Below are 144,179 nucleotides of genomic sequence, written 5' to 3'. Positions count from 1 at the left end.
CATGTTCATGCATGTCGAGTTTGATGATGACGGTGGTAGGATTTCACCCAAAAACAACATGCATGTTGTTAGAAGGTGAAATCCAATGACCAAAACCTAAATCAAATCCATCAACTTTAGTTTTTACAAGTTTTAAAGATCCAAAACCACATGCATTCAAGTTTTTCATTTAGAAAAATCATTTTGAAGAAAACAAGTTCATTCATGGTCTTTAAATCATAATGCATGTGATGAACATCAAGCTTAAAGGCTCGATGATCATAATACATTGTTAAGAATGCTTATAAAAGATTTATTCGCAAACAAATATCTAAAACTCCTTTTCTGCTCAAATCTGATTTGTCCCAGAATTCTGAGAACATTTTGTGATGACCCATACACTGATTAAAGACATTTTGTAAAGTTGCATGCAACTCTATGACTGTTTTCTGTTTATTTCGATTTTATTTTTTTGAAGAGAAATAATTTGTAAAACATAGTTATGAATGTAAAAAACCATATTTGATAACTTTCACACCTTCTATAAATCATAAACACTTCATGAAAAAATTTACATATTTTCCATGAACATTTCTATTTTTCCATATTTAATGAAGGTTCAAGGTGGTAAATTGATAATAAATAGCTAAACTTGTCCAAAATTTATAAAACTTTATCAGAAAATCATATAATACATATTAATAATAAATAAAAAGTTTATTGAATTTTGCTAATTGTTTAGTAATTTTTCATGAATTAATGCTTATTTATGAAAATAAATCAAGGAAAATTACTAAACAATTACCATAACATCGGGTATTACACTGTAACCACAAACAAAAAATGTAAAATCCTGTTTCGGATTGTCCGTGATTTAGGGTCCGTAGGCTGCAACCCGGGCATGAGGAAGCCTTGGGGCTGCAACGAGTTGCTAGAAGCGTAGGGCTTCTCGTCACCTTTCCGTGGATATGAGGTTCATTGGAAACGGACTTATAATGAAGAAGCTATGATATTTTGAAGTTTTGGCAAGCTTAGTCGCTTATTCGAGAAAGGTGGCCGCTGAGTACGCGGGGCGTACGTGTGTGTACGCTTAGCATACTCATATCCGTGAATTTCAAGCGGAGCCACCTAGTACGATGGGCATACTAGAGGGTATGCTAGGCGTACTAGGCACACGGTGAAAACCCTAAATGAGGGGTATGCCCTATTTAAAGAACATGATGGCCTCATTTCTGGCCACCATTTCCAGCCTTCAACCCTCTCAAAACCCTAATATCTATTTCTCTAGCTTGAGTGTCCATTTGTGAGCTTCTAAGTGTTCTTGTGGTATCCTTGAAGTGAAGAAGGAGCATTGAGGAGGATGGGGTTGGAGACCAGACCTTGGATCTGAGCTTTTCTATGGTTGGAGCATCATTTGAAGGTATAAAGCTCAAAGCTATCTCATCCTCTTTGATTTGAGCATATTATGGTCCATTTTAGGGTTTTTGGTCACAAAGCTTGAAGCTTTATGAGTTGTTGAACTCCATAGCCTAATATATGTCCCTTTGAGTGTTATTAACGGAGTAGATTCATAAAAATGAGGTCTTGAATGTTAAACCACCCCATCCATGATATATGAGCATTTTTTGGAGTAAAGAGTGAGTGTATTTGGGTTTGGGGCTTTATCAGCCATGCAAAGGCTTAAAGTCACGAACTTTATGGAGTATGAGCCTTTATGGAGTCCAGATCTGAGGGTATAGCTATGGTCTTAACGAGTTAAGACCAAGAGAGTGGAAAAAGGAAGTCTGAACGTACGCCGAGCGTAAATCCAGTACGCCCCGCGTACTGATCAAGTGTCCCCGATGGCCCGATCTGGATTCGTGTGTACGCTGAGCATACCAAGGGAGGTATGCCCCGCGTAACCTTGATGTGGGATTTTTGGGCTAAAACCCACATTGGGCTTTAAGTGTTGGGCTTGGATTTTTGGGCCTATTGTGCTGGAGATTTTGATCAGAGGAATATTATGTATGTCTTGGGCCTTTGTGTTGGACTTGCCATTTGGACTTAAGTTTAAGAGTTGGGCCTTGGGATAGCCCATTTAGTGTTGGGCCTTGGTGGGCCCAATGAGCTTGAGTTAAGTGTGGGCTGGGTAGTGAGCTATCTTTAGACCTAATGAGTGAGGTTTGGTCTAAGATCCTAATTGGGTAATTGGGGGTTTTGGTTCAGTGGTAGAGGTTGGTGTGCAGCAGCAACATCTATAGGAGCTGTTCATCATCCGAGATCAGTCTTCTCACTATACTTACCTAGAGTGGTAAGCTTTGTGTGACTGGAGGGTCTTATGTGCTTATATTGAGTGTTGTGATATCCTGCATTATGTCTTTGTCATTTATGTTATGTATTATTCTGAGCTTACTGAGTTAGGATCGGAGGGTCCATCCGGGTTGTGGGACCGGAGGGTTCCACTGAGACACATTGACCGGAGGGTCTTATCTGATTATAGCCATGAGAGGCTAATGAGATATGTGTGGTATTTTGGGGAACTCATTAAGCTTTGTGCTTACCGTGTTATGTAATATGTGTTTCAGGTACTTCTCAGGATCGCGGGAAGGCGCCGGCTTGATTGTACACACGAGATGGAGTTATATTTGAGGATCCTAAATTTTTATAATGGATATGTGTCTTTAATAATTTGATACTTTAGGATTTTTATGAAATGTGTTAATGAGAATTATGTGATTTTAAAATAAAAATTTTGTTTGAAAATTTACGGTGTTACAAGTTGGTATCAAAGCCTTGGTTTGAGGGATTGGGATGTACCTTCGAGTGTGTCTGGACTCAAACTGAAGATTTGAAAAAAAAAATTCAAAATAAATGATTTTTTTCAAAATGAGAAAGAGTTTTAAGAGAAAAACGAGTTGGAGTAGTGTGTACAATCAACTAGAGCCCGAACGGTGATTTCCCAAAATACCCTTACTTATTTTTGTTATGAGATATTCATGAGATATTAGGAATGCATGCTAGAAGATAGGCTAGGTATTTCATATCTTAGGGCTAGAGTTACCTGATTTGTGATGCCTTAGCCTAGGAAATGCTATTGATTGCTATTATTGTTGGATTTTGTGTCTAAGCCCATAATTATAACTGGTATGTACTTGACCCGATAGTAGCATGGTCCTTTTGGGTTGCCTTCACCAGTGCAATTTGATAGGATGGTTTTATGAGAATAAGGTTATTTACGATTTATTAATATATTATAAGTATAATATATTAATATGGTTATTTAATTAGTATTGTCCAAGAATTAATTTTGAATTAATTTTGTGGTCGAAAGAGACTAATTAAATATGGAGGGATTGATTATGTAAATCAATGATATTTATAGTATGGGCTAATAGATCAATGATTATGTAAGTGGGCTAAACCAATAATATAACCCATGGATAGTCCATGGAGGTTAAACCCATGGATCATAGGAATATGGAAAGTCGTGGATCACTAGGGTTTGCAAAGTGTAACCCTAGCACTTGCCACAACTATAAATAGCCCCCTCCATGTACCAAGATCGGTTGCACCAACCACAGAGACAAATAACTTATTCTCTTAGAACCTCCTCTTGCATATTGGTGTTTGTGAACCATTAGAGGCATCACACTTGAGGTGCTCAAGTTTCCAAATGTCAAGAACTCTACCCTACTCAAGAGGTAAGCATCCTAACTATGTTTTGATTATATATAGCTTCAATTGTATGCTAGCTAGGGTGAATGCTTTGGAAAAAGAAAATACATGTATAATTAGAGAAAACATAGATCCAGAGCATTTAGGGTTGCATGTGCAATTAGGAAGTGTTATAGTGCTCAAAACCCAACAGTGGTATCAGAGCATAGGGTTGTTTTCAATTATACTTGATGCTACTTGTTGTTTATGCTTTAAAAATCGATTTTTTGGCTGTCTGGACAGTGGACTCGCCGAGTCCAAGCACAAATGCAACCAAATCGCCGAGTTTGTTCTTGCACTCGATGAGTTAGTGCTCCAGAGTACAGTTTTTCGACTTTTAAGGCTGGAAATGGACTATGATCATTACCCTAAACTTTTTTTGAACTTATAAACCTGTTTTTGATGTGGTAATGATCATGCTTGTCCAATTTAGAAGATAATTGTCAAAGTTTCATGTTTTGTATTTGTTTATATGATTATGCTAATTACATGAAATTTGTTTGATATGAATTATCTTGTTCATATGAGTTTAATCTAGATCATGGACATTATTTGACATGTTTGTTAGTTTATTTGATGATCTTTATGGCCTTTAATGTACTCCATAACTTGTCTTCAAGTTATGGAAAATGAAAAGTTCTTTTTAAAAAGATCATTAAAGTCATAGGTTATGTATTTGAAGAGTTTTTTTCCCATAAAGAGTTTTATGAACTCCATAACTTGTCCTCAAGTTATGGATTTTCAAGAGTCTTTTCATTAAAACCTATATTAAACTCATATGTTATGGATTCCAAAAGTTTTTTGAATAGTTCAAAACTTGCCCTCAAGTTTTGGAATTTGTAAAGTCTCACCTTTGAATACTTTAATTCCAAATAAAACCCTAGAGTTTTAAAAGTTAAAATTCTACCCTTATACTATTATAATATTAAAGTTTAATACTTATATATATATATATATATATATATATATATATATATATATATATATATATATATATATATAAGACAAGTCAGTCTTACCGTTAGTAGGCCTCATTCACGAAACCGGTCTATAAGGGGGTATAAGGTTACTGCCTATAAAATGGCAGTTTAATGGGTTTCCACTCTCACCCACCGCTTCCTTGACTGGTGGAGGGTCGTTAGCCGAACGGGTAAGATAAGACATTAATTTTCCCTCATTAAAAGTATAATGATAAAAATATAAAGTAACTAAACTTTTATTAAATTCCCAATCTTAGTTACTTTAGGAAAATGTGAAAATGGTGCTAATCCATGAACTTGCACTTTGCACCCTGTTAAGTCATTAGTGGAGCGTGTGTGGTTAACCGGCACACTAATATGGGACTGACAGTGCGTGGAAAAGGGTAGCTTGATGTTAATCATAGATCAATGGAGCGGGTGATTGATTAGGTGATTTGTAGCATTGGGTGTACCAAGCTAATTTGCATGGTTATTCACTCCTTGTTTGTGATCCTCGGCATCCCAGTCACAAACTTGAAGGGCACACTCGAGATTTAAACATGCCATTGAAAAGTTCAATTAATCTCAAAGATCTAGGAGTTTCAAACCAATTAAAACATAATAATTCATTTCGTTTTTCATGGTGGAAATTGGTAAATTATCATTTACCTACCTTCAAATATTTTACAATTGGATTACAGCATCCCTCTTCGCAATTGTAAAATATTGTGTTGGGTCCTAGCCTTAATATTTCATTTTTGGTGTTATATTAAGGACTTAAATCAACTAACTTGAATTTCTCCCTTGTAGATGTCTAGTTCAGACAACTATGGTCTTCCCAAATCTGTTGGAAAAAGCTTTCCACATGAAGATGATATTCCACAATATCATGCTTCACTTCCTCCACCTCCTCCAATTATTCTCCCTAACCCACAAGTTCAAAGACTTGAAAATTTCAAGGTCACTCAAGCCCTACTTGCAATGAAACATCAAGATGGAAGGTCTGTGTGTACTCACGTCTTGGAGATGAAGTCACACATTGACAGGATGAGAGTATTGGGTGTCGTTGTCTCGAGGAAGTTGGTTGTTGACTGGGTTCTTCAATCACTTCCTGAGTCATATAGTGAGTTCATTAAAGATTACTATATGATAGATCGCGGCATGACCGTTATCGATCTTACCTATTTGCTAATTGCGGCTGAATCAGCAATGATTTGGCGCAATGGTAAAGCAAACTTGAATGGAAGATCTACTCTCCAAACTTCCATTGACATTGACAATGGAAACATTGGAAGTCCAGAAAAGTCTTCTCTTCCCAATGGAAAGGGATCGGCCATTGTCAACCCGGTTGACCAAATGGTAAAGAGAAAGGCTAAGTCTGAGATTGTTCCGTGTACCATTCCAAAAGAATTTGTTTGCTTTTATTGCCAAGAGAAGGGACATTGGTTGCGAAGCTGACATATCTACTTGAAGGACCATAAGGATGGTAAAGTCAAAAAGGTTTGACCCTGCTTCAGGTAAGTCTACTTTCTAACTCTATTAAGTTCCTATTTGGAGATTCTTAATACATGATGTGACAAGGTCGCATTTTGATGTTTTGTAGGATCGAAGAAAAGAAAGGGAGCTTGAAAGAAGAGTATGTTGAATCTGATCGCGAGGATGGATTTTAATCGCATGGTTCTATGATCGGATTTTTGAGCTGCTGCTTAGGAGTTATTATAGATTGCTTAGAAATTTGTAATAGCATAGTTTTCATTTGTAATTGCATTGTATGGAAAAGTTTTCCGCATTTTATAAATAAATAAAATTTTGTTTTTTTATCTTATTCTATATCTCCTTGCAATGCCATTTATGAAAATTGATGTTTGTATATTTCTATCGTTAGCAATATGGATTTGATTCTTTCGTTTGTGGTAGTGTCAAAATTTACCAAATAAGGAAAGATTCTCATCGCCAAGATTTCAATTGAACAGAAACTTGGAATCATGCAACTGGTATTGCATGATGAATGAGAACTTTCATCTTTGGTAAATTAAGACTAATTCCTTGTTCACATGTATATGAGAGTCAAGAGAAGGACTAGAGGATCAGGATCACTTGGTTGTGCATTGGCCCAGGTCCACCACAAAGAACGATAAGACTATTCGTCATGATTTACTAAAGCTTCGTAAATATGGTTATGCTTACAAGATTAAGTATAATTCTGAATCATTGGAAAAGTTTCAATGTATAGCATGACGAATAAGAAGAATCAAATTAGGCAGAAAGATAAAAGTTTCTCCAATCTGAAAGGATGGGAGAGTACTTGAGTATCGTGTTTTGTGATCATCTTAATGAAAACCATATCACAATTGATCCTCTAAGGACATCTTAGTGCACTCGTATGACTAAGAAGAGGAATCGGAAAAATGTTGAAATGGTTAAATAAATTAAGGTGAATCATACTTCGTTCCAAAATCAAATCTTAGAGATTGTGACTTGAGTGACATATCTTAAGAAGGTTTATAACACTCATCAAATGTAGAGTAAATGTTTCTTACATTTGAAATTGGTAAGTTGTGATGTCTTGGTAAGGACAAAGATCAATTAAGACCAATTGTGTGAAGTGTTATTCTTGATAAGAAATCGCACTAACTCTTGAATATCTGTTTTTCAAGAATGTTTCGTGACAGAGAGGAACTTATATGTCAAGAGGTCAGTGGGAGTCTTAAAGATCTTGACAAGTTTCAAGAACTAATCAAGAATAAACCTATTGTTAATCACTACCATACGACTTGAGGTTTGTAACCTATCGTGTTGACATATTCTTGTTTCAGTGCCCATTCGAGTTGAAGTTGACTATGCATGTGAGTTCTATGAGTTCTCAATTGTTTGCATAGGGCAAAGCACCTTGGTCAGTGAAAGTTCATTAATCAGTAAGAGTGATCTGCTGAACAACTTGGAAGACATGGTAGGCCCTTGTGCTGCCAAGTAGCAAGAAATTAAGATTGAGTAAGTTCAGTCCATATGAGGTAGATTTTGTCACTAACCTTGTCTTGTGATTATGGTTATAACAAATTCATATGGATAGGAACACATACACCATAAAATCTAAGTGTCATAAGGTTTCTCTCTAACTCATGAAAATGATTGTGAGGAAATGCTTTCACTAAGTAGATTTTAAGAGTTAGCAATTGTGATATTTGCATTCTCAAATTCGTTTATGATTACGACATCCCTCTTCATAGTTCGAATTATGAGAAATAGCAAATAAAGTTTGGACATTCGGAACTTATTGTTGTAAGTTCTGAAATAGTTTAGACACACATATGAGCTTTCTAATAAAAGGTGTATGAGCTAAGATAAAGGTTTATCGAAGCATCTCATATCAAAAATCTAAACTTTGGTAAGAAAGTCAATAAGTATTGATTTCTAGAAGTCCAGCTGATTTTGGATACATGTCAAGGCTAGTGGGAGTATAAAAGTTATGCCAGTAACAAAAAATAATTGTTATGCTAGTGGGAGCATAATTAATTATGGTAAGTGTTGCAAGTTAGCAATGTTAATTATAGAAAACAAAGGTTTCAATTAGCAAAGTTGCAGGGTTTGAAAAGTTGTTTTGCTATAATTAAGGGAGAGGAACTTATACTTCATTTCAAATCTAAAAGCTTAGATTGTGAGATTTTAATCAAATTTAGTCAAAGACATATATGAATGTTATGTTGAAAAGATTTGACATTAGGAAATTCTATATATATGGAAATGTTAATTGTGTTCTCAAAATTCGATTATGATTACTGCATCCCTCTTCATAGTTCGAATTGTGAGAATATGGCAAATAGAAATATTATAGCAAAAGACTGGTCAAGTATCACGTCTTTATGTAAGACATTATGAATCGTGTCCCATATGCTTCGGATATAGGATCGATTGCATATGCTATAATATTCACGTTTTCTAATTTTCCAAATGCCTAGGGCATTAAAAGGGAAAAAGGACTAGAACCCGATATGACTAAAATTGTTAAACAACTGTCAAGGACAATATAAGGTTCGCTAAGGATTGGTTGCTTATGAATAGTTGGAAGTATAGTAATGAATGGACCATATTGATATAATTTTGAATAGATAGGATTCTATTAAGAATGGATAGTCATATGGTAGTTATGGAAAAGTTTCCATAATGGGAGTTGGCTATTGAGAAAGTTAGAAACTTTTATGCAAGAAGGATGTTCAAATGAATGTACTTTGAATTTGAGACTTCATCTCCATGGAATTGTCTTGTAACAATCTCCAAAGGATTATTTGCATAATAGTTGAGAACTAACACATTCTAATAGTGGCAAGAATTTGGTATTCTTACACTTAAAGATTTGGAATTGTGAAATGAGTTTATTTGGAAATCAAATTGATTTATTTCACAAAGTAAGGACCATAGGTAAACATAGTGTGCATGCTAGGAGCATGGGATAACTATTGTTTTAATTCAAGTATTAAGTTGATCATTTGAAACATTAAATAATGAATAATGAGTAATCAATATGGTGATTAAATAAAAGGTGTTTTATTTACGCCCACAAGTTTTGGGGCCATGTAGGATTAGTATTATTCTTCTGTTTCACTTTGCATGTTTTGACTTCCCAGATAATAAGATTATTCAAACTATCCACATTCGATCATACTTTGGAAGTAGGTATGAAAGAAGACTGTCATGAGTTGGCTTGTATGATTGTCTAAGGAGTTAGGCATAACAACAGGTTTGCTACACCATTCATGAGTACTTCTGAAATAAGATTTGAGTATTGGACTCAACCCGCGCTCACTTGAATCACTTCATGGAATTTATCACGAGTGATCGTGAGACGATAATATCATATAAATCTTCAAACCTAGATATATGAGTTGTTGACTATGAATTGGTTGTACATTGATAGTAGAAAACGCATCGGTAACTCGATGTTATAAAACGTGCTGTTGTGTATAATTCAATGAATAGTTAGTACAAGCATATGAGTAGAAGTTTATATGTTCCCCTTTATCCTAAGAGGATTAAAAGTGATATCTTGGGCCCCTCGTTGATTTTGTTTTGACTTATGTACCGAGCCCGGTCAGAACTAAATTGATGTGTTCAGTTGTGTTCTATGTCAGACAAATCAGAAATCGAGAAACAAACTGTTGGACAATAAGTATGACATTGTTCCATGTATTTGTCCAGCTGATATCTTGAGAACAGAGGAGTATATGATTCCTTATCTAAAGGATGAGTCACTGACTGGGTCAGAGTTGACAGCGGCTTTTGGAAGCTTACGATTTCTAAGTCGGATCCTGAAGTGCATAGGCAGCTATAGTTATTAGACTTATCCAAGTGGGAGACTGTTGGATTTTGTGTCTAAGTCTATAACTATAATTGGTATGTACTTGACTCGATAGTAGCATGGTCCTTTGGTCCTTTTGGGTTGCCTTCACCAATGCAATTTGATAGGATGGTTTTATGAGCATAAGGTTATTTACGATTTATTAATATATTATAAGTATAATATATTAATATGGTTATTTAATTAGTATTGTCCAAGAATTAATTTTGAATTAATTTTGTGGTCAAAAGAGACTAATTAAATATGGAGGGATTGATTATGTAAATCAACGATATTTATAGTATGGGCTAAGAGATCCAAGATTATGTAAGTGGGCTAAACCAATAATATAACCCATGGATAGTCCATGGAGGTTAAACCCATGGATCATAGGAATGTGGAAAGTCATGGATCACTAGGGTTTGCAAAGTGTAACCCTAGCACTTGCCACAACTATAAATAGCCCCCTCCATGTACCAAAATCAGTTGCACCAACCACAGAGACAAACAACCTATTCTCTTAGAACCTCCTCTTGTATATTGGTGTTTGTGAACCATTAGAGGCATCATACTTAAGGTGCTCAAGTTTCCAAAGGTCAAGAACTCTACCCTACTCAAGAGGTAAGCATCCTAACTATGTTTTGATGATATATAGCTTCAATTGTATGCTAGCTAGGGTGAATGCTTTGGAAAAAGAAAATGCATGTATAATTAGAGAAAACATAGATCCAAAGCATTTAGGGTTGCATGTGCACTTAGGAAGTGTTATAGTGCTCAAAACCCAACAATTATCTGCTAATTTCTATGTGTATGTGTTGAGTAAGAGTACCTAGGAAGAATCTTTTAGAGAGAGCTTTGAGTAGAGAAGTAATCTAGGATAGATACCTAGATGTGCATTTGATGAACCTACTGAGAGAGTAGTGAGATACCCACGAGAGGTAGGGTTGCCCGAGTTCGGTAATGCCTTTTAGAGTGCTGATAGAGCAAGTGGAGTTGTATGCTCGAGTGGCTTTACGTGTTGATGGAGGTTATATGATGCCCGAATGCTGCTTGCTTTGTGCTTTGTGGAACTCTTAATGATGGGAGACAGCTACTAATTGAATATGATGATATTCAGGAGGTAGATGGCTGGCATCATGATGAGTTCTTCAGTAGCTGATGTTAGAGAAGTGTGAGCACCTAGAAAGAGCCTAGGGAGTGATTTTAGTCAGATGAGTGCTCTGCTAGAGGAGAGTATTCGCTGTAGAGAGAACATGTGTATCGGGATTGGTGATCGAGAAGGTTAGGCAGCTACTTAGGAAATATGGGACGATACGTGTGGAAAGTATGGGTAGATGTGGCAGGTAGCATGGGCCCGTACAACTGAAAGTAGAGGACCCATACTCGAAACAGGGAGAATTCCAGATGTTCAAAATAGCTGGTTAAGGAGAGACAACATGGTTCGGGTACCATGATTTGTAGCAGAGTGTGTTTTCATCTTACAAGTTGTCCAGCAATGGGTATTCATTCATAGATTGGATGTGGTAATCTGTGGGGCCAGAGGGCCATGTCGGTTGAGCTTCGACAAATTGTACCTTGTGAGGAAAATTAAGTTTAGATCTTAATGAGGTTGACTGGTGAGCTGCCAGTTGGAGTCGCAGGACCTGAGGAAAAGTGGAGATGATACGCTGTAGAGGATTGCGGTCTGGGTGGAGTGATCGGCCGATGATTGAAATGTCATTTTCTGTGATGAGAATTTCACTAGTTCCACTTCTTGTGTGGAGTAAAAGAGATAACGAGCTTCCGGTTCCAGGGTTTGGAGATAACCCGAGGGGTAGCATATGATTGCGATATTTTCACCAGATTATATGTTGCTGCAAGGTATTTCTTATATCGTGATGGAGAGTCATCAGTGGGGATTGAGATGGATGAGGACAAGTAGATGCCTTAGTTGAGTAAGGCATACTTTTAGCAGCAGTTCCAGTGATCAAGAGGAGCATACCAGGGAGGTGGCCCTCGTTGCCTAGGTTGCGTATCGACTGTGAGAATGAGGTCTCTTGCTCCTATGATAATTTCCATAATGGAATATTGGTTGTGGAATCGGAGACGAAGTGCGTGATAGTGCATTATTTCCATATTGTGAGTCGTGAATAATTCGGGACAGTTGGGATATCCGACGGTGTGTCGGTATGGGATTTCGGGATGACTAGAGGCAGTCACATTGGGAGGATTCCGCGGTTTCATCTGAGATACGGGATACTTAGAGTTATGTGGTCACTATCTGGAAGATCATCGAGTGTTGCGTAGTACATTCCATGAGTCGGAAATGGTACATCTGGCGAGCCAGTCTGTAGTGTGGTACGTTTGGTACGTCAATGGACGATGGTTCGAACCCTAAGTGAGGGAGAATTGGGTGTTCTGTGAGGAATGATCCTCAATCTGATGTGGAACAGAACTCTTGGTTATGAGGATCTGCGGTATGAGTATATGAGACAGGAGTCATGTAGAAGTCGAGACAGTGTACAACGCGAGATGATGCATGTCGCATATTCTCAGGAGAAAACGAGTGACTTCACGGGAGGTGGCCGGTAGTCAGGAATCTGATTATGGTTTGTGTTTCTTCAGGTATTTCAATGTATGAGTTTCGAGATGGTTGGATTGCCGAGGTCAAGATTCGATTTCGGAAAGACAAATAGTTCGATGTATGGATGGTTATTTGTACTCCGGGAGGGGCAGCAGTTGATTTGACAATCAACTACAGGGTCGATATGAGTAGTTCACATGGGTTTGATCAGTAGCAGATGGGGCTTTGGATTGTTGTCAACGTGTTCCCAGTCATGACGATTCCTCCGTGCTTCCAATTGTGAGTTGGAATGCTTCAAGGTTTCGAGTTGTGTGAGTGGAAGAGCAGTGTCCGTGGCAAGACATTGTGAGTTTCCGTAAGGGTGTATCGAGGTATACGAGTCTGATGCCCTAGGTTGGTGGTTATTATGAGACGTGGGGGTGTTCGACGGCAGGTGGACCATCAAGCGACTATATTTTCAGATGTGAGATCATCAGCTAATAGTCGCCAGGCGGGAATTGTTCAAGAGTGTGATTGTACTAAGGGAAGTGCCCTGTCTACGAGAACTTAAGTCAAGAGTAGTGATGCATGATCTGGTTAGGTATGAGCACCTAACTGATGGGTTTTAACCATAAGAACAATCCTATGTGCTCATACAAACCCTAATGCTTGGATCTAGGTTTCTCTATTGAACATGCATTGAATCCAAGACTTGCAAACCCTAATCTAGCATACATAATATCAAAATAACAAATAACATCAGATCTAGATGTTTACCTCTTCAATAGTAGCTTGAATCTTCTTTTCTTGAGCTTAGAATCACAATTGTAATTCCTCTAATGGATCACAAACACCACACAAGCAAGAAGGCAATTATGAGAGAGGAGAGATGATGCTAAAATCGGCCCTAGGGTTTCTCTTGGAAGCAAGTGGCCGAAAATTGGAGCCTTGGGGTCTTATTTATAGTGCAGGCTGCTAGGGTTTCAGTCTAAACCCTAATGGATACCTTAGCCACCAAGTAGCCCAAGGAACCTTCTGGAATAAGGCCCTTGGACGAAAATATGATGATCCTTCATCATAATTTCGTTCCCCCTTAGTCCATTAGGTTTCCCAGCCCAAAACTCAACTATCACACGTTTGACAGTTTATGCCCCTTTATTTAATTAATCTCTTTTAGTCACCAAATTAATTCCTAATTAATTTATGACTAATACTAATTAAATAAATATGATTTCTCCTTTAATATATTATTCTTATAATATATTAATAAACCATAATATCCTCTCTCTCATATCAAATTACCTTGTCAAGTTGCTTTGGTGAAGGCAACCCAAAAGGACCATGCATAACCGGGTCAAGTACATACCAAATATAGTTACGGGCTTAGACACTAATCCAACAGTCTCCCACTTGGATAAGTCTAGTAACTATATCTCACATACGACTTCAGGATCTGGTTAGCAATCGTAGCTCTTATACGCTTCTGTTAACTCTGATCAAAATCCTGTCCTTCAGATAAGGGATCGTATAATCCTCTGTTCTAGATATCATGTTGTCAATACTTATTATCCAGCATTTTGTTTCTCGATCTCTGATTTATTCGACATAGAATTTAGTTGAACACATCAACTTCATTCTGACCGGGCCCAGCACATAAGTCAAACTAAATCATTGAGTGGCCAAGATATCGCTTTTATTCTCTTAGAATAAAAGGTACAGAAAAACTTCGACTTATATGCTTTTATCATTTACTAGCTAAGTCACACACAATAATGCGTTTTATAACATCAAGTTACTGATGCGGTTTCGTATTATCAATGCATAATCAACTAGCAAACAACAACCATATCTCTAGGTTTAAAGATTATATGATATTATCATCTTGCGATCACTTATGGTAACTTTCATGAGTGATACTAGCAAGTGCGGGTTTATTCCAATGCTCAAAACAAATTTCATAAGCACTCATAAACTTCGTAGCAAACCTTTGCTATGTCTAAAACCTTTCAGACAATCTACAAACAAATTTATGACAATCTTCTTTCATATCTACTTCCAACATATGAGCGATTGTAGACTGTTCGAACAATCTTATTATTCAGGAAGTCAAAACATGCAAAATTGGAAATAACAGATAAATAATCAACACAAGATAGTAACTTTCTTATAAATAACACACCTTTATTTAATCATCAAAATGTTGAATACAAAATTATCCATTACAAATTTCCTACCTATCTAATCTAAACTAATATCGTCCTTTAGTCCAACGCTCCTAGCGTGCTTCAAATGCTTAACCCTACTCAGTCCCTTCGTAAGGGGATCTGCTGGGTTATCTTCTGACGATACCCTCTTCACAACGAGGAGTCCCTCTTCTACCCGATGTCTAATAAAATGGTATTTCCTGTCGATATGTCGATATCTATCATGATCTCTTGGCTCCTTGGTCAAGGCAACCACTCCTTCATTATCACAGAAAATTTCCATGGGCTCCTTTATGGATGGCACAACTCCAAGGTCTCCAACGAAGTTCTTCAACCATATAGCCTCCTTTGACGCCTCGCTTGCCGCAATGTACTCTGATTCGCACGTTGAATCAGCCACGGTCTCTTGCTTGGAACTTTTCCAAGTCACTGCTCCTCCATTTAGGGTAAAGACCCAGCCTGACTGCGATCGGTAATTATCCCGATTCGTCTGAAAACTAGCGTCACTGTACCCTCGCACCCTTAAGTTATCACTCCCACCGAGGACTAGAAACCATTCCTTGGTCCTTCGTAGGTACTTAAGAATATTCTTGACAGCAATCCAATGCGCCCTACCAGGGTTCCCTTGATATCTGCTGACCATGCTCAAAGCGAAGGCCACATCAGGGCGAGTACAGGTCATAGCGTACATAATTGAGCCAACTGCGGAAGCGTAAGGTACTCGGCTCATATCAGCTATCTCTGCCTCTGTACTCGGGCTCTGAGTCTTACTCAGTTTGGTATTGCATTGAATTGGCAACTCCCCTTTCTTGGAATTTTCCATACTAAAACGTTTTAGTACCTTTTCCAAATATGTATCCTGACTGAGTCCTATCAGTCTCTTACTTCTGTCTCTCACTATCCTTATTCCCAGAATATACGAAGCCTCTCCGAGGTCCTTCATAGCGAAACACTTCCCAAGTCAGGACTTAACCTCCTGCAAGGTTGGAATGTCGTTTCCTATGAGCAGTATGTTATCGACATACAATACGAGGAAGCTCACTATACTCCCACTGGCCTTGACATACACACATGACTCATCTTCGCTTCGCAGAAATCCAAACTCTTTGACCTTCTCGTCAAAACAAAGATTCCATCTGCGAGATGCTTGCTTTAATCCATAAATGAACTTTTCAAGCTTGCACACCCTATTGGGATGCTTCGCATTGACAAAACCCTCTGGCTGATTCATGTAAACATCCTCAGCCAACTTCCCATTTAGGAAAGCGGTTTTTACGTCCATCTGCCAAATTTCATAATCATGAAACGCAGCTATTGCGAGCATTACCCTAATAGACTTTATTTTAGCAACTGGTGAGAAGGTCTCATCATAGTCAACTCCAGGAGTTTGAGTGAAGCCCTTCGCGACCAATCGCGCTTTATAAGTGTGCACTTTCCCATCCATGTCTGTCTTCTTCTTGAAGATCCACTTGCACCCGACTGTCTTACGACCTGGTACATTATCAACCAAATTCCAAACTTGGTTGTCATACATGGACTGAATCTCGCTGTCCATTGCCTCTTTCCATTTAGCAGACTCTGGGCCTGCCATGGCTTCCTTATAGCTATTAGGTTCGTCCAGATTCATTAGTGTACTATCACTAATAAACGTATCCCCGTCAGTAGTAATATGGAAACCATAAAACTGGGGTGGAACACTAACTCTATTCGAACGTCTAAGAGGTAAGGACTGGTCAACTGGTTCAACAGGAGTTTCCTCCTCAGGTTGCATGCCAGTGTCAGAGGTTCCTTCATCCCGTGACTCTTGAAGCTCTTCAAGGTCAATCTGACTCCCACTGTCTCCTTGACTTATGAGTTCTCTTTCTTTGAAAACCCCTCTCCTAGCAACAAAGACAACATTGTCACTTAGTCTATAGAAGAGATAGCCAAAAGACTTCTGTGGATAGCCGATGAAATAACACTTCTCACTACGAGGTTCTAGCTTTTCGTGAGTCTCTCGTCTTACGAAAGCTTCACAACCCCAAACCTTGATATGTGCTAACGAGGGAGCTTTCCATGTCCACATCTCGTGAGGTGTTTTGACAACCTTCTTGGTGGGAACTAAGTTAAGGATATGGGCGGCAGTCTCTAAGGCATACTCCCAGAATGAGATTGGTAACGAAGCACGACTCATCATAGAACGAACCATGTCCAACAAGGTTCGATTACGTCTCTCAGCCACACCATTCAGTTGTGGCGTTCTAGGAGGCGTCAATTGCGAAACTATTCTGCATTCTTTTAGATAGTCGTGAAACTCAATACTTAGGTACTCTCCTCCTCGATCAGATCGAAGCATCTTGATTTTCCTGCCCAACTGATTCTCCACTTCATTCTTGAACTCTTTGAACTTTTCAAAGGTTTCTGACTTCTGCTTGATTAAGTAGATATATCCATATCTGCTATAAGCATCTGTAAAAGTCACGTAGAAGCGACAAGCATCCCTTGTGGTGGATCTAAAGGGTCCACATACATCTGTATGTATGAGATCCAATACACCCTCACCCCTTTCACATGTACCAGTAAAGGGTGACTTGGTCATCTTCCCAAGTAAACAAGATTCACACACGTCATCGTCCCTAAGGTCGAATGACTCCAAGACTCCATCCTTTTGGAGTTGGGCTATTCGTTTCTTGTTAACATGGCCAAGGCGACAATGCCACAAGCATGCTTTGTCCAAACTTGTGGACGAATCAATATTCAAAACATCATTTCCTAAATTATCTATAACTAACACAGATTCATAAATCCCATTACAAGGTAATGCATTGAAATAAAAGACACCATTCAAATAATCATTAATAGAACCATTACTATTATCAAACGAATATCTGAAACCTTGTCTAAACAATCCATGAAAACGAAATGATGTTCCTTGCCATATCTGGCGAATAGCAACAATTATTTAAATCTAACCCTAATCCATTACTCAACACTAAGGAATAAACTCCGATCTTGGTTGCTGGTGAAGACTTCTTGTTTCCCATGATCAAGTTTATCCTTCCATGCTCCACTTCCCTACTTTTTCTTAGCCCTTGCAAATCAGAACAAATGTGGTAACCACATCCAGTATCAAGGACCCATGAAGTAGCAAGTGATGAGTTATTAGATTTAATTAAATACATACCTGCAAAGGTGGGCTTTATCTTCCCATCCTTAATATCCTGCAGATATTTAGGGCAGCTTCGTTTCCAGTGGCCCTTCTGGTGGCAATAGAAGCACTCTGCTTCCTTGGGTCAGAAGAGGGTTAACAGAACCTGCTTTGGTCCCACTAGAAGAGGAACCATCTTGGGTCTTACCCTTATGGTGGCTCTTAGAAGGAGCCTTCCTCTTCTTTCCCTTTCCTTGGCCAATTGCCAACACAGGAGCAGCTACAGTAGAGGATGATGCAATAGATTTGTCCTTGAGGTTGCTCTCAGCTGTCCTCAGGAGCCCTTGAAGTTTACTCAGGGTGACCTCTTCTTTGTTCATATGGTAGGTCATTCTGAGCTGGTTATAGCAGGAAGGCAAGGAGTGGAGGATGATGTCGATAGCCAAATCCTCATCAAACTTAACATTAAGTTTGAGAAGACGATCAACATACCTTTGCATTCTTTGCAAATGAGCAGTTAGGGATTCTCCACTCCCCATCCTAGCGGTGATCATGTTGGTGATGATCTCATAGCGCTCTTGCCTCGCGCTTTGGTGGTACCTGTCCAGCAAATCTTGGTGCATCTCATATGGATACATGTCCTCATAGGACTTTTGGAGTTCGAGGTTCATGGTGGCCAGCATGATGCAATGAACTTTCGTAGCATCACGCTCGTGGGCCTCAAAGGCGGCCATCTCTTCAGGAGTAGCTTCTTCTGGGTTGATCTTTTCTAGCTTCTCGTCGAGGACATATTCTTTGTCCTCGTAGCGAGTTATCATGCGAATGTGTCTCATCCACTCGTTGAAGTTTGAGCCATCAAATGTCACCTTTTGACATAGGTTCATCAACGAGAATGACCCAGAAGTGTTGTTGTTTGAGTTTGCGTTAGACATCTGAAATAGAAAGGAACAAAGTTTGATTAGAAATGAATCCCCAATTAAACACCCAAATGAGAAATTAGGGCTAGGATCCAACAACATTATTTACAACTTAGAAAAGGGATGCCGTAATCTAAAAGTAAATAATTTAAAGGTAAGTGAATGACGATTCACTAATTTTCACCATGAAAAACGAAAAGAGATTAAGTTTTAAATGTATTTGAAAATTCCTAGATTTCTTTTGAGATTCATTGAACATTTCAATGGCATGTTTAAATCTCGATATGCACTTCAGGTTTGTGAATAACCATGCGAATCAACATGGTGCACTCAATGTCTTCATCACCTAATCAATGTGCTGGTTAGCCACGCACGCTCCATTGATCCATGATAAAACATCGAGCCACCCTTCGTCACCAATGTCAATTCCAAATTCGTGTGTCGGTTAGCCACGCACGCTCCACTAACGTTTGACAGGGGTACAAAGTGTAATTCCATGGAATAGCATCATTTTCACATTTTACCCTAAAGTAACTAAGATTGGGAATTTATAAAACAATGTAGTTACTTTAATATTTCCATTATACTTATAATGAGGAATTAAGTGCCCTATCCTATCCGTTCGGCTAACGACCCTCCACCAGTCAAGCAAGCGGTAGGTGTGAGTGTACACCCATTAAGCGCCATTTTATAGGCAGCAACCTTATACCCACCTTATAGACTGGCTTCGTGAATGAGGCCTACTAGCGATAAGACTAGCTTATTCTTATACATGTATATTACTTAATCTTGTAATAATATAATAGTATAGGGTTGAATTTTAAACTTGTAAAATTCTAAGGGTTTGAAATTTAAATCATTCAAAATTAAACTTTTAATCACAAAATTTAAATTTCAAAACTTGAGGACAAGTTTTGAACTTTTCAAAACACAAGGGATCAAATAACAAATAATATAAATCAAACAATTAATTTAGTGATTATCTATATTTGACCTAATTCAATTTCTTGCAAGATAAGTTACCCAATTAATACAAATAATCAATTTTAATCAAATAAGGAATTTATTATCTAATCAATTGGTAAATATCTTTTGTTTTTAGCAAGGATAGTCTCACAAAATCATTAAAATTCGAATTTTATCAGTAAAAACAGATTAGGCAACTATTCCATAGCAAAAACAGCAAGAAATCCCGATATATCCTCTGTCAGATGATCCGACTCGCCGAGCCACTCATGGACTCGCCGAGTAGGGCCGACTCGCCGAGTGCATGAAGTGACTCGCCGAGTCCAATCGAACAGAAGCCAAAAAAACGATTTTCAGCATACAAACAGTTAAAGCTTCACATACAACAGAAACCAATCAAGGCTCTGATACCACTGATAGGTTTTAAGCATAAGAACAATCCTATGTGCTCATACAAACCCTAATGCTTGGATCTAGGTTTCTCTATTGAACATGCATTGAATCCAAGACTTGCAAACCCCAATCTAGCGTACATAATATCAAAATAACAAATAACATCAGATCTAGATGTTTACCTCTTCAATAGTAGCTTGAATCTTCTTTTCTTGAGCTTAGAATCACAATTGTAATTCCTCTAATGGATCACAAACACCACACAAGCAAGAAGGCAATTATGAGAGAGGAGAGATGATGATAAAATCGGCCCTAGAGTTTCTCTTGGAAGCAAGTGGCCGAAAATTGGAGCCTTGGGGTCTTATTTATAGTGCAGGCTGCTAGGGTTTCAGTCTAAACCCTAATGGATACCTTAGCCACCAAGTAGCCCAAGGAACCTTCTGGAATAACGCCCTTGGACGAAAATATGATGATCCTTCATCATAATTTCATTCCCCCTTAGTCCATTAGGTTTCCCACTCCAAAACTCAACTATCACACATTTGACAATTTATGCCCCTTTATTTAATTAATCTCTTTTAGTCACCAAATTAATTCCTAATTAATTTATGACTAATACTAATTAAATAAATACGATTTCTCCTTTAATATATTATTCTTATAATATATTAATAAACCATAATATCCTCTCTCTCATATCAAATTACCTTGTCAAGTTGCTTTGGTGAAGGCAACCCAAAAGGACCATGCATAACCGGTCCAAGTACATACCAAATATAGTTACGGGCTTAGACACTAATCTAACACTAACTATGTTGGACCGTGGAGTATTCGAAAGTGGACTCAGTGTGGTGACGACTTGAGGATGAGATTATGGGGTGATAGGAGAGTGAACAGATCCAAGTGGGAGTAATCACTTAGGAAAGTCAGGGGAGACCGTGGAGAGAGCCCATGGAGAGTAAGAGAGAGTATCGTGTGACTGCGGGGAGCCGTACCATATATGAGTCAGAGAGAGAGTATCGTGTGACTGCGGGAAGCCGTAGCATATGTAAGTCAGAGAGAGTATCGTGTGACTGCAGGGAGCCGTAGAATACATGAGTTAGAGAGAGAAAGAGAGAGAGAGAGAGAGAGAGAGAGAGAGAGAGAGAGAGAAAGAAAGAAAGAAAGAAAGAAAGAGAGAGAGAGAGAGAGAGAGAGAGAGAGAGAGAGAGTATCGTAGGACTTCGAGGAGCCGTAGCATTTGTTAGTCAGTGAGAGAGTGTTTTGTAACTGCGGAGAGTCGCAACCTTACTAGTCAGGGTGTGACGCGGACGACCTCTTAGGCCTAGGTAGCCTTGCCAAATGAGTCTGTGGGAACCTGGTGGCCGAACCCGGGGCGAGACTGGGGTCTCAGCAATGTTCAGAACTCGTTGTGTTTTGAGTTAGAGAGGGGTTGTCTCAAGTCGGAAGGATCTAGGCGTAATTCATGCGTATATGCGTGGAACATGGGTCGTGAGTTGAGTACTGGGTTGGAACGAGTGGTTCCAACTCTGTGTCGGACCAGACTCTGTTGGGTGAGTGTGGCTCTATCTGTGTGGAGAACGAGCAGGTGAGGATTTCGGGTGGATTACATTCTGAGAGGGATGTGTTTCTCATTTGATGTTTTAGACTTGGGTGAACCTGTTCATTGGTTTGGGAAGAACCACGACGCGCATGAGGTAACATCTGGTAAACGACCGAGGTCGTGTGTGAGGTGCGATTTCAAATCAGGTGTGGAAATCGCTTGGGGTAAAGCGAGCTTCGTATTTGTGGAGTTCAGTGTGATTGGATGAGTTAGCTCGTTTGAATAGGACTACTGTGAAGTCCTATTGCCGAATAGGCTAGGGTAGCCTCGGAGATTCAACTGCTGGGTCGGCAGTCCATCTCGTATTCAGATTTGGTGTCTAGCATTGAGAGGCAGTTGGAGTTATGTTTCCGGATATCAGTGGATAGTTCGGTCAGGCATGGACGTTGATTTTGGGTCCGGAGCTGAATTATCCTGGGGTCAGCAGTGAATTGTTTCTGTCTGACGGGGGGTCGGACCTAGAGTAGAGTTTCGATTCCCATGTGGGTTGGAAGGTCTTCATTTAGTGTTGAGGATCAGGTACTGAGGTTCACTCTTCAGATGGGTTTTGATAGCGTTATCGGAGGTTGGTCATTGGTGCGAGATGACCCCGTTTCTTTGGGTTTCGGTCGGAGTCGACTGGTGTGTCGGGCATAAATGTTCATCAGCTATTTCTGGCTAGCGCATGGGCGGTCAGTCGGGGAGACATACCTCTACAGATTCCAAGTGTTGGAGAGGCAGAGTGGGCTCTACAACAGTGAAGGGTGCGTTCTTCTTCGAGTTGGAGGGTTCGGTTGATTTCAGTTGTTTTGGGGAGATCGGTTATGTTCCGAATAATCGGTTGCGCTTCTCAGGCTAATTGATGGGATCTGAGTAATGATAAGGAGTGATTTTGAGGGCAAAATCTAATTCAAGTGGGGGAGAATTGTAACATCCTGTTTCGGATTGTTTGTGATTTAGGGTCCGTGGGCTGCAACCCGTGCATGAGGAAGCCTTGGGGCTACAACAAGTTGCTAGAAGCGTAGGGCTTCTCGTCACCTTTCCGTGGATATGAGGTTCATTGGAAATGGACTTATAACAAAGAAGCTATGATAGTTTGAAGTTTTGGCAAGCTTAGTCCCTTATTCGAGAAAGGTGGCAGCTGAGTAAGCGGGGTGTACGTGTGTGTACACTTAGCGTACTCATGTGCGTGAATTTGAAGCGGAGCCACCTAGTACGCTGGACGTACCAGAGGGTATGTTGGGCGTACTAGGCACAAGATGAAAACCCTAAATGAGGGGTGTGCCCTATTTAAAGAACATGATGGCCTCATTTCTGGCCACCATTTCCAGCCTTCAACCCTCTCAAAACCCTAATATCTGTTTCTCTAGCTTGAGTGGTCCATTTGGGAGCTTCTAAGTGTTCTTATGGTATCCTTGAAGTGAAGAAGGAGCATTGAGGAGGATGGGGTTGGAGACCAGGCCTTGGATCTGAGCTTTTCTATGGTTGGAGCATCATTTGAAGGTATAAATCTCAAAGCTTTCTCATACTCTTTGATTTGAGCATATTATGGTCTATTTTAGGGTTTTTGGTCCCAAAGCTTGAAGCTTTATGAGTTGTTGAACTCCAGAGCCTAATAAATGTCCCTTTGAGTGTTATTAATGGAGTAGATTCATAAAAATGAGGTCTTGAATGTTAAAACCACCCCATGCATGAGATATGAGCATTTTTGGGAGTAAAGAGTGAGTGTATTTGGGTTTGGGACTTTATCAACGACGCAAAGGCTTAAAGTCATGAACTTTGTGGAGTATGAGCCTTTAGGGAGTCTAGATCTAAGAGTATAGCTATGGTCTTAACGGGTTAAGACCAAGAGAGTCGAAAAAGGAAGTCCGGACGTGCGTCGAGCATAAATCCAGTACACCCCGCGTACTGATCAAGTGTCCCTGATGGCCCGATCTGGATTCGTGCGTACGCTGAGCGTACCAAGGGAGGTACGCCCCGCGTAACCTTGCTGTGGGTTTTTGGGCTAAAACCCACATTGGGTTTTAAGTGTTGGGCCTGGATTTTTGGGCCTATTGTGCTGGAGATTTTGATCAAAGTAATATTGTGTATGTCTTGGACGTTTTTGTTGGACTTTCCATTTGGACTTAAGCTTAAGAGTTGGGCCTTGGGAGAGCCCATTTAGTGTTGGGCCTTGGTGGGCCCAATGAGCTTGAGTTAAGTGTGGGTCGGGTAGTGAGCTATCTTTAGACCTAATGAGTGAGGTTTGGTCTTAGATCTTAATTGGGTAATTGTGGGTTTTGGTTCAGTGTTAGAGGCTGGTGTGCAGCAGCAGCATCTATAGGAGCTGTTCATCATCCGAGGTGAGTCTTCTCACTATACTTACCTAGAGTGGTAACATTTGTGTGACTGAAGGGTCTTATGTGCTTATATTGAGTATTGTGATATCCTGCATTATGTCTTTGTGATTTATGTTGTGTATTATTCTGAGCTTACTGAGTTAGGACCGGAGGGTCCATCCGGGTTGTGGGACCGGAGGGTTCCACTGAGACACATTGACCGGAGGGTCTTATCTGAGTATAGCCATGAGAGGCTAATGAGATATGTGTGGTATTTTGGGGAACTCATTAAGCTTTGTGCTTACCGTGTTATGTGATATGTGTTTTAGGTACTTCTTAGGATTGCGGGAAGGCGCCGGCTTGATTGTACACACGAGATGAAGTTATGTTTGAGGATCCTGGATTTTTATAATGGATATATGTTTTTAATAATTTGATACTTTGGGATTTTTGTGAAATGTGTTAATGTGAATTATGTGATTTTAAAATAAAATTTTCGTTTGAAAATTTACGGTGTTACAAAAAGTTTGGGTAGTTTTCTAAACTGTTTAGTATTTATTTTCATTTTTGCTATAATAAATACACAAAATCATTAAATCGGGTTAAACTATTTAAAAACCAACTTAGATATTTTTCTCAGTATGTATACATTAAATAACAAGTGTAAATTATTTTTGAAGAATTATCTAATCTATTTACTATTTATGCTATGTTTCTTATATTTAATACACATAAATCATAGAAACCGGACTATACTATATGAAAACTACTTTTGATATTTTTCTCAGATTAATTTATATCAGTGCTACAAAAAGTTTAAGGATTTACTAAAACAATTTGCTATTTATTTCCAATTTCCTAAGATTAAACATCCATAAATCCAAAAATCGGACTCCACTGTTTGAAAATCACTTTTGATATTTTTCCCAGTTTATATACATTTTATAACAGATGTATAAACAGATTGATAATTTTTCTTAACAATTTACTATTTTTCCATGAATTTAATTCAAGTGGTTAAATATGTTAAAAATAGCTATACAAATCTAAAATTCATTAAAACATTTTTTGGAAATCTTTGACTGCAATTGGAACACAAATAATTTTTTTTTGTAATTTTTAACTACTATTTGCTATTTAATTAGAATTTTTTGGTGTAAAACACAATTAAATTACAAAAACCATGTTTTATTTGATCAAAAGTAGCATTTAATCATTTTCCCAGTTTAGGGATACTGTGAAAAAGTTACACAAAAATTCGATGGATTTTTCATGATCATTTACTATTTTCCCATGATTTTTTTGATTATTCAAGGAATTAAAATGGTGAAAAATAGTTAGACAAATCAAAAATTCAAGAAAATAAGGTTTTTGACTTCAGTTAAAATCGAAATATAAAGTTTGAGAAATTTTATAACTGATTTGATTTACTTTTGAATGTTTAATCATTTGAAACACCTTCCAAAATGTTATAGTTACACTTCAATTGACATTGCCAAAAACGATATTTTTCTCTTGAATTTGTTATATTACAAATTGATTCATAGAAACCTAAATTTCACAAGAAAAATGTTTGTAACTTATCAATATCAATATTTTGACACAATATTGACATAATTCTATTGTAGTAGTAAGTATTATCGTTAGATTTTCGACTAGAGACTTACTAGTGTGTAACATTATCGTAGGGAATCGTTAGTAGGATGTGAGGGAAGTTAGCTCAAGGCATCAAAAATACCTTCACACATCATTGTGAGTATTTACACCTCCCCCTATTTTCGGTTTTTACGTTTTGGGGTGGAAAAAGATGTCCTAAATTATTTATGTTCGTTGTATTTAATTTGACTTGTATCAAACTTGGATGCTATATTTTGCATGTATGTGTATGTTACTTTAATTCATGAGGCCCGTATCACGGTTAAGTCCCTGGAATCATTTGACACAACTCATTAACTCTTTTGAGCCCATGGTCATTATGGATAGCGCTACTAGGAGGTAGACAACTCCTCACTCGCACTATTCACTGAGTGCATTTTACCATTTTATTCATTATCTTTGTGATAAACATAGTAATCAATAGGGCACGATTCGCTCATTAGGCTTGGGTTGTGAACTCATGGATGAAATCATTATGCACATACGAAACTTGTTTACTCGTTTTAGCAATGAACTTTATTTCCCATGAGAATATGAACTTTGCATCTTATTTTGCAACGTACTTTATTACTCATAATGACAACGAACTTTGGTTATGCAAACTTATTTACTCCTTTTAGCAATATACTTTTATTTATGGAAACTTCTATCAAAACTTTGATTATGATAATGAAACCAATATTTTTGTAAACCTGTGAACTCCCCAACTATTTTTATAGTTGACGCTCGTTTTACATTCTTTTTGAGGAATAATCTAGTAAGGCACCTAAAGACACATCACTTGTAGGAGCATTTGCAAGTGTTGTTTTTCAAATACATTGTAATTTCTTTTAAAAAGTTGTTCAAACTCATTGTAAATTGTAAAGCTTTTTAATACTATGGTTGGTGTTGTCTTTTAACTTTTGCTATGAGACCCTTTGTACTGTCACGTCATGTGTTTCCGCATTACCATGGTGTAACACTTTATCTTATACAATAGAATTATGCCAATAATGTGTCAAAATTTTGATATTGATAAGTTACAAACATTTATCTGTATAATTTAGGTTTCTATGAATCAATTTGTTATATAACAAATTCAAGTGGAAATTCCCATTATTGAAATGTTAAAATTTAACATTTTAGGTGTTCCAATGATTAAATTTTTAAAAACTAAATCAATTTAGTTCTAAAATTTTCCAAATGTTGTATTTCTGTTTTAACTGAAGTCAAAGATCTTAAGATAAATTTTCTTGAATTTTGATTTGTCTAACTAATTTTTATCTTTTTAATTCCTTGAATAATCACAAAATCATGGAAAAATAGTAAATTATCATGAAAAATTCTTAGAATTTTTGTGTAAATGTTTCACAATATCCCTAAACTAGGAAAAATATTAAATGCTACTTTTGATCAATAACATTTGGTTTTTGAAATTTAATTAGGTTTTAAACCAAGAAATTCTAATTAAATAGACAATATCAATTAAAAATCACAAAACTTTTTATTTGTGTTCCAATTGCAGTCAAAGACTTCCAGAAAATCTTTCATGAATTTTAGATACGTATAGTTATTTTTCCCATATTTGACCACTTGAATCTTCACAAATTCATGGAAAAGTAGTAAATAGTTAAGAAACATTATCAATATTTTTATACAACTGTTATACAATGTATATAAACTGGGAAAAATATCAAAAAGTGATTTCAAACAGTGTAGTCTGATTTTTGGATTTATGGATGCTTAATCATAGGAAATTGAAAATAAATAGCAAACAGTTGAAATAAATCCTCAAACTTTTTAGGTAATTTCTATATAGTATTTTGAAGCTAGGAAAATGATCAATGAACTTTGTTAGCTGTAAAACCCGTTTTTATGATTTTAGATGTGTTTAATGCCAAAAAATTTAAAATAAATAGTAAACAGAAAATAAAATTTGCTAAAAAATTTTATTTAAGATCCTACTGTAATAGAAGAGGTCTGGAAAATTTTTCATGAATTATAGATAATTGCAACAGTTTTTATCAATTTAACCCCTTAAACATTCATTAAATCCAGGAAAAATAAGAAATGGTCATGGAAAAATCAGTAAATTTTTGTATAGAGGTTTTATAATGTCCATAATGTGCAAAAATTATCAAAAATGGTTTTCAACATTCATAACTATATTCTACCATTTATTTGTTCTCAACAAACATACAATCGAAATTGTTAGAAAAATAAAGAATAGATCGATAGATTCTAAATTGGAATATGAATCAAAACAATAAAAGCAATGATCGAAGTTGTGCTGAATGATTAAAATCAGTGCCTTAGAAGAGCTCGATAAAGAACTTCTCTGTAAAGGCACGGTAGGGAATCACAAAACGATTAACCCTAATACAATACATACATGCAATATTTAAAGCCTAACCCTAGCATCATAAAGACGGATGGACAGGCCCAAACCGTAAAAAGGCTAACTACATACATAATAAATTTGACACAGCCTAGTAAATAACCCAATAATCTCCCCTTTGTGTCAAATAAGGAAGGCAAATTCTTCAGTTCTGTTGCCGCTTCTGGACCTTGAAGAGCTTCGGCATGAGACTGAGCAGGGTGCTGCAAACAGCAATATACCATCTGATCATATCTGCGAAGCATTTCTTACTTGCAGCATCGTTCGCTTTACATTTCTCGATTAATTCCATAATATAGTTCAAGCATGAAGTAGAATAAAGATGCTTGTCTGAAAGGGAGAAGAAACACCTCTGAGAATTTGAACCATCTCTAGCACTCTATTGAAAAACCATACTCCAATTGTCTTTTTGAATCCTTCCGAGCTTCATATTGGAAACATCATACGAAGCTTCTTTGGTTTTGACAATGGGTTTCTTTCGGAGTACAACCGCTATCTCTACATCCATTTTGCTAACTTCGTGGATTTACGAGACCAACATTCTTTTGAGATGCGCCACAATAGGTTCATATTTCTGTTCATCCTTTATCAAGAGATGTAACAAAGATATCCAGTCAAAAGGGTTAAGGCACGGCATGTCTGCGAGTGTAAATTCAAACACCAAACTCACAGCACCTCGAGCAGTTTTAAAACGAGCATTGATAAAACTCTCAGTTTCAATTGGTCCAACCACTTTGACAGCAATAATATTCTTTGAGCTCCAAGTTTGGTACTGAGGCTTCATGTACTTGAGATAGAACGAGAAAAGCACCTGATCAACATCCTGGTCCGGAAGAGGAGCATTCGCAATCTTATCAAAGCTACGAAACTGAAAAGCCTTCGGAGTGATTGGTAGATTAATCTGCGAATCCAGAGAGTTCTCCAAATCAAATGATACCATGGGCTCAAGCCAGTAAACATTTGGATTATCAACAGCTTCGTTCAGAATACGCTCCATATACCAGGAAGGAAGTAGAGGCTTTTGAGTTTCCTAGGTGACTTGGGCTGCACGAGCTTCCCTTTCTCGAGCTTCGACTTCCTTGGCAATTCGTATATTCTCATCAATCTCCGCGTCACGAGACTTGCGTTTAAGTTTTGCTCATTCATCCTCTTCTTCTTCTTCATCACCATCAATCAACTTTTCTTTACCTTTCGATCCCAAAGCTTCATTACCCTTCGGATCTTTTGATTTCGAATTTTGTTCATGCTCATCAGAACCACCAACTGCTTTCTTGATTTCTTCACCAGATGCCTTCTTCGCTTCTCCCCCTTGTTTTGGAAGAGTACCCGATGTCGAAATACCTTCTATCCGATCAAGCATAGAGAATATTGGTCAAAGTTTGTCAGCCAATTGCTGTCTAACAGAGACTGTGAGCATAGAATCACGAGACTCGATGATAGTTTTCAAAAACCGATTAACATCGGTGACAACACTTTTCACCATAACTTGTTCAGACTTGAGCTCTTGTATCTCCTTGTTGGCATGAGAGAGGTAGGTTGAAACAACTTTCACTTTTTCCGTTTTGATGACAAGCTTATCCATGAGAGCATTCTCAGTAGCAAGATCTGCTTGAAGCTTTTCAATCTTGGAAGTGATCGACGTTTGCAGCTCTGCATTATCAGCCTGGATGCCAGTGCGAACCTCGGAAAGAGCTTCTTTCTCGGTTTGGAGTGTTGTGCCAAGGTTCGTAATTACCTTGTTCGCAGTAGCTGTGTTTCGTTCCGAAGAAGTTAGGAAGTCTTCCATAAACTGTTTAACATCAGAGAGTAGTTTATCGACTTTTTTGGTCATTTCACGAACATTATTTTCGGAATGCTCAACGGCCTTTGTCGATGTAGCAAGATTCTCAGCATGCTCCTTGGTGAGAGTGTCAGATAAAGCTTTGTAAGACGCATGGGAATATTCACTGTTGGATGGATATTTGGAAGACTCAAGGAGAGTATCCAACTTATCATTGAGGGCTTTGAATTTCCCCTTCGTCATAGGTGCATCTTCGTCATCACTAGACGGTTGTACGTTGAATGGGTTGTAGTGGAAGTCTTGAAAATAATTCCGATCATCACCAAACACCGTATCAGGACCCTGCCTGATCCTCCTGCTCCTTGGTTGTTGGCTTTGGGGCAGTTTCGCCTAAAATGGTCAGTTCCTCCACATCGATAACAAGTATGACTGGCCCCGACATTATTGTTGTTGTTGTTGTTGGGCTATTGGTTCTGTTGGGGTTGAGATATGCAGTATCGGGCGGTATGCCACTTGTGGTTGCAGTTGGTACACTGCATTTCTCTGCACTCGCCATTGTGGTGGTAGTTGCACTTGTTACATTTCGGTAAGGTTCATGCGTAAGGCTTGGTAGTAGTTTGCGCAGATGTGGTTGGGGCTGGTGCAACTTGAGCGTTATCAGCGTGGTCTGCTACGGTTTGCTGCTTTTTAGAGGATCCCTGATTTTGTCGCCCTTTTCGTTTGTTTTCCCCATTCTTCTTGTTATTCCCTTCCTTCTTGGTCTCAGTCTCAGCAGTTTTGGTACTCTTCTTGTTGCCATGATCGTAAAGCTTCTAAGCTAGCCTTTTCGCACTGTCAAAAGTCTCAGGGTTTGCTGCAATCACGTTTCCTTGGATTGGGGAAGTTAATCCCCAAATGAACCGCTCAATCTTCTTTCCCTCTGAAGTGATCATACCCGAGCACAGAAGGGCTAATTCAGTGAACCTTGAGATCTAAGCCTCGATGTCTGAGTTTTGCACGGTGAGGTTCCATAACTCTTGTTCTAGTTTCTGCACTTCCCCACGGGGACAATATTCTGCCATCAACATCTCCTTAAGTTCTCCCTAAGGCATAGCGTTTGCGACCGCAAAGTCATGGCCTTCACACGACCATTCCACCAGGATAGGGCTTGGTCAACAAATGTGCAGGTTGCAAACTTCACCTTGCTTTCTTCCGGACATTCGTAGATTTCAAAGACGGACTCGGTCTTTTCAATCCAGCGCTTCAAGGCTATCACGCCACCAGTTCCATTGAATGTTCGAGGTTTGGCATTCGAGAAATCTTTGTAGGTGCAGACTTTTGTAGACCCTTGATTCATTCCTTGGTTTGAGCTTCCAGTTCCTTGACCATTTCCGCCACCATTGTTTCCATTATGAATATGAGCCACTGTTGCAGTGACCACAGCCGATACTGTTGCTTGGAATGCAGCAGAGTTTACCTCCGGCGGGGCGACGGTGGCGGTTGCGTGTTGTTGATGTGACTTAAGAACATTGGTTTGGCATGTGGAATTAAAGATTGCACAATGAACACGGTGATTTTAGTGTTTAAGAGATGTATTGAATGTGTATGGTGTTACAAAAAGGGACATAGATCTACATCTACATAAATAACACACACTCACACACTCAACTTTTACACTTCTCAAGCACACCTCTACAAGTGGACTAAACCCACCTTATATAGAGGTGTTTACATGTCTCTCTCTCACTCTCTATCTCATGAGTCAAAAGGCTAATGCACCACATGCAAGTGGGTCTTACAAAAGTCAAACCATTACAAAGTCATACATGGATAACTTTTTACCCCAACAGTTGTTATTTTTACGAACGTATCTTCGAGGCATCTTCTGTCATGGAACAGAAAGATGGTGAGTACATAGCAGTTCGTGGTTTCGAGTTCCTTTGGCATATAGCGGTTTCGGTGGTTCGGTTGTGCATATGAGTGAATTCATACAATATCATGATCATAGAACACATAACAGATAACAACATCACAAATAAAACATAGAACCATTTCATTAATGATAAATTTGTAGTACAATGCATGAAAATTCGCCTTTGAAGGCGTACAGTACATAGAGAAAATAAAATCCGTCAGCATAACTGCTCTATGAGTAGTGTAGTCACTTAATCATAGAGTCGGTCCTACATACAATAGTACATGAAAAGAGAGAGAGTCCTATCGATAGGGGTGGTGATACTCAAATGCCGAAGTGACGCACCAGAAGCTCGACCAATTCACTCATCTCACGAGTGATCTCATCCTCCTTTTGCTTTGTTCGAACTGCCCTAGCTTCAGCCACAAAGAGTCGTTGCTTTAGGTTGGCTACTTCTTCCTCTAGAGAGCGTATACGATCAGTAGTGCTCCCCTGCACTGTGTGCTGGTCTGGTATGATTCCCGAAGGGTAGAGTTCACTAGGGGTTTCCTTAATGTATTCTCCTTTATCTGACTCCTCGTCAAATTCGCTATCCTCAAAGTCTAGTTCCATATACTCTTCGGGTCTCGCTTCTGGATTTTCTTTTTGAACCATTTCTGGCTCTCCTTCAATCCATCCATTGGCCACTAAGGTCTGGTAGTAGAGTTCACCTTGCTGAAACTCAGCCATGATGTCTGCGCGAGAAATGGAGGTGTAAGAAACGTGTAGGAAGGGTATGCGTGGATATACCTATAGTATTTTAGTTATTTAGGTCTGATTTTTATAAAAAAATTTGGATAATTAGGTGGTAAGTTTTTAGATTCATTGCCCACCATGATCACTCCCAAGCACATGTTGGTCGTATTTTGAATAAATATAGTTGATCAGGCTATACTTACCCCAAATACGATTACATAACTGCTCGGGTTTAACCGCGATGTTCAGTTCCTCCAAAGACCTTTTCTTCTTATTGTAATAATGCACACATAGGTATGTATTTTATTTTTGTTCAGAGTATTTTAGTCCCAATGTATTTATAGTTGCACATCTTGTATGATTAGATATGCCAGTTCACTATAAACATTGTTCTGATACCAATCTTTCACACCCCCGAACCAGACGACGGAAACGTCCAGGGGCAGGTGACTTCATCTTGTAATATCAGAACAGTGTATATAATTGAATCAAAGACAACATCATCATCACACATTCAATAATACAACATATAGGGTTTTACATCATTGTATTTGTTCACAAAAGTTACATGCCAAAATATTAAATGTATGATGGAAATGAAATACAACAAAAGTCCACATGTTCTTGATGACCGACCTGCTTAACGAGTCCCTGAGAATACAAGTTATTTTGAAAAACGTCAACATATATAATGTTGGCGAGTTCATAAGCATGTTTGTATGGAAAACTTTGTATCATTTTGTAACCACTAGAAAATCCGATATTTTCCGTAAAAATGGTTTGAGAGTTTTGTTTCAAATCTTGTATTAAAGCATGTGTGTTCATGTTTTTGAAATGTACAAAGAGAGAGTTCTAGAAAATCCTATATTTTCTGCAGTAAGTAAATGATAATGTATAATGTATTTCCCAGAAAATCCGATATTTTCTGCTAGTAAAAGAGTTGTAGGCTTAAAACCATAAGACCCGAGTGTTGTAGAAATGAATAGTTCGTACATGTATCCAAAAATATAGTGTAGGTATTCCATAAACTTATTATGTTTGTTAATCTCTATGTGAGTCGTTATAACCATACTTGAAATGACTGTTATGCATGTCATGACGTTCTTCAGGCGTCGCTTGTTTAAGGTAAGACATTTGTCACCCTAGACTGGCCTAGTCTAGCTGTAGCGAACAGCTCAGGTGTGGGGTGGTCAACCCCGTATACATCTATACACAAGCTCTCGCTCTCCCTCCAGGAGACTCTGGTTATAACTACAGGACTTAAGGTTGTACACTAGGTAGGTACGGATGAAGGTGTGTCTCACAAGAACCTTAAGTAAGTCTATGCGAATAGTGTATCACATTATTTACCGCTTTAAAATAATGTTTCGAGTATGCATTTGATTACAAAACATTGGGGATGAAAATACCATTTGTTTTTAGCAAAGTGTCAAGTATTGTTTGTTATTAGCCCGATTAACATAAAATGTGTCGTGAGGCCCAATAAGAAAATCAATGGGCCTATAAGGCCCAATAAACATGAAATGAGTATACGAAGCCCAATAAACATGTATTTGAGCATAACAGGCCCAATAAGCATGTAATGAGTATAACAAGCCCAATAAGCATGTTATGGGTGTGATAAGCCCAATTCGAGTAAAAATGTCGTAAAGAGCACATTTATTATGAAAATGATCGTTTTAGTCCGATTTGTGCTAAAAATGACATAAACGGCCCACTTTTCTTAGAAATGATCTTTTTGGCCCAAGAAATCGAAATTTTTCAATAAAGGCCCACTTTTGTCAAAATTTAATAAATTGGCCCACTAAAGCCAAAAATTTACAATAAAGGCCCATTTTCATTTCAAATGACATTTTAGGCCCAATAAAAACCAAAAGTTTGTAAATAAGGCCCATTTTGATAAAAATGACATTTTAAGTCCATTAAGGCCAAAAATTTACATTTTAAGCCCATGAAATCATGAATTTCCAAATAAGGCCCCTTTTATGAAAAATGACCCTTTTGGTCCTCTCAAAACCGTGAGTTATCATAAAAGGCTCACTTTTTGTTTATTTGTCAAAAATGTCCCTTTTTGCATTGTTTCTTTGTTTTTCTAGTAATTTTTGCATGTTAAGACTTTTCAACATTATGTAGAGTCACTTCAAATATCTTAGTTTACTAACATCAACATGAGTTGGTAGGTATTTTGAGTTTTATGAAAGTTTAACAAGCTTTCATGACATATCCACACCATATAACATGAAAATACACACATACATGCATAAATATTTATATCTAACATAAAACCAACTTGTATTCTCCCCAAAACATAGTAAAACCGAAAACAAAGGGGTATGAAGCTCACCTTGGGTGATGGATCGGTTTTGATGAAGAAATGAAAGAGAATGAAGGTGATTTCGGTCCTAGTTTGCTTCTTGAAGAGAGTTTTCGGATCTATGGAGTTCTAGGAAGCTTGAACACAAAATGAAGTGTTTATGGGTGGAAATCTTAGCATAAAGATGAAGTTTAACATCTTGACTATGAAGTAACTTACCACGAATGGGAAGCTTGAAGTGATCTTCTTGAGCTAACCCACACACCCACGGTTTTAGAAGAGGAAGAGGGAAAGATTGCTTTATGTTCTTGAGAGAGATATAAGAGGATTTTAGTGAGTTTGAAGTGGAAAAATGAGGGTGATGGTGGGTGCTCTCAGCCTAGATTAAGAAGAGAGAAGAGAGAGGAGATCCTGCATAGAAGTATAGGATTTTCTAGATGTATGGGAGGTTAATTGCATGGATATCCTCCATGCAATAAGGAGGTGTCACTAATTTTAAATTAATTCAATTTTTTTATTAAAACCGAGAATGAGGTGAGGGAAGGAAAGAAATTTCGATGTTGGGCTCATATTTGATTATCAACCGAATTTGTGTAGCCCAAAAATAAATTTTTTGGCCCATTTGGCCCTCATACTCGTTTTCGGCCCAAATGAGTCAAAGGAATGGGTTTTCGGCCCATGAAAAACAATTGAATGGTTTTCGTCCCAATAAGGCCCATGAAGAGTCTTATGGCCCAAAATACTATTGCTTAATGAATGTGGGTCCAACTAGGTCCCAAATGAGGTTTCTTAGCCCAAAAGAATCAAGTTGAGGGTTTATTGGTCCATTAGGCTCAATAAGAGGATCCTGGTCCAATAAAAGTTTGAACCGGGAAGTTAGGGTTTCAAACCCAAAGTTGAGTGAATGTAGTACATTGAATTAGGTTTAGGGCTTGCACAAGTGAGTTTTGATTCGAATTGTCATTGTTGAATGAATAACATGTATAAAATCATACTTAAGGTTACAAGATACATCAGAAGTAATTACACATGGACATAATTTCCTAGCCTTAAAATACTAGTTGTGACAGCTAGTCTGGTAGATCTGTAGGACTACCTATGATACTGCATGATTATCTGTATGTGTATTTATCTTTTACATGTCGACATGTTGTGTGGGTTGGGTTGAGGTTGTACTCTGTAGCCAACAAACCCAGGAGTATGCCAGATATGAGCTGAGGGCCAGGGAGTGCATGCTAGACTCATAATGAGTACTTATGAGCATTCTAAATGCGATCTGAGGGTCAGACAGGGCATGCCAGAATCGTACTTAAGGCTAATCAATTCTATTCCAGTCCAAGGACTAAGGGTGCAAGCCAGACATTAGTTGTGGGCCCGAGGGCAAGTCAGGCTTATGTTGTGGGCTCGAGAGCAAGCCATATATGAGCTGTGGGCCGGAAAGGCAAGCCAGACTCATATTGTGGGCTCAAGGGGTAATCCAGACTATAAAGTTGTGGACCCATTACATGTTGTTACTATGTGTGTATTGTTTGTTATCGGTATTTTGGGGGAACTCAATAATCTTCGTGCTTACAGTTTTGGTTTATGGTTTCAAGGTGAAGGCGTGACCGTACACATCCTTGCTTTTGGACTTATGATTTCTGGGAGACTCTGATAATGTGAATGTTTTGAAAACTATGTTGAGAATGATTCTGATTTTTAAGTAAATGTTTTGGAAACAACAGGTTTTGTAAATACTTACATAGAAAAAGGGGTGTTTTGAAAAGTTTAAATCTTATGAAATTTCTGGGACTTTACATCATCTAACCAAAGGGTTAGCAAAAGATCTTGTTCACAAGGCAGCTGTAGGGATGGGTTTAAAAGTCCACCTAAAATCTTTTATATCGAGATACCCATTTCCCATCTAATTTAATATTAGATGTTGAATTCAATGTGGAAAGATTGATATTTAAAGATTCGAACACATTATTATTATCATCCCAAGGTATATGTTCAATACTGCAAGTTGAGGAGGTTGAAATTTTATTTCTTGATAATTCTTTGAAAAATTACGCATGCAAGTGCAAGAACAAAAGAACTAACTATATAAGCATGAAGTTTAGCTGCTTCAAGAAGTTGGGACCTTACTTTGATATGCTTATGGAAGGATGGGACATAAGCTAGTAAAATATAGTGTCAAGTTAGAATTTATGAGAATGTAACTGTTGTGTATATTATCTTCATGTATTCACTATGAATAGAAGGGGTTCAATCCTTAGTGAAACCCTGATATTCTAATATTTGGAATGAATAATATACTAATGTGAAATTTAATTGTCACGACATTTCATTTATGCGCCAGTTTGTTGTTATGTTTTGTTTTAAGTTAATCAAGATTACACTTAAATGGGGGTGGTTTGTTGGTGAATTGTTTCGCTAATTGTATTTAAATGTAATGGACCGACTTATTGACCAAAACCAATCTTGATGAATATTAAACAAGTAAGGAAGGTGTGGAGTACACACATGTTTAAGTTTATACAACATTTAAAGTAATGGCAAAATGATATTGGAACCGAAAATGAGTTCGAAATGAAATTGATATAAGACCGGAAAAGATTTCAAAATGAAATTGATATCGGACCGAAATACATTTCGAAATATGTTGGTTCGGACTAAAATTGATTTATGAATGTGCCGGAAGAGTTACTGTTCAATTACAATGGATCGGAACTAGTTGGAACGGTACTTTTCAATTGCGATGAATCGGAACGTGATGAAGAGTTACTGTTCACTTCTGATGGATCGGAACTCGTTGGAATGATACTCTTCACTTGCGATATATCATAACTCATTGGAATGGTATTGTTCACTTCCGATGGATCGGAACACATCGGAATGTTTCACATCGGATTGCATCAGAACGACTCAAATCAGAACGCATTGTAACGTTTCATATCGAAACACATTGGAACGTTGCACATCGGAACGCGTGTAGTTCAGTGTTTTACCCTCCAGTTCGATGTTATACCCAGTGGTTAAAATGACTGTTTTGTGTTAGGTTTGACTGTTGGTGACAGTTTTGGGACACGCGTAGGTTATACTTTTATCCATCGGTTAAATGCCTGTTTTGTGTCGGTTTTTTGAACATTGGAAACTGTCTTGTAACCGTTTTTGACAAAGAGACATATTTAAGTAAAATTTAGTCAAACGTTTTGGTACATGCAAGAATACAACAGATAAAACAAACTTCTCATTCTCTTTTCTTGTTCTCAAACTTCATATTATTATCTAATTGAGGATTTGGGAGTACTACCCAAATATCATGAGATCTAGGGTGACTATTTTTCTTATGTTGTGTCGGATATCTTCTAGGGTAAATGGGATGTGAAGGGTGCCAAGTGACCAGGGGCGGTTCTAGTATAGGGAACACAGTAGCCCGTGCAACCCCTGACTTTTCCGGTCGCAGTGCAAAATTTTTGAATTTTTTTTCTACTATTCTCCAACCCCTACCTTGAAATCTTGCGTCCGCCCTTGCAAGTGACTGAACGATATGGCCTGTGAAACCTGTCAACCTTACTTAAGCCTTTTTGAGTCCTTCCTTCCAGCTTTAAGGGAGTTGTTGGAAACAATGCTCGAACATGATTTCCGCCGTGTTGCCATTGTCGATGTATAATTTATGCGTTGTTATTCTACAGATGTTGGCTTGAATTATCAGTAGGTTATATCCCTCCCACCCTGGTGGTATATGGTCTTCTTGGGAGAAGGATAATTTTCTTGTTGTCTCCCTTTGTATATGATCTTTTTATGTCGTCACACTTCTTTGATGGCATTAAGTTGTCCCCGAGCAGTAACCACGATGTGGCTAGAAGGGTGTCACGACGTAGCGATGGGGGACTCAACGACTGTGTTGGACGGACTCCACCATGATGTGGTGGCATGACCACCACGACTTACCACTGAATTTGATCGTGACTGGGTGGGGATGAGACTGAGTTCATTTTCCTCAACGTGACCATGGGTTAGCCACGATGTGGAAGTCAACTGATTTTGACCTTGACTGCTGACTTTGACCGTTGACTTTTTGATTTTGTTGACTTTTGGTCAAATTGCTAAGTGCTAGAGTGTAGATTAAGGTGTGGCCTCGTATGATTACTTAGGTGGGTTGTAGCACCGGTTTTGTGACTTCGAGCTGTGGTTTATCCGATTCCGTAAGAGAGGTGAGTCTTCTCACTATATTATGTAGGATGCAAGCTGTCTTTATGACTCTTACATGTATGTTGGGCGGGGCCCGTTTGTATGTTGGGCGAGGCCCGTTATGTATGATGGACAGGGCCCGATATTTATGTTGGACGGGGCCCATTTGAATTAAATGGGTGGGGACCGATATGTTGTGGGTGGAGCCCGTATGGTTATGTGGTATTTTGGGGAACTCACTAAGCTTTGTGCTTACAGTTTTGTTGTTTAAACATTTCAGGTACTTCTGGTTCCAAAGGGAAGGGCCCAACATGATCGCACAACATCCCTTGGATTTTTATTCCGCATTATTTACTTGATTTACTATGATGTTGAGAATATTTATACTTTGCCTGGTTTTGGAACAATTGGTTGTACTATTTTGGGTGTTTGAAATACAAAATTTTTACCTATATTTTTGGGGATGTTTCACAACAAATATTTAATACATTTAATAAATACTTGTATTAAAATCATGTTCATGAAAGTAACCATGCCCTGACCTGTTAAGGTGGATGGCTGGTGATTTGGGAAGCACTTCGCCTATTACCTCAGCTTTTCTTTTCGAAAGACCTAGGTATGAATATCACTAAGTCTTAGTCTTTCATTTCTTGCGACTATAATAATGATAGCTTAGATCCCTCAATAATCCCAATGAATACTGATCTATAGCTGATAACGAACAACCAGGTAATATCATATTGAAGGTAGGGTCCATTTGGTGTATATAGTAGACTGTTTAGAAATCTCATTTTAATACCTCATTAAATCTAGCCTAGACATCATTCCTATAAGTAGATCAATCAATATTATGACTAAAATCACTGATAAATCTTATTTATAGATTTATAATAACGACTATGAACATAAATATAAGTTACACTTGATGCATAGTAAGTGCAACATAACTTGTAAAAAGATTTCTAACGAAAAGTCAAAAAGTCGCGGGCAGAATCTCGACTCGAAAGCTCCTTTTCGTCGAGCTCTTAGCTACTTTAGAGCCTAGCTAAAATATCCCACGTCCAGAAAAAATCGGACTCAAGGGTGGGAAAAATGTTTGAGAGAGATTTGGAGGATTGGTGAGGAAATAATGAGAAACTCGGTAGCATTATATAGGGAATACTGGGAGGCACGCCGTATCAAGTCCATAGGTACTCCACACCCAATAGTGACGCTGATCCTCTCGAATGCTGACACGTGTCGCTGTTTGGGTGATCCACGTTGCCCTTCTAGAAGCACGTGTTGCGCCTTGCGCGCCAAATTTTAATATTTTTCTAAAAACCGTATCTTTCTCATACAAGCTCCGTTTTTGACGTTACTTATATCCACGTGTAGCTATCGACGAGTACTACAACTTTTATTTAGATTCCTTCGGCTAATTCTCACTTTATTTTTAAGTTATATTTTTTATAGGCTTAGACTGTTAAAGTCAGAATAAAAATCATAAGTCCTTCATACGAATTCGGTTCTCGACTGTCTTTATATTGACGGAATTGTATTTACGAGATCTTCAACTCTTATTTACATTGTTTTGGATAACAATCAACCGAATTTAATTTCGGTTTCTGTGTTGACACAACTGCGCTAAAACTTTGAAAAATCATAACTTCCTCATACGAAGTCAGATTTAGGCGTTCTTTATATTCACGAGTTCGCTTTTACGATTACTACGACTTTCATTTATATCACTTAGACTAATAAGTAACCTATTTATGATTCATATATTTACGACACACTTTGTAACACCTTGTTCTGAACGTATCCGTTTATGGATTTAAGAGGCCAAGGCTAGGGGCGTTTTGGTCTTTTATGGATCTTAAGTTTTTATTCGAGAGGTTTTGGGCCGAGATGTGTCACTAGAAGCCTAGGGCTTCTCGCCACCTTTTCATGGTAATAAAGTTCATCGGAAACGGACTTGGAATGAAGGAGTTATGACACTTTGAAGTTATTGGCATAAATAGCCCCTAATGGAAATAAATGCCAAGGAAGGACCATGCATGCAAGGTGGTAAGCGCACGAGTACGCCCAACGTAAGGCTGGGTTACGCCCAGCGTATAAGGTCATGAGGTCGTGGGTATTTTTTGCATACGCCCAACGTACAGGATGTACGCCCATCGTACGTCCAGTGTCCAGAAACCCTAATTTTTAGGGCGAGCCACTATATAAAGAACATAATGGCTCAAACCCTAGCCTCCTTATCTGTCCCCCAACCTCAGAGAAACCCTAGAACGCCTCATATCTTCATCCTTGGGTGATTTTGACTTCAAGAAGCTCATTTTGGTGGTGTAAGCTTGGAAGAGGAAAAGAAGAAGTTGGCAAGGAAGAACTTGGGAAGTTGGAGCTCATAGATCTGGGATAACATCATCATTTGGAACTCCTTGGAGGTATAAAGTTCATAACTTTACTTAAGAATGCTTAAATATAGTGTAGTGTGGTTTTGGAGTCATTTTGATCCCAAGAATGGACCTTTATGATGAAATCTCGTTTGTGAGCTTACGGTTGCCACCCTCATAGCTAAAAGGGTCCCATAAGCAGTAAAGTCTCCATCTTGAATGTCTTAATGGGTTCATGCATGAGATCTAGCCCTCTTTATGGAAGTGGAACATAATTTTTGGAGTTTGGGCTTGTTTGGGTCAAGTGAAGTCACCAAGTCAGTGACTTTATAGTTTAAGACGTGGAAAAGGACCAGGATCTGTAATTGTAGCTTCTGAAGTGGAGTATTAAGCACTTAATGAGAAATGGGCTTAACATGGGGGGGTTACATTGAGCGTACGTGCAGGTACGCCCAACGTACTCACCACTTACCTAGTACGCTTAGCGTATGTGGGGGTACGCCCCGCGTACTCTATCAGTTTGGGCTTCGTGTTATTGGGCCTCAGATTGGGCCATGCTTTGGACTTTGGGCCTTAGTGGGGCAGCAGAAGTCAGATGATGTGGGCCAAGAAGATGCTTGGGCTTAGGGTAAGGCCCCTTAGAGGGATTGGGCCCGATTTAGCAAATTGGGCCACTAGTGGGCTTGGGAAGCTTACCTAGTATTGGGCCTTAGTTTTGGGCCTTGGATATGGACCAAGTTGGACTAGGGGTATAATGGTCATTTTAACCTAAGAAGGATTATTGTATTGGACTAAGTGATGTTTGGTATTGGTAGTTCGGGAAGCCGAAGGGTCAGCAGTTCGGGAATTGCCAGTCAGCAGCTAGAGGAGTATCAGTAGGGTTCAGCAGTGCGAGGTGAGTCTCCTCATTGTGTGCATGGGTCTACAGCCACAATGCCGACCCATTATGTTTGTGTATAGTAGGAAGACCCGGGGGTTAGCCCTAGGCATTTTATGATATGTGTCGGGCGAGGCCCGAGGAATGTAGTATGCTAGAGGTAGTTGTGATTCTCGTATGTGTCAGTATTGATAGGTTCCGGACCAAGGTCCGATGCCGGGGTAAGCCCGAAGAGTGTTTATGGTAGTATGGTTCCGAACCAAGGTCCGATGTCGGGGCAAGCCCGAGGAAGGTTTATATGTTGAATGTTAGATTATACTTGTTGTCTTTGTGATACTTGTATGTGCCTGGTAGGGAGGTGAGTGTGGGCGAGGTCTCGTATCTCATCACTACAGAGTATGGACGGGGTTCCGTATCTCATTAGTAGTAGAGCAGGGGTGAGGCCTGAGTTAGGAGGGAGGTGAGTGTGGGCGGGGGCGGGGGCCCGTAGCTCACTATCAGCAGGATTGTGGACGGGATTCCATGATTTATCAGTAGCAGGACAGGGGCGAGTCCCAAGTTAGGCGAGGCCTTAGATCAGGAGTATAGTATAATATGTTGAGCTATTTGTTATGTGTTATGTTATATGTTTGTATGTGTTTAGCGGGCGAGGCCTAGAGACAGGCGGGGCCAAAGAGAAACAGATTTGTATACCGAGTGGGGCTCGATGCCAGGCGGGGCCTGATGCCGGGCGGGGCCTGATGCCAGAGCTAGTCCGATGCCGGGCAAGTTCTGATGCAGCGGGCAGGGGCCCAGTATGTGGTTATGTATGTGGTATGTTGTAGGTTGGGGAACTCACTAAGATCCGTGCTTACGGTTTTCAGTTTTGGTTTCAGGTATTTCCGGTAGCGGAGGGAAGAGCTCGGGATGATCGCATGGCACACACCAAGAAGTTTTTAGCGTGGGATGTTTACTCTGATAAAATAAATATGTTTGAAATGATACTTGATTTCATATAAGGATTAATGTATGACTTGATTACGGTTGATTAATGATTTTAAAATGAAACTTTTGGTCATGATTTTTGGGATGTTACACGTTGGTATCATAGCCTTGTTTTGAGGGATTCGGGCACACTCTCGGGTGTGTCCGAACTCAAACTGAGGACTTGGTATGGAAGTTTTCAAAAAGAAATCATTTTTAGAAAAGAACCTTGAAATGAGAAAAGAATTTGAAAGGAGAAAAGGATTTGAAAAGAAAAAAAAGGGTGTGGTGCATGCAATCAGCCGAGCTCAAGTAAGTTCTCCCAAATTACACATACAAGTTTATGATATGATATGTGTTTTAGGATAGCATGCTAGATTAGGACTAAGGATCTAGGAGGATGCCTTATGTGCCTGTTATGTGTATGAGCTTTATGAGTTGCATGCTAGTACAGATTCCTGATATATGGATAAGATTGCTTGATTTTGTTCTGGTTAGATTTTCCTTTGTCTGAATGCTACTTGCTTTGTGCTTTGTGGGACTCTGAGTGATGGGAGTTAGCCATTAGGTGAATACGTCAAGTCACATGTGACCAGGGTTGGATAATCTCAGAGTGATGGATTTGGCCCTATTGTGCAGCTCTCGTATGAGTCTAACTGTTGTAGGGATGAGTCCTTTACTCAAAGGATTATCTGAGCCTCGTCACATGTGATGGTATTTAGGTGGTGGCTAATTGGCATTACGAAGATACCTTCAGTAGCTGAGGACTGGGTTCGGGTTGGAGGTTACCCTAGGGCAAGCCTAGGATGAGTGTAGTGCTCGGAGCAATGTTAGTAGTAGTGAAAGGGACTTGGTGGAGTCGAGGAAATTCTTGAGGAAAGTACGGATAGATGTGGAAGGTAGTATGGGCATGTACTACTGAAAGCAGAGGATCCATACTCGATTCAAGAAGGGCTGAGATAAGACCAGGGAAATTGTAGTGAGTGCGTGAAATCCCTCAGTAGTGAGGAGTATTTTGATGATAGTTAAGTTATGACTCATGCAGTATGGTTACACTACAAAGTAGACCAGTGGGCAGTTCAGGTCCCAATGAGGGATCAGGCTCGGGTTCAGGAGCCGAGCAGCTCGGGGAGCAGATGAGAGAGTTTATTTCAGCCAAGATTACGCGCAGTATGTTGGTCCAGACTCCTTTGATCTTCTGTACAGTCAATGAGGGGATTTTGGAGCTTTTTGATAACCACCTCGAGGCCCTCCGGGCCGAGATTGCTACGGGGCAGTTAGGGGCTCCTCGGGGGCCCAATGTTTATGGATCTCTGGGATCCCTCAGAAGGGAGGGTCCCACTATTAGCGCTTGTCATCAGGGATCGGAGGTGGGTTACGCAACTTGTCTCTAGGAGAGCCCGCTATACGATCGGATCGTTGTGGAGGTTCCGCGAGCCGTACGCGAGGAGTTACCCGACATTATTGAGCGTGTTACTGATAGGGTAACCGCTAGGTTTCAGGTCAGTCTGGGGCTGTTCAGGCGGTTGATAGGGTAGTTGGGTTAACTCGGGAGCAAGAGTTTGGTTTGGATGTGCAATTAGGGAAGAGGAAGCGGACTCCAACATCAGGACGATTGAAAGAAGGTGGAAGGTCCGACTCGGCTGAATTGGGTGTTGGAAGTCAGGGAGATCTTGAGGTATGTGGAAAGGGTGGGGGAACCCATGGGTTTGCTTGTCACAAGTTTAGGTGTTTCAAATGTGGAGAATGAGGGCATGTACATCGGGATTGTAAGAAGGATCAGATATGTTTTCATCGTCACTAATAAGGTCATTTCAAGTCTCGTTGTCCTATATTGGAGGTGGAGAGAGTTCAGGATCTAGTGCATATGGTCCCACAGGAAGTCAAGATCGAGCCGCAAGAGATCGCTGGTATGTAATTCAAATTCAGCTTCTGTTTATGATTTTATTGTTATGGTACTGCATCGATGTCAGTAAGTGTGTTTCAGAATATTATGTTTCCTGTTTATGATTGAGTTATATGCCATCTGCATACCATGGATGTTAGAGTAGTAGTCGAGATGTTACCCTTTTAGACTAAGTCCTCAGGATGCAGTCACTGTAGCAAGTATGAGTGGGGCTCGGGAAGTGTTCTGTCAGTTTTCAAGAGTGGTTCGGATTTGGTATTGGTTAGTATTGAAGCACTAGCAGTGGTAAGCGTTGGTTGTGAGCAGATCGACCATTAGATAGAGAGAAGGATTGGGAATCCTTTCCAAGTTGTGAGCTGTAAGGAGTTAGTCAGATTGAAGCGGGGGAGAAACCTCCATATAGTCAGGAATAGAAGTAAGTGTGAAGCTGGGATGAGTTCGCAACCTTGTTAAGAAGGAGAGCAGCCTAAGTGGCTAATGGATAGAGGAGCGAGTGAGTTGGGAGTTTGGGAAACCTCCCAACGTTGAGTCCGTGTATCCGTAGTAGTTGGTAACTGGTTGGGAACCAGGTTGGAGATATTCTCTACAAGACGCGAGTTTAGTCAGGATGTAAGACTACGGGGTCGCTGTAACAATCTCTAGCAGTTAGACAGAGCGGGAAGAGTAGTAAGGCTGCGGGATAGCCGTAGCATTTCGTTAGTAGCTAGTTAGAGGAGTGTGGGCGAGGGCCCGTGTCTCCTAGTTAGCGGAGTGTGGGCGAGGCCCGTATCTCCTAGTTAGCATGATGAAGATCGATAGAGAGAGTAGTTCGTTGAGTTTTAGGTTGGGGTGGGGCCTGCATAGCCCAAGATAGGTGATACCTATGGGAGAGGCCACTCCGAGATATAGTTTGGGTGAGACCCGTGGGCGAGGCCCGTGTGATTATAGCAGCGCAGGTGGGACCTGGTAGAGACCTTAGGGTCAAGATAGGGGATCGAGGATCTCAGGACTTAGGGAGCCAGGGTGGCAAGGTAGGTAGAGCAGTTTTAGGTAGCCGAAGTTTCTTCGGAAGTTGCTGGGAGCGACTTAGAGTTTGAGTTTGGGTGCAGTAACCGGTGGGAGTCCGGTAAACCAGATGTAGATAGATCAGTTGGGACCAGGGTGGTCCCGGTTCATCCGGAAGGCGGATGAGAGACAACATAGTCTTCGGACAGAGACAGTGATAAGAGGCTTCGTGCGTGGAGTAGTTGGTTGACTGAGAGGTGCTAAGCTGCTAACAACAGGATTAAATAATCTCAGAGTGAGTGATTTGACTCTGTGGTGCAGCTCTCGTATGAGTTTAACCGTTGCAGGGATGAGTCTTTCACTCGAAGGATTATCTGATCCACTCGCTGGGATGGGTTTTCAGCATCAGGATATAGTAAGAAGAAGCATTCAGTGGGTATCAGTGAAGTGACCAGCACTAGGAGTGGCTGGAGATGTAGATACAGCGAAGGGTATGTCCTTCATAGAGAAAAGAAAGGTTGTTGTTTTGGAAAGTTGTCTAGGGAAGGCCAGTGAACGCGCAGGAGAAAGGGGTGAACCCCTAGGATGTTCAGCATAAGTACTCAAGGAGTACCGAAAGGATTGTTAGTTGGGTAAGAGTCGTGTTCCCAGGATTATTGGTGATTAGATTGCTCTCGAGGTTCTTATCTTCGAGGACTAGTTGGGCTGAGTGATCGGCCGGAAGGTCGATAGAAGTGGTCCTTCGAGAATCGGATCCAGCAAGTGATGTATACATCGGGCAGGAATGTTGTGAGCAGATTGCAGGATAGTTGGTCATAGTGGACTTCGAGGACGAAGTCTAGTTTAAGTGGGGGAAAGTTGTAACACCTTGTTATGAAAGTATTTGTTTATGGATTTCAGAAGCCAAGGCTAGGGACGTTTTGGTCTTTTATGGGTCTTAAACTTTTATTTGAGAGGTTTTGGGCCAGGGTTTGTCGCTATAAGCGTAGGGCTTCTCGCCACCTTTTCGTGGATATAAAGTTCGTCGGAAACGGACTTGGAATGAAGGAGTTATGACACTTTGAATTTATTGGCAGAAATGGCCCCTATTGGAAATAAATGGCAAGGAAGGACCATGCATGCAAGGTGGTAAGCGCGCGAGTACGCCCAACGTAAGGCTGGGTTACGCCCAGCATATAAGGTCATGAGGTCGCGGGTGTTTTTGGCGTACGCCCAACGTACGTCCAGTGTCCAGAAACCCTAATTTTTAGGGCGAGCCACTATATAAAGAACATAATGGCTCAAACCCTAGCCTCCTTATCTGTCCCCCAACCTCAGAGAAACCCTAGAACGCCCCATCTCTTCATCCTTGGGTGATTTTGACTTCAAGAAGCTCATTTTGGTGGTGTAAGCTTGGAAGAGGAAAAGAAGAAGTTGGCAAGGAAGAACTTGGGAAGTTGGAGCTCATAGATCTGGGATAACATCATCATTTGGGACTCCTTGGAGGTATAAAGTTCATAACTTTACTTAAGAATGCTTAGATCTAGTGTAATGTGGTTTTGGAGTCATTTTGGTCCCAAGAATGGACCTTTATGATGAAATCTAGTTTTTGAGCTTAGGGTTGCCACCCTCAGATCTAAAAGGGTCCCATAAGCAGTAAAGTCTCCATCTTGAATGTCTTAATGGGTTCAAGCATGAGATCTAGCCCTCTTTATGGAAGTGGAACATCATTTTTGGAGTTTGGGCTTGTTTGGGTCAAGTGAAGTCACAAAGTCAGTGACTTTATAGTTTAAGACGTGGAAAAGGACCAGGATCTGTAATTGTAGCTTCTGAAGTGGAGTATTAAGCACTTAATGAGAAATGGGCTTAACAGGGGGGGTTACGTTGAGCGTACCTGCAGGTACTCCCAACGTACTCACCACTTACCTAGTACGCTTAGCATACGTGGGGGTACGCCCCGCGTACTCTGTCAGTTTGGGCTTCGTGTTATTAGGCTTCGGATTGGGCCATGCTTTGGACTTTGGGCCTTAGTAGGCCAACAGAAGTCAGATGATGTGGGCCAAGAAGATGTTTGGGCTTAGGGTAAGGCCCGTTAGAGGGATTGGGCCTGATTTAGCAAATTGGGCCATTAGTGGGCCACTAGTGGGCTTGGGAAGCTTACCTAGTATTAGGCCTTAGTTTTGGGCCTTGGATATGGACCAAGTTGGACTAGGGGTAGAAAGGTCATTTTACCCTAAGAAGGATTATTGTATTGGACTAAGTGATGTTTGGTATTGGTAGTTCGGGAAGCCGAAGGGTCAGTAGTTCGGGAATTGCCAGTCAGTAGCCAGAGGAGTATCAGCAGGGTTCAGCAGTGCGAGGTGAGTCTCCTTACTGTGTGCATGGGTCTACGGCCACAATGCCGACCCATTATGTTTGTGTATAGTAGGAAGACCCGGGGGTTAGCCCTAGGCATTTTATGATATGTGCCGGGCGAGGCCCGAGGAATGTAGTATGCTAAAGGTAGTTGTGATTCTCGTATGTGTCAGTGTTGATAGGTTCCGGACCAAGGTCCGATGCCAGGGTAAGCCCGAAGAGTGTTTATGGTAGTATGGTTCCGGACCAAGGTCCGATGCCGGGGCAAGCCCAAGGAAGGTTTATATGTTGAATGTTAGATTATACTTGTTGTCTTTGTGATACTTGTATGTGACTGGTAGGGAGGTGAGTGTGGGCGAGGTCACGTATCTCATCACTAGCCGAGTATGGACGGGCTTCTGTATCTCATTAGTAGCAGAGCTGGGGCGAGGCCCGAGTTAGGAGTGAGGTGAGTGTGGGTGGGGGCCCGTATCTCACTATCAGCAGGACTGTGGACAGGATTCCATGACTTATCAGTAGCAGGACAGGGGCGAGGCCCAAGTCAGGCGAGGCCTTAGATCAGGAGTATAGTAGAGTATGTTTAGCTATTTGTTATGTGTTATGTTATATGTTTGTATGTGTTTAGCGGGCGAGGCACAGAGACAGGCGGGGCCTAAGAGAAACATATATGTATACCGAGCTGGGCTCAATGCCAGGCGGGGCCTGATGCCAGGCGGGGCCCGATGCCGGAGCTAGTCCGATGTCGGGCAAGTCCCGATGCAGCGGGCAGGGGACCAGTATGTGGTTATGTATGTGGTATGTGGTAGGTTGGGGAACTCACTAAGATTCGTGCTTACGGTTTTCAGTTTTGGTTTCAGGTATTTCCGGTAGCGGAGGGAAGAGCTCGGGATGATCGCATGGCACACACCAAGAAGTTTTTAGCCTGGGATGTTTACTCTGATAAAATAAATATGTTTGAAATGATACTTGATTTCATATAAGGATTAATGTATGACTTGATTATGGTTGATTAATGATTTTAAAACGAAATTTTTGGTCATGATTTTTGAGATGTTACACACTTTGCCGTATAGGGCTGAACACAAAACTTCGAAAAATCATAACTTCTTCATACGAACCTAAATTTAGGCATTCTATATACCCACGAAATTGTCATCATGACTACTACAGCCCCCATCAAGATTATTTATCCGAAATAACCTTCTATAAAAAAATGTCTATTTATCGCTCGTAAAACGTAGGACGAATAATCATCCTATTCGAGGATTTTATTTATAATGATTATTACTTATTATATCTTAAATGTCTTGCTCGAATTTGCAGACGTTATATTCATCCATAATGTCTTCCCTAACTTGTAACATATGTATTATATCTTCTAATGATGGTTTAGGGATGTAATAGGAAAAGAGAGAAAAAGTCGACATAAAGGAGAGAGATAGATAGTAAAAGAGGACACTCCTATAGTTAAGTTATTGGATGTACTCATTTTTTATTTTTAACCATTTTATGTCATATCAGTGTCACATCACTCATCTCCTCCATCTTTCTCCTTATCTTTCAAACCATGTTATACTCATCTTTATATTTATTTTTTTTATTTAAAATACAAATACATATTATTAATTTTAAAATAATTAACTTACTAAATAAAAACAAATTAGATATAATATTAACGAAAATCTGCGGAAAAATCTCAAAGTTTTGCCCCAATTTACGATTAAGTCCAAAATTATTTTTCATTAATGAAAAAGGACAGGTTACCGGCTATTACACTCACTTTAGCCCTTTGATCTTGTAAACCTTCTATCAGCTGTTGCCCAAGCTGCATCTACCTTATTACCCTCCCTTAACCCTCCCCGCCACCCAATCCCCTGTAAAAAACCCTCTATCTATAAAAACCCTTTCTTACCCTCCATCGAAGCCAAACCCTTGATCGGAAGAATCAACGGTAAGAAAATCAAAAGGAATCCACGTGGTACTCCATTATCTTGTAATATGAGTTTGTTTCCTTAATATATTCTGATTAATGTTTGTTTTGTAGTGATAATGGAGACAATAAATGACTTGGTTACCATTAACGTGGAAATGGATGACTTTTTCAAAATGAAACGAAGAAGTTGATGCAAAGATGAGTTCTTACACACTCTCACTGAAGAAGCGCTTGACGAATGTACCATACCTGAGATAAACCTATAAGATTTTGAAGGAATCTTAGACACTGAAGCACAACATGAGCTGAGTGAGGGTGACGATGAAGACAAATTTCAGTCTTAGTACACAACACATGATCCTAAGGTGAAATGGAACAATATGAAGCCAATTCATGGGGAGAGGTATAAATCACCACACCAACTAAAGCTTTGTTTGACAAATTACTCTATAAGTAGGGGTTATCCAATCATGTTCAAGAAATATGATAGTGTAAGGCTTGTGGTTGTATGTGCAAGTGGCCTAGAGAAATTTCAATGTCCCTAAGTGGTAAGGGCCTCATGGACTAGCATTGAAAAATCATTCCAAATAAAAAATGGTTGAGCAACATACTTGTGTTAGGATTTTACGTAGTGCAAATATTATGGATCCCACATGGATAATTAGGCAGTTTCTGAAGGAGATGGTTAGGAAACCAAATCTAAAATGTAAGGAAATGCAAGCTATTATTCAAAGCAGATTCCATTGCAAGGTTTCATGGTCAAAATGTTATAGAGCAAAGTGTAGGTCAATTTCTTTAATAGATGGAAAGTTGAGTGATCACTATGCAAAAGTATGGGATTATAGACATGAGTTGATGAGGTCTAATCCAGGGAGTACAATTCAAATATTTGTTATTGTAATCCCTGATAAGAGTATTTCTTTCCATAGAACATATACATGTTTTAAGGCTATCAAAGAAGGATGGAAAGTTGGCTGTCGTAGAGTTATTGGTCTTGATGGAAGTTTTTTAAAGGGATAGTTTAAAGGTGAGTTGCTAACTGTCATAGGGATGGATGCAAATAACCATGTGTATCCCATTGCTTAGGCTATAGTTGATATTGAGAATAAGCCTATTTGGAAGTGGTTCTTGGAACTATTACATGATGACCTGGAATTACAAGAAGGCTTGTATTTGTGTGTTATTTTTTTTATCAACACAAGGTAATGTCTTTAATTAGCTTTAATTGTCATTTCATTTATACATGTATCAACTAGCCACTAATGAAATGTGTTAATGTAATTGGTAGGGTCTTTTGGAAGCTGCAAATGTTGTACTACCACATGTGGAGCACAAACAACGTGTTCCCATGCAAGGATGTGCCTTTTGAGAGTCAACATGTACCATAATCTCAACCAATCCTAAATGGAGGTAATGTAATTGATAAAAACAGGAGGAGAATGATGATGAAGATAGGGTTGATGAAACACAGGAGGAGAATTTTGAAGATATAGTTAATGGAATTGATGAAACATAGGATGAAGATGATGATGATGATGATGGGGTTAATGATACTTAAGTTAGGGTTAGGGTTAGAAGTAGAAAACATTCTGAAAGGATCACTGATAACATATTGAAGAAAATTATGGTGGACAAGAAAGGAATAGGAATGACTCCAAATAAACCTCTTACTTCAGAGTATAATGGTTAGGATTTAAGCCATTATATGGGCTATTTGGGCAAATTTGTTAGTAAGCCCTTTTTGGTAAATTTGTTAATATGTCATTTGTTTTGTAAACACTATACAGTATGACTGTCTTATAACCTACATTGTAAACACTTTGGCTCTAAGTTTAGCTACTTTTAGTAAATTATGCATGTTGGTGATGTACAAGTTACATCCATTTTGGTCATTATGTTAAAACATCCTTTTATGCATCTTTTGGTGATGTTCTTTTGTTCATATCATACAAGTCTTTAGTTCATTTGCTCACATCATACACGTCCAATTGGACATTGCTCAAGCACTAGGTATCCATAATTTTTTTTCATTGCCGTAATCCAATTATCATATTACTAATACAGATTACATACATTACCAAAAGATAAAACCTAAAACTACTTCGACATAATACACATAATCACCAACAAACACAACAAACCCAGTCTTCCATTTTGCACCTTCACCTTGTACATGAATGCCTTCAACTACTTCAACCACAACTTCTTCCACAAATTCGTCCACAACATCATTGTTTACTTGAATGACATTGTTATGAAAATCCATCAACATGTCTCTGTACCAGTTGTTTGGTAATGGGGGATCGAACCAAACAAAATACTTGCAATCTTTTTCCTCATCCTGTAATATAGAAAATAAAACCCAATTGAGGATATTTAAGATGTAATTTAAAGAGGATTAAAGGTTACTTACCCGGAAATTGGGGCAGTCGATGAACCTTCTTCTAAGGTTTGTTGGCCTCCATGATGTCCACTTACCAACGAGGTCTTTACAAAAGTATCTTGACCTTAATGCTTGCCTTCTTGATCAGACATTGCTCCTGCTTCCAATCGAACTTGAAGATGCCATTATTGGCCAACAGTTAGTCTGCTAGGGTTTTAGAGGAACATATCCCGCTTATAAGAGCAAAATGTCCACTTGGATCGTTCATTTAATGACTTGGAGTCCGACTCAACTTGGGCAACTGACTAATAGAAGGGTTACCGGATCAAAGGGCTAAAGTGAGTGTAATAGTCGATAACATGTCATTTTTTATTAATTAAAATTAATTTAGAACTTAATCATAAACCGGTGCAAAACTTTGGGACTTTTCCGCAGACTTCCCTAATATTAATAATAAACAAAGCTTTTCCTTTAATCTTACTCAAATCCATGTCTTTTATTTTTCACCATTTTTTTCACATCTATCCTCATTTGACAGACTTCAAGTTTGCTACTCATAAATTGATAATAAAAGTTTACTTATTATTTGTTAAATAAAAAAATGACTTACTTACTAAATAAATATAAAATTGACTTATTTAAATAAGTCAGTTAATCAATTAAAGTAATTAACTAACAAACATGAGCTTACTAAATTTAATGGCTTGAAATATAATTAAACATACCGTTTAGTGTAAAGGAACGTTTCTAAGACTTTTAAGAAACAACGTCAAACTCTAAACTGGACCTCTTCATTTCCTTCCTTGCATGTAACGATGCCCTTCCCACTCCTTCTATATTCACCGATTGGAGTCTAGCAACTGTTTACCAGTGATATTTGCTTTGTTGATTGGAGTAGGGGTGTGTATGGGGCGGTTTGGTTCGGTTATTGGTCAAAACCGAACCATAACCATTATGATTGGTTAATGCATTTTGGTAGCCATTGGGTATGGTTAATATTGGTTATGGTTAATGGTTTTTGTCGGTTAACGGTTTTGGTTAATGGTTAATACTGGTTAACCATAATGTTCAAAATAATATAAATGACGAAAGTATAGTGACATAAAAATGAAAGAATACAAAAGAGTCCTTGGAACCAATGTTTGTAACCTAACTTATATTAATAAAATAAAATGTGTACCTTTGATACTCGGAGTGAGATAACACATAGTCACATTCAAAATAAAAAACATTCAATAAAAATATAAAACATTTAAAAAATTGACATTAATAATTTTATATATTGATAATTGATATTAACATTAAAATAAAGTCAAACATTCATACACGTTCAATGCGATTAAATAAAAAACTATAAGATAAAATAGCCAAACGTTCATATTATGTGTTATCTGGATAAAAAAAAAAGTCAATCACTCATATACATTAAATGTGATTAAGTCAAAAACAGTAAATAAAAAAAGAAAAAAAGTGAAAAAAAAAATACATTCTTAATATATCACAAAGTCAAGAAGAAACAAAAACTTAACTTACTTAGAAGTTGTGATTATATAGTAAAAAAATCATTCGAAAAGAACTATAAAGTCAAAACAATTTTTGATTAGGATTAACGGTGTGAGAAGCCTTCCAATTAGGATTATGAGTGTGAAGATTAAACTAATGGTGAATAATGTTTAAAACTATAGAATTAGCCGATTAGGAATTACAACATTAATCAATAATCTAACTCAATGCATGATTGGAAGATTGTTCGTTTCCTGATAAGTGATGATTAATGAATTACATTTTGAAATTTTAATAGGTCTTAAATAAGTTTGACTATATTGTTTTATATATAATCTTTTTATTTTTATATATTAAAATATAAAGTTAGCGGTTCGGTTAATAATGGTTCGGTTAACCTATAAAACCATAACCAAACCGTTAGTTATTGGTTAACAAAAATTAGAAACCGAACCAACGGTTTTTAAAATGGTTCGGTTATTATGGTTCGATTATATTGGTTAATTTGGTTATGGTTCGGTTTTTCGGTTATTATGCTCACCCCTAGATTGGAGTCTAACAGTTGTTTTCGTGTGCTAATGTAGATACCAATAACGACGATCATAATTTTTTCTACATCAAAGGATATTCACGCCAAAGATAAATTTCAATTACCCTTTGTGTTTGATGTTTTTGGTTAATGATGATAGATTCAATCAGGTCCTTTTTGGGAATTAAATTATAAATTATATTTTGTCTATTAATTCCCAACACTACATATAATAAGTGCATTATATGTACATGTCTACCACTTCATTTGTAACATACGTTTAATTTTAGAACAATTTTATATACCTATATTATGAAAGTTAGAAGATGTTACAACTCATCTGTTAACAAGATATCGTCCTCAAATATTTTCTCTATCCAATAGTAATGGATATCGGGTCCTCATGTCATCTTTTGTTTCCAGTGTGAACATGGGTGTCACACTATGCTTCAATTTGACTTAACAAAAATGAATTTTATATGTTTTACTTTGCATAACAACTTTGATTTTTTTAATTTTCGTTTGTTGTCATCCGACCAAAGTTATGTCAAATGCAACACTCCTTCTTTAGGTCACGTGAATTTCTTTAAATGACAAACATATGACGTATAATGCATTTCTTGTACTATCATAGGCAATTCCAATAGTTATGCATTTTCTCCAATTCGTTTTAATACTTTAAATGATCCTGCGAGTTGAGGGATAGCTTTCATTATTTATCGAACCAAATAACCTCTCTCAAGGATGAAACTTTAGCATCACCTCGTTACTTGCATTGAAAAATATCAATAGTTACTTAGACTCAACATAATTTTTTTATTGGTCGTGAGTCAGTTTCATCCTTATACAAATCATATTGACTTTATTGACCATCACTTGAACTAGTTGAGGACACATGTAATGCCTTTCTCTTCGGCTTTCAACACGAAAGTCGGTATCCAACATTTCCTTCCGTACAAGGCTATTCCTTACAAGGCTACTGTATAATTATTTGGGTTCTTTTAATACACAAATGATAACTATTGTTATATCATGGGATCTTGAAAATATCACAAATCTAGAACTTTTATTCGTGTAGTTGTAAAACCAATAACCAAAACTTGGTCCGGACGGATTTGATTTAATCCATTTTGTTTTATTAGTTTGGACCAATTTTTGCACAACCTTACACAAAGTTTAAATTTATTTTAAAGTCTTCCTCTAATTGTTGAGAATTCATGTTGTAAAGTGAGGTAAAACATAGTTTTTTAAATATCATAACATGGTGCATACAAATTTCATGACACCCTGTATCAAATTGAAATATAATTTTTTATTTTTAGCTAGAAAATTACATTTTTACCGAAGGGGTGATATCGACATACGAGTACGACTATACAGACGGGAAGCCAAGAAATCTCCACTTCGCGATTCTCGAGGAAAACCCAAAACCAGGGCTTTCTTTGCTTCCCAACTTTCGCTTCAATACAGATTAGAGTCTGTTTTCTACAGCTTTCTTTAACCCTCTTTTCACTTCGGTCCCAGCTTCCTTTCTCTCACATCGTATGCTTTACGTTTCGCCTCTTCTCGCCGGAAAATCTACTCACTGTCTCCGTCGCTACACCCATTTCATTTCAAACCTACAAAGATTCCACTCACTACTTCGATTACACCTCCTTTTGATTCAAAAATCCTTCATAATGCTTCATGGTTTTTTCAAAAATCGAGTTGCATTACTTTTCGCGATTTGGGAAAAGAGTCAAGTTCTTGGTGGGTTTCTTTAATCGACCGTCGTAAAGATTCGAACAACTTCAATGCCTCGCGTTAGAGAGACTTTTGCTCATTTATCTTTATGATTTGACTTGAATTAAATTGTGGGTCCTGGAAAGAAAATCCAAACTTTGATGGAGCATTCTGGTTCGGCTAATTCATCAGTAGCTGGAACCAGTGGCCGTTCAGTGGCTTTCGAGATTGATCTTAACGAAGCACCTCTTCCGTCTCCCCGAGATATTGTCGGTGGCGGTGTTTTTGCGGCGGAGCACCGATGCGGTTCTTGTGGCGAGCTGGAAGGGGCCATGGTGATATGTGGTGATTGTGGGAGACGATTTCATGCCGAGTGCTTAGGCGTGAGAGAAGAGCAAAGGGGATGGAAGTGTTTCGAGTGTTTGATAGAATGCCACAGTGGGAGGAGGATCTCGTTAACTGCCGGCGGCGGCGGGTGTGGTTCAGGGCTTTTTGACATGAATTCGTCTCCGCCAAAAGAGGCCGACGGTGTCGAGGAAGATTATTTCGTCAATTCAGAGCTAGTATTAGCAGCAAGCTTCCCCAATCCCAAGTATGTTGACAACTTCCACATCTTTTTTATGCGTAAAGTTTTATACTCGAACAAAATGCATGATCGAAGATGTTTTGTAGATATATGCTCGCATAATTGATGTCTTTTCATGGGTTTTATGTCGTGAATGATCAATAATTTTGCTGTAAATGGCAGAAAAATGTCCCTTCTGATTATGCAAGTAATTTAGGGTTTGAAGTATTATTTTGTTACCCCTTTATAAGATTATTCTAGAACCAAAAATTAAAGAGTAGGATCGAAAGTTTGCAAATTAGCATATTTCTTTTTCAGAACCAATCCTCTTTCAATACCTATTAGACAGTCTTTAGGCATTTTAGGGCTAAAGATCTTACTAAATTCCAACTCTATGATATGAATGAAGAAAAAGCCAGTTTGATACCTTGTTTCAAGAGAAAGTGAACCCCTTTGGGTTTTCATATGGCAAATTATTAGGTATTAGTCGATCCTTCATTCTTTCTACTAGTGACATTCACATCACTTAAAGATTACACATATCATTTGGCTTTGTTTTTATAGTTCTACATTATTAAATGATTGAAGCTATGTCCATCATTGACCTTTTAGGGCGAGTCAAAAAGATGCAGTTTTTTGTCCCATTGACATCAGTCTTTGTCCTAGATAAATGTGCACCAAACACAGTACAACATGTTCTATCATGTCATGTTTAAATCATTAACCTTTTTGGGCGAGACAAAAAGCTGCAATTTTTGTCCCATTGACATCAGTCTCTGTCCTAGTCCAATGCATGTCAAACACAAGACAACCTGTCATGTCATGTCATGTCATGTCTTTATCATTGACCTTTTTGGGTGGAACAAAAAACTGCAATTTTGTCCTATTGACATCTGTCTTTGTCCTAATCCACTGCAAACCAAACACAGTACAACCTGTTCTTCTGCCATGCCCCAGATAACAAATGGAGGATCTAATTGACATGAAGCATGATATACAAAATGATTTATCATTCTTACTCAAATTTATGTCTTTTTGGATTCTAGAATGCAGGATATGAGGCGTAACCCTTTTTTTGGCTTTACTTTAAGTTCTCAGATGGCTCAATCGGATATGAGACTCATAGCAAGTGGTTTTCCTTCTCAAAATCCAGCCTGCAGTATGACACGTTTTTCACACATGAATCTTGAAACTGCAACACAAAAAGGCAACTTAGTATATCTTCAAGCACTTAAAGACTACATATCTGAAAAACGAGGTGTTTTAGGAGATGGGTGGCGTGTTAAATTCGAATATTCAGAAAAAAATTACAAAACTTCTGCAGTTTACTTTGCCCCAGATGGAAAACGATTTGATTCAATGTCAGAAGTTGCTCATCACCTTGGTTTGATTCCTGCATATAATTCCTTTGAGAAAGACGAAAAGGGTAGTGGGATTGTTATATTGCAAAAAGGATCACATTCTACAAAAAGAACAAAGAGAGGAAGTAACCTCAAGAAAGATAGTAATGTGGCAAATTGGACACATGGGTCACAATCTTTTCTTGTAAGTTTGTTAATATACTCTTGTTATCATTCAAATTAATTGAATTTATCAATCTTTATCAATCTTTATCATTTACCCGTTATCTTTTATTGTATCAGGATGGTTTTCCTGTTCAATTTGAAGATCTTTTTGTTATGTCAGTTGGCAAAATCGATCCACACCTTTCATTTCACAATACCTCTCAAATCTGGCCCATTGGTTATCAATCTATCTGGCATGATAGATTTACAGGGTCCATTTTCATCCATAATGTTTTAGAAGGTGGAGATTCTGGCCCGATTTTTCGGATACATAGATACCCATGCACTAATCAATCAATTCCATATGCTTCAAAAGTGTTATGCATTACAAAATGTGGGACAACTCATGATGATGATGATGATGATACAAACACTCACTTTATGCTCACAAATGATACTCCTCCACCTCACCTTGATGATGATAAATCTTCATGTTCTTTAAAGATAACTTCAAAACCCGAAAATAATCTTCAAAATGATGTGATTGGTGAGTTTATAGTTGAGGAAAGATCGATAACATCCGCTTGGAAAAAAGCTGTGGAAAGTTTACTAAAAGCATGTCGTGAGGCTTATGGGGGTAAAAACGTCCTAAATTTTTGCTGCAATCATCGAGTTGATGGACAATATCTTGGACCACATTCTGATTTTGAATCATTAAGGAAGTTTTGTTACTTAGCGGGCCCGGTCAACAGCATCCCGGATAAGATTTTGACCATTGATGAGCTTGAAGCTTGTGATGAAGAGCTGAGAAAATGGTTAGAAGTTGATAGATTTGGTTTAGATGTTGAATTTGTGCAAGAACTTATAGAACAGCTTCCTGGGGTTAGTTCTTGTTCAAATTATAAATCTTTGAATACAAGATGTGAAGGCTCAAGCTCACAAACTATTGGAAGTGGGTTCTTTATGGCTTTGAGTAAAAACGGTTTACAACATTCAGCAGTTTCTAATAGTATGAGAAGATCCCACAAAAGACAAAGTCCACCTGGGAATTTGGTTGCCTCAAATCTTCCTCCTCATTTGATTGGTGATGTTATTCAGGTAATAATTAGAACGAGTTTTGAATAAATAGATTATAAAAATGAGATGAAGTTTGTATCTTTATGTCTAAAGTTCCTATTTTTGTTTTCTTTTAGGCGTATGAAATCTGTTTAAGGTTTTATGAAGTTTTGGGCTTGGATGCACCAGTCTCTAGACACGTTCTTGAAAACGAGTTGATGAATCCATGGATTGATAATTTAAAGCCAATGAAAAGATCTTTGAATGATCTTCAAAAAGACACGATAACGAAAGCATGTGAAGTCAACAAACCGGATGATGTCAGCGAAGATTCTGATGCAACAGAAGAATATGAGGGAGATGGTTATCGAGCAGAAGCAGCTAGCAAATGTACAGGTGTCCAACTGTCAAAGTTCCACATGTCACTACTGAAAGTGTTGATAGAAGACATGTTAGCAAAAGTTAAGGAAATCTTTGATCCATTTGGTGTTGTGGAGTCAAAGTCAAGAAAAGGGAAGAAGAAAGATGCTGAGGTGGCAGGTGGTGGCAAGAAGATAAATCTTGATATGTTTCCAGTGAATGAATTTACATGGCCTGAAGTTGCCCGAAGATTTATTTTAGTGGCATTGTGTATGGATGGAAACCTTGAATCATCAGAGCTTTTGACTCATGAATGTGGAAAAGTGTTTCATTGTTTGAATGGAGATGGAGGCACACTTTGTGGTTCCCTTACTGGAGTGGCTGCAATGGAGGCTGATGCCATGGTAAGATAGATCCACATTTATAGGTGGAAAATGGGTCGACCCGTTTAATATTTTTTCTTGAATTCTATAAATAAATAGTGTATTAGATGTGATTACAGAAGTTACTGTTAAAGTAAAGGTCAAAATGCAGAAAAAGACATGTACTTTCACTATTTTTATTGATTTTAGGTACTTAACTATTTTAGGTACTTTCACTATCTTCACCATTTTTTCATTTTATGCTACTAAACTATTGTATGTTACTGATCTAGCTAGTGAACGGTTGTTATTTAAGCATAAAAAATAATAGTTTAGTGGCTAAATTGGTAAAATGGTGAAAGTACATTGTGTTTCTGTATTTTTACGTTTTTTAAAATCGGGTAATTGGGAAAAGAGTCTTTTTAAATGGTCAAAAACAGTAGAATGGTTTAATCACTCTATATAAAATAGTTAAGTGGCTAAATCGATAAAATCATGGGTTTCTGTATTTTACCCTTTAAATATCGACACCCTCTTTTAAAACAACAATTTAAGAGGCTGTAAACACTGTAGTGTATGCTATGGTTCCATTTCTATTTTAGCTAAAAAAATGAACTTTATAGATTATGTTAATATTATGCATACTTACAATCATGAATTGTTATGTTGGTAACTTTTAATATTGAATTTCTGTGACTAGATGTTACCAATCAAGATTTCTTGAAATTTTGTTTTTTCAGGTTCTTGCAGAAGCTTCCAAGAAAATATTTTCATCAATGAACAATAAAATTGTCGACTTTATCATAGATCAAAAAGATGATACAGGAGACTCTATCAAAGACACAAACATGATTGATGATGATTCCCCTGAATGGACACAAGCTCTAGAACCTGTAAGAAAACTACCCACAAATGTGGGTGCAAGAATCAGAAGATGCATTCATGATTCTCTAAACAAAAATCCACCCGAATGGGCTAAAGACATTCTAGAACATTCCATAAGCAAAGAAGTCTACAAGGGCAATGCATCAGGACCCACAAAGGTTCTTTAATCTTTATAACTTTATTCATCTTCTTTACACTCTCAATGTCTAGTTTCGTCTTTTTAACTAACTCAAGTGAAACAGAGGGCAGTTATTTTGGTTCTTGAGAGAATGAGAGTGGAAAACCCTCTACAGAAGCCGATTATTGAGAAGAAAGAGAAGGAAAAGAGTGGTGTGAGGACACTTTCTGATGCTGTTATGAAAAAGTGTCGCATAGTGTTACGTTGTGTTGCTAATGCAGATGAAGATAGAATATTTTTTAATCTTTTGGCAAAAACTAATTTGAAGCCAAATGATCCTGATGATACAGGGGTACTTGGGTACCCTGCAATGGTTTCTCGTCCATTGGATTTTAGGACAATTGATCTTAGATTGGCTGCAGGGTTCTATGTTACTTCACATGAATCTTTCATTGAGGATGTTCGTGAGGTATTATATATAATATATTTTACACTTTTGGATACTTTAGAACTTAAAAAAAAAGATCGATTCACTGAAGTTATTATCCTCTCATTTGTTATGGTCTTTTTCTTTTTTCTTTCAGGTTTGGCAAAATTTACGAATAGCTTATCGGGATTATCCTGATCACATGGAGTTGATTGAAACACTATCGAAAAAATTTGAAGAATCGTATGAAGAAGAGGTTAGTTAATAACTTAATACTTAATACTTTTAACATTTTCATCTTTGTGGGTTTCATTTTTTGTTGGATGGAATGGAATGGAATGAACAAGGTAATGGAATCAGTCATTTGTTCATTACATTCCATAATCATGTTTGGTTGGCTTGTAGGATTGGAATGAATTTTTATTTAAATTTTTTATATTATATGAAAGTTCAATATCTAATTTTAGCTCTCCTATATACAGTTATTTATAATATCTACATTTGTTAATGGGATAATTACGAAAAAAACACTATATTTTTCCAAAAGTTCGGTTTAACCACCAATTTATGAGTGGGTTTTTAGCACAAATGAAAATTAGTTGTTTTTTAGCAAAAAAAATACAATTCATAGGTGGTTTTTTAAGCACAAATGAAAATTGGGTGGTTAAACTGGAAAAAAGTGACAAAATATAGTGTTTTTTTTTCATAATTAACCCTTTGTTAATTTTAATTAATGAACTTTTGTTTACAAAAATAAAGAAATTAAACATGATCAAAGCTTATTACAACTCAAATAAGATTATAACAAAAAATTATATTGGTTAACTTTTTTCATTCCAACGGAATGAACAATTCTATTCCATCCTCGATTCCATCATACCAAACACTACTATGGGACCATGGAAAATGGTAAAAACAAGTAAACTCTTATATTCCATAACATCTTTGACCAATATATGATGACCTTTGTACAACCTTAGGTACTTAACCTATTCAATCGAATCATGGAAAACGGTAATAGTTTTGACTCATCAAGTGAAGAAGGGAAAAAAGAGTTAAACTCTCTACTTCTTGAAACAACGGAATCCCCAATTCCCCCTGCACCATGGGAGGATGGGGTATGCAAAGTATGTGGGATGGATAAAGATGATGATAGTGTATTATTATGTGATAAATGTGATTCCGAATACCATACGTATTGTTTAGATCCTCCACTTGCAAGAATCCCTGATGGGAATTGGTATTGCCCTTCATGCAAATCAACTCAACCTGTGCCACAAGATGAGAGGTGTGGGACCCGTGCACTATGTCGATTACGTGGCAAGAAGAAACTTCAAAAGGAATTTACTCGAAATTTAATGGAGATTTTGGCTCCATTAGCAGATACATTGGAGTTGATGGAGTATTGGGAATTAGGCATTGAAGAGGTTCTTTTCTTGACTTATTTTGAATATCCTAGTTTTATTTCTTTGTGTTATAACATTGTACTTTAAAAAATCTACCCAATGTTATGAATGTCATGGAAATATAAAGCAATTTTCACTATTATGATTGGATAGATAATAGATTTTTGAATGTATAATAAGTAAGTTGAAAGTATAAAGCTAATATTGGGTAGATTTTTCAAAGTACAAGGCCTTAATAAGTAAAAAATTGAAAGACCAGTGTAATAGAAATGAGCTTAGGATGCTATAATACACAAATAAATGAAAGTATGTTGCTATTTCCTGCATATATCCCTTCCCTAAAATATTATTTATCTAGAATCCTACTTTCATTTCTTCTTACTAACAACATTTTAGAAAAATCTACCCGATGATACCTATGTCATGGAAATATAAAGCAAATTTCAATGCTATAATTGGATAGATTTTTTAAAGTGCAATGTCTTAATAAGAAAAAAAAACGAAAGCACGTTGTAACAGAAAGAAATGAGAGTAGATTGCTAGATATTATTGCATTTGATGATCATGAAGTATAAAGTTTGTATCTTTTTTTTTTTTCAATTTTGCAGAGGGTTTTCCTTTTCAAATTCCTATGTGATGAGGTCTTGAACTCGGGAGTTGTCCGAAACCACATCAGTCCTGACTCAGGTGATTCTGAAAAGAAGCTGCGAAAGCTCTACAAAGAATTAAAAAATCAAAATAAAAAAGAGAAAGAGAAAGAAAGTGAAGATACATGTCAAGAAGAGCAGTTATCCGTTTCTAAATCTGGTGATATTCAAAGTCAAATACAGAATGAAGAAAATGACGAAAACAAACATGTGGGACCCACGAAAACAGGCCAGGGTCAAGAATCGGGTTGTGGGGTCTCTTCTTTACAAGAAAAGATTGCAACTTTGGAGTCAAAAATAGCAAGACCCGTTGTTAGAAGAGATTATTTGGGTCGGGATTTACTTGGAAGACTTTATTGGATCCTTAGTAGCCCTGAACGGGTCGTTGTGTCGGGCCCACCTAGTCGTAGGAATGAAGGTGAAATTACCAAAATGCCCGAAATGTATGATAATGACTCTCTTTGGACTTGCTATGAATCCGATGCGGAAATCCAAGAGCTCATTGGGTGGTTGAGAGACGATGATACAAAAGAGAAAGAACTCAAAGAGACAATCCGACAGTGGCACATGAATCGAGTAAATGACGCAAACGCCCTTGAAAACCATGTTCAAACTGTTGATGATAATCCCGTGTATGGCACCAAGGCAAGGGCAGCGTTGGAAAAGAAGTTTGGTTCTTTCTCGAAAAAGAACGGGTGCAAGGGTAAAATGGTCAAGAACGGGAAATTATATCGGTGTGATTGTTTGGAGTTAGCGGGGCCTACCCGACACCATTGTTGTTCATGTCATTGGACGTTTTTGACCAACGAGGAGCTCGAAGGGCATAATGATGGAAAATGTCAAAATCGTCAAGAATGTGAGGGTCCCACGAAGGGTAAAAAGGTCAAGTTAGTCAAACCGCAGGCTTTGACCAATCATGAAGAATCCGATTCGCCATTTGTTTTTGAAGAAATTCGGGCCAAGTTTTGTACACGGAGTTCTCTTAAAGAAGAAGTCAAAGAAATCGGTCTTATCGGGTCAAACGGGACTCCATCATTTGTATATCCACAAGACAATAATTCCGTTTTATTTTTATTTTCTGAAACGAAAAAATTGGTTAATTCCCAAAACGGGTCAACAGATATTCTTCTATTGGGTACAAATGAGACACCATCTAAGGTTGAAAAATTGAAACCCAAGGGTACAAGTGGAAAATCATTGTTGAAGAATAGAAGCTCATTGAGAATATCCCAATCTTCTTTGAAGCCGTTAAGTGGCCGTGTTGTTGAAATTCTTAGGTGTCTTAAAATTAATTTGTTTGATATGGAAACTGCGCTTCCGGAAGATTCTTTGAGACCTTCAAGAGGAGGCTTGGATCGCTTACGTGCTTGGCGTAGTTTGGTAAAATCTTCACAATCAATCTATGAGGTAAAGTTATTTGCAACAAAAAGATTTTATATAGTGCAATATTAATTTAATATCTTTGAAATTATGTTATTGAAGTTTAGTATGAGTTTACAACAAAATGATATTAAAGTTAGGGGTTGGGTCTGACTTGATCAGATTCGGACAGATTCAGATTCGGACAGATTCAGACTGGTTGATACCACAATTAGAAGCCTTTTATTCAGACTGTTTGATACCACAATTAGAAGCCTTTTATTCAAATAAATTAGAAGCGTTTGATTAAGACTGTTTGATACCACAATTAGAAGTCTTTGATTCAGATTGTTTGATACCACAATTAGAAGCCTTTGATTCAGACTGATTGATACCACAATTAGAAGCCTCTTTGATACCACAATTAGAAGCCTTTGATTCAGACTGTTTGAAGCCTTTGATTCACCACAATTAGAAGCCTTTGATACCACAATTAGAAGCCTTTGATTCAGACTGTTTGATACCACAATTAGAAGCCTTTGATTCAGACTAATTGATACCACAATTAGAAGCCTTTTATTCAAATAAATTAGAAGCCTTTGATTAAGACTGTTTGATACCACAATTAGAAGTCTTTGATTCAGATTGTTTGATACCACAATTAGAAGCCTTTGATTCAGACTGATTGATACCACAATTAGAAGCCTCTTTGATACCACAATTAGAAGCCTTTGATTCAGACTGTTTGAAGCCTTTGATTCACCACAATTAGAAGCCTTTGATACCACACCACAATTAGAAGCCTTTGATTCAGACTGTTTGATACCACAATTAGAAGCCTTTGATTCAGACTGTTTGATACCACAATTAGAAGCCTTTGATGAAGACTTTGATTCAGATTGTTTGATTCCACAATTAGAAGCCTTTGATTCAGACTGTTTGATACCACAATTAGAAGCCTTTGATTCAAATAAATTAGAAGCCTTTGATTAATCCTGTTTGATACCACAATTAGAAGCCTTTGATTCAGACTGATTGATACCACAATTAGAAGCCTTTGATTTAGACTGTTTGAAGCCTTTGATTCACCACAATTAGAAGCCTTTGATTCAGACTGTTCGATACCATAATTAGAAGCCTTTGATTCAGACTGTTTGATACCACAATTAGAAGCCTGTTTGATACCACATTTAGAAGCCTGTTTGATACCACAATTAGAAGCCTTTGATTCAGGCTGTTTGATACCACAATTAGAAGCCTTTGATTCAGACTTTGATTCAGACTGTTTGATTCCACAATTAGAAGCCTTTGACTCAGACTGTTTGATACCACAATTAGAAGCCTGTTTGATACCACAATTAGAAGCCTTTGATGAAGACTTTGATTCAGACTGTTTGATTCCACAATTAGAAGCCTTTAATTCAGACCGTTTGATACCACAATTACTGGGTCTGATAAAAGAAGACAGGGGAATTTGACTCGGCCTTGACTTAATTGACTTAATCAGATCTGACTTAATCAACGACTATAAAAAAACCAGGCTTTCACTATTTAGAATCTTGTTATTTATCATATCGTTTATTCATTTTCTTCAATAATCAAAGTTTGGCAAACACTCAAAGACACTGCTAAAGTAATTATCTTTTAACATTTAATGGTCTTTTCAGATGGTGCAAGCAACAATCATGTTAGAGGACATGATTAAAACAGAATACTTGAGAAAAGAATGGTGGTATTGGTCATCCCCTTCAACCGCTGCTAAAATCTCAAATATTTCAGCTCTTGCTTTACGAATATATGCCCTTGATGCAGCCATTTATTACGAAAAACCCCCGACACCCAATCTAGACCTCACAGAACCCCTAACACCCAAGAGTTCCAAATCTGAAAAGAAGACTTCTGAAAAGTCAAATGCTAAAGACTCCTCGGAAAAGTCAACCCCAAAGAACAGTCAAAGTCAAAGGGCAAGTAGTTCACCTGTGACCGAGGGTTCAAGGCCTAAAACTAGATCAAAGAAGAGGATGAGGGATTCTGATAGTTGATCAAATTAGAGTTGCTTTTCTTTTTAGTCTTGTAAATGCTAGAAGATGGCGTTGGTTTATTGATGGGGATAGTGGTCATATAGAAGTTAAAATGAAACATGTGTAGTTTTGTGTTGTAAATATTTGTTTGAATGTTGTTGAGTTGGAAAACGACCATGGTGATTTCTAGAGGATTAACATTGTTTTGGAACTATGAATCTTGTGTTGTGTTTGGCATGTCTTAGACTGAAAAAAAAAAGATGGGTGTTAATGGCATACAATTCTAACTCTTTGTTCTACCCAAAAAACTAAGATGAGATAGAGACTTATTCAATAATCAAACAAGAAATGTCAAGGCTTATACAAGTTTAAACACATGGAATGATGTATGAGCTCATATATCATCTTAATGGAAGACATTTTTGGAGTATGTATATAATATGTTTCATGCTTTCCGTATTTTGAATTTGAACGTCAAAATTATTATCATTGTATTTTACAGAAGTAGTATATTATGGAATGATGTATGAGCTCATATATCATCTTAATGGAAGACATTTTTGGAGTATGTATATAATATGTTTCATGCTTTCCGTATTTTGAATTTGAACGTCAAAATTATTATCATTGTATTTTACAGAAGTAGTATATTATGGAATGATGTATGAGCTCATATATCATCTTAATGGAAGACATTTTTGGAGTATGTATATAATATGTTTCATGCTTTCCGTATTTTGAATTTGAACGTCAAAATTATTATCATTGTATTTTACAGAAGCAGTATATTATGATTGTATATGAGGTATATGTTCTAATGAGAGAAAATCATATTTTCTGTATAAAATTGACTATGAAGATGTATGTCATGATGTTGACTATGAAGATGTTAGTGAGAAGGTTTAGAAAAATTAAGGTCTTGAATCACATTCAATGATTAGATTGCGTTTTATGCTTCAAAAATGGTTTGCCATTTTTTAATGTTAAAACTTTCACATTTCAAGTTCAATTTTATGTATGGGACGATTGTTTGTTTAAGTTGTGATTTGTTAGTTTTTTTGGTGTGACAAGTTGCACATTAAATTGATTTTTTTTTCTTAGACGTAGTGTCAAGTAAGTTAAGTGATCTAAAAAAAAAATACAACCTTTGGTACACAAATTAAGGAAATAGTAAATGTTGGTTTCTAGATGATGTTATTTCTCCAATCATGATTGTTAAATGATTTTAAGATTCTACTTTGGAAAATCAGGAACGATTACAACATGATTTGGATTTTGAATAAAAGCTGACATAAGATTGTCTAATGCTTTCGGATCCAATCCCACTCCATATAAAAGTAGGTTTTAAATTTCGAAATATGAAGTTCTCATTATTGTTATATCCATTTTGTTACGTCTTTAAATTGGGTTCATTTTTATTTCAATTTTATCTTCAAAATACTGAAATACATAATTAGAACATATCCAATCATCGATATTATCCGTAGCTTTTTTTTTTTTGCCATACCATTCATTCCACTAAATTTATCAAATAAAATATTACTACTTACATATTCTCCTCCGATCATCGAACACTTTTATTTCTTTTTTAAAACATTTAATTTGTCTATTGTATCAAAAAAATAAAATAAAAAATTGTGGGTTAGAAGGATTCTACTCTCCGGCCAACTTCTCGACTCGCTCCGTTGCAACTTCTTCTCCAGTAAACTACCCGCTGACATCTTGTCACTCGTTAACCTCTGTAATCTCTACCTCCAAAACAATCTCTTTTCATGGCCGATTCCGAATTCGTGTTCCTCTCTTGTAAATCTCGTTAGGGTTAGCTTCTCTGTAAATGCATTGGAAGCTCTAATGGAGACTTATGAATTTCTTTTTCTTGTAAAACATAGAAGAGTTTGAGTGCTTGTGGGATGATTTTTGAATTGGATTTCTGTTTGATTTAGGTTCTATTCCTAAGTTTATCCATTGAAGACTTACGGTTTTTATTGTAAAACAGGGAAGGGGTGAGGCCATGATAGAGAGATGGAGAGGGGGAATGTTACTAAAATAGTCAAGGGTAAAGTATTCATTTTAAGTCTGGTCGGGTTCAAAACCGAAACAAAATCAATCTGTGAGGATGTTCAGTGCTACAATCGAAAAAAGTGGACTTATTCAAGAATACCACATAACCACAGGGACTGAATTTGTAATATACTCTATTTTTTAAAGAGTTGTTGACGAATGCAATTGCGAATGCAATGAGGTATTAGGAACACAAGAATACAACACTGTCATTGACTTCGAATGGCATAAGTTTCTGTTCATTTATGGCTGTAGGAACACAAGAAAAAAAAAAGGAGTAATTAAACCACTTATTCTGATCAAGGAAAAAAAAAGGAAACTAGCGTGTAGGAATACAAGATAAGTAGATAACAAGAATACATCATTGACTTCCATTAGTATAAGTTTCTGTTTATTTATAGCTTTATAAATCAACCAATTCCTTCATCATAGCAACCCATCACTTCATCTTCAACCTATCTTTCTATTTCAGTTTTTATTCCAAACTTTAAACCGGGTTGATAATGGATAATCCGAGGGGTTTAAGGCTCCATGTAATTTTTGTATGTGTGTTTCTGTTTGCAGGAGCCACATTTACTACTTGTTTGGGTGATGGAAATACAAGTCTGACTGTTTGCTCTGAGAAAGAGCGACTTGCTCTTCTCAAGTTCAAACACAGTGTTGAAGATCCTTCTGGAATGTTGTCCACATGGGTTGGTGATGACTGTTGCATGTGGGGAGGAATTCACTGTGATGCAACCATTGAGAGCCTTCATCTTAGAGGATGTTGGGGATCTGAAGACATGGATGATGGCTGCTACTTAAGTGGTAATGAGATGAACTCTTCTTTGGCAGAGTTGAGACATCTGAAACACTTGGACTTGAGTGGGAATGATTTTCAAAGAAGTTGGATCCCAGAGTTCATTGGATCCTTGAAGCAACTAAGCTACCTCAATCTCTCTCACTCTGGTTTTGGAGGTATTATTCCTCCTCACATTGGAAATCTTTCTAATTTAAAGCTTCTTGATCTTAGTTCAAACGGAGGGCTGATGGCAGATGACATGGCATGGACTTCTGGCCTTTCGTCACTTGAGCATCTTGACTTGAGTTTGGTAGATCTTGGTGGAGCACAAAACATGGACATGGTGTTTTACATGATTCCCTCTTTAAAAGAGTTGAGTTTGTCGGATTGTGGACTTTCCAATGCTGATATTGGTCATTTTCTAAATTCGAGTAGAATACTTCCCAACATCAGACAACTAGATCTTAGTTTAAATTCTTTCCAAGGTCCACTCCCCGGCTTTCTTCAAAACATGTCATCATCCCTAACATTCCTCAATCTTTCATACTTTAATCTTAGTTTGTCATGGAACCTTGCAAACTTTCTAGGCATGATGCCTTCTTTATCAGAGCTGCATTTGTCATATTGTGGGCTCGATAAGACGCATCTATCTTCCTCTCGTCTTAATTTCAGCACACTTTCTAACATCCAACACTTAGTTCTTAGAGGAAACTCAATTGAAGGCCCGTTTCCATCTTTTTTCACAAACATGACTTCCCTAAGAGTTCTTGACCTCTCAGAAAACATGCTTAATTCTTCGGTTCCTATTATGCCTAACCTTCTAGAGCTTTATCTTTCCTCAAACCAGTTCAAGCAGATTGGGGATGTTGGAATCTGGAGACAGTGTCACCTGAAACAATTGCATGCATCAAACAATCATTTTGAAATAGAAACGATCAACTCACCAAAAAACTTATTAGAGTGCTCCCAATATGCTTTGGAATGGTTGGATTTAAGCAGGTGTTCAATTGGTATAATTCCAGAATCATTTGGACGATTCGCCAATTTAAGAGGGATAGATATATCAAGCAGCAGATCAACAGGCCTAATCCCCAAATCTCTAGGAAGATTAAGATTTTTAGAAGTATTAGATCTATCTAATAACCAGTTAAGTGGTCCCATTCCTACATTCCTTGGGAATCTTTCCAAACTTGACCTTTCTAATAATCAATTGAATGGTTCAATTCCAGAATCCTTTGGAAATCTAGCAGCTTTAACATATTTGGATCTACGTTCCAATCGGTTAACGGGCCCTATCCCAACATCGATCGGGCAACTTGCCAGACTCCATTATCTAGATTCCTCTAACAACTTTTTAGGAGTAGTTTTTGAAGCCCATTTTGCTAATCTTTCAATGTTGAAGTACTTGGATGCTTCTTCCAACACCAAGTTGACATTCAATGTTTCACGTGAGTGGGCACCTCCATTCCAATTGATAACCCTTCGACTCAGTTCTTGCAATATTGTAACTGAATTTCCACAATGGCTAAAAAATCAAAGGAAACTTGGGTCATTAGAGTTGTCCAATGCAACAATCTCAGGGCCTCTTCCCACATGGTTGCGAAAGATGCCCATCATTCCTTTCTTAGATCTCTCTCACAACAAACTCACCGGACCTTTGACAAACCTTCCTAATGGGGCAACTTATGGCCCATATGCATTTGTTCCAGTATTATTTCTAAAAAATAACTGGTTCAATGAGTCGATTCCAAGTTCATTGTGCAGAAGGATCGATCTGGAATATCTTGATCTTTCCAGAAATAGGTTGAACGGGGAAATTCCCAAGTGTCTTGAGAATTTGCAAGGGTTGTATGCCATGATACTTAGCTCAAATCGGTTGTCTGGTGGCATTCCAAGTTCTGTAGGTCTCAATTCATTGATTCGGTTAAAATTGAATGACAACAACTTTGTTGGTGAACTTCCTAGAGAATTGGGGAACTTACCAGATTTAAATATCTTAGATGTGGGGGATAATAAATTATGTGGAAATGTACCTGAGTGGGTGGGAGAAAAGCTTACAGATTTGATTGTTTTGAGGTTACACAAAAATAACTTCACCGGAAGAATTCCTGAGACTTTGTGCAAAGCTTCAAATCTTCAAATTTTGGATGTTGCACACAACAACTTAGAGGGACATATCCCTCGTTGTCTAGGAGAGTTGAATGCCATGGTTAATAGTAGCGGATATGGGGCTGGTGACTCTTACGAGCATGATGAGAATGTTGATCAGGTCATGAAAGGTGTTGATCTTGAATATTCAAAAACTTGGGATTTGGTTTATAACATGGACCTTTCAAGCAATAAACTTGTTGGAGAAATACCAGTTGAGCTAACTGCCCTTTCCATGTTGGGAGGTCTGAACTTGTCCAATAATCATCTCAGTGGGAGTATTCCAGACAGCATTGGAAACATGATGAAGTTAGAATCTCTTGATTTATCTGGAAACGAATTGGTTGGGGTGATCCCTCAAAGCATGGCAGATTTGACCTTTTTGAGTCATTTGAATTTGTCACACAACAACTTGTCGGGACGAATTCCAACAGGAAGCCAACTGCAGACCCTGATTGATCCATCGATATATGAAGGGAACAAAGATCTCTGTGGACCTCCATTGCCTAACAATTGCTTAAATCCAGGAGAAGGTCCAACAACAACAAGCAAGAAGAAACACGGAGCAGCTGATGAGAAGACTGAGGTATCACTGTTTTACGTGGACATAATTTGTGGTTTCGCAACTGGGTTTTGGGGTGTTATTGGACTTCTGTTGTTCAAGAAGCAGTGGAGACAAAAGATTTACATGTTTGCTGAGGAAGCCATGGAGAAGATCTGTGTTGCACTTGCAGTCATGGTCAGAGTTGCCAAGATCAAGGGAGGAAGAGAAGCCACATAGATCTTACGGAATGCAAGTAATCTTCAATGGTTGTTTTGATTTCTAATATCGCTACTGTGCTTTTTTGTACTACTATATAATGTATTCTATTTTTGTAATATGGATTTTGTTTAACAGTGTCAATTTTGAAAATTTTGTTGGATTTTGGAATTTATACAAGGTCAGGTAATTAGATTAGATTATTTAAAGGAACTGAAATAAAGTCTCTGTATGGTAATATTTTAACTTGAAATACCTTGATGTTTCATTCTCCGCTTATTTCTGCTTTCCAAACAACTAGCTGCTGATTTTTGTCGCTTTTCTTCTAAATGGCTCCAAGTAAGAATCATGTGATCGACTCATTTGCTATTTCTTAGTTGATATTATTATTATTATTATTATTATTGGGGGGGGGGGGGGGGGGGGTAGTTGATCCCCTATATGGACGGAACAACAATTTAATTTAATTTAACTTTCAATCTTTGAAACCAAAAATATGGGTTAATCTTCATAACGGGTCAGCATAATTTCAACCATCAGACACAAGTGAGACAACATGGAAGTTGAGAGATTGAAACCCTAGTGTACAAGTGGAAAATTATTAGTAATTAAAGAATAAAAACCTAGTGAGAATATGTTGATCTTTTTTGAAGTCATTTACGGCTACTTTCTTAAAAAATTCGTGTTTTAGGCTGGAGGGAGTGGTGATATATTTAGAAGGTAAATATTTTTTTCTTAAATTAGATAAATTTTTATTTAACTATTTAAATAAAATAAACTATAAAAAGATACAAGTTGCTAAAGCTAGAGTTACAAGCATATGAAGCTGAGATAGTCAAATGGTCAAATGGGGACCACCTGTATTACTCTCCTTCTTCTCTTTTATCTCGCCAAGAGACTAGGGAGCCAATCTTAACGCAACGCAGGTGCTTAGTGCATGGGTATGGAGTGGTAGAAATGGCGAGCAACTCCCTTAGCCTTAAGATCAATTTGTTTCATATGGAAACCACACTTCATGAAGAATGTTAGAGACCTTTAAGGGGAGACATGATTTACTTACTTGCTTAGCGTACTTCCTACTTTTGTAAAATCCACATAATCAATTTAAAAAGTAAAATTACTTACGACAAAACAAGTTTAAATAGTATGAAACTAACTTTAATATTATCACTACACTTACATCACACCATTATAAAATACTCGCCACTCCATATCATTATGACCTTATTTTTTTAATTATTTAATCAAATTTTTTTTAATTAATTAAGTGTTTAGAGAGAGATAGAAAGAGAAAAAGACATGATTGGGCAAAAAAAGGGTGACATATAGACCACATTTCACAATGGATGGTACCATACGAGGATGGTGTGCACACCACCATCACTTTGCCACTTCATCACCATGCCAAAGGCATGATAAGTATACCAGGAGGCCATATGAACATTACTATGTGACCAGTTTTGCTTATTGATTCGTACTTGTCTTTGTGAGTTGTCGCATCATCTTTTTACCAACATATTTTCTTGGGAGATGGTAACCCAAGAATTCTCCGGTTGACTTGAAGTTCTTTTTCCTAAATTGTCTAATGGATCATAATTGTTCATCTTGTAATACTTTTTAAAAGCAAAAAAAAAATGGTCGGTTGACCGTTGACCCTTGAATTTCACTTGTGTAGGTTGAGTGTGAATTCAAGGCTTCCTTTTATTTTGAGTGTGCATTTATGATCGGATTCAAAAGAAACCCACATGTTCTTGTTCTAAATGTTCTTACAAGAAATCCAGAATGATGAAAGAGTAGTTATGGTGGCAGTGATGAGAGGGCAATAAAATCTTCATCTTTTATTGGGTTTTTGTATTGGGATGATATTTTGGTCGATCACTATTAAGATCCCCTTTTCATCATTCTGTAATAACCCCAAGGATAAAAAAAATCTATTTCTGGCTCTCATATCGGGTCTCTATCAACAGTTCAAATTTCATTTAATTCATATGTATTTATTAATTTAATTTTGGATTAAAGTTGGTTACATTTTTAAATTTCGATCTATAAAAATAAAACTAAAATTTTGAAGATAAAAGATGAACGAAACATATAGCTTCTAATATACCTCATACGAATATACCTCCTTGATGCAACCATTTTGTAACGTCTCAAGAATACCGAGTAAAATTTCATTTTTAAATAAGTCAAAACCATCCATTCATTATCTCAAAGACGATCATAATAAAAGTATTCAAAACATCAGAGTAATTCGTAAACACATTCAGTGCGGAATTAATCTCCAGGGGATGCAGTGCGATCAAACCGAGCCCTTCCTTTTGAAACTAGAGGTACCTGGAAACATTTTAAACATTAACCTTAAACACAAAGCTTAGTGAGTTCCCTAAAATACCACATATCATACATACATTGGGCCCCACTCAGTACAGATTTGTTAGTAACATGTGGTGGGCCCCACCCAACACATTCATCAGGCCCCGCCCGACATCGGACCCCGCCCGGTATACATACAAACACATGCAAGAGTCACAAAGACAACTAGCATCCTACATACATATTCTACTACGCCAACATTGGTGTCTTCGATCCACAAGTACACTGAGGAGACTCACCTCGATCGATAGCCGGACAATATTCACACTCGAGCTGCTGCTACCAAAAGCTCCTCACACTAAATATATCCAAAACAACCCCAATTAACAATTAAGGTAATCTTTCCAACTTATCAAGTCGAAAATATCAAGGCTAACCCTTATTTAAGCAAAAGACCATTTTGCCCTTCCAAGTTTTAAACCCTTAACAGTTAGCCAAAAGTCAAACTGGTCAAAAAGCAAACGGTCAACCTTTTATTGACCTACGCGCTGCGTACTCTAACTCTACATTGGGCGTAGAGCCTTAATCTAGAAAAACGGGCCTCCAACAGGCTACATGGGGCGTAGCCTGGATTACGCACGTCGTACTGCCTCAGGCTCTAATACTCACTTTAAGCACTTACTTCATTAATACCTTTCACTCAAAGCTCATATTTGGTTCCTAATAGCTCCATAATGGATAAAGTTTCCAACTTTGTCCATTAGGATGGTCCAAACAACCAAGATCTAGTCTTTAATTTTCAAAGGGACCAAAAAAGCATCTTTCTCATCATAATCCATCAAGTCTAGGTCTCCAACCTTCATATCTTAATCATTATGATGTTTAGATGGATAAAGTTTCCAACTTTATCCATAACAAGATCACAAACTTTCAAGATCTAAACTTTACGCAATAAAATGACCAAAAAGTGGCAAATATGACAAATAGATAGATCTATGAAACAAATGAGCAAGTTAGAAGCTTTTTACTCACAATGTCCCATGAATGATGTACTTTTGTTGGATCTATACTTGAACTATTCTTCTATACACTTTGCCACCACCTTGCTCTTTAAGATTCAACCATCTAGAGGAGAAATAAGCTCATAAATGATGCCAAGGCTCAAAAACAAGAGAGACGAGGCTAGGGTTTCTCAAGGAATGGTCTTAGGTGATGGAGGCTGGAAATGAGAGGGTTTCCCATAAGTTAGGCCCCTTAAATAGGGCTCAAAACCAATGATTAGAGTTTTGATCTGCCCAGATTATGCCTTGCGTAATCATAAATTACGCCTTGTGTAATTCATTAAACCCCGTTACGCCCTGCGTAATCCAAAAATCCCCAATTTTCACTTCAACTTCAAACAACCATAACTTCTTCGTTTCAACTCCGTTTTTGGAGTTCTTTACATGCACAGAAAGGTATTGAAGAGCCCCACAATCCTATGTAATTACTTTTGACTTAAACATTCCAAAATAAAATACTTAATTCATGAAAGAAGTCTAATACATCACTTTTCCCATTTTACCCTTTGACTCCAAAACACAAACCAAGAGCTTGGATCACATAACCAATATTATACACATCCAATAGGGTCTAAACCCTATTACCTTGAAGCCTAAAGCATTTACTTGATCCATTTATTATCCATAATCCCGAAATAAGAAACTTCTGGAAATAGGATGTTACAAATCTCGCCCACTTAAACTGGATTTCGTCCTCAAAATCTGTCTTGGTTAGGATCTTTGAAACAACGCCAACATATTCCATGAGCCCCCTCTAACCACTTCGAAATCAATGCTTATTATAAGAAAAATTGAGAGACCACTCGAAAACCCACAACTGTCAACAAACAACCTAATAACTAGATTTCTTTCTCTCCCTAACTGTATGACGCAACTTCCAGAGAAGACCACTCAAACCAAGCACTCTCAGAACTACAACCACGAACCAACTCCGAAAATATACTCCTCGAAACTAGGAACCCATCATTCTAAACTTTAGAAACCATACCCTAGGACTGATGATCATCCAATCATCGTACCTACTCCTAGTTCCCTAACTAGGAACACCACCAAACCATGCATACAGAATACTTAAAACATCCTGATCGTGAATTTCACCCAATCCCAATTCCGAAAATTGTTCCCAAAAACATTAAATACACATTTGACTTCCTGATAAGTCATCACCAACCCGCCGCTCATGAGTATAATGATGGTCAATCCAAGAATCTTCCGTTGCATCCAAATCCCTCATCAGCTCAGGTGTACCTCAACCTGACAAAACAGTCAAGACATTTATGAAGAACTTCATGACTTGGGATTTCAGAACTGATACCCGACATTGGTAACCAACCTCCTGATAGAAAACTCGCAAAAAAAAAACAGGGTTCATAATGCAAACATTCAACAGGAGACTTCTGATGCTCAATTAATACTCCCCACAAACTTTAAATGTCCGCATGATCCAAACCGGATAGTCACTAAGTCTCCTGACTCCCAACAATGCACTAACACCTGAACATGCTAATAAGATTAACGATCCGAGACCCAAGAGTATCAATCAAATGACTACCGGGTCCCACCCATATGAATTATACAACCACTAGTTCACGATACATCGTGACACCTTCTAACCACTAAAACGGTAAGCTCATGGTACTATGTCGTTTTGCCATCATTCCATCACTAGCCTGAAGACTCACGACTAGCACCACAAGGGCCTAAAGATACAAAATCATCAACCCACCAATTTGTAGGAACCTAATAAACATCCCTCTCAATACTAACCAAACACCACATGAGCCATACTCTTCTATAACGCACAATTCCTTTCACAGAACATGCTTCTACCAACGAAAACGAAAAGATGGTCACACACAACCAGAGAATAAGATAGGCTGTTGCACTCTTGCTCCAATTCAAAGATTATAAACCAAATAAGAACCATGCCTATAATTCGAACCAGGTGCTCCGTTTCTATCTTTTTCAGCCAACATACACCCCTCCCAACAATATCTAATGAACTTACCACAATACATACCCTCAAGATAACCCAATACCAACCCTAGATCTACTACATTCCTTTTTCCTCACGGCCTAACCTAAAGGGTGAAGTGCTAGTAGATCTAACGAAATGACGAACCTCAATCATTAACAACACCATCCTCATAAATTACTAAAACAAGGTCATACCCCTTGACTGAAACTGAACAGATCCTAACAATACGTTACTAGCTCGATAAAACTTCCAAAGTTATCCATAAATGCTGATAAAACTTTTGTCGGATCAATTCAAATACCAACATTATCAACAGGACATGCCAAAGTTGGATTCCGAGCAGATCCAAAGCCACATAAAAAGTAAACAATACCGCTCCTACGTCCAAACTCCCAATAACCAAGGACAGGTGCCAAACCCAAGCCTACTATGAACAATACTTCCTTTGATACAAATCAAAACTTTTGAAGAATCTCAACTATTGATGATGAACAAAATGACCAACGATCGAGAATGCATTTACAATAATCCACTGTTCTAATACACTACAGAACAGAGCCCATGTGAAACTACACATACCAAACTCTAAAGTTGATTGACAGATCATCAAGTGCTCATCCTGGAATTTAGGTAGCAATCTATGCAACGAGCTAACAAATCCCTCAAAAAAATCTCTACTCAACCCAAGGTTGCAAAACTCGTTACTCGGTACCTGTTCGGCCGACTACCGAGTAGCGAGTACCCGGGAGTACTCAGGAGTACTCGGGGAGTACTCGGATTCGGTAATTCATGTAGAAATATTTTTAGGGAAATTATATATGTCAAAATCATAAGTTAAAATCATAATTTGATTGAAATATATAACAAAATTAGATACATGTGAATACACGAAAGCTAAAAAACACATAATGGTCTCACTTCGTGAATAATTACTGAAAATTTAAGATATATATATATATATATATATATATATAGTAATAATCACATGTGTGTATTAAATAATAAATCATTAAGTATATTATACATATTATTCACCGAGTTGACCTTGTTTTACAACACTACTCAGTTCAGTAAAGGGGCCGATCGGGGAGTACTCGGGATTCTGTAACTCGCCTCGGTAAGGGGCCGAGTAGCGAGTACTCGGAGGAGTAATCGACCAACTCGGTGAGTTTTACAACACTGACTCAACCTGAGCGACCCAAATACCTCACGACCTAAACATCGGCGATCCTAAAAGAAACCACTGGATACATGAGCTCCTTGTCCAACAACTTCCTGTCGTGAAGACAACTCACGCATTCCTGAGCACATACATTTGATGGCAACTTGCCCTGCACCTCGTTTTCACCAAATCTTGAATCAAAATCTCGCATACCCAAATCGCAGATACCTGTGACCTATTATACCGAAACCATAAACTCGAACATATCGATGATCCTCCAAAAAGAATACCCAGTTCACCCCCACTAGGGTTTGAGCTACCACCAACTGGCATTGCAAATATATCAAATCTCAAACCGGATCAACCAGATACATAGCATTACTGAACCTTGGAATGTATAACACAATGCAAGATGATCTTCCAGATAAAGACGAAGAAGACCTAAAGAGATTACGAATCTCAAATTGATACCTCGAAAACTTCTCAATCATAACCAACTCTAACATCGAGAACCCTTTACAGATGCAAAATTAATAATTATGACAGTCTATTCATAGCACCAATTCTTTATCTAGAAACAAATAGATTACCACACACCTTTCCTATAAATTCCCAGCAAACAATTCATCATGAGCATTATTCATAAATACAAGAAGCATCATTTTCTTAGTCAGGGTACATCAGAGACAACGAAAGTTATCAATCCCAATTCACCTCCCTTGATCACCTGAAACAATCAACTAGCCCCTGAACATACTAAATTCAAAGAAAACCGACCCTTGATCTCATCTCAAGGCAATCATCCCCAAGAATCCTCTTGTGCATTCCCACATTTCCATACTTGCCGCCAAAAACCACAACTATCTAGGCCCATGTTGGGTCTACTTTCCACCTCTAAAAATCACATGTGTTCTTGTTGGATTAAATGTCTAAGCCCATAACTATAATTGGTATAAACTTAAATTGATGGTAGCGCAGTCCTTTTGGGTTGCCCTCAAACCCGACAATTGAATATGATAGATTTTAGAGAGAGAGAGAGAGAATGATTTATTAATTTATTATATGGTTAATAAATTAATTAGAAATCATAATAAGTGATTTATTAATATATTATGAGAATAATATATTAATTGGAAATCGTATTATTTAATTAATAATTAATCAGAAATTAATTGGAATTAATTTTGGGATTAATTAGATTAATTAAAAGTGCAGGGTCTGTTTGGTCATTTATTGAAAGTTGAGGAAATGAGTCCATGGACCTCACTGGATGAGGTGGACGAAAATCACTTGGGCAAGCCCAATGAATTTCGTCCGAGCCCTTGCATAAGGAAGGGATTAGACTGCTTGGTCACCAAGCAAATGGATTAGGGTTTCCTCCCTAAACCCTAGCTTTGACATAACCTCATTAAAAGTATAATGATAAAAAGTAACTAAACTATTCTATAAAATCACACTCTTAGTTACTTTAGAAAAAATTTGAATTTGAAGCTAATCTATGAAAAATGTTTTAAAAACACACACCTTTTTCTAACATCTTCAGTCCATAAACCTCCACAAAATCGTCCTAGGGTTCTGGAGTAGCTAATACTCAAATAAAATTCCTCAAAATGACCAACAAGGGACTCCAAATCATGAACAAGGACTAAAGAGTAAAAAAGGTGAAACGTTTATACCTTTCCAAGGTCCATAAGAGGCTAGGAATGCAAGATCTCAACTAGAACAAGCTATATAACCACTAAGATCTCTACGGCGGCGCATCGGGACTCACACCAAAGTCACTTTCGTCACTTATGATGTGGTGCATGTTTCGAAGCTTATAGCTCTATGTCGTGGTTTCCACCTCCCCCCCCACAAAAAAAACTCATAACCGGAAACAATTTGATTTAAGAACAAATCATACTAGGAAACAAGATGTTACAATTGGCCGATACTACAAAACCAGACACTTTTTTAGGAGAACAAACTTGTAGAGATAATGCATACGTGTATCATATTACACAATATGATTATAGAAGACGAAAGAAGAGCGATATGTGAGTACGATGAGAACAAAATCTTCCAACAACACAACCACTAGAGATTGGTGCAGGAGATTACATGGAAATAAGAGTTGCGATATGTAATATTGAAGTCGATCACAATATTTGCAGCGACTTGGTTGAACATATTTGGATTGTTGACTATATTGATCTGAACATGGAGCTCGATGATGATTTGGATGGTGAATATTCGGACGACGACTTTATGTAATTTTTATTTGTTACATATTTTTTAAGTTTTTAACGTTTGAAGTTTTTAATTTCTTTTATTCATTTCTTATTTTAATTAATAGAAAATATATCTTTTATCTAAATTTAGTTGTACGAAAATTATGAAAATTGGTTTTCACTCACATATTGTTCATTAGGTTTTTATTTTTTCCGGGCGAAAAATGGTAAAAACTAAATCATATTACAATTTTTCTATCATATAATACAAAATGCAAAATATTAATATTTTTGGAAATAGAGATTTTTGCTAGTGATGATAACGTATTTTCACATTTAAACTTTTTCCCCTTTAATTTTTTTTTGATCTAAAAATTTTCATCATTCACAATTTTAAAGTTAATATTTTGTATTTTATAAGTTATAATCTACTCGGATCGTCTCTCGTTTGGTTTAAACTTGCACGCTTCATCCCTTGTTAGTTTTAACCGAAACGCTTCATCCCTTCTCAGACATGAAGATATGAAACATTGGGGAATTAACTTGGAAGACTTGTTTGTAACGTCCCAATTCTTCAAAGGAATTTTTCATTTTTAATTAACCAAACACATTCCCATAAATCAAGAAATTCCAAAACAATTGTTTCAAATCCATATTCATTACAACTTTATTTTTCAAATATCAGTGTCCCATACAGTCGCCTGAGAGAGAGTGCACGCCGCGCCATCAAGCTTTGCCCTTGCCCTTGGACTCAGATGAACCTGAAACAAATCCACAAACTGTAGGCGAATGCTTAGTGAGTCCCCCAAAGCATACCCCACACATACACATATCATGTTAGCTAATCAAGCTACGCACGTAACACATAAGCCATGCATACATAGAACCTGCAAGGATGCCATGGGCTACCCCACATGGTCTTTACCTAGGACTGCCATGGGCTACTGTTCGGTATTTTATGTTGCGTCATGGGCTTAGTTTTGTATATCCGGATTGGGCCTGTCCATCCGTGATTATTGATTAGGGTTAAGATATAAATAGTGCATGCATGTATGCCTTAGATACGGTGATTATTATTATTATTATTGCTTTGTAACCCTAAACACCTCTACAGTTGAAGTTCTTAATCGAGCTCTTCTGAGGTGTTAAAGCTTAATCATTCGACATCAGTTAAACCATTCATGTGTTCTTTATTACGTTGTTTATTGTTTTTCTGCTAAGAATCAATCGATCCTACTAGAACTTTGTTCTAACAATTGGTATCAAAGCAGGAGACTGTGTGATCAAAACACATTCCTTCTGTTTGAAGAATTCTTTAGGGTTTCCGCTTTTATCGAATATAAAGAAGCCGTCTTCTCCTTGTCGACGGTAACTCTTGTGTTTGATAAAACCCTAATCTCAAGTTTACAGGTCTGATTCTAGCAGTTCTAAGGAAAGGCTCATCATGTCTCGCGGCGATTCTCAAACTAATCCCATCAACATCTCCAACAATATTGGATCCACTACAAGGGTTCCCATTCTTTACACTCAAGACTATGAAGTATGGGCGCGTCACTTTGAAGATTACGTAGTTGGATATGAAGATAATGGTTATCTCATCTGGGAAGTTGTCACGCTTGGGCCGTTTGTTCACTCTGGAATGAACAGGACAGTGAAGACTCAAAAAGAATATAATCAGCTTGTAGCGGACGTAGATAAGATGCCACAGGATGAAAAGGACAAGGTGCTATGTAATGTGAAAGCCATGCGAATGATCAGATTCGCATTGCAATCTGACACTTTTCGGTTAATCGGTTCATGCACGACGGCTAAAGAAATCTGGGATAGGTTGAAAGAACTATACTCAACCGATGAGGATCTAGATCACTCGATCCAAACCTTGTTGCTCTCAGAATTTGGAGTTTTTGAACAGAAACCTGAAGAGAAACTGATGCAAACCTTCGATCGCTTCAATCATCTCCTTAGCAAGATGATCAAGCATGGTATTGAAAGAAAATTGATTGAGCAAAAGGTGACCTTCATGAATGGCTTAAGACCAGAATGGATGGCAGTGGTTTCAACAGTGAAAGCTCATGAACAATTTAAAACATACTCGCTAGCGAAACTGGTAGGTATTCTTAAATCCCATGAAAGCGTGGTAACCAAGGAGGCGAAGATAGTTTCGGGTGTGGGATCGCTGACCCTTGTATCAAAAGGCAAAAGTGTTGCAGAAGAAGAGGAGGATTCAGATATGTCAGAGTGTGACCTTACAGGCGAAGAATATGCAATGAGGGTCACCAACCCAAAGAAGTTTGCACGAAAGAAGTTCCCTGTCAATAAGAACAGAAACTGGCAAGGAAGTTACAGCTCTGAGAATGTGAAAGAAGAAATGAAGAACACCTCTCAAAAGCATGACGACAAGAAAGAAAGCAAGCTTGCAGGAGACTCTGGATTCGACTGCAATTATTGTCATGGCAAGAACCACTTTTCCAAAGATTGCATGTTGAGGAAGATGGCTGAGAAAAGGGACGGTGAAGATGATGAGGCGTATTACATGCGAAAGTTGGAAGAAATAAAGAAAAAGAAGGCAACTAATAGTTCTATGAATGCCTTGATTGTGCAGGAAAACGTGGATGAAGATGAGTTCGGTGGCGTTGAAGTCTGGTCAACCGATTCTGAGGATGAAGAAGTGAGAAAACCCACACATGGAAGAGCTTATGTGGCGAAAGATACTGGTTCGGCTGGAAAATGTTTGATGGTTACTGCTGGAAGACCAACCGAAGGTGACCTTAAAGAGCCGAACCTGACTAAGGACAAGTGCTTTGCAGCCAAGCCCGTGAGTGAGAAGATCAACGACTGTGATCGGCTGATCAAAAAGGTACAATCCATCCTTGAATCACTTAAAGTTCCTATAACAAATTATGAAGAAGAATTAAATGAACTAAAATTTAAATTTTCTAACTTAAGTGGTAGTCTCATGCAAATTCGCTTAGCGAACTCTAACCTAACTGACCAACTCAGCAGGGTGTCTTCGAAGAGTGAGGAGAGAAGGATGTGGATTGAGCTGAAAGAGACGGAGTTAAATAGGGCTAGGGATGAGATTATTTATTTGCAACGAGACAATTTAAAGTTTTTAAAACAACGGAATGTTTTTTGCTTGATTGCTAAACGCTTATATACGAATATTACTCAGTTGCACTTAAATTGTGAAATAGGGAAAAAGATTCATAAGATGATCTTACCCTTCCTTGAATTTAAGGAGGATGAGGTCATCGCTGAGTGTGAATCCATAATGTCCTTAGAAGAGACTTCCATCACTTATAAAATCGGACTTGACAAGATAGAGACCTTTGGTGACTCTAAGGAACATAAATGTATGCTCAAAAATCTTTTAGATGAAAATGATAGGTTGAAAATTAAGTCCGAGACCATTCAATCATTTGACTCGTCTAACGCCAAATTAATTTCAGAACATAAAATGAATATAGAAAACACGTCTGAATTTGATGAGGAAAGTGAGATGAGCGAAACCTCGGTGGAAGATGTGGTTGATTGCTCTGAATTTATGAAGAGCGAAACCGAGAATGAAAAACCACTCATATCTGAGAACTCGGTTGAATATGCTCGCCTGTCAAAGGACAAGTCGCAAAAACTCAAAGAGAAAGCAATGGTCTATCAGAAAGTTCAAACAGTGCCAAATCAAGTATATGCTGTTACAGGGGTCACTGAAAAACAAACAACAGAATTGAAAATCTTGGTCGACACAGATAATGTTGAAGGGTGCGACGATTATTTCTGGTCATCCCCTATTGATAATGCAGACGAAACCATCGGCCTATCGAGGCGAACCTCGTGGAGGGTAAGAGGTAGATACGTTGCTGAACCCATCAACAAACCCTCAAGTTTTGATAAACCAAGCACGAGTGGAACAAAAGAGATACGAGAAGAACCAAAGAAAGTATCCAATGTATCTTCCAAGACAACCGAAACTCAAAAGGAGAAGCCAAAATCAAGCTTCAATATTCATAAATCTCAAAAACAGATGGCTGAACAGAAACGCCAAAGAAATCAGAGATACATGAAGAATCTGAATGAGCGAAAACGGTTTTGGCAGTCTCAAAACCCTGACTACGTTCCTTCCAAGAAAGAGTCAAACATCAAAGAAAATGACAAGCCAAACCAAAAGGAAAGTTTTAGTCCAAGCTCATATTATTCCAAATCTCAGAACCGAACATCCACTTTCGGTTCCAACACCAAAGCTCAGAACCGAACATCCAGTTTCGGTTCCAACACCAAAGCTCAGAACCGAACATCCAGTTTCTGTTACAATACCAGATCTCAGAACCGAACATACAGTTTCGGTCAAAACGTGAAGGCTAACAACCGAAAGTCAAGCTTCGGTCCTTCATGCTACCAACAAAAGCTAAATTCAATGAAGGACATCAAAGGAAAGGGAAAGCTTGATTCGGATACTGATATCAACAATAAGAAAAAGTCAGCTAACCCTAGGATTCAAAAGTATATTCCAAAACCATCTAACAACACACCATCTGATACACCACAAATTAAACAAGATAAAAACAAAATCAAGGTGTATACCATCAAAAGAAAAGACAAAACCGCTCTAATAAAAAGAACTTATTTGGTTGATATTTCTGCTGCCATTCCTTTTTCTGTAAAAGACTCACCAGGGCCCAAGAGACTTTGGGTTCCTAAATCTGCTTGAATTTGCAGGTTATAAGTGACGAGCAGTTCGATGATGAATGGTACATAGACAGTGGCTGCTCGCGTCACATGACAGGAAGGAGGGAAGAGCTGAGGGAGTTTCGGTCCCTTAAGGATGGTGGATGTGTGAAGTATGGAAATAATTCTTTTGGCACAATCAAAGGATATGGAATGATAACCAACGGAGACTTCACGATTCGAAAAGTGGCTTATGTGGAAGGGTTGCAACACAACCTCATCAGCGTATCTCAATTGGTTGTGGGAACCGGTTTGAAAGTTTCATTCGATGATGAGGGATCAGAAATAGTTGAGAAGCAATCCAAAAGAGTTCTGTTGAAGTCTGAATGCAAGGGAGAGATGTATCCTTTAAATCTCAACCCAATTCGAGGAAAACCAGCAATATGCCTACTGTCAAAGGCGAACTCTGATGAAAGCTGGTTATGGCATCGACGCCTATCGCACCTGAACTTCAAAGACATTAATAAGTTGGTGCTTGGTGATCATGTTCGAGGCCTTCCTCTTTTCAAGTTTGATAAGGAACACCTATGTGCAGCGTGTGAGATGGGAAGACAAAGCAGAAAGAGTCATCCTACACGTATCAATACAAAGGTTGTTGAAGCTCTTGAACTTCTGCATATTGACTTATGTGGACCTTTGGCTATCGAAAGCTTCGGTGGTAGTAAGTTCATTCTTGTCATAGTAGATGATTTTTCACGCTTCACTTGGGTTTTCTTTCTTAAACAGAAATTAGACGCGACTCCCAAGTTGAAGGCGTTTATCAAGCAAGTGGAACTGCAGTTGCGAAAGCTGGTGAGGAACATTAGAAGCGACAATAGGCTTGAATTCAAGAATAAAGATTTTGAGGATTTTTTGGCTTAAAAGGGGATATCTAACAACTTCTCGGCCCCCTATACACCACAACAGAATGGAACTGTTGAAAGACGAAACCATTCCTTGTGTGAGGCAGCCCGAACCATGCTAAGCTTCGCTTCTCTTCCGCTATACTTCTGGGCCGATGCAGTTGCAACCGCGTGCTATACTCAGAACCGATCCTTACTTAACAAATGATTCTCCATCACTCCGTATGAGATTCTGAACAATCGAAAGCCCAACGTTAAGTTTTTCCACGTGTTCGGTTCAAGGTGCTTCATTTTCAACTCCAAAGAGAACCAAAACAAGTTTGACGTCAAAGCCGATGAGGGAACTTTTTTTGGTTATTCGCTCACTTCAAAGGCATACAGGGTTTTGAACAAACGCTCCAAACGTATTGAAGAAACATACTATGTAACCTTTGATGACAACTACATGAAGAAAGTTCAAAGAAGCGAAAGTACCTTGGGGGAAATATTTCCTGAATCAGGACAAGTCTCGGTTCCCATTTCCAACTTGTTTGAAGAGTACATAAGGCTATTTGATGAACCAGAAAAGGCTGTACACTCAGAGGCGAAAGCAGCAGACAACAAAATTGACAATTTGAAAAAGATCATCGATGGAGCTGCAAAAGAAATGGAAAATGAACCTCCTAAACCGACTGGTGGTAAACCCTCAACTGACCCTCCAAACAACAGCTCAATGTTCAAGGGGGAGGGTTCATCTATACCAAAAACAACCGATAGTCCAGTCGAGGGGGAGAATCCAACTCCATCCCCAACCGATAATAGTCCAGTCGAGGGGGAGAATCCAACTCCAACCGAGGGGAAGAATCCTGAACCTGACATGGGATACGCTTCGCCATTTGAGGGGGAGAATGAGAATACAAATGACGAAGGTGATCAATCAGAATTTGAAGAAGAGGTAAATGCAGAGTTGGATCCTACCTATGACCCTAATTACCCTCCTCTAACGAAATGGACTAAGGATCATCCCAACGCACAAATTATTGGTGAATCATTTAAGCGAGTTCTAACACGTTCTCAATTGAAAGCAAAACAAACTGCATTATTTTCTCACGTTGAATTCTGTATGTTTAATTCGTTTGTCTCCAAAATCGAACCGAAGACGGTTAATGTTGCACTTGATCACGCTGATTGTGTACAAGCTATGCAAGATGAACTCCATGAGTTTGAACGTAATCGAGTTTGGAGGCTGATTCCCACTCCAAAGGATGCTTCAGTGGTCGGCTTAAAATGGGTCTTCAGGAATAAGTTGGATAAACAGGGCAACATCATACGAAATAAGGCTCGGTTGGTGGTGAAGGGATATTGCCAAGAAGAAGGGATAGACTATGAGGAAACCTTCGCTCCTGTAGCAAGGTTGGAATCAGTTAGAATCTTTCTGGCATATGCTGCACATAAAAACTTTGAAGTTTTCCAAATGGATGTGAAATGTGCTTTCTTAAATGGAGAACTAGAAGAAACGGTGTATGTTGAACAACCACCTGGGTTCGTGAACGAGAAATATCCTGATCACTGCTATGTGTTGGATAAAGTTGTACATGGTCTGAAGCAAGCACCGAGGGTCTGGTATGAAACATTAACTCACTTTCTTAAAATGTCGAAATTCAAGCAAGGTTCGGTTGACCCAACCTTCTTCCGAAAGAAAGAAGGCGAACATCTAATGTAGTTCAGATTTATGTCGATGACATCATCTTCGGCTTCACGAATCCTAGCTTAACGGCTGAATTCAGGAAGTTGATGGAGACTAAATTTGAAATGAGCGCAATGGGTCCGATTAATTTTTTCCTTGGATTGAATATAAGACAGGGACCAGAAGGCATTTTTATCAACCAGGAGGCCTACACAAAGAACTTGCTGGCGAAGTTCGGCATGACGGGAGATTCGAAGGTGAAGGTTCCCATGGCGTTTGGCACAAAGTTAACAGCATCTCTGGAAAAACCTGCCGTTGACGTAACACTCTATCGTCAAATGATAGGGTCTCTTATGTATCTAACAGCTAGTAGACCAGACATTATGTTTTATGTTTGTTATTGTGCCAGGTTTCAAGCAAATCCAAGAGAACCTCACATGGTGGCAGTGAAAAATATTTTCCGTTATCTGAAGAGAACCTCTTCTCTCGGTCTCTGGTACCCTGCTAGATCCGGATTCTTTGTTCAAGCTTTTTCTGACGCCGATCTTGGAGGATGCGGTCTGGACCGAAAGAGCACAACTGGAGGATGCCAATTCCTTGACGGTAAACTTGTTAGCTGGCAGTCCAAGAAGCAAACCTGTGTGTCTCTTTCAACAGCCGAAGCTGAGTACATAGCTGCAGCATCCTGCACCTCACAAAGTGATATGGATACAAAGCCAACTAAGAGACTATGGACTGAGTATGAAGAAAATACCTCTCTATTGTGACTCTGAAAGCGCGATAAGAATATGTCACAATCCAGTGCAAAACTCAAAGACAAAGCATATTGCACTCAGATACCATTTCATCAAGGACCATGTTGAAGATGGAAACGTGGAAGTACATTTCGTTCGGTCCTCTGATCAACTGGCTGATATCTTCACTAAAGCCTTACCAGAAGCGAGCTTCAATAAGATATCACAAGGTTTGGGAATGATGGAAGCAGAGTCGGTACCGAACCCTCAAACCTCTCTCTAAGAATTAGACAAACGAAATAGAGTGAACGCTGGGTCTATTTCGGTTCCGGATTTTCGGGAACCGAAATGAATCGAACGCTCGGTCTATTTCGGCTCCATAATTTTTGGGAACCGAAATGAACCGAACGCTCGGTCTATTTCGGCTCCGGAATTTTAGAGAACCGAAATGAACCAAACGCTCGGCTTATTTCGCTTCATTCCTTTTAAGGTTTGGTTTCGGCTGTATACTTTGTAAACTTTCTTTTAAATCTTTTTCTTGCTCTATTTTCTCTTTCATTTTTATTCCAAGAGTGTTTAGTATTAATTTCATTTTGTTGATTTTTCTGTTTTTATTATTTTTCAGAAATTTCAAAAATCCAAAAATATTTTTTCTGTTTTTATTATCCAAAAATATTTTTTTCTGTTTTTATTATTTTTCAGAAACTTCAAAAAATCCAAAAATATTTTTTCTGTTTTTATTATTTTTCAGAAACTTCAAAAATCCAAAAATATTTTTCCAAAAGATTCTATCTTTTATTTTTCTCTTAATTATTTTTTTTGTTGTTTTCTTTGTTTTGTTTGTGTGGTTTGTTTGTTTGCTTACTCTCTTTACTAGGTACCAAGTACATCATTGCTACATAAATTGGAGCTAGGGCAGGTATGATTATTTTAATATGAACTAGTTAAGTGTCCCTAGAAGCATGCTGTTGCATGTAGACCGAAGCCTCTAAGACTAGGAGCAAGGCCTTAATGATTCGATCTATACCTATCGTTTCTTCCCAATCAGGATGATAAATCCACTCAAGTCATGAGCTACCTTACTCTTCTCAAATGAGTTAAGAGTTTTCTGCTTTGTCACGTTTATACAGCAGAGGTACTTTCGGTTTCTTAACCACCTCCTTTACATTCTCCATCAACTTTCGTTTCAACAAGGTAACCCTTGAGACTCTCAGATATTACCACTGAGGTTTATGGTTGCACAAAATCTGTGTTTGTGATCTTAGATGCATACACCACGTGCTAAGTGAGACCCAAAATCCAATACCAATAGTGAATTGACGGTGAATATTAATATTCAAGATCTCACTTGTTACCTAACGAAATCTCATTTTATTTTTTGAGTAGTCTTTTATGAAATTGTCTAACACCAAGGCATTTCTTCCCAAAAACATCCAATTTGGTTTTTGTTTTTGATATTTTTATAACATCTTTAGTCACAACAAATTATATCCAACCTACTTGTTCAACAGACCACATCGGTCTCACAAGTACTTCATCCAACGTTCGGTCTTATGTTCAGAATCGATGTTCGGTTGAAGATAAGCCACCCTTTAAACTATTATTTAAAAGAAGCCTTTCGGTGTTTCTTTACAAACACTTGATCGTATTTTCTCGGGGAACCACGCAAGCACTTCAAGTTTATCTTGACTTTGAAGGAAGAGATTCTTGCCCGGAATCATCTGCTTTATGTCTTATTAAAAGACATCACTCACATCCTATACACATTTTGCTTTATTTCTTTATTTTTGGCACACTCTTACATGAAAATACTTTGTGATTTTCCAAAATTCTGGTTGATGTTCCTTATGGTTCGTTTAAAGTTTCTTTTAGGCGCGAAAATGGTTATTTTAACATCTGGAGCGAAAGTGAATTTGAAAAGACGATATGTGGATAAGATTTTGGGCGCGTGAATTTGAAAAGACGATATTTTAACAGTTCCTAAACCCACGCTTGATGACGTCTATCTGGGGTAACCAACCTGTCACATCGCGCTTTTTCAGGCGACGTTTCAGTGATCGTATCATCATCACGAAGATACTTTCTCTCTCCTGGCAACGGTATATAAAGGGTTTCTCGCACCAATTGTACCTTCTTATCTTCTTCAAACTCTCTCAAATACACAAGGCGATCTGCAACTATTCATCTTTTTCCTTACATCAACAATGGCGGAATCATCATCTGTTCAAGATCAAACTGCTTCATCATCATTGCTTGTAATCAAACCTAATCAGAACTTGATCATTCAACTGAACCCTTTTTTGTATGATTCGTACATGCTCCACGTTGTTGAATGTCTCAAGTACTCTCCTCTAGTTATCGCACTCACGCAGATGGAATCTGTTCAATGTCTCTACTATTCCAAGTCTATTCTACTGCATCCTATGACAAGAACAAAGAGAGGATCTATTTTCAAATCTTCTCTCACAAGGCATGAATTTCGAAAGGGCGATTCTGTTCCTTGTTAAAGCTTGTCGTCGATGCTTCTGTTATCTCTCCTGATTTCATCACCACGACCCAGCTGTTTACAATGCTTTATGAGATGGGGTACACTGATGTTCTTACGACAATGACGAAGTTTAAGAAATTGTGTTTGCCGCCGCAATGGAATGGGTTACTTACTCTTATCAACAAGGGTTTGGCGGAAAGGGTTGCTGGGTCAGATGGTACAAGTAAGGGTTTTCTGACCATTCTCTATGGTCTCTACAATGGCATTAACCTCGATTATGGCTCGATTATTTGGTCGCAACTGGTGCAAAGTCTCAACACCTCAACGAGACATTCAGAGATTTCTTGTGGTCGTTTCTGGACCATCGTCACCCGAAGGGCCATTGACACTTTACAGATTCCAGTCATGAAAGATGCATTGGTCTCCTCTGTGGCTACTTTTCATACGAAGAAGATTATCTTCTCAGATGCCACCAAGTTCTCTCACAATGGTTCAATACCTGAAACAATGTACAAGTGTGTGTCAAGCGAAAGTAAAGTGATGGCTGACTACTGAAAGCTTACTCCCAAGGGCCCAAGAGAACTGAATCCTGAACAACAAGCTGCCTTAGATGCTGTGGAGAAGCCAACCAAACGAGGAAAAAGGGCAGATACCAAGAAGGTGGCAACCGAAGGTCCTTCTTCTAAGCTTGTCAAGTCTAAAAAGCGAAAGGCTGAAAAGGCTGATTCTTCGGCTCCAAAGAAAGTTAAGAAGATGGCAAGGAAATCCAAAATTCCTTCTCCTTCAAGCTCAGAACATGATGAGGAGCGATCGGCAGATGAGGAAGAAGAAGTTCAGCATCATGGTTCACCAAGAGGTAATACACCTCCTCGTTCTCCAACTCCTACTGAACAACTTCATGACAAGATTCCAACTCCTCCTCCATCTCCACCGAAAACTATTGTTCCAGTTTTGGTTGCTCCCATTCCACCACCTCCTACATCTCAAACCACCACTTCTGTGCCACCACCACCACCATTTAGTACCGTACCAATCTCTACCACTTCTTTACCACCTCCTATCTTTTCACAAGCAACTACCACCACTACAACCGAACCTCCAGTAAATGTCAATGTATCTGATACGGGGGCTAATACTGAAACCGAACCTCCTGTTACATCCAAACCTCTTTCACCCTCACCCTCAACTGATTCTGGTGATACTCTCGGTGGTGACAATCTTGAGTTTGACTCAAACTATTATAGTCCTTATCGACTTCCCACTGATGAAGATGAAGATGCTCCCGTCACCAGACAACAAGTGCAAAGTCTTGATGAAAAGCTTGATCAATTGCTCGCCTCTACTAAGACGTATAACGATGTTGTGCTCAAGGGTTTTCTGGACACCGCTTTTGAGCAGTATATAGGGGCGATTGACAAATCAACGAAGGCAGTTGAAGCATCAACATCTTCTTGCCAGAAAGCTACAACCGAAGTTGCAGAACTCCTTCATCGTTCCAAGATTTTTCTTGAATCCCTCAAGGGTCATGCTGATTCGAATGCAGCTAAAGTGAATGCTTCAGTTGACTCTCTATCAAAGTCACTTCAAGAGGAGCAAGCCAAATTCGAGAATGTTCGTTCTTCAATTCAAGCTGAGAACACTTCTCTTCTTAGCTCAGTGAATTCTCGTCTTGAAACACTCCATGCTGATTTAGCACAGGAGAGCGCATTAAGGGAGGATATTGCTCGTCAAACCTCTACCATTGAAGTCCAGAAGGTTCAATTGGCTCAAGCTGAGTGGGAGATTTCATTGTTGAAAACTGAGCGTGCTGTTTTCCGGAGTTGTGCTGGTGATGTTCAGAATATACTGCACAATGTTCTTAATGCTCATGATCCGATTCTTACATTGACCATCCGGAATCACCTGACCTCCAAGCTTCTTCCTGCCCTTGAACTTCTACATGAAATGAAGGGTGTTTCGGAGCGGTTCGTACCTCCAAAACAAGGGGGAGAAGGTGCTCAAAAAACTCAACCGAAGGTCACTGTCAAAACAGGACCGAAGGGTAATGAAGCTTCGGGTTCTGGGAATCAAGAAAAGAATAAAGGACTTGCTGATGATAGTGATGAATATGAAACTATTGCTGATGCCCTGAAACGGAAGAAAAGGGATAAGGAGTTAGATGAAACCCTTCGGGTTGCAAAGGAAGCAGAAGAGAGGGAGCGAAAGAACAAGGAAGAGCAAGATGCCTTAAATTGCAAAAAGGCTTTGTTTCCTCTTTGGACTAGGGAAACGCTCATCAAAGAAGCGATAGAGTTTCCAAGCGTGTACTGGCTGGAACCTGTAGCTTCGTTTGATTGTGAGAATTCGAGGGACTCACAGTTTGATATGCCTATAACACGAAAGGCATCTACTTTTTACTTCTTTGATTCAACTGTTCAGGTTCCCTCACCTCACCCTCAAGTTGATCGTGAACTTATCGATTTTTATCTCAAGTTCGGTCAACCTCAGTACCTGACTTGGAGTGCACAGAAGATTATAACAGTTAAGGTGCTGAAACCTTCGCCTGCAAGGAAGTTTGTTAATGTCAATTTCAAAATAACCCAAGGTTCAGAGAACTCGGTTTCTGTGATTTCCCTGGCAGATCTTCCTAACTTGAATCCTCATGATTGGATCTTGTTGTTCAACATTTTGCTCACTAATGCGAAGGAGTATGAGCCGATCCTAGATCATCTGAAGAGGATGTTGGCTTCTTATGTCCATGAAGTTGCTGCATTGGATCAGGAGATTGCTAAAGTTTTGAAGAAGAAACCAACTGTGAAGCCAACTGCAAAACCTGGAGATGTGAACAAAATGAAGATGGGTCAAATTGATTCTACACATCTCACAGTGATGTTCACAAGAGGCAAAGCTAACAGATTTATTTTCGCTCTTGTTGATAAGTATCTGTTCTCAACGGACTGCTTGGAGCACATAATTAATATTATCCATCGATGCAAGCATAACACTGAGGCAGACAAGAAGAACTTTACTGACATGCTTCGGTGGTATATCACTTTTCGTCATACTCTACTGGCCATTATACCGAAGGTGTTCAAGACTGTCAAGAAATCTTCTATAGCTCAACCGAACTGAGCTCTCGGCTCCATTGACGCAAAGGGGGAGATTGTTGGGTATTTTATGTTGCGTCATGGACTTAGGTTTGTATATCCAGATTGGGCCTGTCCATCCGTGATTATTAATTAAGGTTAAGCTATAAATAGTGCATGCATGTATGCCTTAGATACGGTGATTATTATTATTATTATTGCTTTGTAACCCTAAACACCTCTACAGCCGAAGTTCATAATCGAGCTCTTCTGAGGTGTTAAAGCTTAATCATTCGACATCAGTTAAACCATTCCTGTGTTCTTTATTAAGTTGTTTATTGCTTTTCTGCTAAGAATCAATCGATCCTACTAGAACTTTGTTCTAACAGCTACCCCACATGGTCTTACATCCAATGCCATGGGCTCCCCCACATGGTCTTTACCTAGGAATGCCATGGGCTACCCCACATGGTCTTATATCCAATGCCACGGGCTCCCCCCGGGGTCTTCCATGCAAAAACACACAATCACATATCATAACAGTTCACGTATCATATCAAATCACATAATGACCAACATATATAACATAATCACATAATGGGTCGGCCTTGGTGCCTTAGACCCATGGGTATGGTGAGAAGACTCGCCTCTCACAGACTGAACCGACAAACTGTAGTCAGATATATCCCACGCTGCTCCTTCCAAACTGCCTATAATCAATGAGTAAATAACTCAGCATAATCCCATAAATACCCCCAGGGTCAACCCTGGTCAAAGTCAAGGTCTATAGTCAAGGTCAACAGTCCATATTGACCTTGACTCGACGAGTACAATCAGTCACTCGTCGGGTTCCCTGCTTCACTCACCGACTTTCCGAGTCACCCGAGGGACTTGTCGAGTTCCTTGATGTTCCTTGATGTTCACGGCCGTAAACCACCAACCGTACACCCCTGACCGTGAACCCTTGGTCGTGAACCCTTGGCCGTAAACCCTTGGCCGTAAACCCTAGACCGTGAACCCTCTCGACTCGCCGAGTCACCAGAGGGACTCGACGAGTTCTCACGTAATTGGTTCCTTCCAGTGGGATTTAAGGTTTCAAACTTCAGATCCATACTTTCCTAGTGAAGATATCACGTAAAGTTGCAAACTTTACATGCATGCATAGCCTCACATGGCCATAATACTAAAACTAACCTTCAAACAAGGTTCTTATGCATGGAGGGGGAATGAGCTGAATAAAAGATGCAACTTTATGATATTTGGGGCCTAAGAAGGTCCAGATCTGGAACCATATCCTTGTGATAGGTCCAGATCTAAGCTTGCTTCCATTTCTCAAAGTTGGTCAGAACTCTCAAATAGAAATTATGCTTAAGGTAACAGATTCATACCTCAAATCAATGCCCAAGACGAACTAGATGCTAAATCTAGTGTTTTCCCCTTGATACTTCTTCTTCAAGCTTGGAATCCTCCCCAAAATCTCAAGGATAAGCTCCCAATTGATCTTGATTCACTCACCAGGGGGTGTGCGGCCGTATACGCTCTTCTATGGTGCTAAGGGAGGCTACTGGGGCGTATAATGACGTTTATATAGGGGGCAAACCCAAAATTTAGGGTTTCCTTTAAATAGCTTGGACTCGCCGAGTCGACCTTCGACTCGCCGAGTCGGTCCTGATCCGCGTTTCATGATCTCATGACCCTACTCGACGAGTTGACCACCAACTCGCCGAGTCCATGCATAAATCCTTTTCAATCCAAACCAGATGTTACATGTTTGTAAGGCGTCTTGGAGCCGGAAATAGAACCTACTTTTGGAAGGACAAATGGTGTGACGGTGTAGTGTTGAAAGATGTTTTTCCGGAACTTTATCGCATTGAAGTGCAGAAAAATTGCATGGTCAGTAACAGAATTCAAAACAAAGGTCTAGATGGAATTCATGGGTAGTGGTCGAGAAATCTAAGGAGAGGAAGGGAGGCAACAACTTTATCAGATTTAAACAAAAAAGTTTCTGGTGTGGTGTTGACAAGCATAGATGATTCGTGGGTTTGGAAAGGTAGCGAGACGGGTGGTTTTACAGTTCAAAATTTGCGGAACTTGATGGCTACTGCGGAAGAGGTCTCAAACACGTTTCCTTTTCATTGGGAGGGTTGGGCTCCTCTAAAAGTGAATTATTTTGTTTGGCGTTTATGTTTAAATAGGATCCTAGTTGCCGACAACCTTCTTGTTAGAGGTGTGACTTTGCCATCGTATCTTTGCCCGCTCTGTGGTATTGAACAGGAAGATGTCGAGCATCTGTTTTTTAAGTGTAGTTTTGCAAAAAAAGGGTTGGAGCTGGTTCTGTAACTGGTCGATGTTATTGAAATCTACTCCTATGAATGTTTATGACATGTTGGGGGTGGTAAAGACATTGGTGTTGAATAAGAAAAGGAAGAGATTGCTATGGGCCCTCATATATTCGGTTTTATGGAGCATATGGAAGACTAGCAACGCTTTAATTTTCAAAAGTTTCAGGAGCAGCCCAATGAAGACAGCTGATGATATCCAATTAATCTCTTTTAATTGGTTGAAATATAGAGGGAGGTTTAGTTCTTTAAATTGATTTGACTGGTGTAATTCTCATGTTTCTCTTGTTTGTATGTTGTAACTTGTCTAGCGTCTCACTAGTTTCGTTTTAATGTGATTCCGCTGTTCAAAAAAATGAAAAGACTATATTGCCCTTAGATATTATTATTTTTAATTTATATATTATTTAACTATTATTTATATCTTTTAAAATAAAAACGACCCCGCCTACCCTATTCTCCCCCACGCACCTCACCTGCACTTCATGGTATTGGATTTATTTCTGGGTTATTTCCATAAAGACCCTATATTTTGATTTGTTTTCTTTTTAGACCTAAAACTTTTTCCTTTTCCGAAAAAGACCCAACTTTTACCTATTACTTGTTATTTTAGACCCTAGCAGGTTACCAAAAGGGAAATTAAATATTTTCATTTCATAAAAAAACCTACATTTTGTACTTTTTCTAGTTTAGACCTATTTTTTTTTTATTTCAAAATAAACTCAACTTTAAAATTGGTTACAACCTTTAACACTAGTTGTATAAGGTACTTAACTACACCGATTTAATAAAGCTTAACTTCGTTCATGCATAAAAACGTGATTATATCCTTTCAAATTTAAAATGAAATCCTAAATTTTATTTTGGTAATTATTATGATTATCCTTAAGAATCAATAACAGTGATATACAAATACCATGTATTGATCTAAACACCATGTATACATAATATAAATTAATAAAATGAGGTAGTATGCCAACTATTCAATTTTCTTTTCTCTACAACAAAATTTCAAAGTTTTGTCAGTTTTGCTCATTCACCACATTCCAACCATTGTTAATAATGTCAACCATGGTATTTTGATATTTAAGTGTGCGATATCATTTTTGTTACTTGGATTTTCAACTTATGCTTAAATGGTTTCCTTCCCAAAATATAGTTATATATATTCATATGTGATGTTAACATTTTTTTTAAGAAAATCTTAAACTTGAATCTCATATATCTAAACAAAACTAATACGAATGTTTAGGATTAATATTTTTATGTATTTATTTGATATAATTATAACATATTATTTAATAATAGACTAATGCTAAAAAATATTCTATGGCTTTGGTTTAGGAATATGATAGTGAGTGCGTTTGTTAACTGTTCTAAAAAAATTGATTAAAAAATTCGGCCAAATAATATAGAAAAGTGAGATAGGGAAATATGTCCAAACTCACCAAATAAGTATAATAGACAAACTAAAAAATTATTTTGTATACAGTTTGTTAAATTATATGGTATTTTTTTTTCTACAAAAAAAATTGTTATTATGCTAAAAGATTCTTCTTAGCCATGTATTATCCATGTTACAAAAAAATATCAAATTAACATCAAACATTTTATTAACGATAATAATAACATTTTCTATAAACAATAAGTTTAATGAAATAATATATATCCAAGATAAAGTTTAATTATATCTTTTAGACAATAATAAAATTTTGCAATTCTTTTAGGTTATATTCGCTCAAAAGATAATAGATTAGATAACATTTTTTAGTGTATACATGTATACTTTCTTTTTCGGTGTAGTCAAGAAGTACCTTATATATTTGGTCTTGAAGATTATAATCAATTTTAAAGTTGAGTTTATTTTGAAAAAAAAACATTTTAGGTCTAAAATGGAAACAACTAAAAAATATATGGTCTTTTATGAAACAAAAATACCTAATTTACCTATTGATGACCTGCTAGTGTCTGAAATAACAAGTAACACATAAAAGTTGGGTCTTTTTCGGAAAAGAAAAAAAATTTAGGTCTAAAAAGAAAAAAAGTCAGAATATAAGGTCTTTTATGGAAAACTCATTTGAAACTTGAAAGACACCAAAGAGAGGAAGAAAGAACCGGATTTTCACTATAAGGGTTGTCGGATCTGCACTCTCTCATCGGAAAAATGAGAGGCGGACAGCGTTTGGGCAAGAGAGTAGCGAGGAAGAAGACAACATGTTTTCCGGATCAACGAATCTCTGCTGATGCCGACACTCTCCGACAACTGTCTGTCGAACAACCATTTATTCCTCTCGGTCGCCGGAAAACTTCCACCGTTCCTATCAGTCATGAAATCTTGTCTGATGGTCGACGACATGTGATGATAAGTGAGTGATGATTATGAGGGTTCTAGGATTTTAAAGATATTTTAGTTTGCTTCGAAATTGTGATGTATGTTGATGTTTAACACCTTAGGGCATGAATCGAGGGTACAATTCTCTCTCTAGGTACCAGATTTTGCATCGCCGGAGGACCTATTTTAAATTTGGGGATTTTATCTCGAAAACTGATGTTGATTGAAGGTTTTAGATTAGGAGTTATGTTGATTACACTATCACATTTTGGTTTGTTGTGGCTTCAAATTTCACTATTTCAGAAAATTGGTGTTGATTCCATTTGGGATTGAGCTTTAGATTATGGTTTTAGTATCAGGTTTCAATTCTTGTTCTGTTATCAGATTTAGTGGTTGCAGGAGGTGCCAATGGTGATTGTAATAGGTGCCGATGGCGGTGTCTGAATGTATAAGATGATGGAGGGTTGTTGTAAACGAGAATGAGAGAGAGGAAGATAAGGAATGAGGGATAAAAGGAGATAGGACCCATAAATATTTAATAGAGTAAATTACATGAATTGTTTAAATTTACAGGTTTCTTATTAGTTTAAATTTACATGTTTCATCCATTTTGAAAGATAAAATGACTCTAATGTCCTTTTGAAAGATAAAATGACTCATTAGTTTAATGTCATTTTCAATTTATTTTTCATTTATTTTGATATTTATGATTATTATTAATTATTAAAAAATATTTTAATCATTTATAAGAGAATCTCTCTCTCTCTCTCTCTCTCTCTCTATATATATATATATATATATATATATATATATATATATTTATATCCTGTTTAAGAACAATACGTACCACTACCCTCGGAAAATCTACACCACCACTAGAAATACACATAACCATCACCAAAAACTCCTCTTTGTTGTCCTCGTTCTCAATAATCCCTACGACATCAAATCAAATGATATCATCCAAAACTAAAATGAATTTGAAATCAAAATCCAAAACTCAAGCTACATGCAAAAACCCAAATCAGAAAAAGAAATTTTAACACCAAATTTTAAGCTACACACCAAAAAATATAAAGATGCAAAATTGGAAAATTTGAAACCCTCATGCTTTCCTGTTTGAGAGTTTAGCAAAATCAGAAACGAGAGTTTAAGAAAATCAGAGCATGGTTTTGTAAACCCTGAACCCTACCGTCAACCATGGTCTTCCTGAAGCTTGTCGGTATGCTGCTCATGATTCTGAGTTGCAGAGAAAGAAGCTTAAAAGTTTTTTTTCTGGGTGTATTTCACATCAAATGAGGAAGATTGGTGTGATAGTAGCCTCTACAGCTCTGCACAGATAGCCTCGATCTCACACCTAGACGACCGGTAGACTCAAAACCCTTGGTAGGTCGCGTCGGGGGGGGGGGGGGTGGTGAGAGGTCCAAGGTCTTCGGAATATGCTTGGATGAGAAATAGAAAATAGTGAGGAAGAGTTTTCAGAGTGACCACACATCCGCCTTCGATTTGTTGTAGCCTTCCCGCCGAATGATTTCCGGTGCAATATACAATGGAGTTCATCACTAGAATAGAGAGAGGATTGTGAGCTTTAGGGTCTGCCATTTTTTCTTTGAAAAGAGCTAAGGGACCGAAGGAGGGGCATGGAAAAAGAAGGGGGAGGGTGGGTTGGTGAAGAGATTGTTATATATATATATATATATATATATATATATATATATATATATATATATATATATATATATATATATATATATATATATATATATATATATATATGGTTAGGATTAAATGTGAACTACAAATATTATGTGAATGTGTGACCGAATTATGATCATTGGATTGAAAAAAATTAATGACTATGATTTTAGGGTGCATTGTATTAATGTAGGATAGCAATTACTATATAATTACAATCAATTAATTCTAAGGTCATTAAAGAGTAATTATGACATTTTATTAAATGAGATAAAGAGAAGTAACTATATTTTAGGAAACCAAGTCAAATGTATTAATAAAATTCAGATTATTATTTTTAAAACCAAATCACAGAAAATCACGTATTGAAAAATGTGCAATATTTATTTACACAATAATCACATAAAACGAAATAGATTTCATTCTTTAAGAATTACTTAGTTTCATAACATATTTCTTTCTATAAAAATTAGGCTATTTCACTATTAGTTTTACAAAATATTAACAAAATATTTTTATACAATGTTCAGAAAGTACAAAATTAAAGAATCGGGTGATTTGATTCTTTAAAAATCAAGAATTTACTTGAAACTTATTTCATTCTTTAAGAATCACATTTCAATCTTTAAGAATGCATTGACTAATAAATATTTTTGAACTACTGTCATAAAACTAGTGAGATATGTGAAAAAAATTTCATTCATTAAGAACGATACATTAATACTTTATAACATATTCTTTTGAAGTATTTGCAATATTTTTTTACACAGATTCACCAAAACTATAGACCAACTGAAAATTCTTGAAGAATAAGAAAATATTATTTTTACACATAAAAATATACTACAGTGTGTAACATAATCTTGAAGAATATGCAATAAACTAATATATTCTTTGTATGAATTCTGAAAGAATGAGTATTCGATTTGGCACTATATTTGAGTTTTAGTCGCCAACTTTCTCGATACTTATATTAAAGAATTCAACTTAAACTGGTTACCAAAATTATAGGAGCGAAGTTAAATGAAATGAGTTACAATAATTATAAGATTATAACTGAATATGCATTTATTGATTTATATGTGAATTACTATCGTACCAATATTAAATGATTGATCAAAAATTGGTTATACAATCACACAGTATATAGTGTTCATATATGAACCTAACTCTCTCTCTCTCTCTCTCTCTCTCTCTCTCTATATATATATATATATATATATATATATATATATATATATATATATATATAAGTTTAAAATTAAGAAATAGATAAAAGAAAATTAAAAAAGAAATTATTAAGTGTAAAATAATATTTTTATGTCCGAAGGGATGAAGCATGCAAGTTTTAAACAAACGAAGGACAGTCCGAGTTAATCTCAAAAAACAAGGATTGAACGTGCCTTTTGGCATTTGGACGATGTACGATTCATGTAATTTACTCTATTTAATATCTTTTAAATTAATTATATAAATAAATTGAAGGGAAATATAAATGAATTAAAAAGATTAAAATAAATTAATAAGGAGAAAATATTCATTTTATGTTTGGAGGTATAAAGCGTGTAAGTTTAAACTAAACGAGGGACGGTCCGAGTTAATTTTTGAAAATAAGGATTGTTGCATGAGAGACAATTCGTGTAATTTACTCTATTTTAAACTTATGATTTTGGTTACCTACATAATTTCTTTTTATTGTTTTGCTTTTTTAGTGTTTCTAATTTATTTAGCCGTTATATACTTTTATGATATTTATTGTGGTATTAACTTACACAATTTATATGTTCTTATTATCAACATCATTTAATATGTTTGTACAATTAATAATGAGTGATTTACATTATCCTGTATTCCTAATTTATATAGAGGTTATAATTTTTATGGTATTTATTATGGTTTTAACTTACATATTTTATACGCTCTTAATTTCCATAATGTTGCCTAAGCATTCCTCCGTATATAATTATTTGGATCGAAACTTCATTTTAATACTTTTGTTGTCCATTTTTTTTGAACCGACAAATACAAATATTATAATTTACTCCTAAACTAAACATCTAATTCCACTTATGTCTACCACGAGACTTGAACCCTCGACCTCAAAGAGGGAGGGCACCACCTGATAAAGTTGGGCTAGAAGCCCTTAATATGGTATAATTGTCATCATTTTAGATGTAGACCGTTAATGTTTGAAAATCACATTTTAATATCTTATATACAAACTAGATGTTTGCAAAGAAGTTTCCATGACACACCCGGGGTGACCGGTGAGCTCTACCGATTCCCTCTAAATGATAAAAAGGAAAGCCAAGTGTTGAGGAAGGAAAAACAGGCAAAGTTGCCACCTCTCCTACTTTCTCTTCCTATCCTAACAGATCTTACACGACAATTTTGGCTTCGTTTCCCAATCGACTCCACCACATTCTACAACCCTCACCCCTCGACTCCGACCTTCTTCTTTGATTAAGGTATGTCTAATATCTTTCCTTGAATTCTGAAAACCTAACACATTCCCCTTCTCTCTCGCTACTTCGGGAAAATAACACTCCGACCTAATTCTCTTTTTAACTGTGGTTAAAGCTAACACATCCCTCTTTCCGGGAAACCTAAACCTGTAACAACATTGATTGAATTTCTTGTTAGATTGTTACTTCTAAATTAATATAGTTCAATACTTCTGTTATAGCATTCTTAGTTCTAACTGACAGCCACAACAACTAATTATCATACAATTTCCACACTGTAGATCCCAAGTCACATACTTGAATGCCATAAAGTTCAAAGATTTGTTTGAGCAATCATCGTATCATAAACCATCCGTTAGGACCATAAGTTAACATAAATTTACCATTATTAAATATCTCCTTCATTCATGAAAAACCCTATCTTTATCCTCAATTCAAGAACATATTTCGTTGATCGGTGCTTATAGATGGAGATTAAAGCTTGTTAACCCATAGCCTTTGGAAATGGTTTATTGTGCCATAAAATTTCATAAATTTCACATTCTTAGTCCAAATAACTTGACTTAAAGTAAGAATCTCCAAGAGAACATAGAATCACCATCTATAGTTAAATATCTTTTCAGAAAAAAAGGATAAGAAATATGAACCACAACCAGCAATCAAACGATGATGAAACTGCAGTCACAGATTTTCTTGCCTCTTTAACAGACTACACCCCAACTGTAAGATTTGATTCTAGTTTCTCTTTCACTTATTAACAATTAACAAATCAACCTTTTATCAAGATAGTCTTATATGTTCTTTTTTAACATATTCCCGATGAACTGGTGGAACATTACTTAGCCAAAAGTGGGTTTCAATGTCCAAATGTTCGATTGTATGTATCTGAACTGGTATCATCTCTTATGTTTCTATCTACCCACATATTACTTGCTGATTTTTAGCTATTTGCATATGTGTTCTTGAAAGATGTGATTAAAAATTATACAAAACACTCGGATTAATGAAATGTGATCTCCACCAGAATACTGAGACTGTGACAGAGATTACTGCCAAGTTCTGGGAGAGGGCTTTATTGGTTCCACAGTATGCAATAGATGAGGAAATGAAGAAGGTGAGGTATCATGATATGTTGCGGGGTGATATCAGGGAGTTTGTGAGTATTTCAGGGTGCAAGACCCTGAATGATATGATTTCTAGAGCCCAAGAGTGGGAGATCAATTTGGAGCATCTAGGGAAGAGGGGGCCAGATCAGGTGCATGTACTGGGGGTCCCGGGAAGAGACCTAAGACTTCGAATCAACATTTGAGAGGCCAGCAGGGCCGGAGTCAGTGCAGCACGTACAGGAAACTTCACGATAGGGTTTGTCATTCTAGGGGTTTGGGTTGCTACAAGTGTGGCAGGGTTGGTTATGTCAGCAGGGATTGTCCTCGGGGGGCAAGCCCGTTATGTTTTCACTGCAACCAAGTGGGCCACAAGAAGGCCGACTGTCTGATGTTGAGGGGAGGAGCAGTGAGTGCGCCTAATCCCTCTACGTTGAGGATCAAGGATGGTCGTAAGGGTAGGGAAGGAGCCCCAAGCAGGGAGGAGCCAAGCATTGCAGTGTCAGACAGGGGAGGCCAGGACTCCAACATATGATATTGCAGGAATGTTATCTTTTGCTTTCTCTTTGATTGTTATCAGTATTTATGTTGTTTGGAATTTTGCATTGATTTGGTAAGCGCTATCTTGGTTTAATTTTTTTTATTGATTGAGTTGCATCATTAATAATTGTTATATGCCATTTACATTCCATGAATCATTAGTGGGTCTGTAGGGGGTTGTATTTTGTGAAGCGGATTCCAGTGTGTTCGGTTGTTATTCGGGTTCTTGGTCGAGATTGGTCCATGGGTATCGTGTGGAAGATCTATGGTCACGATTCAACGGGTTAGTTCTCTAGTTTCGTCAGGGTTCTGTGGTTTTAGAAATCGTGCTTGGTTGGATCTCGGGGGTGCCAAGGGAAGTGGTCTAATGCTGAGGTTTTGGTCTGGGCATCAGCTCAGAGGGCTTCAAGATTTGGGTGTTGTATCATCAAAAGTGTCTGGGGTTATCAGTTTTGCTAGGATTTCGGTAATGTTTATCTGGTCTTCAAGGGTTGTGCGGTCGTTGGGTTTGGCAAGTAATGGAACACTAGCATTTGTAAGCACAGGTTGTCAGCAGTTCGATCATTAGAGGGTAAGATGGATTGGGAATCCTTCAAACCTTGGGTGTTGTAAGAGCTTAGTCGAATCAAAGTGAGGGATAACGGTTCTGGTATCTGGGAGCAGAAGCAAGCATGAAACTAGGATGAGTTTCACACCCCCCCCCCATCGGGGAGGAAGGTGGCCCAAGTGGCCGTCTGGATTGAGGATTATGCGAGTTGGGAGTTTGGGAAACTCCTGTGACAACCATCAAATTTCGGTCAAGTCAAACAAAGTCAACAAGTTAAACCGGTCAACTCCATTAACCCTTGTATGTTAGGGTTTACGTTATGTAATCACTGTACAATTCGCTATTTTAATGAGAAAACATCATTTGGAAAGTTCATGTGTTTGATATTCCTTAGCCTTAACAGTGCTAACAACGAACCAAAGCGATAAAACACTATTGCACAATCATCGGGATTGTGTAGGACACTAAATCATGGCTTAACGGGGTCTATGGACCTTGCGTTGCGAAGCCGGACACTCAAAAAGATCACAAACGAAACCTCTCTCAATCTCATTCAAACCCTACTCAAGATTACTTGACGCTAATAGGATCAAAACTCATACACTACGATATAAATTGACGTTAATAGCAACATAGTATAGTACAACGTTATAACTATAATCAAATTAAATTATGATACCATATTAAAATCAAATCAAAATATAATGCTCTAATTAAATTTAAAAGAATCAAACTTGAATGCTATAATTAAACTTCAAATCAAAGTAGATTGTTATAATCAAATAATAACTCATCTTTTATAAAACTCAATTTTTATAAACTTTATATTAAATTTTATAAAACTCTATTTTTATAAACTTTACATTAAATTTTATAAAACTCTTATATTAATTATGTAAAAGATGCTTGTGTTAGTGGGAAATTATGAAGACCACCAAAAGCAAAAAGATTATTCCCATGGTCTCCCACTCACACCTCCCATCCACTTTCCTTTCCTTTTTCTCCCAACACATTATTCTCTTCACCACTTAAACCTTCTCTATTCTTTCTCTCACTCTCAATCTCGAAATTCATCCAAGAAATACTCATATTCAAGCCAAGAACAATCTGTTATACTCAAATCTTCATCCCTCTTGAAGCATTCATCAAGGTATGTTGTTAAAAGTTTCAAATTCATACAAGAAACAAATTAAATCCACCAAAATATCTAAAACTCATTTTATGCATAAACCTGATTTTTCTCAGAATCCCATCAATAAAATAAGAAGTTCTGGAAATTTTCAGAAAATAACTTATTTTTATTGAATTACTATAATTATTGCAATAAAGTAGGGCAATAATTCACATAAAATACTTTTTGCATTCAATAAATTCTGAGAAAATTCTGGGATGACTAATATATTGATTAAACATAATTTATGAAGTTTCATGCATTTATATTACTGTTTACTATTATTTATGATTTTATTGATTAATTAATAATGAAATATATAAAAATTACTTCCCATAGTCACAAATATCCGAAACTTATACACTGGGCTCTATATCATGTTATAAAACTATGGTTAATTTTACAGAATTTTTGGGAATCATTTATTATTTTTCCCGAATTTTGTTGTTGTTTAATCATTAAAGTATTAAATAAATGCTAAAACAGTTCAGAAAAATATAAAATTTTTGCAGTAATTAATATTGTATGAAATAATGATTTCCTAATAATTTCATAATTTTTCAATACTGTGTACTATTTAAAACCATTTTCCTAAGTATTTAAGCATGTAAAAATGCATTTTAATGATTATTTCATATAAATAATTGTTAAAATCTGTAAATAATTATAATTGGGCAAGTTATTATTTTAATAAGAAATTATTAAAATCTGGCCTAAATTGAAAATATAAAGTAATTAATTCAATTTAAAATTCATTTAACAAATGAATACCTTAATATTATAATCAAAATGAATTATTGTTAATTCATCTAATATAAGAATATGTGTCTAATTATTTGTATTAGTACTCTATTCTCGTTTAGCAGTTCCTAAACCAAAACTATTAATTATATTAGGTTCTACGCCATTTTGACCCGAACCGTCTATCGTACGACACACGCATTTCGTTTTGGAACTAATGTGAGTAATCTACCCCATACTTTATAATTTTCAATACTTTTGGGGTATATCATGTGGTTCTAATATGTTCCAACTTCATTTTGTTGTTTTATCACAATTGAGACATTGTTGGAACATTTATACGTGAGTCATTAATTGTATAACTATTGTTTGTTTACGCTACATGTACTTGTAGTGCATTATCATTTTTAGTCTAATCTCCATGACTATGCCCGTATTCTTGAGGTACGTTATGGACAATAATAGCGCTATTAGGTTGACCACCCCGCCTTGGGACGCTAAGGTGATTGATCGCACGTGGTTGAGTGTGTATGATGATTAGATGCTCCATCCTATATATATTTATATATATATATATATATATATATATATATATATATATATATATATACATATGTATATATAGGGTGAGGACTTATTGTTGTTGTTATCATTTGTTAATCAATTTTTGATTTATAAACCGTTATCTCAAATACAATTGTTTGCCGACTTCAAAAGAAAACAAATTTCCAATTATAAAGGTTTCAACTTCACAATTTTCTCTACTAAAATTAGATTACTCACCAACTCTCGTAGTTGACCTGTTTTTACCCATGATGCAGATTTGAAGAATGAAGTTGATGAAAAATAGGTTGTGCCTTAGAAATCCACAAGACTATTTAAATTTGATGTAATAAATGTTGTTCGTATTTGGATTTGTATTTGTATGTTGTGGATCATGTTTGCATACTTAGTACTTAATTGAATCTAATCATATTATAACATAGTTGTCATGAGACTTTGAACAATATATCACGCCTCGATCGATTCCGACAAGGATCGGGGTGTGACAGATTGGTATCAGAGCCTTGACTATAGGGAATTAGGTTAATTGCCTTGACCTAGTCTATAGCCTCTAGGGTCCTCTCGTATGCTAGTTTATAAAATGCACACACAACTGCATGCAATTCACACTTAGAAAATCCTAGGAATACCTTTGTGTGTTAATTGCTCCCTTAGGTGCATACGTATTACTCCTGACACTTATATGTGTGCATACACTAGTGAATATTCTCCTCTTTCTCTGAAAATCACACACATATTCAAGTGGTTTAAAAAAAATGTATATACATATATATTCCTTAGAGCTCATAGGAAATTCAAAGTCATCCACTCTACTTGGGTAGGATCATAGTAATGGACGCGTAGTAACTGGAAGGGGGAGGTGCCGGTAGCCCGAAAGTCCTGACTAGGCAAGCATTCGTATACATCCCAATCAACTGAGGGACCAGTTTGCTTATCTGGGGACCAAAGGCGAGAGTTCCCAAACCTATAGGCCAAAGCGCGTCATTCACATTACTTTTGAGCCATCAAAATACCCGACCTTATCAAACGTATCCGAAAGGATACACTCCAAAATGGCCAACTCATTGGACTATTAAGTTCCCTAATGGGCCTAGAAGTGGGAAAGACATGTGAAAACTTAGTTTTGTGGGGGCCCACGCAAGTGCTACATGTTTCACATTTAGTAACCATGGAAAGCCCAAAAGGTGCCCAACACTCCTAACCATGGCCCAACAAGTGTTTTACAATTATTTTACCCAACAATGTCTAAAAACTTTATTTCCATAATCAATTTACAAATAACTCACAAGTCCATATGCGTGTTTCTCGTAGTTGACTTGTTCCTTGTTTGGTTGTGGACTTAGGGTAGACTCATTAGGATCAACAGTCTACTAAAATTTTAATTACACGTAACTGGGGGCATGTCGAGTGAATCTTAGGAGTGGATCAGACATGGAACAAATCACAAGATTATAATCAAGTTATTCCTACTAAATTCATAAGTCTATTTATATAGACCTCTAGTATAGAGTCGTCGGCGTAGTCGTGTCGGCAATCTAGAATATGGCTAAATACATAATACAAACTATAATACCCAAATTATACAAAATTTTCTGCATAAAAAAATCAATAGACAAACAAACACAATGAAACTAAAAAGGGTATCAAACTATCAAGAGAAAAACACATACAATGTAGATTAAAATCCACTAATTATAACAAAATGGCTAAAAGAAAAGGTAAGGACTAAGGATTGTTAAGTTCTCTCTTCTTATAAATAGCTTTGAAGCAAGCTTGCCTAAGCTTCTTTGTTCTTTCTGTCAATTCCATACCTGGCAATTTCTCCATCATCTTCTTGTGCCCTTCTAACGTCTCTATCTCCTCCTTTAATCCCAACTCCTAGTTTTTTTTTAAAAAAAAGGTAGATGCAATATATTTTTCGTGTGAGTTCACAAAATTTACAATGAGTTAAGTTTATATAAATATAAATCAGGAAATCGTAGTAAATCAATTGAATTGATGTGGAATATGCCTAGGGCCATTGTTTATGTTATAAAGAAACTAATAATTAAAATTTTAGAAAATACCAAAACTACTTTGGTTACCAAGTGCAGGCATGCATGCATGAGTAATGTATAGAAGGTTATTATCGTAATTTACCTTGGCATTTTGAATGAGGGATTGTAGGCTCGTAAGTTTTCTATGAGGCCATCTGTTTATGTTTAGCTCTCTGCATCTTTTCTTCAACAATGTTAACCCTATCCCTAGTTCCTTTGCCGCCATGATTATCGGCATCTCAAAGTACTTCGCTATCTCTTCAAACTCCAATGGTCTCAATCTCTTTGCCACCTTCCGACCACCGTGATCAGTGGTGGCAGCACTAGAACTACATGTAGCCTCACCACCGGATTTACAGTCTTCACTGAAACTAACCAATGGTAAATTACCATCCTCCCAACAATCCCATAAGCTTATGTCTTTAAGGGGATCTAAATCGTGAAACTCATTTCTAGAAATGATGTTTTGATCTTTGTTAAGTACTGTGGAAACGTTCTGATCGAGCACTTCATGCAATTTTTCCGACAACTCGTAATCATGATGGTCGAGCCTGTCACCACTGCAAAAATCCAAAAAACTCAAGATAATCAAATCCAACACGATGGAAGACTCTTTTTGATCACTACAAATCCAAACCATGTTTTGATCAATATAGACAAAATCACTTTTTTGTGCGAAAGATGGGGTAATGAGTGACGTTTATATATACCTGAAAAGATCTTGATGATCAAAGTACTGAAACCAATCGAGGTCATATATGGGGTTTTGATGATCTGCAGGTGGATCCATTTGTGAGGGAGAAGTTAAAAATTGCGGTAAGAATGTGATGATTTATATAAGTGAAGTGGGAGAAGTAATTAATAACAAATAAAGAGGAAATAAATATATATGGTCTATGAGCCGTAACCTTCTTCTTCAATTCACACACATATACGTATATGTTGCTGCAAATTATGACTTATGTGCCTCATGCATTTAATGCATCACATGCCTACTGCATATTCTTGACTTTGAAGCTACGTACCAGTTTCGAATTTCCCCAGTAGCACACTTTTCATTAGAAAGTACTCAAAGTCTTCACACATGAACCAGTTAGAAAGTACTCCAAGTCTTCACACATGAACCAATTAGAAAGTACTCCAAGTCTTCGCACATGCAAATTATGACTTGTGTGTCGCTATAGGTAACTAATAAAACTTTATTTTTTTTAACCCCTTAAATATCAGTACAAGCTTCTAACATCGACGTTTAAATTCTAAATTTCTTTTTATTACTAAAACTAGCATCGATTCAAGTATATAAACCATGAATCTTGAGAACACGACAAAACCCAAATAAGTCTTATCATCTATGTAAAAACTCAGGGTTTTTACTAGTGAATCTATCAGTGGCGGAGCTTGAACAATTAACTTGGGGGGGGGGGGGCGAAAATATTATAAACTGAAATTAACAAAAAAATAAAATAATAATAACAGATTTTTTTCAACAAATAAACACCAAAAACACCTAGAAAAAGAATTACAACTCAACCCGACAACCTTTAATGTCTTTAAAAACAGATTATGAATGATATATTAGTAAGCAGATAGCAATTTCTCTTTCAATGTTTTCATCTTTCCCATGATTATATCTAGAAAAATCAAAATGAAGGAACAATTGATTCAATCAAAAAAATCAAAAATCAAAATTTGAACAATAACCAATAACTCATTTAACAATAACCAAATCAATCTTTGTTTTCACTTTTCAGTTTTGTTTGAAGCTGCCTAGCTGTTAAGCATAACCAAATCAATAACGAAATCTAAAAATAAAAAAATCAAACTGAAAACAACAGCAACAGTACAAGACCCAACACCAACAATAACCAAATCTATAAGTTCATAACTTATAAATCAAATTGGCGAGAGTGAGACCAGGCGACTGACTTGGCGAGACAGCGACAAACGAACAGCATGCGAGATAGGCAGCGAATTGGGCAAATGGGGATGAATCGATTTTGATTTCTTGATACCGCTTGGTCGCTTGGAGAATTTGGAGTATTGGACAATTCTGATTAGGAATCGGGAGGGGCCAAAGCCCAAGTTTGAAGATAGCAGGCTTATAACTATTTTATTTTGAACTACAATTCCTACTTCTAGCCCAAAAATCAGGAGGGGGCCACTGCCCCTCCTGGCCCCAATAATACTACGCCCCTGGAATCTATGATGGCTAGTGTAAACATTATGGTCATATATCATTAAGATTCTATGGACTTAGAATGTGTGATTCCGCCTCATTCCCTGTTCCTTGTTTGGTTGTGGGCTTAAGGCGGGGTCACCCATCCGAATGCCCTTGCAATCTTAATGATATACGACTAGTTTACGCCAAGCTACTATAAAAGAACTGGTAGGACTTATAATGCAAATTTCGTCAAAATTTGTTGAAACATTCGTAATGATGGAACTCGCTAACTACGTTATAAAATATTCATAGTGGTAATACCAAGGATAAAACAGGGAGTATAAAAGCACACATAGAATACTCTATCATCCCAAAACAATAAACTCCTTTTAAATCGACTCAGTTCAAGTTACAATAAGAAATTTTCAAGGTCGTCATGTGACATCAGGAGGGTTGTTCCTCACCAAAATCAATTTCTTGTACTACGAAACGTTTTCCACATCTTTTTCCAAACTCTTGAAGTCCCAGTCAAAATGCAAATTTCGGGACGAAATTCCCTCTAACGGGGGGATGATGTGACAACCATCAAATTTCGGTCAAGTCAAAGTCAAACAAAGTCAACAAGTTAAACCGGTCAACTCCATTAACCCTTGTATGTTAGGGTTTACGTTATGTAATCATTGTACAATTCGCTATTTTAATGAGAAAACATCATTTGGAAAGTTCATGTGTTTGATATTCCTTAGCCTTAACAGTGCTAAACAACGAACCAAAGCGATAAAACACTATTGCACAATCATCGGGATTGTGTAGGACACTAAATCATGGCTTAACGGGGTCTATGGACCTTGCGTTGCGAAGCCGGACACTCAAAAAGATCACAAACGAAACCTCTCTTAATCTCATTCAAACCCTACTCAAGATTACTTGACGCTAATAGGATCAAAACTCATACACTACGATATAAATTGACGTTAATAGCAACATAGTATAGTACAACGTTATAACTATAATCAAATTAAATTATGATACCATATTAAAATCAAATCAAAGTATAATGCTCTAATTAAATTTAAAAGAATCAAACTTGAATGCTATAATTAAACTTCAAATCAAAGTAGATTGTTATAATCAAATAATAACTCATCTTTTATAAAACTCCATTTTTATAAACTTTACATTAAATTTTATAAAACTCTATTTTTATAAACTTTACATTAAATTTTATAAAACTCTTATATTAATTATGTAAAAGATGCTTGTGTTAGTGGGAAATTATGAAGACCACCAAAAGCAAAAAGATTATTCCCATGGTCTCCCACTCACACCTCCCATCCACTTTCCTTTCCTTTTTCTCCCAACACATTATTCTCTTCACCACTTAAACCTTCTCTATTCTTTCTCTCACTCTCAATCTCGAAATTCATCCAAGAAATACTCATATTCCAGCCAAGAACAATCTGTTATACTCAAATCTTCATCCCTCTTGAAGCATTCATCAAGGTATGTTGTTAAAAGTTTCAAATTCATACAAGAAACAAATTAAATCCACCAAAATATCTAAAACTCATTTTATGCATAAACCTGATTTTTCTCAGAATCCCATCAATAAAATAAGAAGTTCTGGAAATTTTCAGAAAATAACTTATTTTTATTGAATTACTATAATTATTGCAATAAAGTAGGGCAATAATTCACATAAAATACTTTTTGCATTCAATAAATTCTGAGAAAATTCTGGGATGACCAATATATTGATTAAACATAATTTATGAAGTTTCATGCATTTATATTACTGTTTACTATTATTTATGATTTTATTGATTAATTAATAATGAAATATATAAAAATTACTTCCCATAGTCACAAATATCCGAAACTTATAAACTGGGCTCTATATCATGTTATAAAACTATGGTTAATTTTACAGAATTTTTGGGAATCATTTATTATTTTTCCCGAATTTTGTTGTTGTTTAATCATTAAAGTATTAAATAAATACTAAAACAGTTCAGAAAAATATAAAATTTTTACAGTAATTAATATTGTATGAAATAATGATTTCCTAATAATTTCATAATTTTTCAATACTGTGTACTATTTAAAACCATTTTCCTAAGTATTTAAGCATGTAAAAATGCATTTTAATGATTATTTCATATAAATAATTGTTAAAATCTGTAAATAATTATAATTGGGCAAGTTATTTTTTTAATAAGAAATTATTAAAATCTGGCCTAAATTGAAAATATAAAGTAATTAATTCAATTTAAAATTCATTTAACAAATGAATACCTTAATATTATAATCAAAATGAATTATTGTTAATTCATCTAATATAAGAATATGTGTCTAATTATTTGTATTAGTACTCTATTCTCGTTTAGCAGTTCCTAAACCAAAACTATTAATTATATTAGGTTCTACGCCATTTTGACCCGAACCGTCTATCGTTTTATTACTTTCTTTGTTTTTATTTTATATCCCCTATATCCAATTTTTCTCGCAACAACCCAAAAAGAAATTGATTGTCATCTTATTATTACCTTATCCATCGTCTTTACCCTTAATTTGAACATTGGAAACATTTGACCAGCCTATTCATCATATAACAACAAATATCATACACATTAATATTGTGAAATTATTATTATTATTATTAAAACTTAAAAATCAATATTGTGTTGTCATACACTACTTTGAAGCTTTTTCTTATCAAAAGAAAGATAAAGGGACAATATGAGTAAATACCCACAAAATAATAGTGAGAGTTAATACACATAAGGCAAAGGTAACATCACTAATGATGTACAAAATTAATGATGAAAATCTCTTACCTAGAGTGTTAGAGTGTGATGCTGGTCTCTCTCTTCAAAGTTGAATCTTAAAACATCCAACTATCGATGTACATAATTATTACACCAAGGAGTGAAATCTCTTTTCTAGGTGCAGGAGATACAAAAAATAGAAACACCATTATATCAAAGCGTAAGAAACGGATATAACACCTCCATAGTCTCTTCAAAATATATTTACTAGTGGAACGGGTTTTACTAGTGGTTGCATTGATGAGTGTTGTGGTGGTCAGCATCGATGAGTGGTGGCGGGGATGGACAGCAAGTTAGGGTAGAGAGAGGGAGAGTAATGGATGAGAAAGAGATCAATTCAGAAATTACCCTGAAAGCACCAAATCAGTCATCAATTTTTAAACGTAAACCACTTTCAAGTAAATAGAGATGTAGAGAAAGAGAGAGAGATAGAAGAAACAGAAGGCGGTGATGGAAGTAACTCACTGTTCGAGATAGGGGAAGAGCAAGAAAATAATAGTCAGGGTGAAGGAAAGCATCGAGAGTAAGGGAAAGCATCAATGAATATAGTTTGGAACAACAATGTGTAGATACCTGTTCGGTGTTCAGGGCATGATTGTGCTTGTAGTTTCTGATCTTCGTCGACAGATGATGACGGTTACAGAGGATAAATGACTTGGGAAAAGAAATCGATGATGTTCATTTGAAGATGTCGATGGTGGTTTTGTACATTTTTGTGTGTGTGGTAGCTAATGGGGTGAAATTAGGGTTTCCATTTCATTCCGATGGCGATCGAGAGAGAGAGGGAAAGAGAAAGAGAGAGAGAAAGAGAGGCGAGAGAGAGAAAGAGAAAGAGAGAGAGAGAAAGAGAGGCGAGAGAGATCACTGCATCTTTGGTGGGGGAAGTCGGCAGCCGTGGACCTTGGGTGGGAGACGTTGGTGGAGACGATGAGAATTGGGTTGATGGTGGTTGTGTTTAGGAGATTAGGGTAAGTTCGTCTAATACGATATAAGATTGGTTATATATGCTTAATATTATTGTACATGAGGTAATATATGTTGTACCTCTTAATTTTCAAGAAATGGACAATATCCTTAATAATATAGTAAATATATATATATATATATATATATATATATATATATATATATATATATATATATATATATATATATATATATATATATATATATTTGCAATTTCGGTCCTCAGTGTTTTATAACGATTTTGATCCGTGGACCATCAACTTTAATAACACATCTCCTACATTTTAAAAGTGAACATTTTGCCCTTACTTAATATTTTTGAATTTGTTATTAAATCTTCTTTAATGTCTTACCAACACCACCACTGCCTTCATCATCACATAATTTCTGGTTGCCAAAAACATATGAAAGGGCAAAGTTGTCATTTCAGAATGGTTTGGTTTAATTAAGCACATAAAGAATCTGGATGCTGAAGATAGGTTTGTTTAAAGGGTTAAAGCCACCCTCCTCGATATGCTTCTGAAGCATTCAAAGAGTTCTTGGTTCATCCATTTTGAATACTTTAACAAATAATTTTTTTTACCGTTTTGATCATATGGCATTATGTTACTTTTAACCATTTGCGTCCAAAATGAAATGGCAAACTTGTCATTGTAAAAAATCTAACAGATTTTCTGTTAAAGTTGACGGCTCACGGACCATACCGTTATGAGACCCTCTAATAAGGACCGGAATTGCAAAAAGGTTTTGTTTTGGACCTTATCCCAAAAATGCACCTAAACAAAGGGACCAAAAATCTGTCTAATTTATCATCACATTTTTTTAAACCAAACAACACGTTATGATTTTGGAAGAACAGAGTCACAGTGAAATGAATAAAGTAATTCAATGAGCATGACAATAAGATAGATCATTATCATTCCACTATCTTGTTTGGTTGGTTTATACTTTATAGGATTGAAATGCTATAACCGAGTACATTTTTCAAAACATAATAATCTCTTGATATAAATAGGTACATTTTTCGAACTACAATGCCTTAATAAGAAAAAATATAGAAAATACAATGTTGTGGTGGACCAAATTGAGTAATTGTAAGATGCTAGAATACACAAATGAAAATACGTTGTTATTTCTTTCATTTAGCCCTAATTACATGTATGTTGGCTTAATAAAGAGCTCTTCTATATTCATAATCCCTTGGGTTATGATGCTTACTTTTGTTTTTTTTTTTTTTTGACCCCCACGCCTTTAATGGTTATAAGTTTAAGTTATTTATATAATGTTTCATGACTAGTCTTGCTCTTTGCATTATTTTTGTTGTTTCTTTAGGCCATTTTTAGTGCATCAATCAGAGAGAGATGTATTCGACACACACACTTTCCAAGTCGGCCAATAAAGCTTCTCGTGATTTGTGTAATTCAAGTGGATAAGACACTATGCCTTAACCTTGAACGAAATATTAAATACTTATAAAACATATAAACGGATTATGTTTTATAAACACATAACACCAAATATTAAATTTGAAGTTACAGAAGTTATCCTCTAGTGATCTTGACACGTCAACTTGTTAGTCATTTACAAAAATATTATAAATTATCTTTGATTTCTCGGGAATATAAATGCTTTTTTGTTGAATACTGAGTCATATTCAATTCATATTCTGTAAAGAAAATTTGGCCAGATTCAATTGGTTTGTAATGGGGAATAGACTTGGCAATTAACCACTTATTTTGATAAAAAAGAAGTTAGCTTACAGACCACACAAGAATAAAATTTTGTCATTGACTTCCAAGTCTTCCATGACAAGAAGCTGCTCTTCCTTTATGGATTTATATATCAACTCGGTCCTCCATCATAGGAACCCATCACTTCATCTTAACAATCCATCTTTCTACTCCAGCTCTTCTTTTCCAATCTCTAAATTAACTAATCGAATTAGGGTTGATAATGGGGAATCAGAGGGGTTTGGGGCTCCATCTCATTTTTGTATGTGGTTTTCTGTTTGCAGGAGCCACATATACTACTACTTGTTTGGGTGATGGAAATACGAGTCTCACTGTTTGCTCTGAGCAAGAGCGACTTGCTCTTCTCAAGTTCAAAAACAGTGTTGAAGATGGTTCTGGAATGTTGTCATCATGGGTTGGCAATGACTGCTCCCTGTGGGAAGGAATCCACTGTAATGGTGTCACTGGAAAGGTAGAAAGCCTTCATCTCAGAGGAGATTTCGATGTTTGGGGTCAAGGCTACAAATACTTAGTTGGTAATGAGGTGAAGTCTTCTTTGGCAGAGTTGAGGAATCTCAAACACTTGGACTTGAGTGGGAATTATTTCCAAGGAAGTCAGATCCCAAAGTTCATTGGATCCTTGAAACAACTGGCCTACCTCAATCTCTCTGATGCTGGTTTTGAAGGTACTATTCCTCCTCACATTGGAAATCTTTCTAACTTAAAGCTTCTTGATCTCAGTTCAAATTTTAAGTTGATGGCAGATGACATGGCTTGGACTTCTGGCCTTTCGTCACTTGAACTTCTCAACTTGACTTTGGTAGATCTTGGGGGAGCACGAAACAGGGACATGCTGTTTTACATGATTCCTTCCTTGAAAAAATTAAGTTTGTGGAGATGTGGACTTTCTAATGCTGATTTTGGCCCTTTTCTTAATTCCAGTAGAATACTTCCCAACATCAAACACCTTGATCTTGGTAGCAATTCATTCGAAGGTCCACTCCCTGGCTTTCTTCAAAACATATCATCCCTAACATTTCTAGATCTTTCCGGATTCAATCTTAGTTTGGCATGGAACTTTGCAACCCTGCTAAGCATGATACCTTCTTTAGCAGAGCTGCATTTGTCAGCTTGTGGGCTCCATAAGACGCATCTATCTTCCCCTCGTCACAATTTCAGCACACTTTCTAACATCCAACACCTGGATCTAAGTGGAAATTTAATTCATGGCACATTTCCGTCTGTCTTCACAAACATGAGTTCCCTGAGAGCCCTTGACCTCTCAGGAAACATGCTGAATTCATTGGTTCCTATTATGCCTAACCTTTTAGATCTTGCCCTTTCCTATAACCAGTTAACCGGTCGCATTCCTACGTTCCTTGGGAATCTTTCCAAACTTGACCTTTCAGGTAATCAGTTGAATGGCTCGATTCCAGAATCTGTTGGAAATCTAGCAGGTTTAACATATTTGGATCTAAGCTCCAATCAGTTAAAAGGCCCCATTCCAGCATCTCTAGGAAGACTTGTTTCATTACAATCAGTTTCGTTGGGTTCAAATTTCTTGAATGATACCATTCCAGTTTCAATTGGGCTACTTTCCAAACTCCGACATCTAGATATTTCTAACAATTCTTGAGAAGGAGTAGTTTTTGAAGCCCATTTTGCTAACCTTTCGATGTTGAAGCATTTGTATGCTTCTCTTAACACCAAACTGACATTTAATGTTTCAAGTGACTGGATACCTCCATTCCAATTGGAAATTCTTCAACTCCATTCTTGCAATATCACAAATGGATTTCCACAGTGGCTTCGGAATCAAAGAAAACTTTGGATGTTAGTGTTATCCAATGCTAGAATGTCAGGACCTCTGCCTGGATGGTTGCGGAAGATGCCCATGATTCCTCACTTAGATCTCTCTCACAACCAACTCAATGGACCTTTGAAAAACCTTCCTAATGGGGCAACTTATGGTCGGTATCGATTTGGTCCTTCATTGTTTCTGGAAAATAATTTTTTCAATGAGTCGATTCCAAGTTCATTGTGTAGAAGGACAGATTTGGTATATCTTGATCTTTCCAAGAACAGGTTAACATGTAAAATTCCCAAGTGTTTTGTGGATCTGCAAGAGTTGTATACCTTGATACTTAGCTCAAATTGGTTATCTGGTGTCGTCCCAAGTTCTGTAGCTCTTAATTCATTACATCAGTAAAATTGAAAGACAACAACTTTGTTGGTGAGCTTCCGCAAGAATTAGGGAATTTACTATATTTAAGTATCTTAGATTTGGGTGATAATAGATTGTCTGGAAATATACCCGAATAGGTCGCAGAGAACCTTACAAATTTGGTAGTTTTGAGGTTACACAAAAATAACTTCACCGGAAGAATTCCGCAATCATTATGCAAAGCTTCACATCTTCGAATTTTGGATGTTGCAGACAACAACTTAAAGGGAACCATCCCTCCTTGTCTTGGAGAATTGGATGCCATGGGTAATGATTGCGATTATGGATACTTTCCAGGTAGCTTCTTGGACGATGATGAAAATGTTGAGCAGGTCATGAAAGGTGTTAGTCTTGAATACACAACAACTTGGGGTTTGGTTTATAATATGGACCTTTCAAGCAATCAACTTGTTGGAGAAATACCGGTCGAGCTAACTGCACTTATCAAGTTGGTGGGTCTCAACTTGTCTAATAATCATCTCAACGGCTATATTCCAGACTCTATCGGAAACATGACGGAGTTAGAATCTCTTGATTTATCTGGAAACCAGTTAAATGGGTTGATCCCTCCGAGCATGGCAGATTTGACCTTTTTGAGCCATTTGAATTTGTCACACAACAACCTGTCCGGACGAATTCCAACAGGAAGGCAACTGCAGACCCTTACAGATCCATCGATATATGAAGGGAACAAAGATCTCTGTGGGCCTCCATTGCCTAGGAATTGCTCCAATCAGGAAGAACCAACAACAAAAAACAAGAAGAAACAAGGAGTAGCTGATGAGAAGACTCAGGTTTGGCTGTTTTATGTGGACATAATTTGTGGTTTTGCAACAGGGTTTTGGGGTGTTATTGGACTTCTGTTGTTCAAGAAGCAGTGGAGATGGATCATTTTCATGTTTGCTGAGGAAACCATGGACAAGATATATGTTGCAATCGTAGTAACACTCGCCCCAACCCCGTATTATCTTTTTATAATATTACATCTCATTTGAAGGTGTTCAACTAAGACTGTTGGACCACCGCCGGCCATCGCCATACCGCCGCCGGCCGTCGCCAGACCGCCACCGATCGGCTGTCAGACCGCCATCGGCCACCATCGGACCGCCACCGCATCGAATCTTCATGAAATTGCTCCCCGAAACACCTCTAATCGTCCATTCTCTTCCTGAACCAGCTCCGCCTCTCAACTTCTTCCGCCGGAAAAGCACCACTGTCAGAAACCACGTCTTCGCTTATCGCCATCTCCGTCTGCTTCCCTCTATTTGAAGAAATGAAGAAGCAAATCGCAGACTCCATCACCAGTGGTTCTCTACCTCCCACCGATCAATTTCCGTGACGGAGGCAACTCAAGTACCGGTATCAGACCTACAATACACTCAACATGTTTGACTGATACGAAACAGACATGGTTAAGAGTAAGATTTAGTAAACAAATAGAAAAGTAAGAGAAAACAGATGAGATCTAGGCTTTTTGAAGGTCGTTGGTTGTGATTGATTGAACTATCGAAGGAGATACGACTCATATGAGTCACTAGTGGCGACGTCTAGTTAATCGGAGAAGAAAGTTTCGCCAGAGGAGGGAGTCACCGGAGATGAAGGTGTCGCCGGAATATTTAGGACGAATCGGGAACGTATTTTTGGTAAATTTCATCTTTATTTTCTGCTTTCCAACATCTTCATGCCGCTGCAACATAGATTTAACTCTCAAGCTTAGTCGGAGAATAAATATTCACCGGAGGAAAAAGCCACCGGAGATGTTGTCGCTCAAGATAAAGCAGTCGTTGGAATTTGCTTTTGCTTCTGAATTTAGATGAGAAGGTAATACACTCAATTTTGACTTTTCAAAGATTCTATTTACCGATCTAGGTTAAATTGCATTTGGGCCGTATAAATAATGGATGTGGGTGTTGGACTAATACTAATGGATTTAATATTTGGCTATACTTAAATAATTTTTTGTGATTATGAATACATTATATTAATAAATTTAATTATTAGACTTATTTAAATTTTGAGAAATAAATAGGATAAATAAATTAACTTTATAGATTAAAGAGTATATTAGTTTGTAAGAATTTGTTTTATGAATAGAAAACAACGTTTTTAAAACACTTTGTATTTATAAATGAAATAGCATGTAAATGCATATTTTTTTATTATAAAAAAACATATAATCAATTGTGATTAAATACACAAAAACAAATAATGAATTGAAAAAAAAAAACAAAAATAAATATTATCTATATAAAGTCACATGTGATTAAATAAAAATAGTCACATGTGATTAAATACACGACAACAACTATTGACTCGAAAACGTGAACACGAATCTTGTCCGCATAAATCATATGTGATTAAATACATATAATCATATTTGATTAACTACATGAGAACACCTATTGAATCTAAAAAAACAAAAACAAAACTTGTCCATATAAATCATATGTGATTAAATACATGAGACCAACTATTGAATCAAAAACACGAAAATAAATAATTTCAACATAAATCGTATATTATTAAATACATATAATCACATGTGATTACATGTGATTATATGTATCCAATCACATATGATTTATATGGACCAGATTCATTTTCGTGTTTTGATTCAATAGTTTATTCTCATATATTTAATCACATGTGATTATATGTATTTAATCACATATAATTTATATGGACAAAGTTTGTTTTCTCTTTTTCTCGATTCCATAGTTGTTAATTATATGGACAATATTCGTTTTCAGAATATCGTTAAATAGTTGTTCTTTTACATTTAGTCACATATGATTTATGTACACAAGATTCATTTTCGAGTTTTCGATTTAATAATTTTTCTTTTTCCACATTAATCATATGTGATTAAATAAATCTAATCACGTGTGATTATATGAATCTAATCACATATGATTTATGTGGACACAATTCATTTTTGCTTTGTCGATTCAATAGTTATTCTAATGTATTTTATTTCATGTGATTATATGTATAACCGTATGTGATTAAGTCATGAGCACAACTATTGAATCGAGAAGGTAAAAATGAATTTTGTCCACCTCAAATCATATGTGATTATATACATATAATCACATGTGATTATATGTATCCAATCATATATGATTTATGTGGATAAGATTCATTGTCACATTCTCGATTCAGTAATTGTTCTTTGTCAACTGTAATCATATGTGATTAAATACATATAATCACATGTGATTATATGTACCTAATCACATATGATTTATATGGACAAAAAATAATGATGTCTATATAAATCATATGTGATTAGATACATATAATCACATATGATTATATACACGAGAACAACTATTGAATCGAGAACACAAAGATAAATATTGTCCACATATATCATATGTGATTAAACGTATATAATCACATGTTATTATATGTATCTAATCACATAGAATTGATGTGGAAAATATTCATTTTCGCGTTCTTGATTCAGTTTTTGTTCTTGTGTATTTAATTACATAGATTATATGTATCTAATAAGATATGATTTATATGGACAATATTCATTTTCACATTCTCGTTCAATAGTTGTTCTTGTACATTTAGTCACATATGATTTTTGTACACAAGATTCATTTTCGTGTTTTTTATTCAATAGTTTTTCTTTTTCCACATTAATCATATGTGATTAAATACATACAATCACATACGATTAAATACATAAGAACAAATATTGAATCAAAAATGTGAAAACGAATATTATCAATATAAATCATATGTGATTTGATACATATAATCACATGTGATTAAGTACATGAGTACAACTTTTGAATTGACAAAGAAATAATGAATATTGCCCACATAAATCATATGTAATTAGATACATATAATCACATGTGATTATATGTATTTAATCACATATGATTTTTGTGGACAATATTCATTTTTGCCTTTTTAATTCAATAGTTGGTCTCGTGTATTTAATCACACACGATTTATGTGAAAAAGATTTGTTTTCACGTTCTTGATTTAATAAATCGTATGTGATCAAATATATATAATCACATGTAGTTATATACACGAGAACAACTATTGAATCAAGAACATTAAAATAAATTTATGTGCGCATTAATCATAAGTGATTAAATACTTATAATCACATGTGATTAAATATATGAGAAAAATTATTGAAACGAAAAATCAAAAATGAATATTGTTCATGTAAATCATATGTGATTGGATACATATAATCACATGTGATTATACGTATCTAATCACATATGATTAAAGTTGACAAACAATAATTATTGAATCGAGAACATAATAATGACATATGTGATTAAATATATCTAATCACATTTGATTAAATATATCTAATCACATTTGATTAAATATATCTAATCACATGTGATTATATGTATCTAATCACATGATTTATATGGACAAAAAAGAATAATGTCCATATAAATCATATGTGATTAAATACAAATAATCACATGTGATTATATACACGTAATCACAGGTGGTGATGATGGTGGTGGTGGTGTGTAGTGATGTTTGGTGGTTGTAGGTGGTGGTGGTGGTGAAGGCTGGTGGGGGTGACATGTAGGGTGGTGATTATAGTGGGTGACAGGTGGCGGTGACGAGTGGTGGTGATGGGTGGTGGAGATGGGTGAAGGTGATAGGTAGTGGTGGTGGGTGGGTGGCGGTTGGTGGTGAGGGTGGTGATGGTGTATGTTGGTTTTGGTGGGGTGGTGATGGGTGGTGGAGGCAGGTGGTGATGATAGGTGGTGGGTGGTGGTGATGGGTGGTGGTGGTGGGGGGTGGTGGTGATGGATGGTGGAGGCGGGTGGTGGTGATGGGTGGTGGTTGGTGGTAATGACAGGTGGTGGGTAGTGGGTGGTGGAGGTGGAGGTGGGTGGGTTGTGGTTTTGGTGGGTGGTAGGTGAGGGTGATGGGGGCAGGTGGTGGTAGCAGGTAGTGGTGATGGGTGGTGGTGGTCAGTGGTGATGGATGGTGGTGGTGGGTGGTGGTGATGGTGATGATGGTGGTGGCGGGTGCTGGTTTTAGTGAGTGGTAGGTCGATGTGGTGGTGATGGGTGGTTGTGGTGGGTGGTCATGGTGGTAGGTGGTGGTGGATGGTGGTGTTGGGTGATTGAGGTGGGTGGGGAGGGTGGTGATTGGTGGTGGAGGTAGGTGGTAATGGTGGTGGCGGGTGGTGGTGATGAGTGGTGGTGGTCGGTAGTGATGAGTAGTGATGCATGGTGGTGGGTGTGGTTGGTTGGTGGTGGTGACGGGTGGTGGTGATGGGTGGTGGAGGTGGTGGTGGGTGGTAGGTAGTGGTGGTGGGTGGTGGTTGGGTAGTGGTAGGTGGTGGGTGGTGATGGTGGTGGCGGGTGCTGGTTGTGGCGTGTGGTGGTTTTGGGGGGTTGTGGGTGGAGGTGGTGGTGACAGATGGTGGTGGTGGGTGGTGATATGTGGTGGTGGTGATGGGTGATTGACGTGGGTGGGGGTGGTGATGATTGGTGATAGAGGTTGGTGGTGATGGTGGTGACGGGTGGTGGTTTTGGTGGGTGATGGGTGGGGGTGGTATTTGCGGGTGGTGATGGTGGTGGGTGGTGGTGGGTGCTAGTCGTGGCGGGTGGTGGTTTTGGTGGGTGGTGATAGGTGGTGGTGGTGGTGGTGGTGGCGAGTGGTGGTGATAGGTGATTGAGGTGGGTGGGGGTGGTGGAGGTTGGTCGTGATGGTTGTGGCGGGTGGTGGTTTTGGTAGGTGATAGGTGGGGGTGGTGGTAGCGGGCGGTGGTGGTGGTCGGTAGTGATGAGTGGATGTGGGTGGTGGTGGTCGGTAGTGATGAGTGGTGGTGCATGGTGGTGGGTGTGGCGGTTGGTGGTGGTGGCGGGCAGTGGTGGAGGTGGTAGTGGGTAGTAGGTAGTGGTGATGGGTGGTGAGTGATTTTGGTTAGTGAGTTTTTTAATTTTTTTGTAACAATTGATTAATTTTTATAAATATTATTTTATAGTTTTAATTAAAAAAATTATGTGGTCCAGATTTGTTTTCAAACGTTCTCGTAATAAGAAATGTTCTCGATTGAACGCTCCTATATATATATATATATATATATATATATATATATATATATATATATATATATATATATATATATATATATATATATATATATACACTGGTTCTGCTGTTTTGTTTGTCGTATTTTATCTTTCTATTTCAGTTTTTTTTTCAGGCTTAAATTCATAGTTGATTTAAATAACATAATTGTAAGGGATATCAATGAATTCACCAAAAATGATGGCTGTTTGGAGTTTAGACAGTAAATGACCACCTTTTACACATTTATCACAAATTGACCAGCGACCACTTATTTCACAAAAAAAAAAAAAATGAAATTACTTTTACAACCATTTTTCGCATAATATGATAATTTTGCACAATGCATTTTTTGAAATCTATTTTCATATTTTAGAAGTTTACCTATTTATTGCATTATAGATAGGCAAAATAGAGATGCACATTTTTAAATATATATGCACATTTTTGTAAAATTTTGGCCATTTAATAATAGTTGGGTCCTTTTCGTTTAGCCACTCCATTATATTGCACAACCTACCTATTTAACACTGATTGGGCGACAAACATAATTATGCACTATTTCAAGACAAAAGAAGCTCTCCAAGACTTGTTTTCAAGGATTGACTTTCTAATGAATCAATTTTTGCAAACCCGAAAACCATACTTATTAATTTTTATTTTAAGGTGCACTTATACATTAATAAGTTATGTCCTTATGTGATATGGTCATGAGTTTTCTATACCTTTTTCAGTAGGCAGTGTCTCTTGTCTAAGGAGCAGTGCCTGTCCTGTGTTTTATGATAGTCAAAGTTGACCCAATATTTAGGAGAATAAGAGGGCACGTGGGTCACCTGCCCAGTGAAAGATCCATTGCTATTTTTCTGATTTTTCTGCTTTAAGTTGTAGTTTTTAGCCAATTTAAGTTACTTTGTTTTAGCCATTTCAGTGTGTAATTTCAGTAACAGCTTTCAGTCACTTTAATAAAGCTTTAAGCATTAGGCTATCTTTAATTCCTCTTATACCCCTGTCAATTTTACTGTTAGATTAGCCTTGCCCACCAACATTTTATACCATGAAAACAATACCATTATTGTACAATATTTTTGCTTTCAGTTAGCTCGTGCAGTGATGATTCTTTATTGCTATATGCATAGTTGCACATGTGCTTCGAGTCAACTTCTTGACCGATGAATTTTTCTTGCCTATCCTCTTCTAGTTTGTTTGGAACATTTTATCTGATAGTAACGAAAAGCATGTTTGTTTATAATGGTTATCAAGAAAGTGAAATGTCCTCTCCCAAATTGCAGGCAATGATATCAAGAATTTATTCTTAATGCTCTTGTGTTTCAGGAGACTTACTGATCTTATTGAATGCCTCACTTAATTAGAAGTTTCTGCCAACTACATAATATGGCGAATTGGAGCCTCGTCTAAAGGTTAGTACGTTCCCCTAAATGTTGTTCCTTAAAATGTGTTTTTGCCATTTTTCATATGGACAATTTATCAGTGATTTTAAAAATGTTTTTAGTATCTTTTGGCAGACAAATTTATTACATAGACTTTGATACGCAACAATAGACATAGATAGATGTGGTACTTTGCGAACAACAATCTTACAGAGAATGATATATCAAGTTGTATATAATTAATTAAAGAGATATATTAATACTCCAATGAAAATGAAATGTGGTACATATGCATTGATGCACATACAAATAATCAAGTGATATTACAACCACTTGTGTGCTCAATTAATGTGCCTTGTGTATATAAAATCAACTTAGCATCTTTTTATATAAGTTTCTTCGTGCACAAGCATTCCATTCTTTAAATATTTAATATATATCCCAAGGCAATTTTTTTTTTCTTTCTAGAATCTTTCATCTCAAATTCCTTCTTCAGTCATGTATTCAACTGCTCTAGAAAGCTCTTTGGGAGTTCTAATCGTATTCAAATAATCAAGATATATGGAAATCATAACAAAATTGAAACCAAATACTTCTATAAAAATGCATGGCCAGATAGAACAACTTGTATAGCCTTACTTCAACAAATATTTACCAAGGCGATTGCCCCCATTTGACGTTGTTTTGATCCATATAAAGATATTTCTCGATTTGATCAAATCGTGCTCTCGGGATTGGGTCTTACATCATACACGTTTCTGTTACAGGGAGTTTCATATACTGGTTGGTTTTGGTATCAAGAGAGACATCGTATGAGTATGTTGTACTAAGCACTATCATAGTCACATACTAAAATAGCGGACACGGCTGTTTGATTTGAAATAACGGTTTCCGTGGTGCAATCGTTGAATTCTTTATATAATTAGTAGAACATTAAATATACAGTTATAGAGAAAACTTAACATACTATATGTAAATAAGCTACAATTTTAAAGTACCATGTTATATCTGGCACTATGTAGATTGTTTCACTTTTAGACAAGGCTTAAGATTTTACCCGTTAAACTGTTAGGAAATACTCCATCCGTCCCATATTGATAGTCCATGTTTCATTTTTCGTTAAACTACCATGAAATTAAATGCAACTACCATGGAATTAAATGCAACAAAAGGGTACGATTGTCATTTCATCTAATAAAGTTGGTGATAATTAATATTTTTCTTAATCTGTTTGTTTTTTGTCCGTGGACAATATTTTTGAGACGGAGGGAGTATAATCTTATCCATTTCCATCTACATGGTTCAAAATTGTCACGTCTAAGTTCTAACACAACCGTAATGCATTTGACACAACAACTTTGTTATTTATTGATCATTTACAAAAATATTATGAATTATCTTTGATTTCTCGAGAATATAAATGCTTGTTTGTCGAATATTGTGTCATATTAAATTCATATTTTGTAAAAAGCTTTGGCCACATACAATTGCATATGCAACGGGGAATAGACTTGGTATAAACCACTTATTTTGATCAAGATAAAGACAATTAGCCTAGGACCACACACAATAATACAAGTCTTTCATTGACTTCATTCATTCCAAATTCTGTCTAATTCAAGTGGATAAGATGCTTTGCCTTAACCTTGTATTTTAAGAAACAATGTTTTATATCTGAGTGTCCAATTAAAATAATAATAAAAAAAATAGACCAAATGTTGTATGCAATATTAAGGTGTTAGAAAATAATGACAAAACATATACGTGAACTGTGGGGGCTACTTTGTTGACTTGAAAGTCATATGTGAGGCCTACTATGAAACTAAATAGACCTCTTATGTACTAACCTGTGATCAAATTGACTGGTAACCTTGAACAATATGAAATTTTCAATGTAAAGTAATTATCCTCTATCGGGCTTGACATATCAACTTTGTTAATCATTTACAAAAATATTCTAATTTGTCATTGATCTCTCGAGAATATAAATGTTTGTTTGTCAATTACTGTGTTTTATTCGGTTTATATTTTATAAGATTTGTGGCCAGATATAACCACTTATTTTGATCAAAAGAACAACAAATTAGCCATAGGACCACACACGACAATATAATTCTGTCATTGACTTCTAAGTCTTGCATGGCTTTTTAAATCAACCAGTTCCTTCATTGTAGCAACTCATCACTTCATCTTTCTTCTTCCAATTTTGTTTTCCAATCTCTAAATTGCTTTAGGGTTGCTAATGGGGAATCGGAGAGGTTTGGGGCTCCATCTCATTTTCGTATGTGGTTTTCTGTTTGCAGGAGCCACATATACTTGCTTGGGTGATGGAAATACCAGTCTCGCTGTTTGCTCTGAGGAAGAGCGACTTGCAGTTCTGAACTTTAAAGATAGTGTTGAAGATCGTTCTGGAATGTTGTCATCATGGATTGGCAATGACTGCTGCCTGTGGGAAGGAATCCACTGTGACACTGTCACTGGAGATGTGGAAAGCCTTCATCTCATGGGAAATGATGAAGGCTACTTAGTTGGTTATGAGGTGATGTCTTCTTTGGCAGAGTTGAGACATCTGAAATCCTTGGATTTGAGTGGGAATGATTTTCAAGGAAGCCGCATCCCAAAGTTCATTGGGTCCTTGAAACAACTGACCCACCTTAATCTTTCTCAAGCTGGTTTTCAAGGTATTATTCCTCATCACATTGGTAATCTTTCTAATTTAAAAGTTCTTGATCTCAGTTTAAGCAAACGCACGTGGGGGCTGATGGTTGATGATATGGCATGGACTTCTGGCCTTTCATTGCTTGAGCATCTCGACTTGAGTCCAGTATATCTTGGCGAAGCACAAAACAGCGACGTGCTGTTTTACATGATTCCTTCCTTAAAAGTGTTAAATTTGTGGGGATGTAGACTTTTCGAAGCTGATCTTGGTCCTTTTCTTAATTTGAGTAGAATACTTCCCAACATCAAACACCTGGATCTTGGCTTCAATTCTTTCAACGGGCCACTCCCTGGATTTCTTCAAAACATGTCATCAACCTTAACATTCCTGGATCTTTCTAACTTTAATCTTAGTCGGTCATGGAACTTTGCTAACTTGCTAAGCAAGATTCCTTCTTTATCAGAGCTGCATTTGTCATCTTGTGGGCTTGATAAAACGCATCTGTCTTCCCCTCGTTATAATTTCAGCACACTTTCTAACATCCGACACCTGGTTCTCAGCCAAAATTCGATAGAAGGCCCATTTCCATCTGTTTTCACAAATATGAGTTCCCTAAGAGTCCTTGTCCTCTCAGGAAACATGTTGAATTCATCAGTTCCTATTATACCTAACCTTATAGATCTTGATCTTTCCTTTAACCAGTTAACCGGTCCCATTCCTGCATACCTTGGAAATCTCTCCAAACTTGACATTTCTTTCAATCAATTGAATGGTTCAATTCCAGAATCCATTGGAAATCTAGCAACTTTAACATATTTGGATCTAAGTTCCAATTGGTTAACGGGTCCCATCCCAGCATCTCTAGGAAGACTTATTTCCTTACAATTAGTTCGGGCGTCTTCAAATTTGTTAAATGGGACTATTCCAGTTTCAATTGGGCAACTTGCCAAACTTCAATATCTGGATTTCTCTAACAACTCTTTAGAAGGAGTAGTTTCTGAAGCCCATTTTGCCAACCTTTCAATGTTGAAGTACTTGGATACTTCTTCTAACACCAAGTTGAGATACAATATTTCACGTGACTGGATACCTCCATTCCAATTGGTATCTCTTCTACTTCGTTCTTGCAATATCGCAAATAGATTTCCGCATTGGCTTCGAAATCAGAGGAACCTTTATTTGTTGGATTTGTCTAATACTACAATTTCAGGACATCTGCCAACATGGTTGCGGAAGATGCCCATCATTGGTTACTTCGATCTCTCCCACAACAAACTCAACGGACCTTTGATAAACCTTCCTAATGGGGAAACTTATGGTCGGAACTATAGCTTTCCGATATTATTTCTGGAAAATAACTTTTTCAATGACTCAATTCCAAGGTCATTGTGCAGAAGGACAGATCTCGAATATCTCGATCTTTCCAGAAATAGATTAACCGGTCAAGTTCCCAAGTGTCTTGAGAATCTGCAACAGTTGCGTACCATGATATTTAGCTCAAATCAGCTGTCAGGTGTAATTCCAAGTTTTATGGCTCTTAATTCTTTAGAGCGATTAAAACTGAATGATAACAAATTTATTGGTGAACTTCCTCGAGAATTGGGTAATTTACGAGTTTTAAGTATCTTAGATCTGGGTAATAATAAATTGTCTGGAAACATACCAGAATGGTTCGGAGCAACACTTTCCTATATGAGAGTTTTGAGGTTACACAAGAACAACTTCACTGGAAGAATTCCTCAATGTTTATGCAAAGCTTACAAGCTTCATGTTTTGGATGTTGCACACAACAACTTAAAGGGACATATTCCTCGTTGTCTAGGAGAGTTGAATGCCATGGTTAATGATGGCGGATATAGGTACTCTGCTCCTCCCTCTTTCGACGTTGATGAGAATGTTGATCAGGTCATAAAAGGCGTTGATCTTGAATACACAAAAACTTGGGATATGGTTTTTAACATGGACCTTTCAAGCAATCAGCTTGTTGGAGAAATACCTGTCGAGCTAACTGCACTTTCCATGTTGGTGGGTCTCAATTTGTCAAATAATCATCTCAGTGGGCATATTCCAGACACCATAGGAAACATGACAGAGTTAAATTCTCTTGATTTATCTGGAAACGAGTTGACTGGGGTGATCCCTCCGAGCATGGCAGATTTGACCTTTTTGAGCCGTTTGAATTTGTCTCACAACAACTTGTCAGGACGAATTCCAACTGGAAGGCAACTGCAGACCCTGATTGATCCATCCATATATGAAGGGAACAAAGATCTACGTGGACCTCCACTTCCAAATAATTGCTCAAATCCAGGAGAACACCCAACAACGGTGACAACAAGCAAGAAGAAACGCAAAGCAGCTGAGGAGCAGATCAATGTATGGTTGTTATACGCGGACATAATTTGTGGTTTTGCAACAGGCTTTTGGGGTGTTATTGGGGTTCTGTTGTTCAAGAAACAGTGGACAAAGAAGCTTTTCAAGCTTTCTGAGGATATGATGGAAAATATATACGTTGCAGTTATGGTAAGAGTTGCCACGATCAAGAGAGGAAGAGAAGCCGCATAGATCCTCGGGAATCAACGGTCGTTTTGCTTTCTAATACTGATATTTTGCATTTTATACTAGTATTTGGATTTTGTGTTTGTAATATGGATGTTGTTTAAATGTGTCAATTTTGAAAATATTTGTTGGATTTGTTATTTTATACAAGATCAAGTAGACAGTTTTATTTGATTACTATTGAAATGAATTCCAAAACCTATGAGTGACTGGATTTTGACATGAAATGCACTGCTATGTTACTCTCAACCTGCTTCTGCTCTCACAAAAACCTGCTGCTGCATTTGTCTCTTTTAGTTAGCATGGCTCCAAGTAGGATTCAGGTAATGGTTTTTTATTATTATTATTATTATTTTTTTATTATTTATTTATTAATTTATTTATTTTTTATCTATCTTGGTTTAACCTTCTGTTGTTTTGCTGCTGTATTTGTTGTTTTTCATCTATCTAATATAGTTTTTTTGGAGCATAAATTCATAGTACATTTCAATGCCATAATTAAAAGGAAGATCAGTGAAGTGATCAAAATCAGAGGTGTTTGGACACCAAATGACCATATTTTGCACGTATACAAAATGACCACATATTTTGCAAAACAAGTGATTGTCAAATTACTTTTACGAACATATTCTGCATAATAACTTTTTTTGTGATTTTTTTTTTTTCATATTTTACAAATATGCAATGCTTTTGCAAAAATAGATTGCAAATTTATATTCCGGCTATTCATAGGACTGTTGTGCAAATCCCTTTTTGCCATATGAATGTGTAACTTTTTTTTAATATTTTAGTGATTAGCATAATTCGAAGGATATTAAATCTAGTATTCCACTATTTAAAATTTTCATATTTTAGTATTCAGAATTTCCCAAACATTTAGACACCTTTAATGTGGTTATCTTAGCATTTATTGGGGTTTAATATGATGATACAAGCAACGATCATATATATTAGAGGACGTGATTAAAACAAAGTACTTAAGAAAAGGACGATGGTATTCGTCATCATCACCTTCAGGGGCTTGGCTAAAATCTCAAATATTTCAGCTCTTGCTTTACAAATATATGCCCTTGATGTAGCCATTTAATACAAAAAACCCCCAAAATTTGTACCCCACAGAGCTGAGAGCCCCTTACACCCAAGAGTTCCAGGTTTGAAAAGAAGACTTCTGAAAAGTCAAAACGTCAACCCGAAGCATAGTCAAAGGTCAAGCAGCTCACCTGTAACAGAGGGTTCAAGACCAAGATGGAGATAAAAGAAGAGGAAGAAAAACTCTGATGGTTAAAAAAAGTAGTTAAAGAAATTAGAGAAATATAGCAAGTAACAAGGTTTTTTATGAACGGTAGAATGAAAGAAACGAACTAGCTAGAAGCTAACAACAAATGCATATTACAACCAAAGGCAGAATTTTGCAGCCAAACCCCCAACTCATATTACAGTTCTTCCTCCTGTTAAAAATCCAAAAATCAGAACGACCAACTATGTCATCAAATGTATCTGATTTCTTAGGTTTCATCGTTCCAAAAATGTGAGCATTACAAAAAAAATCCGTAACACCCAAAATGCTGTTATAATAACAGTATCAAAACACTTCCGATGCAAAAATGAAAACGGGATGGTATATGTTGACTCATATAATATCCTTGTGTATTCCATTGAGTTACAACCGAAATATATAGAGACTTATGGCTATTAACGGATATTATCTCAACAAGAAATGTATAGTATATCTTCTATAACAATGCATATCTATTATAACAAACCTTCGTCAATATCAGTAACGTAATATTCCGCTAATATATATATATATATATATATATATATATATATATATATATATATATATATATATATTATAGTTTCAAATGAAAATTATTTAAGAGGAAGATAATGGTGTGATTTCTAAAAATCTTGTAAGTAAATTAAGTTAGGAGTTTAATTTTAAGAACTTTTGATGATGACAATGCATATATGATACAAAACGATATAGTATGGTAGGTTTCAGTACCTAAGCTTATAAACCTTATAGTTTCAAATGAAAATTATTTAAGAGGAAGATAACGGCGATTAGTTTTTTTTTCGTGTTAGATGGTTCGTTTCAACCTTTTGGCGGTTTGTTTTTTGACATATGTTTTGTCCTATCGCTCGTGATATATCATTCTTTCATTTGAGTGATACATGATGAGTTATCTTCATAAATTAAAGTTGGACTTGTATCCTTTTCAAGTCCACATGAAGTTAAAACGAGTTGTGTCATCGATCCTAACCATGTACATTCTCGACTAGCTTCATCTACTGCAATTACTATAGCATGATTTGAGGATGTGGCAACAAGTGTTTGCTTTTGAGAACGTCAGGAAATTGCAGTACCTCCATTCATGAATACGTATCTAGTTTGAGATCTAGCTTTATGAGGGTCAGAAAAATAACCAGCATCTTCATAACCAATCAAGCCTTGTTTTGAATTGTTAGGATAAAACAACTCTAAATTAGTAGTTCGTCGAAGGTGTCGAAAAATGTGATTGATCCCATTCCAATGTCTTTTTGTTGGGGACGAGCTAAACCTTGGTAGCAAGTTTAAAGCGAAAGAAATGACAGGTCTAGTACAATTGGTAAGATACATAAAAGCTCCAATTACATTAAGATATGATACTTCTGGACCAAGTACTTCTTCATTTTCTTCGCATGGACGAAATGGATCTTTGTCAATATTTAATGATTTAACAACCATTGGAGTGCTAAAAGGATTGGCATTGTCCATATTGAAACGTTCAAGACTCTTTATGTGTAATTTGATTGATGCACAAGTATTTCGTTACGTATATGCTCAATCTGTAAACGAAGACAATATTTGGTTTTTCCAAGGTCTTTCATTTCAAATTCTTTCTTCAAAAATTCAATCACTTCAAGGATATCTTTATTCATTTCAATAATGTTTAGATCATCAACATAGACAGTAATGATCACATATCCGGATGTTGTTTTCTTAATAAATACACATGGACAAATAGTGTTATTTTTATAACCTTTAATTATCAAATAATCATTTAAACGATTGTACCACATGCACCCAGATTGCTTTAACCCATACAAAGACCTTTTTAGTTTTATAGAATACATTTCTTTAGGTTTTGTACTTAATGCTTCAAGCATTTTAAATCCGTTAGGGATTTTCATATAGATATCACTATCAAGTGATCCATACAAGTAAGCTGTAACAACATCCATAAGATGCATCTCTAAATTTTCAGCTACTTCTAGGATGATTAAATATCTAAAAGTGGTTGAATCCATTACAGGAGAATATGTTTTCTCACAATCAATCCCAGGCCTTTAAGAGAAACCTTGAGCCACAAGTGTAGCCTCGTATCTTACAATTTCGTCTTTCTCATTTCTTTTTCGTACGAAGATCCATCTATATCCTTATGGATTGACAACTCCATGTGTGAGAATAATGGCCCCAAAAACCTTACTCTTATTAAGAGAATTTAATTCAGCTTGCATAACCTCTTTCCATTTAGCCTAGTCAGGTTCCTTTTGACATTCAATGACAGATTGTGGTTCGGGATAATCATTCATAATATCACATGCAATTGCATAAGAAAATATGGCAGTTATATTACAAGTTTCATTTTGGTCATATACTGTAACATCCCGTTATTTTCTTCTTGTAAAGTCAACCCTAGTCAACCAAAGTCAAACTTGGGTCAACTAAAGTCTTCTTTATTGTTTTGAGTTTTTATTAAGATTAAAATAATAACCTTTGTTTATTAAAAATCCTTAAAATAATTGTGGTTCAAATATGAAAGATTAGGTTTAAAACCGAAAACTTTCGCATCTCATACTCTTCCTTCGCTTCGGACCGCATACGAAGACCGTGTACACTTCGGGCCGCAAAAGGTTCACGGCTGTGAACTCCTCGGACCGTGAACCCCTCGGACCGTGAACCCTCGCATACATATACTTTTCAGCCGCATTTTCTTCACCTTTTACACTTTCAAACACCATTCCAAGTCTTTTTCTCTCAAGTATCATCAGCCAAGAACACGAAGAAAAACCTCTCTCCTCAAGAACATTCTATATTCATCCTTTCTTATCATATTCGAGTGTTAAATCACTAGTTCTTCATAACATCTAACATATATCAACTCTTGATCTTGTTATCACTTCAAGGACACCCTTCCATCTTCTTATACTAGGCTAAAATCTATTAATTTCACTAGTTTACACGAAGAACACGGGAAGAACACTCGGATGAAAACCTTTGAATCTTCTTAGAAACGTGCTTAGGATCATCAAGTGTTCATCTTTCTTCAAGAACTCAGGGCCGTTGTGACAACCCGAACCTTTTTCAGTTACCGTTAGCTGATTTCCGTTAATAAAATTTGAATTTTATTGAGTTCCGTCAAATTCCTTTGATTTGGAAAATCATTTAGTTATATAATTAAATTTTATATAAGAGTCGGAATCAAAATCACTTGAAAAACCCGAGTTTCCTTTGAAAAATCAATGGTTTTCGGCCTGAGAGGAGTTCACGGCGTAAACCCATTTACGGTCATAAACCCGTTTACGGCTAGTGACAGGTGGACCCCACCACCGACCATACCCCCAGCCTATATATACGGGACTCCGACCTTCATTTGAACGTTCCTAGCCGAAAACTCTCTCATTCTCTCTCTACCTCTCGAACGTAAACACCAAAACACCCTATTTTCTTCCGAAAATCATCAAGAATCACCTTTGGAGGTTATTTTGGAGCAGCTAAAACGCGTTTTTCATCGAATCCAACATCATTGTTCTTGAGTTTACGTCCGTACACCCTTTGAATCTTCAAATCTTCAAAGGCCGCAAACTGTTTACGGCCGTACACCCTTCAAAGATTCATAGATTCTTCAAGAACATAGTTTACGGCCGTAAACCCTTCAAAGGGCTGTTCACGGCCGAGAATAGTTCACGGCCGGAAAACTTCATGGCCGCAAACTCCCTCATACCGTGAACCTTGGCCGTAAACCCGCTTTCCGATACAATCGAGTCCCAGTAACATTCCTGAACCGAAAGAAAGTGTTATTCCAACACTATAACTAATGGTTTCACTAATAAAATACATATATGTATTAATTGTTATTAGGATCCCGTTGAGTGCCGCGTACATCAACTCGAGGGTCTTCATTCCCAGTTTCATTGTCCAACACTTTCACGCAACTAACAGTGAGTTCATACCCCTACGCTTTTACTATTTTCATGTTTTCAGGGGGGAATACAAGCCAAACACAAATGATTTTGTGAATTTATACAAAAGGATTTCAATACCTTTAAAACTGATGCAATTAATACAATCATAAGATTTCCACATGTTTATAAAATATTTAGATATTTGATCCCTTTTGTAACATGCTGAGCATAAGGGACTTCTTCAAACTAAAGTAAAAAATCGCATAGTTTTCAGATCGATACATAAACCAAGTACATAACATACATGCAAACTATAATAGGTATAGTTTGGATTCTCAATACACAGTTTTACGAATTCAGAGTTTTACATGGAAAAACATATAAACTATGACAAATTTAGTTTATGATATACATTACTACATTTGGATTTCAAGAGTACAACATCAAATAGTTATTTAAGAATAATTATTTCCCTAAAAAGTATACACACGTGTATAAATACAGTTGATCAATACAGAACTGCACGTAAAATAGTTAATACAGGATTGTGAGACAACACTTCAATTGTACCTTTCAGGGTACAGGTTAAATCCTATCATAGTATAACCAGAGTCTCCTGGAGGGGGAGCATGAGATTTGTGAATAGATGTCACACCCCGAAACCGATGGCGGAAACGTTCCGGGGCGGAGGACGTCATGCGTAGTATCACAACAGTTGTATCATAGCAAGCATAGTAAACACAACCAAACATTGAATACATATATGAAAAAGATTTACATTGTCTTAATACATAGTTTATACATATCAATATATTTCAAAAGTAAAAAGACGTGACACCAAAACGCTTCGTCTTCTCCAAAAGTTGGCAGGAGTACCTGTCTATTGATGCCTTGAGAATACAAGCAGTTTTAAAATATCAGCATAAAGCTGGTGAGTTCATAAGCGTTTAGTTCTAGTGAAAGAAATGTTTTCTTTGATCCTTTGAAAAGTATTTCCCAAGAAAATCCTATATTTTCTTATGAAAGATGTTTGATTTCCATTAGTTATATGATAAACCACCTGTTTATGAAAGATTGAGTTATCCCAAGAAAATCCTCTGTTTTCTTATGAAAGATGTTTGATTACCCATTAGTTATATGATAAACCACCTTTTTATGAAAGATTGAGTTATCCCAAGAAAATCCTCTGTTTTCTTATGAAAGATGTTTGATTATCGATTCTGAAATGAGATGTACAAGTATCTACCATACTTGTATCGCTAGATGTAGTTTCCTTGAAAAACCCTGGTTGCTCGCTGGGAGTCGTATTAGTCTTATTACATAAATAAAACTAATAAAATAGGTAGTGAACTAGATCCTAAGGGTATTATCAATACCCTCTAGTAATCAAATCGGTTATTACTTTGAGGTTAGTTCACTTGTTTCATTATTACAAAAGTAAATTCTCGCTACCTAAGTTATGAGTGCCATAACCGTACTTCGACTGGATAAGGCACGAAACGGGGGCCAGTATCTTTTATGACTTTGTCACCCCTGAACCTAACGGTTCCGCTGTAGCTAGCAGCGAGGGTGCGGGGTAGTCAGTCCCATATAGATCTATACACAATAGTCACGTTCTCCCTCCAAGAGATTCTGGTTATAAGTCGTAGTCCTCCACTCACGAATCCGGGGGAGTGTTACCAAGGACATGTCTCAAACTTAGCCTAACGAATTTACAAGTAATAGTACGAAAATCCTGTTTATGATTTACATGAATCCTTTTAGAAAATATCACATTCTATGATAAGATTTACAAGTTCCTTGCTTTAGTTTTGAAAACTATTTCTACGAGTTGATTTCTTAATCGATTGGTAAAACGGTTTTCTGAGTTAAAAGCATACTGAACATATAATTATTTAAAACCAAATAATATCCTTGAGTACAAGTTTCCTTCTACTTTTGCTTGTATTCCCCCCTGAAAACACGAAAAACTCGGAAAAAACGTAGGGGTATGAACTCACTGATTTTCGTAAGATTCGAAAGCACAATTGGTTACGAGTGTTGAGTGTCAAACGATGCTTCGTACTCAAGTGGGTCCTAATAACATTTAGTAACACATATATGTGTTATAATAAGGTGTTTCATGACTAAACATGACGAGAAACCACCCTAAAGACTTGGAAATGCTTGTCGGGACCCTATATGATCAAATAAGGGAGGTGTACGGCCAAAAGGGTGTGTGTGCGGCCAGGCTGTGTGTACGGTTGCACACAGGAGTGTGCGGCCGTACAGAGGGGGGTATGCGACCGTACACAGGAGTGTGCGGCCGTACTGTGACAACCGTCAAAATTCGAGTCGGTTCTAGATTTGACTAAACTTAGTTGCACGTACAGGCACGACACATACTAGACTTAGTAACTAGAAGCTAAGTTATAACCTACTAGGAACTTGGAAACAATTAGAAACAATGGATAATGTGCTTGGATTTCACATTGGTATGTGAATTCTACAACTACTTAACTGTAGTGAATATCCATATTTAGGTCACTCTTTGACTCGAACACCTTTTCATGAATCATATACACACATCATGCACTTGACCTAGTGGTAGAAATTAGGTCAAAGTCTCATAGAAACTTAAGTCAAAGTTGAAGACTAGGACTAGTATACTTGATTCCTCAATTTCGCTTGAATCTCGGAATCACTACATAGAATGCCAATAAACTGATAAAAATAAATTACAAACATTATTTATAACTATAAAAGAGTTATAATACCATAAGATAATTTGAAGTCTCAAATATTCAATTTATTTTGATATTCAAGGTTTATTAAACTCCAAAACCCTAAAAGCCCTAAAACCTAAATTTTATAAAGTTTAACATCAAGAATTTTATAAAAATAGTTATGAAACTTATAATATTATCTTAAAATAATTAAATTCAAGGAAATATAATCAAGGAAAATAAAAATTTAAGTCATTAACATTTACCTTTAATTTATAAGTCAAAAATCAAGGTTTCATGAGCAAAAACTTGGTTAGGGTGTATATTTTATAAAAAGTTTGATATTTTTATAAAATAATTGAAATTTTTTATAAAATTAAAAGGGAAGGAGGGCATAATACTCTCAAAACCGTCCACCCTCTTCCCAAGACACCTCCCTCTTCCCAAAACACATAATCACTCCTTTCTCTCTCACACTCCACTTTCTCTCTCATTTTCTCTCACTTCTCTCTACCTTCACCACTCCATTTTCTCTCTTCCTCTCTCTAGGAACCACGAAAATTTCTAGGAAACAAGTCCAAGAACACTCATGATGCTCAAAATATTTATCATCTAGTGGTGTTCATTAAGGTAGAATACGATTTCCTTTCATTTTCCTTCAAGTTTCATGGTTTTTCTTGCATTTCCTTCTTCTTCTACACCTTTCTCTTAGAAAATATGTGTGCATGTTCATTCAATTCAGTTTTGATGATGATGGTGGTAGGATTTCACCCAAAAACAACATTCATGTTGTAAATGGTGAAATCCAAGGACCTAAACCTAAGTCAAGATCATGAAAATGCACTTTTCTACAAGTTTTGGTGGAAAATCACCACATGCACTCTAAGTTTTCTTTCAAAAACGATTTTTAAACATTTCAAACTCATGAATGGTCTTCAAACAAACATGCATGTGATGATCTTCAAGCTTAGATGCTAGATCATCAAAGTATGTTGTTAAAAGCTTTCAAATATGTTCATAAAGGATTTATTTCCAAATAAATATCTAAAACTCCTTTTCTGACCAAATCCGATTTTTTCCAGATTCCCATCAACAAAATGAGATGTTCAACAAATGTTCAGAAAATAAATCATTTTTATCGAATTATTATAATTAATGCAAGAAAATAGGGCAATAAATCATATAAAATACTTTCTGGGGTCTATAAATCCTAGTTAAATTCATGGATGACCCCTATGCTAAATAATGACCCCGCATTAAATTTCATCGGTTTTTGTTACTGTTTAATATGGTTTTGAATTTTCTTTTTGTTTGGCTCCAATAAATCATAAAAGCACTTTAGAGAATCTTAAAATGATATATAACAATTTTCGCAGTTGTTACCAGAGGTATAAGACTTAGAAAAATATTTTCAGAATTTTTCATAATGCATTCCTATTTTTCCCCGATTTTTGTATTTATAATGGCCTAAAAATATAAAAAAATAGTTCTGCTCATCCACAATTCATGAAAATTTACCAGAATACCTTGTAGTACATTAGGAGGCTACATAAAATTTTTGATGATTTTTCTCTTCTGTATACTATTTTTCTCCTATTTTCTATGATTAAATACACTTAAATACACAAAATCGGATTACACTATATGAAAACCACCTTTGGGATTTTTCCCAGATTATATACACTGTAAATGAACTTTACAAAAATTTTGGTAATTTACTTTAACTGTTTAATAATTATTCTCCAATTAATGATTATTTAAGAAGATAAAAGAAAGAAAAATAGAAAGACTAATTGAAAAATATATTTTATATTTTTCACAGCTTTTACATGTATAATAACAGTGTTACAAAAATTTTGGGCAATTTTGGAAACTGTTTTCTATTTATTTCAATTTTTATTCGAATAAATGCTCAAAAATCATAAATTTGGGTTAAATAGTTTGGAAATCCATTTTTATATTTTCCCAGATTAAGTATGTGTAATAACACTTGTAAAGAAAAGTTTGGTGAATTTTCGAAACTTTATCTATTTATTTCTATTTTTATAGAATAAATACACAAAAATTAAAAAAATTGTGTTAAACTTTTTGAAAACACATATTAATATTTTTCTTAGATTATGTACACTGTAAAATAGTTACACAAAAATTATAAGAATTTTTCATGATAATTTACTATTTTTCCATGATTTTATGATTATTCATGGAATTAAATGGTGAAAAATAGTTAGACAAATCAAAAATTTAAGAAAATTTATCTTAAGGTCTTTGACTTCAATTAAAACTGAAATGCAAAGTTTGGGAAAATTTAGAACTAAATTGATTTAGTTTTGAATATTTAATCATTGGAACACCTCTAAAATGTTAAATATTAACATTTCAATAATGAAAATTTTCCACTTAAATTGTTATATAACAATTGATTTTTTGAAACTTAATTTCCACAGAAAAATGTTTGTAACTTTTCAATATTAAATTTTGACACAATATTGGCATAATTCTATTGTAGTAGTAAGTATACTAGTGTTAGATTTCGATTAGAGACTCACTAGCGAATACCATTATTGTAGGAATCGGTAGTGGTACACGTGGAACGTAGATCAAGGAATCATTTGCATCATCTCAATGCATAGTGAGTATTCACGCACTCCCCTATTTTCAGTTTTTATGTTGTGGGGTGGAAAAGCATGTCCCGGAAAACTATTATTTGTTCGTTGTATTTAAATTGATTTGTATCAAACATGATTGCTATTTTATTGCTATATCTCTCTATGTATGTCTATGCAACACGCAACATGAGAACTTATCGTCTTAAGGCCCTTCCCTTACACTTTTCTCTAACCATTAACTCTTTGAGCCAATGGTCATTGTGGATAGCGCTATTAGGAATTGACAACTCCTCACTCGCCCGATTGCTGGAGTGCATGATACCATATTAATCTATGGAACGATAAGCATAGATCTTGATAGGGCTTCAGTCATAGGCTTGGTTGAGAACTCATTGTTTGCTCATACACA

At 37.0% G+C, this 144,179-nt stretch overlaps 3 protein-coding genes and 2 pseudogenes across 6 annotated transcripts; all 5 read left to right on the top strand.

Annotated features, from left to right (window-relative positions):
- Nucleotides 1–56,118: 56,118 nt before the first annotated feature.
- Nucleotides 56,119–67,375, top strand: MBD9 (methyl-CPG-binding domain 9). Of its 3 annotated transcripts, none has more exons than XM_079067645.1 (10): nt 56,119–57,042; nt 58,107–58,560; nt 58,659–59,618; nt 59,714–60,340; nt 61,039–61,341; nt 61,426–61,770; nt 61,886–61,984; nt 62,709–63,155; nt 63,743–65,188; nt 66,808–67,375. In XM_079067645.1, the coding sequence occupies exons 1-10, from the start codon at nt 56,612–56,614 to the stop codon at nt 67,180–67,182; spliced, it is 5,487 nt and encodes a 1,828-aa protein (XP_078923771.1). In that variant the 5' UTR covers nt 56,119–56,611; the 3' UTR covers nt 67,183–67,375. The 3 variants fall into 3 exon arrangements, with proteins under 3 accessions (XP_078923771.1, XP_078923770.1, XP_078923773.1); XM_079067644.1 differs by having other exon boundaries at nt 58,062–58,560; XM_079067647.1 differs by having other exon boundaries at nt 56,937–57,042; nt 58,114–58,560.
- Nucleotides 67,376–69,632: 2,257 nt separating this feature from the next.
- On the top strand, nt 69,633–73,114 carry LOC145132441 (uncharacterized). Its single transcript, XM_079067222.1, has one exon. The coding sequence runs from the start codon at nt 69,726–69,728 to the stop codon at nt 72,930–72,932; it is 3,207 nt and encodes a 1,068-aa protein (XP_078923348.1). The 5' UTR covers nt 69,633–69,725; the 3' UTR covers nt 72,933–73,114.
- Nucleotides 73,115–86,841: 13,727 nt separating this feature from the next.
- On the top strand, nt 86,842–97,492 carry LOC145131906 (uncharacterized; annotated as a pseudogene).
- Nucleotides 97,493–118,434: 20,942 nt separating this feature from the next.
- On the top strand, nt 118,435–125,191 carry LOC145129604 (receptor-like protein EIX1; annotated as a pseudogene). The gene is made up of 2 exons (XR_013717559.1): nt 118,435–122,415; nt 125,093–125,191. The product of XR_013717559.1 is annotated as a receptor-like protein EIX1 (transcript).
- A 5,032-nt stretch (nt 125,192–130,223) lies between these two features.
- LOC145132535 (receptor-like protein EIX2) lies at nt 130,224–133,434 on the top strand. Its single transcript, XM_079067348.1, has one exon. It carries the CDS (start codon nt 130,309–130,311, stop codon nt 133,288–133,290), a length of 2,982 nt encoding a protein of 993 aa, XP_078923474.1. The 5' UTR covers nt 130,224–130,308; the 3' UTR covers nt 133,291–133,434.
- Nucleotides 133,435–144,179: the final 10,745 nt, after the last annotated feature.

The sequence above is a fragment of the Lactuca virosa genome, chromosome 8 (genome assembly GCF_052849685.1).
Source record: "Lactuca virosa cultivar CGN04683 chromosome 8, Lactuca_virosa_CGN04683_v6, whole genome shotgun sequence".
NCBI lineage: Eukaryota > Viridiplantae > Streptophyta > Magnoliopsida > Asterales > Asteraceae > Lactuca > Lactuca virosa.
The sequence above is the reverse complement of the archived record's forward strand: the minus strand, read 5'-3'. Positions and strand labels throughout refer to the sequence as shown.

Excerpts from the sequence above, each read along its gene's own strand:
- LOC145132441 (XM_079067222.1), top strand. The coding sequence starts at position 69,726 with ATGGATAATCCGAGGGGTTTAAGGCTCCATGTAATTTTTGTATGTGTG.
- LOC145132535 (XM_079067348.1), top strand. The coding sequence starts at position 130,309 with ATGGGGAATCGGAGAGGTTTGGGGCTCCATCTCATTTTCGTATGTGGT.
- MBD9 (XM_079067644.1), top strand. The coding sequence starts at position 56,612 with ATGGAGCATTCTGGTTCGGCTAATTCATCAGTAGCTGGAACCAGTGGC. Across the intron at positions 63,156-63,742 it reads GGGAATTAGGCATTGAAGAG|AGGGTTTTCCTTTTCAAATT; the intron begins GTTCTTTTCTTG and ends TCAATTTTGCAG. Across the intron at positions 65,189-66,807 it reads CTTCACAATCAATCTATGAG|ATGGTGCAAGCAACAATCAT; the intron begins GTAAAGTTATTT and ends TGGTCTTTTCAG.